Consider the following 144,179-nt stretch of genomic DNA (forward strand, 5'->3'; position numbering starts at 1 on the left):
ATATAAAAGACAAAAAAAGAGAGAAAAGAGGGAGGGACAGAGCTCCGTCCCGGGAAGGGAGTCTTAAAAAGAGAAGTTTCCAAATAACAGGGAACACTCTCACTGCCGAATCTGTGCCGAGCCTTGGAAGCACAGAGGGCAACATAACTGGAAGGAAAAAATAAATAAACAATTAAAACCCACAGATTATGAGCCCAGCGGTAAATCCCCCAGCGGTGAAGCAGTGCAGACGTCTGTACCCACCACTAGCAAGTGGGGGCTGGGCAGGGAGGCGCGGGCTGCATCGCTTAGGGTAAGGATCTGGCCTGAATGCCCGGAGCGCTATCTGAGCGAACTAACTTGGGCTGGCAAACCAGACTGTGGGATAGCTAGCACGCGAAAAGCCCTAACCTAAGACACTGCCAGGCCTGCACACAGGACAAAGGACTGAACAGAGCTAGCCGGCTGCAGACCATCTCCTTCCGGTGGGCAGCCAGAGCTGGAAGGGGGCAATCACAGCCCCAGAGAGACATTTTCTACCGAACTGCAAGCAGGCTTCTTTGCTAACTAAGACTTCTTGGGGTTCTGGACGGTCAACATCTACTGAGAAGGTGCACCTGTTGTACACACAGAAAACCGAGTGGCGGGGAGGCAATAAGTCGCAGCGACCGCTCTCACCAAACACCTCATCACCTGAGCTGCTTGGACCTGGGAAGGGCACAAAACGCAGACCCAACCGAGTCTGCACCTCTGAGGACTACCCGAGTGCCTGAATCTGAGTGGCTTAGACCTGGGAGGTGCATGCAGCCCAGGGCCAGCCTTGGATGGTTCCTGGCAGAGCAACCTAGAGCCTGAGCAGTGTGGGCAGGGAGGGTACACGTGCCGTGAGTGGGGGCAGGCCCAGCGTGGCTGAGGCACTGCGAGCACACACCAGTGTTATTTGTTTGCAGGGTCCCTCCCTCCCCACAGCGGGACTGAACAAGTGAGCCTAAAAAAAAAAAAAAGTGTCCACCACCACCCGCTTTGTATTAGGGTGGAAATCAGACACTGAAGAGACCAGCAAACAGAAGAAGCTAAAACAGAGGGAACCACCTTGGAAGCGACAGGCAATAGATTAAAACCCTGTCGTTGGTACCACTACATAGGAAGGGGCCTATAGATCTTGAGAAATATAAGCTGGACCAAGGAACTAGCCGAAAATGAACTGACCCCACAATACCCACAACACCACCAGAGAAAGTCCTAGATATATTTTTACTGTTTTTACGATCATTCTTTCTTTTTTTTAATTTTTTTAAAAATTTTAAGTCCTCTATTACTCCCTTAATTTTCACTTTTATAACCTGCTGTTACTTTGCAAAAAAAAAAAAAAAAAAGACCCTATTTTTTAAAAAGCAAACTTCATATATATATATATATTATAATTTTTGTGACTTTGTATTTTTTTCTCTTTTTCTTCTTTTCTTTAACATTGTATTTTTGAAATTCCAAACTTTACTCTAGATTTTTAATTTTTGCCTTTTGGTATTTGTTATCAATTTTGTACCTTTTTTTTTTTTATATAATCTTTGTGACTTTTTACTTCTCTTTCTTTTTCTTCTACTTTTCTTTAACATTGTATTTCTGGAATTCCAAACTCTACTCTAGATTTTTAATTTTTGCTTTTTGGTATTCTTTTATCAATTTTTTACCTATATTTTTTTAATATAATTTTTGTGACTTTGTTTATTTTTTTTTTCCTTCTCTTTCTTTTCTTCTTCTTTTCTTTAACATTGTATTTCTGAAATTCCAAACTCCACTCTAGATTTTTAATTTTTGCTTTTTGGTATTTGTTATCAATTTTGTACTTATATTTTCTTTATAATTTTTGTGACTTTATTTTTTTTCTTTTCTTTTTCTTCTTCTTTTCTTTAACATTGTATTTTTGAAATTCCAAACTCTACTCTAGATTTTTAATTTTTGCTTTTTGGTATTTGTTATCAATTTTGTACCTTTAATAACCCAATCTTCAGGACCCATTTCTACTTGGGAGCGAGATTACTGGCTTGACTGCTCTCTCCCTCTTTGGACTCTCCTTTTTCTCCACCAGGTCGCCTGTGTCTCCTCCCTAAACCCTCTCTGCTCTACCCAACTCTGTGAATTTCTGTGTTCCAGATGGTGGAGAACACTTAGGGAACTGATTACTGGCTGGATCTGTCTCTCTCCTTTTCATTCACCTCTTTTATCCTCCTGGCCACTTCTGTCTCCTTCCTCCCTCTTCTCTTCTCTGTATAACTCCATGAACATCTCTGAGCGGTCCAGTTGTGGAGTGCACATAAGGAAGTGATTACTGGCTAGCCTGCTCTCTCCTGTACTGATTCCACCTCATCTCATTCGGGTCACCTCTAACTCCCTCCTCCCTCTTCTCTACTCCATGTAACTCTGTGAACCTCTCTGGGTGTCCCTCACTGTGGAGAAACTTTTCATCTTTAACCTAGATGTTTTGTCAATGGTGCTGTATAGAAGGAGAAGTTTTGACACTACTGTAAAAATAAGACTGAAAACCAGAAGCAGGAGGCTTAAGTCCAAACCCTGACTCCAGGGAACATTAATTGACAGGAGCTTATCAAACGCCTCCATACCTACACTGAAACCAAGCACCACACAAGTGCCAACAAGTTCCAGGGCAAGACATACCATGCAAATTCTCCAGCAACACAGGAACACAGCCCTGAGCTCCAATATACAGGCTGCCCAAAGTTACTACAAAACCATAGACATCTCATAACTCCCTACTGGACACTTCATTGCACTCCAGAGAGAAGAAATCCAGCTCCACCCACCAGAACACCGACACAAGCTTCCCTAACCAAGAAAACTTGACAAGCCACCTGTACAAGCCCACACCAGTGAGGAAACGCCACAATAAAGAGAACTCCACAAACTGCCATAATACAGAAAGGACACCCCAAACTCAGCAATATAAACAAGATGAAGAGACAGAGGAATACCCAGCAGGTAAAGAAACAGGATAAATGCCCACCAAGCCAAACAAAAGAGGAAGAGATAGGGAATCTATCTGATAAAGAATTCGAAATAATGATAGTGAAAATGATCCAAAATCTTGAAATCAAAATGGAATCACAGATAAATAGCCTGGAGACAAGGATTGAGAAGATGCAAGAAAGGTTTAACAAGGATCTAGAAAAAATAAAAAAGAGTCAATATATAATGAATAATACAATAAATGAGATCAAAAACACTCTGGAGGCAACAAATAGTAGAATAACAGAGGCAGATGATAGGATTAGTGAATTAGAACATAGAATGGTAGAAATAAATGCATCAGAGACGAAAAAAGAAAAATGAATTAAAAGAAATGAGGACAATCTCAGAGACCTCCAGGACAATATTAAACACTCCAACATTCGAATCATAGGAGTCCCAGAAGAAGAAGACAAAAAGAAAGACCATGAGAAATACTTGAGATAATAGTTGAAAACTTCCCTAAAATGGGGAAGGAAATAATCACCCAAGTCCAAGAAACCCAGAAAGTTCCAAATAGGATAAACCGAAGGCAAAACACCCCAAGACACATATTAACCAAATTAACAAAGATCAAACACAAAGAACAAATATTAAAAGCAGCAAGGGAAAAACAACAAATATCACACAAGGGAATTCTCATAAGGATAACAGCTGATCTTTCAATAGAAACTCTTCAAGCCAGGAGGGAATGGCAAGACATACTTAAAGTGATAAAAGAAAATAACCTATAGCCCAGATTACTGTACCCAGAAAGGATCTCATTCAAATATGAAGGAGAAATCAAAAGCTTTACAGACAAGCAAAAGCTAAGAGAATTCAGCACCACCAAACCAGCTCTCCAACAAATACTAAAGGATAGTCTCTAGACAGGAAACACAAAAAGGGTGTATAAACTCGAACCCAAAACAATAAAGTAAATGGCAATGGGATCATTCTTATCAATAATTACCTTACACGTAAATGGGTTGAATGCCCCAACCAAAAGACAAAGACTGGCTGAATGGATACAAAAACAAGACCCCTACATATGTTGTCTACAAGAGACCCACCTCAAAACAGGTTACACATACAGACTGAAAGTGAAGGGCTGGAAAAAGATTTTCCATGCAAATAGGGACCAAAAGAAAGCAGGAGTAGCAATACTCATATCAGATAAAATAGACGTTAAAAGAAAGTCTGTGAAAAGAGACAAGGAAGGTCACTACATAATGATCAAAGGATCAATCCAAGAAGAAGATATAACAATTATAAATATATATGCACCCAACATAGGAGCACAACAATATGTAAGACAAATGCTAACAAGTATGAAAGGGGAAATTAACAATAACACAATAATAGTGGGAGACTTTAATACCCCACTCACACCTATGGATAGATCAACTAAACAGAAAATTAACAAGGAAACACAGACTTTAAATGATACAATAGACCAGTTAGACCTAATTGATATCTATAGGACATTTCACCCCAAAACAATGAATTTCCCCTTTTTTTCAAATGCACACGGAACCTTCTCCAGGATAGACCACATCCTGGGCCATAAATCTAGCCTTGGTAAATTCAAAAAATTGAAATCATTCCAAGCATCTTTTCTGACCACAATGAAGTAAGATTAGATCTCAATTACAGGAATAAAACTATTAAAAATTCCAACATATGGAGGCTGAACAACACACTGCTGAATAACCAACAAATCACAGAAGAAATCAAAAAAGAAATCAAAATTTGCATAGAAACAAATGAAAATGAAAACACAACAACCCCAAACCTGTGGGACACTGTAAAAGCAGTCCTAAGGGGAAAGTTCATAGCAATACAGGCATACCTCAAGAAACAAGAAAAAAGTCAAATAAATAACCTAACTCTACACCTAAAGCAACTACAAAAGGAAGAAATGAAGAACCCCAGAGTTAGTAGAAGGAAAGAAATCTTAAAAATTAGGGCAGAAATAAATGCAAAAGAGACCGTAGCAAAAATCAACAAAGCCAAAAGCTGGTTCTTTGAAAGGATAAATAAAATTGACAAACCATTAGCCATACTCATCAAGAAACAAAGGGAGAAAAATCAAATCAATAAAATTAGAAATGAAAATGGAGAGAAAACAACGAACAACACAGGAATACAAAGGATCATAAGAGACTACTATCAGCAATTATATGCCAATAAAATGGACAACGTGGAAGAAATGGACAAATTCTTAGAAAAGTACAACTTTCAAAACTGGACCAGGAAGAAATAGAAAATCTTAACAGAAACATCACAAGCAGGGAAATTGAAACTGTAATCAGAAATCTTCCAGCAAATAAAAGCCCAGGTCCAGATGGCTTCACAGCTGAATTCTACCAAAAATTTAGAGGAGAGCTAACACCTATCCTACTCAAACTCTTCCAGAAAATTGCAGAGGATGGTAAACTTCCAAACTCATTCTGTGAGGCCACCATCACCCTAATACCAAAACCTGACAAAGATGCCACACAAAAAAAGAAAACTACAGGCCAATCTCACCAATGAACATAGATACAAAAATCCTTAACAAAATTCTGGCAAGCAGAATCCAACAACACATTAAAAAGATCACACACCATGACCAAGTGGGCTTTATCCCAGGGATGCAAGGATTCTTCAATATCTGCAAATCAATCAATGTAATACACCACATTAACAAATTGAAAAATAAAAGCCATATGATTATCTCAATAGATGCAGAGAAAGCCTTTAACAAAATTCACCATCCATTTATGATAAAAACTCTCCAGAAAGCAGGAATAGAAGGAACATACCTCAACATAATAAAAGCTATATATGACAACCCCACAGCAAACATTATCCTCAATGGTAAAAAACTGAAAGCATTTCCCCTAAAGTCAGGAACAAAACAAGGGTGCCCACTTTCACCATTACTATTTAACATAGTTTTGGAAGTTTTGGCCACAGCAATCAGAGCAGAAAGAGAAATAAAAGGAATCCAGATTGGAAACGAAGAAGTAAAACTCTCACTGTTTGCAGATAACATGATCCTCTACATAGAAAACCCTAAAGACTCCACCAGAAAATTACTAGAACTAATCAATGAATAGAGTAAAGTTGCAGGATATAAACTCAACACACAGAAATCCCTTGCATTCCTATACACTATTAATGAGAAAATAGAAAGAGAAATTAAGGAAACAATTCCATTCACCATTGCAACGAAAAGAATAAAATACTTAGGAATACATCTACCTTAAGAAACTAAAGACCTATATATAGAAAACTATAAAACACTGGTGAAAAAAATCAAAGAGGACACAAATAGACGGAGAAATATACCGTGTTCATAGATTGGAAGAATCAATATAGTGAAAATGAGTATACTACCCAAAGCAATCTATAGATTCAATGCAATCCCTATCAAGCTACCAACGGTATTCCTCACAGAGCTAGAACAAATAATTTCACAATTTGTATGGAAATACAAAAAAACCCTCGAATAGCCAAACCAATCTTGGGAAAGAAGAATGGACCTGGAGGAATCAACCTGCCTGACTTCAGGCTCTACTACAAAGCCACAGTCATCAAGACAGTATGGTACTGGCACAAAGACAGAAATATAGATCAATGGAATAAAATAGAAAGCCCAGAGATAAATCTATGCACATATGGACACCTTATCTTTGACAAAGGAGGCAAGAATATACAATGGATTAAAGACAATCTCTTTAACAAGTGGTGCTGGTAAAACTGATCAACCACTTGTAAAAGAATGAAACTAGAACACTTTCTAACACCATACACAAAAATAAACTCAAAACAGACTAAAGATCTAAATGTAAGACCATAAACTATAAAACTCCTAGGGGAGAACATAGGCAAAACACTCTCCAACCTACATCACAGCAGGATCCTCTATGACCCACCTCCCAGAATACTGGAAATAAAAGCAAAAATAAACAAATGGGACCTAATAACAATTAAAAGCTTCTGCACACCAAAGGAAACTCTAAGCAAGGTGAAAAGACAGCCTTCAGAATGGGAGAAAATAATAGCAAATGAAGCAACTGACAAACAACTAATCTCAAAAATATACAAGCAACTCCTACAGCTCAATTCCAGAAAAATAAATGACCTAATTAAAAAATGGGCCAAAGAACTAAACAGACATTTCTCCAAAGAAGACGTACAGATGGCTAACAAACACATGAAAAGATGCTCAACATCACTCATTATCAGAGAAATGCAAATCAAAACCACTATGAGGTACCATTTCACGCCAGTCAGAATGACTGTGATCCAAAAGTCTACAAGCAATAAATGGTGGAGAGGGTGTGGAGAAAACAAAACCCTCTTACACTGTTGGTGGGAATGAAGACTAGTACAGCCACTATGGAGAACAGTGTGGAGATTCCTTAAAAAACTGGAAATAGAACTGCCTTATGACCCAACAATCCCACTGCTGGGCATACACACTGAGGAAACCAGAATTGAAAGAGACACGTGTACCCCAATGTTCATCGCAGCACTGTTTATAATAGCCAGGACATGGAAGCAACCTAGATGTCCATCAGCAGATGAATGGATAAGCAAGCTGTGGTACATATACACAATGGAGTATTACTCAGCCATTAAAAAGAATACATTTGAATCAGTTCTAATGAGGTGGATGAAACTGGAGCCGATTATACAGAGTGAAGTAAGCCAGAAAGAAAAACACCAATACAGTATACTAACACATATATATGGAATTTAGAAAGATGGTAACAATAACGCTGTATATGAGACAGCAAAAGAGACACTGATGTATAGAACAATCTTTTGGACTCTGTGGGAGAGGGAGAAGAAGAGGGTGGAATGATTTGGGAGAATGGCGCTGAAACATGTATAATATCATATATTAAATGAGTCACCAGTCCAGGTTCAATGCACAATCCTGGATGCTTGGGACTGGTGCACTGGGACGACCCAGAGTGATGGTACAGGAAGGGAGGAGGGAGGAGGGTTCAGGATGCGGAATACGTGTATACCTGTGGCAGATTCAAGTTGATATATGGCAAAACCAATACAATATTGTAAAGTTTAAAAAAATGTAATTTAATTAAAAAAATAAATAAATAAATAAAACAAAATATTTCATTCTATTTTTGAAGACAGAACAGTAACTGTAATCAGTAATAGAAAGCACTATCTGGTCAAAAAATTCTGGAATTGGGCAAATAGAAATTAAAACTGTGAATTTGCTAATAAAGTAAGATGACATGGGTTAAAATATTTAATTCTTTGCTTAGCTGTGTCCTACTCGATTTATACATGAGAATAAAATCACAGTGAAATATGATATTATTGAAGGTTAAATTTAATGCCTATACAATGCCTGGCTCACAGTAGATTCATAGAACATGTTAGGCTAAGCCCATTGGGGCTGCTTTAACAAAGATATCATAAACGTGAAAAACAACAGAAATTGACAGTTCTGGATGCTGGAAGTGTCAGATCAGGGTGCCACAATGGTTGACTGATGGCTCTGTTTTGGAGGCAGAATTCTTATATCCTCACTTGGTGGAAGAGACTTGGGATCTCTCCAGAGCCTCTTTTATAATGCACTAACCCCATTCATCAAAACTCCACCCTCATGAGTTAAGCAGTTTTCAAAGACCTCCCCTCCTAAAGCCATCACTTCAGGCATTAGGGTTCAATATATGAGTTTTGGGGTTACCTAGATATTTAGATTGTAGCACTTAGCTTCCTATATTGCCTTATTTCATCCATCTACCATACTTCTCATTTACTGAATTCCAACAAGAATTAACATTAACACATACCTGATACTATTGTTAATATTCCATTAACACATACCTGATGGCAAAACAAATTATGTTAAAAAGTTAAATGCATTTAATGAAATTGTTGTACAATATTTATGTCATGATGACCTACAATCTTGCTGAATGTGGTTTTAAGTCTGGCTCAAAGAATCTTTCTAGAAATTTTTATAACAGTGCTGATGCTATATAGACATATTTACACAAAATAATAATAGGGGATGTGATGAGAGTGAAAGAGGAGAGTGAAAAGTTTGGCTTAAAGCTCAACATTCAGAAAACAAAGATCATGGCATCTGGTCCCATCACTTCATGGCAAATAGATGGGGAAACAGTGGAAACAGTGTCAGACTTTATTTTGAGGGGCTCCAAAATCACTGCAGATGGTGACTGCAGCCATGAAATTAAAAGACGCTTACTCCTTGGAAGGAAAGTTATGACCAACCTAGGCAATGGCACCCCACTCCAGTACTTTTGCCTGGAAAATCCCATGGATGGAGGAGCCTGGTAGGTGGCAGTCCATGGGGTTGCACAGAGTCAGACACGACTGAGCGACTTCATTTTCACTTTTCACTTTCACGCACTGGAGAAGGAAATGGCAACACACTCCATTGTTCTTGTCTGGAGAATCCCAGGGACAGGGAAGCCTGGTGGGCTGCTGTCTATGGGGTCACACAGAATCGGACACGACTGAAGTGACTTAGCAGCAACATATAGCATATTGAAAAGCAGAGACATTACTTTGCCAACAAAGGTCTGTCTAGTCAAGGCTATGGTTTTTCCAGTGGTCATGTACGGATGTGAGAGTTGGACTGTGAAGAAAGCTGAGCGCCAAAGAATTGATGCTTTTGAACTACGGTGTTGGAGAAGACTCTTGAGAGTCCCTTGGACTGCAAGGAAATCCAACCAGACCATTCTGAAGGACATCAGCCTTGGGATTTCTTGGGCAGGACTGATGCTAAAGCTGAAACTCAGTACTTTGGCCACTTCATGTGAAGTGTTGACTCATTGGAAAAGACTCTGATGCTGGGAGGGATTGGGGGCAAGAGAAGAAGGGGACGACAGAGGATGAGATGGCTGGATGGCTGGATGGCATCACTGACTCAATGAGTCTGAGTGAACTCCAGGAGTTGGTGATGGACAGGGAGGCCTGGTGTGCTGCGATTCATAGGGTCGCAAAGAGTCGGACATGACTGAGCGACTGAACTGACTGATCTGAACTGATAGGAATATTTCCAAATCTCAAAATAAAACAGAAGAAAAACTAGGATCCAAAATAAAAATTCCTAAATACTTTCTACAATAAAACTGACTGAAAGTCCCACAATAAGTGGACATAAATCAGGGATATCTAAGATCCATGGGGCAACAATTTCTGTAGAGAAGGAAGCAAAAGGAAGAAATAGAGTCAATTTTAGAACCCCAAAACTTAGCAACAGAAATACATTGAAATGTTGACAGGTTACTTTAAGAACAACTATTTAACCCAAGTAGGGTGAGTGGAGGCTGAAATATGTAAGGAGTCCACAGTAACATGTGAAGTGGCTGGTACTACCCAGTTCCTATAAGTCTCCAACATAACCAACTAAAACTCTCTTCCAGGATCAAGCTCCATGCTGAGGAAAAAAGTACTGGGAATAAAATATATAGGTAGAAAGACTGAGGTGGTGGAAGCAGAGAAAGTCTCAGGAAAAGAAGTGGGAAAAGGAAGCAGGAAATGGTAAAAAGTGAAGAGTTTACATGACTGAACACCTTATGCAAACAACAGAGAACTCTAGACTGATGCAGTGAAGAAAGCTCTCTTGACCCTTGTTCACCTGATAAAAGTCCAGGGAAACTAACAGCGTATGTACTTAGTTGCTCGGTCGTGTCAGACTCTTTGCAACCCCATGGACTGTAGCCCACCAGGCTCTTCTGTCCACAGAATTCTCCAGGCAAGAACACTGGAGTGGGTTGCCATGCCCTCCTCCATGGGATCTTCCCAACCATATACCATCAAAGGAGCAAGTTTTTCACTTCATATTTAGGAAGTGTCCAGAGGAAAGAAAGTACCTTCCAAATATAATAGGACTTGGTACTTACTGTTCATGAAGTGGCTCTAGAGTCCCTAGTAGAATCCTCAGGCCAGACCTCCATGAGGACTGTGCCTTGTCCTCCCACCTCGGAGAACCTGGCTCCAAGAGTCCCTCTCTGCTCCTTGGCCCCAGATACCCACAGCCCCACAGCCCTGTCTCCCCAGATCCTTCTCCACCACGGGCGGGGCCACCTCCAGCTGTTCCTGAAGGGCAGTTCTGCAGCGTTTCATATTCCTCTCTTTCACACACTGTCTCTAGTCCCTGAGGTCACTCCGTCTAAGGAACCATCTATAAGTCATTTTGTCCTGGCTTGGCAACAGCAAACTATTCTAAGAAATCATTACAGGAAAAAAAAAAAAAAGTATTTATAATATATAAATAGAGTCTTTTCTAATGAGTCAACTCTTCACATAAGGTGGCCAAAGTACTAAGGTTCAGCTTTAGTATCATTCCTTCCAAAGAAATCCCAGGGCTGATCTCTTTCAGAATGGACTGGTTGGATCTCCTTGCAGTCCAAGGGACTCTCAAGAGTCTTCTCCAACACCATAGTTCAAAAGCATCAATTCTTAGGCCCTCAGCCTTCTTCACAGTCCAACTCTCACATCCATACATGACCACTGGACAAACCATAGCCTTGACTAGACGGACCTTTGTTGGCAAAGTAATGGTTCCAAATAGGAAAAGGAGTACGTCAAGGCTGTATATCGTCACCCTGCTTATTTAACTTATATGCAGAGTACATCATGAGAAACGCTGGACTGAAAGAAACACAAGCTGGAATCAAGATTGCCAGGAGAAATATCAATAACCTCAGATATGCAGATGACACCACCCTTATGGCAGAAATTGAAGAGGAACTAAAAAGCCTCTTGATGAAAGTGAAAGTGGAGAGTGAAAAAGTTGGCTTAAAGCTCAACATTCAGAAAACGAAGATTATGGCATCTGGTCCCATCACTTCATGGGAAATAGATGGGGAAACAGTGGAAACAGTGTCAGACTTTATTTTGGGGGGCTCCAAAATCACTGCAGATGGTGACTGCAGCCATGAAATTAAAAGACGCTTACTCCTTGGAAGGAAAGTTATTACCAAACTATATAGCATATTCAAAAGCAGAGACATTATTTTGCCAACAAAGGTCCGTCTAGTCAAGGCTATGGTTTTTCCTGTGGTCATATTATATATATACATATGTAAAACCTCCTCTGAGGGCCCAGGCTTTCTTATTCCTAACTGTGGGCCACATACCCAGCTCTACTAGGCTTTAATACTTTTCTGGTGAATATGTGATACAAAGGACCCAGATATGTCTGGGACCACAAGGTATTTCTAGTGATCTACCATGTCTACTCCTGACAGAGTCATCAAACTTAACAATTCCCTGTGGTAGATTATATTGTATCTAAAACCCAGATTAGACATTTTCAAACCGCATGCAAACACAAAGGAGGAGGATGGTAATGAGTAGCTTCAGTCTCCAGGGTAAGGGTTACCAGATCTCTCCTCCTATTGATCCAGAAAGGACAAATACAAACAAGGATTTATTTTCTGCCCCTGCATTAAGGTGGCTTAATTTTTCTGGGAACTGGCAATGAGAGTTTCAGGGAGACAGGACAGAGAAATTGGGAACACTGGGGAAGGAAAGGGAAGGGAAGGGAAGGACTAGGACTCCCACCTGGAGTCTATAAACACTGTCCTGGCCCATTAACTTCTGTGACTGACTGTTCTGCCTCTCCTGCCTCCTTCTCATTATTGCTTTCACTTCTTCATCTTGGTTCCTGTATCAGTCACCCTCTGTGTGTTGTGACCCTAAGTGTGCTTTACATGGCTCTCTCATATTACCTCACCATCCCTATGGATCCCATTGTAACTCACTAACCCATATCTTTAAACAGAAGATATTCCTCATGGTCCTAATTTATATTTTTAAATATCTATAGGGCACATCTTCTTCCTTGATGGTTCAGTGGTAAAGATTCCACCTGCCAATGCAGGAGATGGGAGTTTAATCCCTGGGTAGGGAAGATTACCTGGAGAAGGAAATGGCAACCCATTCCAGTGGATTCTTGCCTGGGAAACCCCATGGACAAAGGAGACTGGCAGGCTACAGTCCATAGGGTCACAAAGAATTGGACCCAGGTTAAAGCTGAAGCTCCAGTACTTTGGCCACCTCACGCGAAGAGTTGACTCATTGGAAAAGACTCTGATGCTGGGAGGGATTGGGGGCAGGAGGAGAAGGGGACGACAGAGGATGAGATGGCTGGATGGCATCACCGACTCGATGGACATGAGTCTGAGTGAACTCCAGGAGTTGGTGATGGACAGGGAGGCCTGGTGTGCTGCGATTCATGGGGTAGCAAAGAGTCAGATACAACTGAGCGACTGAACTGAACTGAACTGAACTAGTGACTAAACAACAACAGAAGTGGAAGTGTTAGTCACTCAGTTGTGCCTGACTCTTTGCAACCCCATGGACTGTAGCCTGCCAGGCTCCTCTGTCCATGGGATTTCACAGGCAAAGATACTGGAGTGGGTTGCCATCCCCTTCTTCAGGGGATCTTCCTGACCCAGGGATCGAGTCCAGGCCTCCTGCTTTGCAGGCTGATTCTTTACCAGCTGAGCCACCAGGGAAGCCCAAACAACAACAAAGAGCACATCTAGTTATATAAGGACTGCTCACTTCTATTTTATTTAATACGGTCAATATCTTCACTCTACCGTCACCTTCAATCATCTTCCAAAATTCTGTTTCTTTCTTGAAAATCATTTGTAATAAATTTAAATTCTAACTTTATTTTAAGTAATTTTGGCTAAGAAGAGCAAATTAAGTGCTAAAAAATGATAATGAGAACAATTTTTTATAGTATAGAATCAATGTGATATTTTACTAAAAGGTGATTTATTTGTGGTCTGTAAACCAAAGCTTCATAGCTCTCACAGTCACATGGTGCCAGTCACATGACAGCTCCAGTGTCACCCCTGGTACCTTCAGGTTAAGATGGCAGGTTCAAGGCTAAGGACATAGAACAAATGTCAGTTCCTGGACATTCTGGATCAGGAGTTCAAGGCAGTCTCCTGGAACCAGACAGTGGATCAGAATGACATGATATGTTAAAAAGGTGGACTCCGCCTTCCTGGTGTTAAGGAGAACATTCATTGTAATCCTCCAACACTCCCACTTTAATTCAAAGCTGACAAGATCTATTTCCCTCGGTGAAGCATTATAAAGTGTGCATTATAAAGTGTGCATTATAAAGCAGCAGTGTGAGCTTTGCTAACGTTGCCCAAAGATTCCCTTATACAGAGCAACCCTCTCACTGTTTTCTCCAACTCTCAGACCTTTCTTCTGCTATAGTCATATTTGACCCAGTACAAATTCAGGAATAAGGGTGACTGTCAGGAGATTGCTCAAATCTGAGAAACCCCTTCACCGGTGCACTCTTGAATGAATCAAATAGATGATATCTGATTGCCTTCAGGTTCTCTCTAATTCAGTGAAAATAGTTTAAGACTAAGTATAGTGTTAATATAAATGATATGTATTTGAAATGGATGTATTAATCATGAAAAATTACATGCTATAAATAGTACAGAATATACAGTGTTTCTCATATAAATTTCTCAACTACAAACAAGTAAAAAAAAAAAACATTGATGGTTTATTGCAGATTAATGTCTGATACCAAAAGAAAGGCATATTTTTTTCTTCCCAAACAAATTTATGTTTTCTGGAAACTTTTCTTTTTATTTTCTCCCAACTACATCCTACTTCACCATCATGTTCAAGTTTAATAATCCATTTTGAGGGTAATTTTGATCACTGGTACTGTATTTTCTTTGTAATTTCAAATAATATATGTAAATACTTATTCTATATGAGTGTTCTCTAAAAATCTGTAAGTTACAAGAGGAAAAGACAAGTTTTGAGCTGTAAATGGTTATAAATGTAGACAAAAACAAATCTTAAAGTTTATATCATGGCATAAAATAATTCCAATCCCTGCAGTTATTACTGTGTAAAAAAAATAATAATAATAATAAAGAAAAATAAAGAAAAACGACGCTCTCAGAAATGTCTAGGAGTAGCTCTTGGAAAAGTTTAGGAGTATATATTTTCAGAGAAAATTTTCCTTACTAGTTTTCCTAAATTTTCACAAGTCATTAAACAAAGAAATAAATTGGAATGTGTTACGGTTCATAATCCTTTGTATCGAGACACCATTGAAAATGCAAAGCAGTAATGGGAGTAGACATTTGACACATCTCCATCCAGTAAATGACTCTATAAAGGAGACTCTATAAAGAGACCCAAAAGTCAATTAAAAAAAAAAGTCAACTTGGTAGAAAAATGCAGGGAAGGATGATTTGAGCAAGCATTTCACTAAAAGGGGGCTCATGGCTCAGACGGTAAAGTATCTGCCCGCAATGCGGGGGACAAGAGTTCGATCCCTGGGTTGGGAAGATCCCTTGGAGAAGGAAATGGCAACCCACTCCAGTATTCTTGCCTGGAGAATCCCATGGACAGAGGAGCCTGGTAGGTTACAGTCCATGGGATCGCAAAGAGTCAGACACGACTGAGTGACTTACTTCACTTCACCAAAAGGGGGTATCCACGTGTCTGATAAACCTATGAAAAATTGTTCCACTGAATTTGTCATCAGGTCAGTTCAAGCTAAAACCACAATGAGGGCTTCCCTGGTGTCTCAATAGTCAAGAATCTGCCTGTCAATGCAGGAGACAACGTTTGCTCCCTGATCCAGGAAGATTCCACATGCCACGGAGCAACTAAGCCCTTTTGCCACAACTACTGAGCCCCGACTCTAGAGCCCATGAGCTGCAACTACTGAAGCCCACATGCCCTTGAGACCATACTCCACAACAAGAGAATCCACAGAAATGAGAAGCCTCCACACTGCAGTTTGAGAGTCGTTTCCCCACCACAACTGGAGAAAACCCCTGCAGCAAGGAAGACCCAACAGCAACAAAGACCCAAGAAAGCCAAAAAATAAAGTTTTTTTTTTTTTAATTTCTAAACATTAATAAAACCACAATGAAAACACAAAATGACCAAAAAATTAAGACAGATAATGACATATGTTATCAAAAAATTGGAGGAAACAAAGCAATTATCGATTGCTTAAAAGTATGAAAGTTGATGTAGTCTCTTTGGAAAAATGTTAAGTATATGCTTTATGAGTCAACTATTTCACTCCTAGTTACACACTGGGTATCGCTTCTCTTTCAATAAAAAGATATGTATAATGTCTTCACGATGGCAGTATCTATGCTCACTCAATTGGAAATGAACATGTTCTTCAGTAGTAGAGAGAGTAAAATGTGGTATATTCATAGAATGAACTATTATGAAACAAAATAATAAAAACGCTGCATGCAACCAAGTGGATGAATCTCACCAATATAATTTTAAAGAAAAGAAACTACACAAAGAAGAGGATATGGTATGAGATTTCACTTACAAAAGCATTTCAAAAATTGATAGTGTCAGGGTATATTAATCACCAAGGTGTGATTAGCTTTATGGGAGAGGAGCTTAGAGCTGGGTCAGGATTGGCAATAGAGGATTCCAAGTGGGAATATGATTACTTGGTGTTATGAAACAGAACATTCATTTGACGATTTCTTCACCATTATTCCATCATGTCTCAGTTCAGTTCAGTTCAGTCGCTCAGTCGTGTCCGATTCTTTGTGACCCCATGAATTGCAGCATGCCAGGCCTCCCTGTCCATCAACAACTCCTGGAGTTCACTCAAACTCACGTCCATCGACTCGGTGATGCCATCCAGCCACCTCATCCTCTGTCGTCCCCTTCTCCTCCTTCCCCCAATCCCTTCCAGTATCACAGTCTGTTCCAATGAGTCAACTGTTCGCATGAGGTGGCCAAAGTATCGGAGTTTCAGCTTTAGCATCATTCCTTCCAAAGAACACCCAGGGCTGATCTCCTTTAGAATGGACTGGTTGGATCCTCTTGCATTCCAAGGGACTCTCAAGAGTCTTCTCCAACACCACAGTTCAAAAGCATCAGTTCTTTGGCACTCAGCCTTCTTCACAGTCCAACTCTCACATCAATACATGACCACAGGAAAAGCCATAGCCTTGACTAGAACCTTTGTTGACAAAGTAATGTCTCTGCTTTTGAATATGCTATCTAGGTTGGTCATAACTTTCCTTCCAAAGAGTAAGCATCTTTTAATTTCATGGTTGCAATCACCATCTGCAGTGATTTTGGAGCCCAGAAAAATGAAGTCTGACACTGTTTCCACTGTTTCCCCATCTATTTCCCATGAAGTGATGGGACCAGATGCCATGATCTTCACTTTCTGAATGTTGAGCTTTAAGCCAATTTTTCTACTCTCCACTTTCACTTTCATTGAGAGGCTTTTTAGTTTCTCTTCACTTTCTGCCATAAGGGTGGTGTCATCTGCATATCTGAGGTTATTGATATTTCTCCCAACAATCGTGACTCCAGCTTGTGCTTCTTCCAGCCGAGCGTTTCTAATGATGTACTCTGCATATAAGTTAAATAAGTGGGGTGACAATATATAGCCTTGACATACTCCTTTTCCTATTTGGAACCAGACTGTTGTTCCATGTCCAGTTCTAACTATTGCTTCCTGACCTTCATAAAGGTTTCTCAAGAGGCAGGTCAGGTGGTCTGATATTCCCATCTCTTTCAGAATTTTCCACTGTTTATTGTGATCCACACAGTCAAAGGCTTTGGCATAGTCAATAAAGCAGAAATAGATGTTTTTCTGGAACTCTCTTGCTTTTTCCATCATGTTTAGAGACTACTATAAAAGGGAGGAATATTTTAGGATCAGCAGTGTGGAACAGCATACTTTTATTACATTTCCATATATATGATATTCAGATATGGTTTCCTGCTTTTTGGATTCCAGTGACTTTTTTTTCTAATTAAACAATTTTTTTAAATTGGAGGCTAATGACTTTACAATATTGTGGTGGTTTTTGCAATACATTGACATGAATCAGCTCTGAGTGTACATGTGTTCCCAATCCTGAACCCCCTCCCACCTCCCTCCCCATCCCATCCCTCAAGGTCATCTCAGTGCACTGGCCCTGAGCACCCTGCCTCATGCATCGAACCTGGACTGGCGCTCTATTTCACATATGGTAATATACATGTTTCAATGCCATTCTTTCTAATCATCCCACCCTTGCCTTCTCCCACAGAGTCCAAAATCTGTTCTTTATCTCTGTGTCTCTTTCACTGTCTTGCATATAAGGTTATTGTTACCATCTTTCTAAATTCCATATATATGCCTTAATATACTATATTGGTGTTTTTCTTTCTGACTAACTTCACTCTGTATAAAAGGCTCCAGTTTCATCCACCTCATTAGAACTGATTCAAATACATTCTTTTTAATAGCTGAGTAATATTCCATTGTGTATATATACCACAGCTTTCTTATCCATTTGTCTGCTGATGGACACCTAGGTTGCTTCCACATCCTAGCTATTGTAAACAGTGCTGCGATGAACATCAGGGTACACGTGCCTCTTTCAATTCTGGTTTCCTCAGTGTTTATGCCCAGCAGTGGGATTGCTGAGTCGTATGGCAGTTCTATTTGGATTCCAGTGACTTCTAAGGGCACTCTTTCCACCATATCATCACAAAAGAAGATAGGATTACACCACTGAACAGCATTTTCTAACCTGTGCTCAAATGGTCTCTTCTAATTACTTTGTTACTCAGTGTAGCCCATTTGTTTCTCTTACTAAATGTGAAATGTTGAGCTTAGTCTATTACTTTAGCTACATTTTAGAAAATCTTATCAATGATGGAATAATACTTGTTTATATGAAGTCTTTATTCAGGCATTTTTCATTGATCCACCTAATACTTGTATTCTATATACTGCATTGGATAGTGAAAAAAAAAGATAAATATATAACATAATAGACATAAAATGCTAGGGATGATGTCAACAAAAGAGAGGAAATTGATTTACAGATTCACAACAAATTCAATTATTTTGAGGTTTAAAATATCTACTGTATAATTCTCTTTTAGGACATCTCTTGTGGATCAGTAGATAAGAATCTGCCCTGCAATGCAGGCGAAGGCAGGTTCAATGCTTGGTCAGGGAACTAGGATCCCACTTGCCCTCGAGCAACTAAACCTGCATGCTGCAGCTACTGACCTCGCCTGCTCTGGAGCCACGTGCCACAGCTAAGACCTAGTGCAGGCAAACAAATAAGTAAAGTATTTTGGAGCTTCCCTAATAGCTCAGCTGGTAAAGAATCTGCCTGGCATGCAGGAGACCCAGGTTCGAATCCTGGATTGGGAAGATCCCCTGGAGAAGGAAATGTCAACCCACTCCAGTATTCCTGCCTGGAGAATCCCATGGACAGAGGAGCCTGGTGGGCTACAGTCCGTGGAGTCACAAAAGAGTCAGACATGACATAGAGACTAAACCACCACAAAAGATAAATACCGTCTCTTTCTTCTTGGAAATTTCCATCAAGTACTAAAATTATCTACTAATTTGAGGAAAGTTTGCTCAATGTTATGATGAGATGGTATATGCTTAGAGAGTTTATAAACATTAATGGGCATTGGAAATTTGGGGGGTGATTGATATGTTCTGGAATTAGATATTTCTGGTTTCACACATTTTTATATATTTCTAGAAGACATTGAATCATGTGGTTTAAATGCAGTGATCTTTATGGTATATAATTTTTAGTTTAATAGAATTGTTACTTAAAAAGGAAGAAAGGCAATGGATTATATTCTATTAAATATTCCATAAAAAACTTTTATTAAAAGAAAATTTAATTAGCAAATTAATGCATAGAGCATGGTTATGCCATTTTTTAAACATACAATCATTATGTTACATTAAGTAACAATGTGCTTGGACAGTCAGGTATCCTGTGGCCTCACACGAGGTTAAGGGCAGCAATATTCCCAGAGAAGTTGTTTCAATAAATGGTCCCAGAAGTGGGCAAATCATGGAGACCTAAGGCAAAGGAAAGGCTTCAGAGGGGAGGAGATGGAGGAAGGAAGGAAACTATATATGAGGGAACTCCTGAAAACATCATAGAAGCTCACAGCTCCATTGTCATAATCCAGAAACACGCCAATCCTACCCAGAGGCCTTTTTACATACTGAACTGAGGGTCGAGTGTTGGTGAAGAGACTATAATGATCGTTCACATTCACAGAAAAGAGAAGAAATGCTTCTTCAGAATCAATGCTGATACTGGTATCACTTGTCAAGATGTTTTTACAGACTCCCAGAATCCAGTTGAAGGACTGTGTCACATCTGCCTCCCAGTAATGCCTGCCGGAGGTGAAGGCCCGAGCTCCCCAGGCCACGAAACTCTCCCCACCCTGGAGCTTTCTGGACACGCCATGGTCGTCATCTCCAAATATCAGACTTGTATTATCCTCAGAAAGGCTCACATTATGAAAGCTCATTTTCTGATGCAGAACGTTATCCACTGCAGAGAGAACAAAAATCAGGTCAGCAACTGGGATTCCCATGTCATGAGAGATAGAATCTCTCAACTCAATAAATTCTTTCATTTTCCTTCCTCCAAGGAAACAAAAAACAAAGAGCAGATGAAGTTCAGACTGGTTTTCTGTGAAGAATAATTATTATTAGTATCTACAGCATATAGCGACTTCACTTTCACTTTTCACTTTCATGCCTTGGAGAAGGAAATGGCAACCCACTTCAGTGTTCTTGCCTAGAGAATCCCAGGGATGGGGGAGCCTGGTAGGCTGCCGTCTATGGGGTCGCAGAGTCGGACATGACTGAAGCGACTTAGCAGCAGTAGCAGCAGCAACAGCATATAGAAACACCTCAAATCAACTAGCAAAAGGAAAAAAACACAGATATGTGAAGAAATATGTGAAATCTGATTTAATGTCAGTCTCTTTATACTTTGCTGCAGAACTAACCTAAACATTCTTTTTTCTTTTGTTAGAAATTGTTTATTTCCTTTGTCTTTCAGTTCAGTTCAGTTGCTCAGTCATGTCTGACTATTTGCCACCCAATGAATCACAGTACACCAGGCCTCCTTTGTCTTTAATACCATGAAACATGTGGATGACATGTTACTATCATATGGACATTTATTGGGGTATATTCTGTACCAATTATTTTCAAAGGTCCAAAATTTTATGAAAAGGCATAAAGGAATAATTTGGGAGCTTCTAAAAGTATGTTCTGAACTCATTCTATGAGGCCACCATCACCCTAATACCAAAACCTGAAAAAGGCCACAAAAAAAGGAAACTACAGGACAATATCACTGATGAACATCGATGCAAAAATCCTTAACAAAATTCTAGCAATCAGAATCCAACAACACATTTAAAAGATCATACATCATGACCAAGTTTGCTTTATCCCAGGGATGCAAGGATTCTTCAATATCCACAAATCAATCAATGTAATACACCACATTAACAAATTGAAAAATAAAAGCCATATGATTATCTCAATAGATGCAGAGAAAGCCTTTGACAAAATTCAACATCCATTTATGATAAAAACCCTCCAGCAAGCAGGAATAGAAGGAACACACCTCAACATAATTAAAGCTATATATGACAACCCCACAGCAAACATTATCCTCAATGGTGAAAAACTGAAAGCATTTCCCCTAAAGTCAGGAACAAGACAAGGGTGCCCACTCTCACCACTACTATTCAACATAGTTTTGGAAGTTTTGGCCACAGCAATCAGAGCAGAAAGAGAAATAAAAGGAATCCAGATTGGAAACGAAGAAGTAAAACTCTCACTGTTTGCAGATAACATGATCCTCTACATAGAAAACCCTAAAGACTCCACCAGAAAATTACTAGAACTAATCAATGAATAGAGTAAAGTTGCAGGATATAAACTCAACACACAGAAATCCCTTGCATTGCTATACACTAATAATGAGAAAATAGAAAGAGAAATTAAGGAAACAATTCCATTCACCATTGCAACAAAAAGAATAAAATACTTAGGAATATATCTACCTAAAGAAACTAAAGACCTATATATAGAAAACTATAAAACACTGGTGAAAAAAATCAAAGAGGACACAAATAGATGGAGAAATATACTGTGTTCATGGATCGGAAGAATCAGTATAGTGAAAATGAGTATACTACCCAAAGCAATCTATAGATTCAATGCAATCCCTATCAAGCTACCAACAGTATTCTTCACAGAGCTAGAACAAATAATTTCACAATTTGTATGGAAATACAAAAAACCCTCGAATAGCCAAACCAATCTTGGGAAAGAAGAATGGAACTGGAGGAATCAACCTGCCTGACTTCAGGTTCTACTACAAAGCCACAGTCATCAAGATAGTATGGTACTGGCACAAAGACAGAAACATAGATCAATGGAACAAAATAGAAAGCCCAGAGATAAACCCATGCACCTATGGACACCTTATCTTTCACAAAGGAAGCAAGAACATACAATGGAGAAAAGACAATTTCTTTAACAAGTGGTGCTGGTAAAACTGGTCAACCACTTGTAAAAGAATGAAACTAGACCACTTTCTAACACCATACACAAAAATAAACTCAAAATGGATTAAAGATCTAAACGTAAGACCAGAAACTGTAAAACTCTTAGAGGAGAACATAGGCAAAACACTCTCTGATATAAATCACAGCAGGATCCTCTATGACCCACCTCCCAGAATATTGGAAATAAAAGCAAAAATAAACAAAGGGGCCTAATTAAAATTAAAAGCTTCTGCACAACAAAGAAAACTATAAGCAAAGTGAAAAGACAGCCTTCAGAATGGGAGAAAATAATAGCAAATGAAGCAGCTGACAAACAACTAATCTCAAAAATATACAAGCAACTCCTACAGCTCAATTCCAGAAAAATAAACGACCCAATCAAAAAAATGGGCCAAAGAACTAAATAGACATTTCTCCAAAGAAGACAAACAGATGGCTAACAAACACATGAAAAGATGCTCAACATCACTCATTATCAGAGAAATGCAAATCAAAACCACTATAAGGTACCATTTCACACCAGTCAGAATGGCTGCGATCCAAAAGTCTACAAGTAATAAATGCTGGAGAGGATGTGGAGAAAAGGGAACCCTCTTACACTGTTGGTGAGAATGCAAACTAGTACAGCCACTATGGAGAACAGTGTGGAGATTCCTTAAAAAACTGGAAATAGAAATGCCTTATGATCCAGCAATCCCACTGCTGGGCATACACACTGAGGAAACCAAAGGGAAAGAGACACGTGTACCCCAATGTTCATTGCAACACGGTTTATAATAGCCAGGGCACAGAAGCAACCTAGATGTCCATCAGCAGATGAATGGATAAGAAAGCTGTGGTACATATACACAATGGAGTATTACTCAGCCATTAAAAAGAATACATTTGAATCAGTTCTAATGAGGTGGATGAAACTGGAGCCGATTATACAGAGTGAAGTAAGCCAGAAAGAAAAACACCAATACAGTATACTAACGCATATATATGGAATTTAGAAAGATGGTAACGATAACCTTGTATGCGAGACAGCAAAAGAGACACAGATATACAGAACAGTCTTTTGGACTCTGTGGGAGAGGGTGAGGGTGGGATGATTTGGGAGAATGGCATTGAAACATGTATATTACCATATGTGAAATGAATTGCCAGTCCAGGTTTGATCCATGATATAGGATGCTCAGGGCTGGTCCACTGGGATGAGCCATAGGGATGGTATGGGGAGGGAGGTGGGAAGGGGATTCAGGATGGGGAACACTTGTACACCCGTGGCAGACTCATGTCGAAGAATGGCAAAACCAAAACAATATAGTAAAGTAAAAACAAATAAATAAAAATATTATTTTATAAATAGCAAATAAAATAAAATATTTTTAAAAAATTAAAAATAAATAAATAAAAGTATGTTCTGGCTAAACATGTTCACATATCCTTCAGTTGTTTTGAGATTGATCCAATAGCAATACAATTATTCTACTTAAGCCATTTTAGTCTTTCTTGTCGATTTTTTCTGATAACAAATATTCTTTTACAATGCAGTTTTTTATAAAGGCAGTTATAATATAGAGCATATTAGAACCCAGCAAGGACATATTTAACTTCCAAGAGTGAAATAACTGAGTAAACAAAATATTGATTGATATTTTGATTGATTGATCTTCACAAAACTAAATTCTATTTTTTTTGTAATCACTTGAGCAACCTGGTTGTTCTTTTCCTGCTCTGTCTATGACATAAATATATGTCTGGCTTTAAATCATCAGTAAACTGTAGGTTGCAAAGCTCAACTGCGATCGTATTAACATAGGCAGAAAATATGTAGCAACTTTGTAAAGTTATGTACTAACTTGATGTCAGAAAAAGTAAAATAACAGAAGAAAGTTCCTTCCTAGGAAGCTCTCATGAAACACAGTCCTGATCACCACAGGGATGACTCTTACCTCTGAAGTTGTTCAGCGTGTCTAGGATTCCAGTGACAGGCCAGCAAGTGAGCTCTGGGTTCACTGACTGAGGTTTCTGCATCTCTACCAAGTCAGTCCTGTAACAAATGACATCGATATATGTCAAGGCCAAAGGCTAATCATATGAATATTTTAAAAAAATACAATTTTATTCCAGTATATGTTGTCAGAATTCTCTTATTTTTTGGTTAATTGCATATGTATTATATTCTACACACTTGGGAATATAAAAATGTTACTGTATTCTTTTCTAAATGTAAGTTATATCAAATTGCAACTTCCCCATTCTTCCAAGACATGATTTCAGTTTTCAACTCATTGAACTTCATTCACTCCCTCTATTCCATCTCAGGTAATGCAAAGATCCTGGGCAGTTTACACAGACCAGAAAATTCAGGAAATTCCTTTGAGACTTGAGATAGCAAGTAGTCTTCAAGGATACATTCTATTAACACAAGGAAGAGTTCACTGAGTGAGACAGCTTTGCTCTTGTCAGCCCAGCAAGGGAATCCAATTCAAGCCTGGCTTCTCTGGTCCTGGAAGCCTAGTATCCCAGAGAACACGAGGAAGCCCTCCCTCTGAGGTCCTGCATACAAGAGGGCTTGCTGTGATGAAACAGGCTGAGAGTGACTCCTAGGAACTGCTACTCCTAGGAACAAAATCATAGCCCTTTTTTCCATTCTTAGGGAATCTCCCTCTTTACTCTCTTACTCGTCTTCCAACTCACTATGGTAGGTGTTTCCTTTTTGATAGCTTAGAAAACTCCCTTCACTAAAGTTTATTGTGAGCTTCCCAGATGGTGCTAATGGTAAAGAACCCGCCTGCCAATGCAGGAGACATGAAACACGGGTTTGGTCCCTGGGTCAAGAAGATCCTCTGGAGTAGGGCATGCCAACTTACTCCAGTATTCTTTCCTGGAAAATTCCATGGAGCCTGGAGGGTTTCAATCCATGGGGTCACAAAGAGCCAGACACGGCTTAGTGTATATATATGTCAATTCCATATTCTCAATCTATCACTCCAACCATTCCTCCACTCTGGTTCTGAATGGAAAATGCTTAGAAAAAACTTTAAGAAAGTTCCAAAAGGTAAAACTTGAAAATGCAAAATAACAATGAACTATTTACATATCATTTAAATTGCATTTATCTATTAGGTGTTGCCTGGAGAATCCCATGGACAGAGGAGCCTGGCAGGCTTCGGTCCATAGGGTCACAAAGAGTCGAACAGGACTGAAGCAACTTAGCACACACAAACACACACACATAAGTAGTCTACAAATGGCTTAAAGTGTATGGGAGCATGCTTATAAGATATCTGCAAATACCATGCATTTTCAATAAGAGACTTTGCATTCTGGAATTTAGATATTCAGGAGGAGCTGAAAGCAATTTCCAATGGTACCAAGAAAGAAATGTGTAACCCACTTAATCAAACAGAGAAAGTTGATCAGAATTAAAAATCATTAATTTATACTCACATCTCTAATACATTTCCCAAGGCCTGCAATGAAAAAAAAAAAAAAAAGATGATGTTAATCATGAGAGTTCTGTCCTTTCACATCTTCTGTACTATTCCTGATTGTTCAATAACGTATTGTTTTTCTAATTCTCTTCTAAGGAACAATCAGAAGCCATCTTAATAACAGAGCTTAAAGTAAAACATGATGGGCTTCCTCAGGGCACATTAAGGAAGGAAGGAGGCCAGGAAGAGTGTGTTTAATGATGCAGCCACATCTAGGATTCCAATGTCACTCATTGCCCATGCTACTCCCAAGGAGCGATCTCATCATCTATGATAACAATTAAAGCAAAAATGGGAACCATATAAGATGAACTCTAGAGTGCCTTGAAACTAATGACCAATTCTGACAATCTTGCTTAGAAAATGGGCAAAACCTTAATGTCTGCACTAAGTTTGGGATAACAGCAAGTGACAGAGGTTTAGGATAACATCTACTGAGATTTATTCCAAGAAGTTAACTTGACCCCTGGTCACAGAATATTGCTGATTTTGGATCATCTGTCTGAATAGTACTCTTGATCAAACTGATCATATCTGGCCCTATGTTAGCTAGAAAAAGGGCAAAAATCTTCCTAAGATTACCACGATATGATAAAATAGGGGATTGGACAAATACAATAATGGGGGTCAGGAAGCACCATTCCTTAGCTAAGAGTAACAGTATATGCAGGGAACATTTCAGTGTCACAGCAGCTCGTCTAGAAGAGTGTTTCTCTCTCTGATACCCTCCTTTCTCACCTGGAGCAACTCCATGTCCGGCTTGTGGCACAACTCAGTCAGCTCTCCGTATGTTTCTTTCAGACTTTCTCTGTACTGAGACATTCTGAACACACTCTCCTTGAGTTGGTGACAAATCTCATTTGCTTCTTGCTCCAGGGCCTCCAGGTGCAGTTGCTCCTCCCCCTGGAGCACGGGATGCATCCTCTGATATTCAAGTTTGATCATCTCTTTCCTTAAGGCCACAAACTTCTGAGGGGATAGTGGATTCAAAGCATTGATTATGTTCACATTTAAAAGAAAATCTCAAATATTATTTCCTAATTATCATCAAAAAAGCTCTTGAAAATTTTTTGCCTAACACATCAAAAAGTCTTGAATATTTGTTGGTCCTTCCCATCCATCCTTTCTCTCAGTGCTTAGTCTCTTTGTGTATAAATCAAGCTATCTGTGTGGTCCCAGGCTCTCTTCCTAGGATTCTTCAGGGTTCTTCAGATCAGTCCCTCAGTCGTGTCCAACTCTTTGCCACCCCATGGACTGCAGCACGCCAGGCCTCCCTGTCCACCACCAACTCCCAGAACTTGCTCAAACTCATGTCCATCGAGTCAGTGATGCCATCCAACCATCTCATCCTCTGTCGTCCCCCTCTCCTCCAGCCCTCAATCTTTCCCAGAATCAGGGTCTTTTCCAATGAGTCAGTTCTTCCTATCAGGTGGTCAAACCACTGGAGTTTCAGTTTCAGCATCAGTCCTTCCAAAAAATATTCAGGACTAATTTCTTTTAGGATGGACTGGTTGGATCTCCTTGCAGTCCAAGGGGCTCTCAAGAGTCTTCTCCAAAACCTCAGGGTTCTTACTCTATCAGTTATTTCCTTTCTAACCTGAATGTTGTTTTTGTCTTTTTTTTCTTTCCCTGATTTTTCCAAGTATTCTTCTATGAGGCAAATCCCACTTAGTAAAGTTTTTAAAATATGCTCTACTTTCCCTCTAGGTACTACTCTCCTCTCCTTCTCAGTCACACTGAGTGCAATGTTGTCTTATACTTCACGTCTGAGAACAGTCATTCTAACCTTCAAAATTGGCCTAGGCATGCTTTTCTTGCTTTGATTCTCCTACATACCAGTATTCTTCGAACTAGAATGCATTATTAGAACAATGCACAATTAGAACACAACCTGTTCTAATTGTGATTACTGATAGGTCATTTGAAAACAATACTTTTCCAAGAAAGAGACCAATATCCTTTAAGGGGAACTTATATTGATCTAAACGTCTAAGCTAGCATTCTATCGATATCTATACAAATAAATAGGAACATTTTTATTCTTACCTTAAATGACCAAGCTTTTTTAGCTTCCTGAGTCAGAATGAGTTGCACTTTTTCTCTCATTCCCCATAAATAATCCATTCTATTCAGAAGTTTCTCCTGAAAAATACCCATGAGATTTAGTGATATGGAAGATGACATCATAAGTTTTATCCCCTTATTCATGAGCAAAGGCAGTTGTTGGTAACACAGAAATCTTGAGTTAGAGTACTGTGGTCCTGTTTTCCACCATGAATCTAATTTTATTGGAACATTTCAGTGTCAAAGTGACAGAACTGCATACTAGAGAATTGGGGGAACTTTACAGATGATGAAATCCATTTCCTAAGAAATTGCCACTCAGACTCTAATACAGCACAAGTAAGAAAACCTCAAGCTCCCATCAGAAGCCTGTGTCCCTGGTGCCACCCGCCCCGGGATGCTGCATTTCCACATGTGTGGACAATTGGGCAACAACACTGAAAGGACACATTATATGTGAGGATCCACATTCAGAAATCCCACCTCCACTATCTCTATCCCATCACCATCATAGCATCCTCATCTTCCTCTCTGACTTAGGAGCCTCTAGATCCTAAACTGCTCTAGAGGCATCACCTACCCGGGATTCCTCAGCAGCCCTGTGTATTGGCCTGTGGCTGTGAGCTGTGTGCTTGGGGTGCTCAGAGCAGGGCCCACAGAGCAGGGTCTGGTCAGCCTCACAGAAGAGGCCTTTGGCTTCCTGGTGTGTCACACAGATCTGCTCCTCAGAGCTGTGGTCGTGGTCAGCTCTGGACTGTCTGGCAAGGGAAGCCAGCCTCTTGAGCACAATATTGGTTTGGAAATCAGGGCTCTCTGCTATTCCCCTGCACTCAGGGCAGCTCCTTGGAGTCTGGCCTTCTTCCCAGCAAAGGCTCAGACAGGGACGGCAGAAGCTGTGCCCACAGTCTATGGTGACGGGGTCCAGGAAGCAGTTCATGCAGATGGAGCAGGTGAGTTCACTCTGGAAGGCTTCCAGTGTGTCTGAATCCATGTTTCTAAAAATGAAAGAGAGAAATAGAGAGTACAAGAGAGAGAAAGTCTTTCTTCTGCCCTGATTAGGGAAAATAAATCCTTTGGACAAAGTCTTGTCTTGAACTTCTAATTAATTTCCATATTTACTTATCCCCCAATACAAATCTAGAAATGTTGAATACAGAGAGGTTGGGATCATGGTTTGATACAAATGTTGAAATTAGATAGAGAGCCCCTAACATCTTTTTTTGTATAAAATAAACCATGATCTCAGTCATACCTAAATTACATGGAAAAGCTAAAGATTAGATCAGAGGGTAAATGTTAGGATGACTCCAGAGTTACTTTTATTAGCTGATTGGTGTAGAAGTACATATGTATTCTCAGTCTGTCTCTTTCTCTCTGGTTCTTCATGACTCACTGACTAGACCTGAACCTGCACACACTTCATCTCTATGCTAATGTTCTCTTTTGCTTTGAAGTATAACATGTGCTTTTTTTAAAGACAAGTAAAATTGTTTACCAACAATTTAAACTTAATATAATCAATGCTGGCTTTAATTTTGAAGTTCTGAAACTATAAACATTTCAGTGTTTGCTTCCAACTTAAATAGTAAAACTCCTTCCTTTAAGACAAAAAGAAATAAAGAAATATGTTATTTCTAGTTCAGGAAAACTATTTTTCCTGGAATCAGTTTAGATCATCAGAGTTGGTCATATTTTGAACTAGTGAACATTCAAGCTACAACAATAATCACTAAAAATTAATCAGCTGGTTTTTAAAACAAAAGAAAAATGTTTGAATGTACACAAGGTTTCCTGTCTACATTAGCAATTCCAGAGTTGTAGTTAATGGAAGCAATTTCATATCCTCTTTGTTTCTAATATTTCTTTCTTTGACAAATGCCACTTCTTGGGAGTCCCTATTGGTTGATTGGATCCATTCTGAAAACTTCAATTCCAGACTGCAAACTAACGGTTTTAAAAAGGTAACAAGTATGATCTTTACAAGAAGGTATTCTGATTAATTTCGCCCATTTAACTCATGCTCTTCTTTGTAAAGTCTATGAAATGTATACATCATAGTTGAACATTTTAGGAGTTCTATGGGTTTTATAAATACTCATGTCTTTAGGAATGTCTTTTAAGACCTAAACACATCTAATGACCTAAAAGGTAGTGGAAAATAAAAATGATTAAATAACTTAATATTACAGATAAAATATCTGCAACAGATATTTTCGATATTGGTGTCATCTTCCAAACCTAAGAAAAACTACCTGCTTGCTTGAAAAAGAGCCAATCTAATCTTTAATTAAAGATTTAATTAAGACAAATATTTAAATGGAAAATATTTGGATAAAGGAAAGTGGGCATGAAGATATAATTTCAGTTATCACACATTGTGACTAAGTATTTGGTTTAACTACACGATTCTTGTTATCTTCCCTGTCTATGAGAAGTTGAATGTAACAGGCTACTTCTTTCCAAGGCTGAAAATTTAGCTCTGGTCAAAAGAGACAGAAAGTAAACCCTTGCTTAATTGAACAACTATACATCAGGTTTAAGATGCCTTTGGAAAAAATATGAGCAGTGATGCGTGCAGTTATATTTATAGGTAGAAATTATTGAGAGGGCCATTACAGACTTCTGATCAATGACCACAAAATGTTCAGTAGTATAGAACCTAACACCATGGACTAAAATGTCCACCAAATAAGGACAGAGTTTGATGAAGAGGAAATACAGTAAGCTCAGTTTAGAATGGGCTAGAAACTGGCAAAGAATTCATTATTAATATAATCACTTCTATACTGATAACATTAATGATCATGATAATATGAAAATAATAGGAGAACCTAATACATGTTGCTTACTATTTCTAGGCATTGGATTAGATCCTGTTATATAACTATTTTAATCTTCTGAACAATGCTAACCAGTTTTCTATTTTTACCCCCAATCTGTAAGAAAGTGACTTGACATAGAGTGAGTAAAATAAGTAATTTGTCTACAAATCTCACATGGAATAAATTCTTGATTCAGTGCTCACATATAGATATTACTGTTGAAATTTTAAAAAATCTTTTGTGTCCACAATTACCATTACAGTTTACTTAATTGAACATAGAAGAATCATTGTACCTTCATCAAACTCACCTTTGGGTTCTGTTAATGAAATTTTCCAATCTTGTGCAGTAAGTAATTCTGTTAAATTCAGGATGGAGTTTAGGTACTCACCTTCTTGTGGCAGAAACTCAAAAGTATCCACAGACCAGCCAACTCCAAACACAACAGCTCTGACGTCTGGAGAAAAAGAGCTTGGATCTTTGCTGGATGCTTTATATATGATCTGAGGACCACGCCCATTTCTTAACAAGCTATAGAGTTATTAGCCCTTGTAGGTGCACATGATTAGATTTGGAAAAGTTGATTGATTAGATTTTGGATGCCATTTATTGAAGTCAAACCTTTGAAACCTACTTAATCCAATCCCCATGATCCAAGCTTTGGTAAAATGTAATGACATTACTTTACACTTGTAATCCATGAAGTTGTTGTTTGGAAAATAAATGAACTCCCCAAATATGAATTTCATCTCTCCATTTAAAGAACTATATTATAGCCCTAATTGCATTGACTCATCACCCACTAGATTTATGTATCTGCCTGAGTTTGCCTGCCTTCCTTAGGTGACAACTCTTCAGAAAGTGGAATCCTTCACATTCCGTTTTTCAACCCCCAAGCTCCTCAATAACACCACTGCTCTGGTCCTTATAACCTTCTGCTCTTTGGTGACGATGACTATTCTCAACCTCATCTGAACTGAATTTCTCTCAAATTTTATTCTTTTCATTCAGTCCTCCATGAAATTCTTTCCTCTAAGATTTGGGTTTTTTTGTTTGTTTTGTATGTGCATATTTGGTTACACACTATTGCCTTTTTTCTGTCTATAACTGCACACACAATAGCTGTTAATGACTGCTTTCTAAAACTGTCCCTTTTCTTCCCTACCTGCATATGATTTCATTCCCACTCATTCAAGAATAGAAAGATTGATAGTTTGTTGCAAAATTAGTGATTACACCATAGTTTTATACTATGCTGCTAAGTCACTTCAGTCGTGTCTGACTCTGTGCAACCCCATAGACGGCAGCCCACCAGGCTCCCCCGTCCCGGGGATTCTCCAGGCAAGAACATTGGAGTGGGTTGCATTTCCTTCTCCAATGCATCAAAGTGAAAAGTGAAAGTGAAGTATGATTGACTAAAAAAGTCCTAGACAATTTGAGGAAGAAATATGATATTGACTGTAAAGTATGGGCAGCTATCTCTTAAGGCTTTCTTTTTTACTGTGTTTTCATTCTAGCCTTCAAAAACACTTTCTTACTTTAACCCAAGATGGGTCATAGTGCTTCACTCAAGGAAGGAGAGTAGACATGAAAATTTCTTTATTTACTTTAAAATTTTTATTGAAATATCATTGATTTCCAATGTTGTTTTAGTTTGAGGTATATAGCAAAGTGAGTCACTTACACATATACATATAGCCACTGTTTTTTAAAGAAAAATTTCCCATATATATCAATAGAGAGTAATGAGTAGAGTTCCCTGTGTGATACAGTGGGCCCTTCAGTTCAGTTCAGTCGATCAGTCGTGTCCGACTCGCTGCAATCCCATGAATTGCAGCACACCAGGCCTCCCTGTCCATCACCAACTCCTGGAGTTCACTCAGACTTGCGTCCATCAAGTCAGTGATGCCATCCAGCCATCTCATCCTCTGTCGTCCCCTTCTCCTCCTGCCCCCAATCCCTCCCAGCATCAGAGTCTTTTCCAATGAGTTACTCTTCGCATGAGGTGGCCAAAGTACTGGAGTTTCAGCTTTAGCATCATTCCTTCCAAAGAAATCCCAGGGCTTATCTCCTTCAGAATGGACTGGTTGGATCTCCTTGCAGTCCAAGGGACTCTCAAGAGTCTTCTCCAACACCACAGTTCAAAAGCATCAATTCTACGGCGCTCAGCATTCTTCACAGTCCAACTCTACATCCATACACGACCACAGGAAAAACCATAGCCTTGACTAGATGGACCTTTGTTGGCAAAGTAATGTCTCTGCTTTTCAATATGCTATCTAGGTTGGTCATAACTTTCCTTCCAAGAGTAAGCGTCTTTTAATTTCATGGCTGCAGTCACCATCTGCAGTGATTTTGGAGCCCCCAAAAATAAAGTCTGACACTGTTTCCACTGTTTCCCCATCTATTTCCCATGAAGTGATGGGACCAGATGCCATGATCTTCACTTTCTGAATGTTGAGTTTTAAGCCAAGTTTTTCACTCTCCTCTTTCACCTTCATCAAAAGGCTTTTTAGTTCCTCTTCACTTTCTGCCATAAGGGTGGTGTCATCTGTATATCTGAGATTATTGATATTTCTCCCAGCAATCTTGATTCCAGCTTGTGCTTCTTCCAGCCCAGTGTTTCTCATGATGTACTCTGTATAGAAGTTAAATAAGCAGGGTGACAATATACAGCCTTGACGTACTCATTTTCCTATTTGGAACCAGTCTGTTGTTCCATGTCCAATTCTAACTGTTGCTTCCTGACCTGCATACAAATTTATTATCTATTCTATATATTATAATGGATATAAGTCAATCTCTCAATTTTTCTGCCCCTTCTTCTAAGTTGCTAATCATAAATTTGTTTTCTACACGTGTATCTCTTTTTAAAATAACTTCATTTCTACCATTTTCTTAAGATTCCACATATAAGTAATGTCATATGGTATTTTTCCTTTTTTTTCTGACTTCTTTCCTTCCTTTTCCTGACAATATCCAGGTCCATCCATGTTGCTGAAAATGGCATTTTGTTCTTTTTTATGGCTGAGTAATATTACATTGTATATGACATCAACATCATCTGTATCCATTCATGAAAAGGCAAAAAGATATAACACTGAAAAATGAACCCTTCAGGTCAGTAGGTGTCCAATATGCTACTGGAGAGGAGTGGAGAAGGAACTCCAGAGCAAATGAAGAGGCTGAGTCAAAACGGAAATGAAGCCCAGTTGTGGATGTGTCTGGTGGTGAAAGTAAAGTCCTATGCTGTAAAGAAGAACACTGCAGAGAAACCTGGAATGTTAGGTCCATGAACCAAGGTACATTGGAAGTGGTCAAACAGGAGATGGCAAAAGCGAACATTGACATTGTAGGAATCAGTGAACTAAAAGGGACTTGAATGGGCAAATTTAATTCAGATGACCATTGTATCTACTACAGTAGGTAAGAATTTCTTAGAAGAAATGGAGTAGCCATCATAGTCAACAGAAGAGTCCAAAAGGCAGTACTTGGATGCAATCTCAAAACAACAGAATGATCTCTGTTTCCAAGGCAAACCATTCAATAGCACAGTAATCCAAGTCTATGCCCCAACCACTAATGCTGAAGAAGATGAGGTTGAATGGTTCTATGATGACCTACAAGACCTTCTAGAACTAACACACACAAAAAAGATGTCCTTTTCATCATAGGGGACTGGAATGCAAAAGTAGGAAGTCAAGAGACACCTGGAGTAACAGTTAAGTCTGACCTTGGAGTACAAAACGAAGCAGGGGAAAGGCTAACAGAGTTTTGCCAAGATAAAACACTGGTCTTCTACCATCTTCCAACAATACAACAGATGACTCTACATATGGACATCACCAGATGGTCAATACCAAAATCAGATTGATTATATTCTTTGCAGCTAAAGATGGAGAAGCTCTATACAGTCAGCAAAAACAAGACTGGAGCTGACTGTGGCTCAGATCATGAACTCCTATTGCCAAATTCAGACTTAAATTGAAGAAAGTAGGGAAAACCACTAGGCCATTCAGGTATGACATAAATCAAATCCTTCATGATTATACAGTGGAAGTGACAAATAGATTCAGGGATTAGATCTGATATGGATCTAATGTGAGAGTTGGAACATAAAGGCTGAGTGCTGAAGAACTGATGCTTTTGAACTGTGGTACTGGAGAAGACTCTCGAGAGTCCCTTGGCAGCAAGGAGACCAAACCAGTCCATCCTAAAGGAAATCAACCTTGAATATTCATTGAAGGGACTGATGCTAAAGCTGAAGGTCCAGTATTTTGGTCACCTTATGCAAAGAGCTGACTCATTAGAAAATACCCTGGTGCTGGAGGCAGGAGAAGGGGGCAACAGAAGAGGAGATGTTTGGATGGCATTACCAAGTCAATGGACGTGAGTTTGAGCAAACTCCAACAGATAGTAAAGGACAGGGAAGCCTGTTGTGCTGCAGTCCATGGGGTCACAAAGAGTCAGACACAACTGAGTAACTGAACAAAAATCCTTAATATTATTCAATTAAAATACTGCATCACTGTTTTTTTTTTTTTAATTTGTGCAATTGTATAACAAATACATGGTGGAGACTGCCGTGGTGGTGCAGTGGATAAGAATCAACCTTCCAATGCAGGGGACACAGGTTGATGGATCCTTGAAGATTCCACATGTCTCAGAGTGACTAAAGCCCATATACCACAACTACTGAGCCCAAGCTCTAGAACCCGGGAGCCACAACTACTAAGCCCGCATGCTGCAACTACTGACTATATGCCTAGAGCTTGTGTTCTGAAACAAGAGAAGTCACAGCAATGAGTAGCCTGTGCACCAAAATGCTGAGTAGCCCCCACTTGCCACAAACAGAGAAAAGCCCATGCAGCAATGAAGACTCAGTGCAACCAAAAATAGGTAAGTAAAATTAGGAAAAAAATTTTTTTAAGAAATGCATAGTAGGAGGAAAATAGATGTTGAGTGCCCCAAAGAATAAACTGTCAGTGCTGGGACTTGAATGTGTTCAGAATCTTTGCACATCTTCTCCATACTTTGTTCTTTATCTCAGGTAGCCAGACACTACAGCCTGTTTCCAGCAGGCTCTGGAAGGACATTAGAGGGTAAGAGAAAGAGAGAAGTCGCTGTTATTTCTTCTCTTCCTCTCCACCTCAGGCACCATCTCCTTCATGGTTCCAGCCTGGAACTGACTCTGATTCTGACTCTAAGGATAATTAATATCATTACCACCCTATCTCCACAGCCTAGTTTGGTGATGGCTTTCTTGCTGATGCTAAGCTCTGGGTGGTTCCACTATCTCTTGTTTCTATTATCCCCTCTTATTTCACAGTATAACCAATTCCTTGCATTATATTCCCTCTTTTTTAAATGCCCAGAATTTTTTTGAGTTTTACCGATCCGTTTGCATTTCATATTTTAAAGCCTCAAGACCACAAGTTAAAATATGAATCAGGGACTTCGCTGGTGGTCCACTGGTTAAGAATCCACCTTCCAACCAGAGGATCCCTAGTTGGGAAACTAAGATCCCACATTCCACAGAACAACTAAGACTCAATGCAGCCAATTAATAAATTTTTTACAAATGCTAATCAGTTCCAGGTAACAAATTATCCCTTATGAAATGAAGTAAATGTAATGTAAGAGAAGTAATCTCTTCTAAAATGGACTAAGTATGCCCTATTTGTGTTTCTCAGAGGAGAGCATAATCTTTTGTCTCTTTTTTGTTACAGAGGTTTTGATTTACATATAACTCAGTGCTGTCCCTCGTGGCTCAGACTGTAAAGAATCAGTCTGCAAGGCAGGAGACCCAGGTTCAATCCCTGGGTCAGGAAGATCCCCTGGAGAAGGAAATGGCAATCCACTCCAGTATTCTTGCCTGGAAAAATCCCATGGATGGAGGCACCTGGCAGGCTACAGCCCATGGACTAGCAGAGTTGGAGTGGACTGAGCAACTAACACTTTCACTTTTCAGAGCTGTCAATCAGCAAGTTTAAATATTTGTTTAAACTAGCTGCAGAAGGAAATGGCAACCCACTCCAGTACTATTGCCTGGAAAATCCCATGGACGGAGGAGCCTGGTAGGCTACAGTCCATGGGGTGGCAAAGAGTCGGACACGACTGAGCAACTTCACTTTCACTTTCACTTTAAACTAGCTAAAATTTATTTAAAGGTACATCTATAAATTAAACATGTTAAAGATATATGAAGTATTGCATTTCACTACCTGTGTTCCCTATTGATTCAACTCAGTCATCCAGTTTATCTTTGCCTACACCCACCGTACAGGTGAACCAAACAAGATAGTCAGCCTTGTCCCCCAGAAAACATACCACACAGTTGTGCGTGAGTCGCTTCAGTTGTGTCCTTCTCTGAGACCCCACGGACTGTAGCCCGCCAGGCTTCTCTGTCCATGGGGATTCTCCAGGCAAGAATACTAGAGTGGATTGCTGTGCTCTGCTCCAGGGTATCCTCCCGACCCAGGGACTGAACCCGCGTCTCCTATGTCCCCTGCATTAGCAGGCGAGTTCTACACCACTATTGCCTCCTGGGAAGCCCCATTATACAGATAGATGAAGGAAAACACAAAACAATTTTTGGAAACACGCTTAAATTAATCCAAGATTTAGTAAAATGCAACTGAAATGCTCAATGCAAAACAAGATTTAGAATTATATAATAATAATGTTCTGGAAATAAAATCAGTCACATATGTATTTTTAAAGTAATTCTTAGTGTCCACATTATGAAAAGTATTTAAAATATTTTAAATGAATTTCAACAATATATTCAAAAATTATCATTAAAACATAATATTGAAAACACCAATGAACTGTTTTACATTCTTTTTTTATACTGTTTTTGACGTGCAGCATGCATTTTATAGTAACAACTCAGTTTATTTCAGACTAGTCACATTTCAAGTGACTGAAACCTAAATGTGGCTACCCTGTTAGACATTATTATTGTTCAGTCACTAAGTCGTGTCTGACTCTTTGGGACCCTATGGACTACAGCACATCAGGCTTCCCTGTCCTCCACCATCTTCTGGAGTTTCCTCACATTCATATCGAGTTAGTGATATTATCCAACCATCTCATCCTCTACTCTCCCTTTCTCCTTTTGCTTTCAATCTTTCCCAGCATCAGGGTCCTTTCCAATAAATCAGCTCTTCACATCAGGTGGTCAAAGTATTGGAGCTTCAGCATCAGTCCTTCTAAAGAATATCCAAGGTTGATTTCCTTTAGGCTTGACTGGTGTTATCTCCTTGTAATCTAAGGGACTCTCTAGAGTCTTTTCCAGCAACTCAATTGGAAAGCATCAATTCTTTGGCATTCAGCCTTCTTTATGGTCCAGCCTTCTTTTTTTTTTTTTTTTTCATTTATTTATTTTTAATTAATTTTATTTTTAAACTGTACATAATTGTATTAGTTTTGCCAAATATCAAAATGAATCTGCCACAGGTATACATGTGTTCCCCATCCTGAACCCTCTTTATGGTCCTTCTTTATGGTCACATCTGTACATGACTACTGGAAAAACCATAGTTTTGACTATAGGGACCTTTGTCACCAAAGTGATGGAGTTAGACAAACCATTTGTTACATGGGAGATACCTTATTTTCAAACCCTCAGTTGACAGAACAATTTAAAGTTGTCTCAGGAAGACAGAATGGACTGGACCCCACTATCTCCAGCTCCATATCAATAAATGAGCATTATAAACATTTTCATGTGATAGTTTTAGACAAAAAGTAAAGTCAGCTAGGCTGTTTGCTTTATAAGAGAGAACTCACTGGCGACTGTACTTAGTATCCTAATGTCCACCAGTGAGGATCTTTATCTTCTGGATAATGTGAATTGTATTCTTTAGCCCTTTTGTAGAAGTTTCAGACTACACTATTCTTATGGTATTATACTATACTTTTAAAGAAGATTAGGTTATCGTAGGTATAAACACAAGCTGAAATCTTTCTGATTTATACAATGACCTAATTTATTTAAGGCAACAGCTATCTCTTCCTGCAGTCCTCAACCCAAGAACAGTGATTGTTTTGTGTATCTATAGTTCTTACATTCTTTCAGCCTCTATTTACCTTATACTAGACAATACTTCGCAGCTCCCAGTGCTATTATAATTAATCATTCTTTATGTTAACATTACTTGTTTACATTTCTGTGTGGTTTCTCTGCCTTGACTGAATGCATTTAATGGATATCCATGCAAGGGAGCACTCTATGTCAGTGAAGTCTGATGACCTACAGCCACAATAATACATGGACGAATGAAATGTCAAGGGTGAGTAAAACAAGTTACAGTGAAATATATGGGGTACAATTTTATTTTCAAAAATTCTAAAAATACACAAAGTCAAACACATGTATGGAATAAAGCAATGTATGGTAAAAGCATAAAATTCAAGAAAGTGAGTATCTCTGAAAGAAGGGGAAGGCATATGGTCAGCAGTATATGGGCGATCCAAAGATGTTGGTAATGTTCCTTTTCTTAACCTGGTTATTGGAGGAGGTTTACAAATGCTTACTTTGCACTGTATATATATGTTACATATATCCTTTGGTATAAACAACATATTTGCTAACTTTTTTAAAAAACAATTATCCCTTATTTTATAGAGGGACTATATATTTACCTTCGGATTTCCCTGGTGGCTCAGACAGTAAAGAATCTACCAACAATGCAGGAAGATTGGGAAGATCCCCTCGAGGAGGGCATGGCAACCCATTCCAATATTCTTCCCTGGAGAATCCCCATGGACAGAGGAGCCTGGCAGGCTCCTGTTGCAAAGAGTTGGACATGACTGAGTGACTAAGCACACATATTTACCTTCAGGGCTTCCCTAGTGTCTCAGCAGTGAAGAATCCACCTGCCAATGCAAGAGACACAGAAGACACGGGTTTGAGCCCTAGGTTGGGAAGATCTGCTGGAGAAGAAAATGGCAATCCAGTGAAGTATTCCTGCCTGGGAAATCTCATGGACAGAGGAACTTGGTGGGCTAAAATCCATGGGGTTGCTAAGAGTCAGACATAACTTAGCGACTAAATAACAATAATAAAACAAAACATTTACCTTCAGGGTGACTAGACCAGAGTTGCCCAACTACTGATCGAATACAGCAATCCTCTCAGCCCTGGGAGGCCAGGCAGACAGAGGGCCGGGCTTGAAGAAGCCCTGTGGATTTTCCCCTGTGTTCTGTAACAAACTGATGCTTTCTACATGTGCAGTGACAGGAATAGATCTGGAAGTGTTGAAGGAGACATGATTCTCTGATAAGGCCACCTAAGTGTATTAAAATTTTAGGCACTTATTTTCATCATTTAGTTCAACCTCAGAATAACTTTCTATAATTTTAGAAGAAAAATATCCATCTTTCTTATTGATCTATAAGAAGAAGAAAAGAAACACCAAGGTAGATATATGTATCTGTCTATACCTATGTATACATATGTACACAACTTTACTTTTCAGTTTATCAATACATCCAACATGATTCTTTCTGATTCATCATTCCAATTCAGTATGCATTTTACAAAGAAATTTCTTAGGCGACTTCTCTCAGAGTCCCTGCTGCAGCCTGCACGGTGAAGGCTGCAATAGAAATCTGTCTTTTCACTTCTTCCCAGGCCTTGGATGGGTCCTCTCTGTTTTCAATATCAAAGAGAGCATCGTAGATCCCTGGGAATGACTCCCCCGTGTACTTGTTGTGGCTGCTTGGAGCATAGATGATATGCCTGTTGATAGAAACAGTTTGCTATCAGTTGCTCAAATTACATATATAAGGGAAAAAAACAAGGGCACTGTACAATTCATGGATTGCATAATTCTAATTGCCACTTGTCAACTAGACTTCCAAGTTCAATCTCCAAAGACTATGAAGTATGTGGTAATTAACTATATTTTTACTTTAGACAATGACTTAAAGTGGCTCAGAGCAACAAAAATGATGACAATGATAGCAACAGCAGCTTGTAACCTACTATGTATCACACTTGGCATTAAATTATTAACCTATAATTTTTCTAAAGGGTTTCCCTGGTGGCTCGGTGCTAAAGAATCTGCCTGCAATGCAGGAGACTGCCTGCAACATAGCAGCCCCGGGTTTGATCCCTGGGTCCGGAAGATCCCCTGGAGAAGGAAATGGCAATCCACTCCAGTATTCTTGCCTGGGAAATGCCACTGACAGAGGAGCCTGGCAGGCTACAGTCCATGGGGTCGCAAGAGTCAGACATGACTTAGTGAGTAAACCACCATAAGTTTTCTAATTCTTGAAAATAAATTCTACAAAATTGATATTAGCATCTTTTTTTTTTAATTTTATTTTATTTTTAAACTTTACATAATTGTATTAGTTTTGCCAAATATCAAAATGAATCCATCACAGGTATGGCATCTTAAAGAGGAGGAAATTGAGGTCTGGGAGATGAAGTGATGAGTCTTAGTGTATACTGTAAAGAAGTGATGACTTCAAAATACCATTCTATCTTCTGAAATGCAGCACAATAGGGTCTCATTTGTGACCCAGACAATCAATTACTGTATGGGCCTCCCTGGTGGCTCAGAGGTCAAGCATCCGCCTGCCATTTCAGGATACGTGGGTTCAATCCCTGGGTTGGGAAGATCCCTCGGAGGAGGGCATGGCAACCCACTCCATATTCTTGCCTGGAAAATCTGTGGACAGAGGAGACTATGGGGCTGCAAAGAGTTGGACACGACTTAGTGACTAACAACAGTAACGGCAACCTGTCACTATGCTTTTCTCCTACTTAAAGAAGAAGTCATGCTGCAATACCCAGCATCAAGCCAGAATGATTAAAAACAGTTTTGTAACATTCAACATGCCCTCGGAAGAAGGTGCTGTTTTACTGAAGGAGCTAGTGAAAGTGAAAGCAAAGGTCATTCAGTTGTGTCCAACTCTTTGCAATCCCCCTCCATGGACTATGCAGCCCATGGAATTCTCCAGGCCAGAATACTGGAGTGGGTAGCCTTTCCCGTCTCCAGGGGATCTTCTTCCAGCTGAGCCACAAGAGAAGCCCAAGAATACTGGAGTGAGTAGCCTAGCCCTTCTCCAGCGGATCTTCCCAACCCAGGGATTGAACCGGGGTCTCCTGCATTGCAGGCGGATTCTTTACCAACTGAGCTATGAGGGAAGCGTGTATAATAACCCCGGAAGAGAAGGACAAGTTCCACGATTAAAAGGCAAAGAAGGAAAGGGGCACAGTGCTGCCGCCAGGGGGAGACCATTCACTCCGTTTGGATGACACCCTTGGTCTCAATTCCAATTCTTCACAAATAATCCCTGCACACAAAGATGGGATCGTTTCTGGCTGGTCAATGATCTAATTCTTTCTGAATTCTTAGTAAGATCAACCTGGGGACAGTTGATGGTTATCAGAAATAATTAATAATTATCAAAAATTAGGGGAAAAACTGAGTATCAACATTGTAAATAAGTATATATTTATTATGCCTTATGTATATGCTGCTGCTGCTGCTAAGTTGCTTCAGTCATGTCCGACTGTGCGACCCCATAGATGGAAGCCCACCAGGCTCCGCCATCCCTGGGATTCTCCAGGCAAGAACACTGGAGTGGGTTGCCATTTCCTTCTCCAATGCATGAAAGTGGAAAGGGAAAGTGAAGTCGCTCAGTCGTGTCCGACTCTTAGTGACTGGTGGACTGCAGCCCACCAGGCTCCTCCGTCCATGGGATTTTCCAGGCAAGAGTACTGGAGTGGGGTGCCATTGCCTTCTCCTATGTATATGCATAAATACACATTTAAAATAAAATAAGAAGGGGCTAAAGTTTATGTATACCAAAGCAGAGATTTTTATTTTCTACTTCTGACTTCCTCAGTCTTCTAAATTTCCTACAATGAGCATACACTCTTTTATATACAGAAACAAACAAAAAAGATAATAAAAACCTGTAGTAATCATTTTATATAAATAAATAATATTTACCATTTACTACATATGTTTTGGAATTTTTTGTTTGTAAGAAATCAAATACATTATTGCCACAATGCAAATAATAAGAAAAAAATTTTTTTAAATGAAGAGCCATATTTTTATCCTTACCTATAGAAAGGCCTGCCTGGTAATCCTAAAGGATCAGTAAATGCTCGTTCCAAAAACATCAGTTGATCATTCATAATTCTTAATAATATGGGGCTAGAAAAGGAAAGGCATAAGTTGCAGCTTCACAAAAATAGGTGCACTACCCAGCAAATTAAACATTCAAAACAAATCTAAACACAGCTAATTTTAAATTCCTATAACATGCAAATTAAGAACAGTAGCATGCATAGTTATATTTCTTTAAATCCCATAAAGTAATATTCTGCTGAGGCTTATAATTAGGTCAGAAATAAAGAAACAAATATCATATATTTAATGCATATCTGAGGAAACTACAGAAATGGTACAGATGAACATATCTGCAGGGCAGTAATAGAGAGTGTAGGGAATGAAGTGTGGACACGGGCATGGGCAGGAAGGCATGGATGAACTGGGAGATTAGGACTGACATATATACACTGCCATGGATAAAACAGACAGCTACTGGGAACAGCTACAAAGCACAGAAAGTTCAGTTCAGCTCTCTCTGCTGATCCAGATGGGTGGGACAGGAGCCAGGTTGAGAGGGAAGTCCAAGAGGGAGGGGATATATGTATACATATAGCTGATCCATTTCTTTGTACAACAGAAACTAACACAACACAAAACTGTAAAGCAACTATACCCCCAATTTAAAACACAAACCCAAAAAACCACTGAAAATGTTCAATGTGCCAATGGAAAAAACTACAGTAATTTTTATTTACAATGAAATAACTAACTATAAACCTAGGTATTCAAATAATAGGCAAGAGTTTTTCATTTTAAGTATCCTAATAATCTGTTCATAGAAGTCATTTAAATATTGAAATGGATTAGTATATTAATATTTAGTAGGGTGCCTAGAAAATTATATTTACCAAATGATGGCTAATAATATTTTATTGTTTTTAAAGACAAACCTACATGAACACAGGGATGTTGCTTATTTCATCCTTTCAATGATATTTGAATGCCTGTTAGGTATCAGACTCTTCCTGCTTACAGAGTTCACATTCCAAAGTGTGCAGGAGAGTGTTACTGTAATAAAAATGCCTCAATATACCTGAAAATTTACTAGCAATCCTGGAGTAGGGCAGCAACATGTTGTTAAATTCAACATATTTTCATAATTTAATTAACTAATGAAAAATAATCATTACCATAAGGAATCAAATTACTTTATATAAAAATGAATTATCTCTAGCTTTGTAATGTCTTAGCTTTAATAAGAAAACTATGTGACCATTATTATTCTGAATGTTTATAAACTATATTCCTTTTAATCATTTGAGCAATCTTCAAGTTATGCACGAATAGCAGCCCCATTCCACAGATGAGATATTCAGATTCATTAGAGAAATAACTTGCCCAAGTTCACATCTAGAAAGTTTTAGAGTGCAATAGGAGCTCACTGGGATGGTGGTAAAGGTAGTACCAGGTGGTACTAGTGGTAAAGACCCCACCTACTAATGCTGGAGATGTAAGAGACATGGGTTCTATCCCTGGGTCAGGAAGAGTCCCTGGAGGAGGGCGTGGCAACCCACTCCAATATTCTTGCCTGGAGAATCCCTATGGACAGGGGAGCCTGGTGGGCTACAATCCATGGAGTCACACAGAGTTGGACCTGACTTAAGCGACCCAGCAGCAGCAGTAGGAGGTCAGTACTATTCCTTCAACTGCAGTATGTCAACAAAAGGCAAATCGAATAATTAAAGGCCACATAATTTGGATATGAGCTATTTTCAACATTCATTTATTTAGCATCAAGAACTCAGGTTAAGTGATAGTATAAAGGTAAACCGTGGGCACAGACTTTACCTGTGAACAGTCCACATTAACTAATAAAGAGGAAAATTGAATGAACCATAACTTCAATAAGGTATCACAAGTTTCTGAACCAAATTCATTAAGCATTGCTAAGAACACAGAAACTCATGTGGATACACACACACACCCCATTCGGATGTTCCTTGTTCAGCGCAGTAAGTCACTTGAGTTGTGTCTTATTCTGTGCGACCCCATGGGCTGTAGCCTGCCAAGCTCTTCCGTCTATGGGATTTTCCAGGCAAGAATACTGGAGTGGGTTGCCACTTCCTACTCTAGGGGATCTTCCTGACTCAGGGTTCGAACCTGAGTCTCCTGTGTTTCCTGTCTCCTGCCTTGGCAGGCAGATTCTTTACCACTAGCGCCACCTTGCAGGGTTCAAATTAAAACATCCCTGGGAGGTAAATGCTCAGAGCACCAGACTTAAGTAAACAGGATCTATTTCCACCAGAAGTATGCTGGCCTCCCTACAGAGACTGGAGGAGGCTAGGTCTTGAGGCTGAAAACTATGTGACCATAAAGGTACCAAGAAGTCAACACTCTGTTTTCTTCAATGGGTTAAGACATTGATTGAAGAAAAGCAGGATTCAAGAAGTGTCTCTTCCACAGATTTCAAAGTTTGGTTGAGAAATTCTGCATCCACCTGAATTTATTTTAGCCAGCATTTACTTTCGTTATGTACAAACCACGGCTCCAGGTGTTTCAGGGTATGCATACATAATATAGAGATACAAATTGTATCTTAACTATCATTTAGAGACGGTAAGACAAATCCAGAAATACTCAAGGAAGTGAAAGCCCAGTGTGCCAGATTACCATGCTATGCCATCAGGCAGTTCCCCCACAAGGAAGAAACATCATTTATTTAATGATGACAGAAAATCAGGCAGTTCCCCCACAAGGAAGAAACATCATTTATTTAATGATAGAAAATCAGCTTTATAGACTGGAGTGGGTTGCCACTTCTTACTCCAGGGGATCTTCCCGACTATACAGTGTTTGACATTACTCTAAAATTTATTTATCATTGGTTATTTTTACTTAGATAAAAATTTGAAAAGAATTATAAAGTATAAGGGAAAAGAAATCTTCACATTCCCCCAAGGATAACATGATTATTATACTAATTGCTTTCTTGTAATATTTTCTGTGTATTCAAAAAAATAGTGTATATGAACAATTTTATGACCTTTTTGTTTGCTTAACATATTATTATATCTTAATAAACTTCTTTCATAATTATCAATTTTAATGTTTACAAAATGTTTAAATTGGTGGACATACGATTGTTTAGTAACTTCTGTCCTTATAGGTATTAAGGCTGCTTTGAATTATTTGATATTATAATTTGAATTTTTCTATGAGAAGCCATTTCATTCCCTCAAACTTGAGACCCTTTCCTGAAGGAAAAAATTTCAAGAAATAGAAATACTATGGCAGAGTGTAAGAACACTGTCATTGCTCTAGAAATTGTAACAATATGTATTCATGTTTTTTAATAGCTTAAAGCAATAGCAATTTCAATGCTATCAGAAAAAATAAAGCCCAAGAGTATCAGCTTCAGTGTACTGCCTGCAGCAATTTGCACAAACAAATTTTAAATTGCTACTCACTTGATATGAAAATAATACATTTTCATTTGTGGTTTTGGAATTGCTAGTAAATTTGAATTTTTTTTTTCTATTTCTGTATAGATGATATGTTATTTTTTAATTCGCTTGTCAGTATCAATATTTCCCACTTTGTCTTTTCGATTCTCTTATCAGTTTTCAAAAACAAATTTTTATAATATTTGTATTACCCCCATTCATATTTTCTGGGTCTTTATTACCCACCATCCAAACTTTCCAGTCTTTTGTCTTTGATTTGGATTATTAGTTTTCATATTATTAAACATTTTAATATTCTCAAATCTGACTACACTGTCATTTCTAAACTTTGAATCTCATTTCTAAGATATTTCAATTTTTATTAAAAAATTGTTCTATACCTGTTGTTTATCTTTGTGTAGAATGTGAAGTGAGATTTTGGATTCACTTTTTTTTACCAATTCCTGAAAGAGCTTATACAATATTATTACTTAATACTTTTCTCCTTTGATTTTAATGTATCCTTTATTACAAATATTTCCTTATATATCACTGGTCTAACCTTTCATCTGTCTGTACTCTCTCTTTCCATGTATTCTTGCATCAGTCCCCAAGGATTTGATATTTGTATCATCATTATGTATTTAACTGATATTCACTCTCAAAATTCTACTTTTTGGAAAAAAATAATGGCTTTATCTTATTTGCTATTCTGGATATAGAGAATTTTTCCAGGTGGCAGTGGAGATTATGAAGTGTTTGTGGGAGTAATGACATTAAGAAGAGGGAAGAAGAAGGTGTGTTTTGGGAAAAGAAGAGTTTGGTTGAAATATGATGTACAGATATTTAAACAACAAGAAAAAAAAACAAGAAAATTATGGGGACATATGGTGAAGGACTCTTCAACGTTAAGGTGGGAATTTTGTTACTACTACTCAGTTCATAGTAATGGAGGTACCAGCATTCTCAACAGTACATATGTAATCTGAATGTCAAAAATATATCTTTAAGAGATATGGCAGCCCAGTGTAGGGTGTGTTAGAGTAGAAAGAAAGCAGAAAAACACTTTCCAAAGATAGTTCAACAGTAAGACATCAACTAGTATTTCTTTTTCATTATATACAGTGAATGCATAGCATATATATCTGTCTCTCTGTATATATGCAGAACATACTTGTTTTTATCCAAGTCTTGCAGTCTCTCACTGAAATTAGAAGCAATCTCTGTAAAATTCTTCACTGCAGAAAAGAGTGAATCTAAAAGAGAAATTAGAAGCTAATGAAACGGCATTGCTCTATAATTTAAACAAGGGGAACCATACAGGAAGCTGTTCCTTTTTGTATTTAACAAGGTAATTATATTTTGTATATTGCAAGATAGGCATCAGTGAGACAGAGAAAACATTTATATGCATAAAATATTTGATCATGTGGAATAGCAATAAATAATAAATGGACCTAAGGTAAGTCATTACATTTTAGAGAATACAGATTGAGAGTTTTGAAAGAGCAAAGGTAGCATACCAAATGACACACTGTATGTTTTCATTTCTTGTGGATGCTTCATTGAAATATTGTAGATGTTATCAGCATACTTTCTTAAAACAACAGCATAATCTCGACAGTCGAAGGGCAGCACTATGGAATTGGCTATTTCGAAGATGATTCCACCTCGAACCTGGGCCACAGTGAGGTGATACTTAAACGCTGGATCGTAAAATTTTTCCACTAATTCATACGTTTCATAGATACTATGATACAGTGGATAGCTGCTGAATGTGCTTGTTTCCTACAAAAAAAAAAAAATCAAAAAAAATCCAAAATGTATCCCTTGTAAGATAACTTATATAAAATGCATAGTATCACAGTTACTGTTAGTAAGACTGTTTTTGTCAGTAATGAAGAAAGGAAGTATCTAAGTACTTCAATAAGCCACTTACTAAATGTTTATTATTATATTATTAAAACCTGCCCCAGGTTTTCACTAGTAAAAAAGTATGTGTATATAACATAAACAATACTGTAAAAATGATCTTGGAAGAAACCTAACATTCTTGCCTTTTAGAAAACAGGAGATGTAAAAATCTTCCTCAAATAAAGACAAGATAATGCTGCATTTGTGTGAAAATAATTTAAGAAGACAGAGAATTGTTAGAGGCAAGAAAATAAGCATGATATATTATATAGGGCAATGGTGCAAATTGTTTACTGACTGAAATTCCTTGAAAGAGTAATTTTCTGACAAGCAGTGTGCTGATGAGTGAGTCTAAACAGTGAGGGTTCAGTAGTAGATCTGAAATCTCACTAAAGAGAGAAGTAATGCTCAGACGGTTATAAGAATACAAGAACATACACAATAGGCAAGAGGGAACAACTTTTCAAATTCTGAGTTGCTGATTTATGCCTTTTGCCCACTTTTTAAAGATGCTTGCCTTTTTTTTAACTGATATAAATAGAACACTTTATATAGAGGTGTATTGAGAGTGGGACTCTGGAATTAGCCTGCCAGAGTCTGAATCCAGGCTTCAGAACTTATTACCCCAAATAACTCTGGCAGTTTATTAACCCCAGAATTACTAACCTTTCTTGCTGCAGTTTTCTCATAAGAAAATGTAGCTGATATTTACGTCTACCCTCTATACCAACCCCAGTGGTGAGAGATTTTCTGTCTGGGCAGAATAACCAACCCAAGACAAAAGACTACAGATCCTCAGTGTTAGCTGTCTCCCACCGAAGCAACTAGAAAAGGCACTCCCAGTCCCTCTCTTGTGAAGCTTCCCCTTCAACAGGTACCACCCCACATATGAGCTTTCTCTAGTCTCACTCCCATACAAGAGAGATAGCCAAAGATGGCCAGGCATTTGAAGACAGCTTTTAACTTGAAAGTTATAGATGCAGCCTGCAAGCTAGAATAAAATCATCTCAGAGTAAGGAGGTACTACGGGGAATGGAGGGAAACTTAATTAAAAAATAAATAAATGAATGGCACAGTTGAAGAAAACATTGCAGAATGTAAAAAAAAGACACAGATACGAATGCAGGAGAACAGATAAAGGCATTGGAAAAGAATCCCCCAGAGCTAAACAAATTCATAAGAGTTGAGAAAGAGAAAAGAGGGAATAATCAAAGAAAAAACATTTCCTCTAACTACAATCCATAGGTTTCCACAACAAAGGGTATAACTTGTGCCCAGTTCACCATATTAAAATATGACATAATACGCATTTGTTCACCAAGGGCAACACAGTCATAAAGAGTAGATACTAAAATTTTCCTTTCAAAATAAAAAGCAAGAAACAACAGATCAGGGAACAAATAACATCTCTCAATAGGCTGGGAGACAATAAAGCAATAAGATCAAAATTCTAAGGGTATGGAATTTGCAACAAAATTTTTCTTCCTAAATTATTGAAGAATTCTGTGTAGTGTAACAAGCATGCAAGGTTTAGCTTTTGTTCACTCTTTTCAAGAAATGCCTGAAAGATGTGATCAAAAAAAAAAAAAAAAAAAAAGAGGTAAGTAAGAAAAAGGAAGACATAAAATCTGAGAAACAGAAAATCCAAAGTATAAGTGAAATGAAGATGTTCTCAGCTTTCTTTTAAAATTTAGGCAAGAACTGTGCCACAGGCAGAAAGAATAACCAGAGAACCCAGAGGAGCAGAAGAGCCCCAACAGGGAAAATGAACTCGGCCAGATCACCTGATGAGTTTAAATATACTAGAAGTTTGTAGGTACATGGAGGGAAAAAAAATGCCTTCTAATCAAAAAGCATAGCACAAATATGATATTTAAAACAATGCCATGAAGGTAAGTATTTGGGCATTGGGAGAGGATGTGATATAAGAGAACTGAATGCCTAGCTTCCCTAGAAAGAAGTAAATGGATAATACCTAAAACTGAAAAAGAAAGAAACAGCAGAAGTATATGATTGAGTGAAGTGAGTGAGTGAAGTCGCTCAGTCCTGTCCGACTCTTTGCGACCCCATGGACTGTAGCCCACCAGGCTCCTCCATCCATGGAATTTTCTAGGCAAGAGTACTGGAGTGGGTTGCCATTTCCTTCTCCAGGGGATCTTCCTGACCCGGGGATCGAACCCAGGTCTCCCGCATTGCAGGCAGATGCTTTACTGGTCTGAGCAGACAGACATCAGAAGAAACCAATTAAAAATGGGAAGAATTCTAAGTTGCTGAACAAAATCAGGTATGTAGCGAGCATGGTGGTTAAGTCACTCTTTTTTGATCCAGAATTATTTGTTTAGCTAAAATATATTCATAATTAATCCTGAAGAACTTATTAATAGACTTACCCAATCTTTAGTATACCTTGCTCTGCCTGAAGCAATTCCAAGTCTTTGGAAGAACACTTCAAAATCATTTCCAGATCCTAATTTGCTAATCCTTTTAGAGATAAAATACAGGATTATTTGAGTAACTTCTTCATTGACTACAGATCAAAATGAATTAAACTAAATCTCCACTCAATACTATAAATACAATTTTTAGATATATTGCCTTTAGAGAAGCAGCAAAAAAAAAAAACAGGGAATGTCATTTTTTATCACAAAATATCTACTTCCCAGAAGACTATTTTGGGGAGGGGTTATCATTGTTCTTTTGAGTTTCTGGACCCAATTCCAACCTGTTTATGTGGGGAGGGGAGGGTTTCCCACACTGACAGCACACAATTCTCCAGGACACCACCTGGGTGTTCTACAATTCAACTCAGTTCTGACACTGCCCACCTGGAGTCAGGTCCCAGACATGAAGGGCTTGCCACCAGAGACTGCCCCACCCCCCAACTCAGAATCCTGTGCTCCTGACCAACCACTACAGAGAGGAAGGTCCCACAAACCCCTCCTTGGATTGGCTAGAGCAGCTCATAGAACCAAGAGAAGCATTTACTTACTAGATCACCAATTTATTGTGGAAGATTGTAACTCAGAACAGCCAGATGCAAGAGATGCATAGGATGAGGTACGGGAAATGGGTCAGAACTCCCAACCCTGTCCAGGCTCACCACTCTTCCAGCATCTCCACATGTTTACCAGCCAGGAAGCTCCCCCAAACTCTACAGTTTTGAGGTTTTATGAAAACCTCAGTACATGGTCATGATCAGTTAAGTTATTGGACACCAATGACTGAGTCAACCTCAGGCTGCCTCCCTTCCAGGGATGTTGAGGGCCAGATTGAGAGTTACAACCCTCAAATCACTCGACTGGTTCTCCTGGCAACCAGTCCCTACTTTTAGTGTGGGTCTATGTGACCTCATTAACAAAACAAAAGATACGTTTGTCCCTCTCACCTCTTAGAAAATTCCAGGGATTTTAGGAGCTCTTTAAGAGAATCAAGAAGAATTGTATTGCACTATTAAAAATTCTTGAAGTTGGAAAGTATTTTCCTTCACTGATTTATTTTATTATCTTTATTTGTTGTACATGATACAGTTAAAAGAATCAGGAAATTTTCAGATAACTCAGATTTAAATCCTATCCTTAAAAATTATTTATTTTTTATTTTTTTATTTTTTAACTTTACAGTATTGTATTGGTTTTACCATATATCAACATGAATCTGCCACAGGTATACACGCGTTCCCCATTCTGAACCCTCCTCCCTCCTTGTACCATCCCTCTGGGTCGTCCCAGTGCACCAGCCCCAAGCATCCAGTACCATGTATCAAACCTGGACTGGCAACTCATTTAATATATGATATTATACATGTTTCAATGTCATTCTCCCAAATCATCCTACCCTCTCCCTCTCCCAGAGTCCAAAAGACTGTTCTATACATCAGTGTCTCTTTTGCTGTCTCGTATACAGGATTATTGTTACCATCTTTCTAAATTCCATACATATGCGTTAGTACTCTGTATTGGTGTTTTTCTTTCTGGCTTCACTCTGTATAATAGGCTCCAGTTTCATCCACCCCATTAGAACTGATTCAAATGTATTCTTTTTATAAATCCTATCCTTAAAAATTTAAATTATTCATACTGTTATCTTAATCTCAAACTACTGAGATATTTATTCCTCATCCCTTGCTTGTGAAGATATGGCTAAACCTGATATGATGCTTATATTCTTCTCAGAGTAACCAAAATATTGCATGATGTTCAGAAAAAAGGAAATTTATTAAGCAGCAAGAGGACAGACTTAGGCACCATGTGCATAATCTATTCAAAAGAAAACCACATTTTGATGGCCTACAGATTTAATTTCAAAACATATATCAATACCTTGTAAGCAGACAGGGTAGGGGGTCCCTAGAACAAGAGAACTAGGTTTGGCTTTCTTGATATAAGACAACTCGCTTTTGATCTAAGCTATTTTGTGATAAAGCCCTGGCCACAATGCTTATCCCTGAACAGGTCTCAGTAATAAATGATTTTAAGGCAACAAGAAAATTTAGGAACAAATGACCTGGGCAAGAGAAGTAACAACAGCAAAGATAATAAGCCTGTTGTAAAGACTTTCAGTTCAGTTACAATGGTAAATATTAGCCTAAAGAACATTTTTGAGCTGTTCTGCAGAACATAAACCCCTATGTGTGCTCAACCACCAGATCAGCCGGGAATGATGATGTTAATCTTTTCTGAACTCAGTCAACTAAAGTTTGGACTTTTTCAAATTTTGTCCCAATTTTATTATGAATTATACTCTGCTGAAGCCCCTTTATGAATATGCATGTACTCTTAGCTTAAAACACCTATGATTTTACTGTTCAGGGAGATACTGCTTTGGGAAAGAACCCCAGTATTTTTGAGGCTACCATGATGGCTCAGCGAGTAAAGAATCTGCCTGCAATGCAGGAGACACAGGAGATGCAGATTTGATCCCTGGGTTGGGAATATCCCCTGGAGAAGGAAACAGCAACCCACTCTAATATTCTTGCCTGGGAAATCCCATGAATAAAGAAGCCTGGCGGGCTACACCCCCGCAGTGGGTCACAAAGAGTCATATAGGACTGACTAAGCGCACCCAATGTTTTCCAAACTTGCTGCAAGTAATTCATCCTTCCATCTCCAGTTCTTTGACTTGGTTGTGTCTTTTGGCTCTACACCCCTTGAGAGGCAAACCCAGTTTTCAGGTAACAATTTTATTTGTGAACCTAAGCATTGCTTAATCTTTATCAGATGTTAGAGAATTTTAAACTTTTATTATTTATTAAAAGAAGCTATCCTTTATTTTTGACACAATTCCCTACTAAATTCCATACAGAGTTCTATTTGTTTACCTTGGCAAGTCACTGAATTCAGGGGAAGGACTTTTTTCATTCCAGCTCTCAAAAAGAGACTTGCCTTCAAAACCTTCATCAGGACTTCGGAGCTACATGAGTTAAATGGGGGGAAAAAGAGAGTATACTTATAAATCAGATGTTTCAAAATCTAAATACCTATTAACCAGGGAATGAGTAGTTAAATCATATTAAGGAAAATATGAGAAGTAATTCATACATTAGCAGTCATTAAGAATTACAGCACTGAGTTTCTGATGATATGGGAAAATGTTACTATATATAATACACCTATTATAAAAAAAATACATGAGTGTATGGAAAGAAAGGGTACACCAAATTATTACCAAGCCATTAAATTCAGATGAATGGTCATAATATAAGATTTTTCTCAATCTATTCTGAATTAAAGGAGGCTACTTTCAATAATCCATTCCTTCTCCTCTTAAAAAAAATGAAAAGGAACAAGCTGGTTAAGGGAAGATTTTTGTTTTGTTTTAATATTGTTTTGTGCCAACAAGGTTGTCAAAGTCATTAAATAATACATAAGAAAATAAATGCACTAATATTTTACTTAGTTGAGTGTATATTGTATTTATGTTAAACACAGGGCTTTTAACGAATTTTTAGATTTTACAGATAAGAAAACTAAGGGAGTAAAATATGCCCTACTACTGAATGTGAGTTTCAGAGCACTAAATGTTATGGCAAAACATTTAGCACACTAAATTGCAATAATATTGCATTATTATTGGTAATTGATGAGTATATGGTATAAAAAATTTTCATTTTATATTTAATAAAAGTCCTATGATATTTTTTTTAACAGATTAAACTCAAAAAAATATATAGACTACTTACGCTGTGGAAGACTTTTTGTAGATACTAGCAATACAAAGTATAATAACACACATTACATATCATCTACTAGTAGGAACTGTAAATAAAAGTGTGGATTTCATGTGCTAGGTGCTATAACACAGGGATGTGCAATGGTCAATGGGAACACAATTAAATTTACATAAGCATGAGGTAAAATGTCAGTATGTAAAGCAACAAAATAACTTCATTCAAGCTTATAAATTTACCCCAAACTTTTTGCTACAAATGGCAGAAACATTCCATTTATTTTAGGATATATGAATTTTTGAATAATGTAGAAATATATTACTAGATTGCTTAGTTTATCACTAAAATTTTAAATGCTGCAAATCATCTTCTCAAAATAAATAAAACATAATTTTTAAAAATCCAAAATTACCAAGTATCACATAATTTCAAACCTAACCTAGAAGTAGTGTTTCACCTGGTAAGTAAATATAACTGCCAAGCTTCCTTAGCATTGACTTTAAATTCCATAAATGGTGTGAATTCTCTGAGATGCAATGTTTCAAATATTTAATTTTATAAACACATCACAGGAATTGATTAAAAACTGCAGATCCTGAAGGAATTCTTAAGTAACATACGAATAGATTAGTGCCAAGTTAAACTTTTCCACTCCTGCTGGAGATGCCAATAAATTAAATTCCATGCTTGTTAAGCCAAAGCTTAACCATATGTTTAGGGTCTATTTAAAATCCCTACTTGAGGGAAACAAATATTTTTCTTTTTTTGTGTGTGTGTAATAAAGTTTTATTAAAGTATAAAGGAGATAGAGAAAGCTTCTGACATAGGCACCAGAAGGGGGCAGAAAGAGTACCCGCTTGCTAGTGTTAACAATGAAGTTATATAATCCAAAGAATATCTGGAGGTTGTAAAGACCTCATCAGTCCTACTCCCATAATTTACATTTTAAGATAACACTGTCCTCAGGCAAGATACATCCTTGTCAAGACCAGGTCTACTCCCATAATTAACATTTTAAGATAACAGAAGGTTGAATCCAAAGACTGTCCTTAGGCAGGATACATTATTGGTATATAATCCTAAGGAATGTGGAGAAAGAAAAAAAGTTTGTCCTTTCTTCCTCCTTGAGAATTCCAGACCCCTGTTAGCCCTCTGTTAAATAGGCAAGTTTTTTTTTATCCTTTTTCTATTCAAAGGAGGTAAATAGCAGTAAAAACAAAAATCTGCCATGCAAAAGCTCATTCATTATGACTAACTCTAGGACCAGAGGCTTTATGGGGCAGGAGAACTAAAATGAAGAGCTGCCTGTCAGTCCTGCAGAAATTCAGACACCACCAGGTTCAGTATCTTGTGCTGCCGTCAGAAGGAATAAGGCAACTTTAGCTCAGTGGACTGAAAGCCACAGCAGGAAATCATGAACTGAGTACATTCAACCCATGTACTCCAGTCTCTGTCCCAGGACTCTGCATGCGGTGATTTACTTATTCTTTCTCAACAAGTTAGAAATATCAACTTTTCCTGAGTCCTGAATTAATTGGTATCATATTAAAGAGTAAAAATCAGTTTTTTTTTTTTTTAATTGGCTCTAGATTTTATTTAGTTGATAATGGGAAGGATTTCTTTCTCAGACAGGTTCATTGAACTTTACATAAGTAAAATTCACTCTTTTTAGTGTATAGTTCTGGGAGGTTTTTTTCTTTTGTTTTTTTTTTTTGTTTTGTTTTGTTTTAATTTTATTTTATTTTTAAACTTTACAATATTGTATTAGTTTTGCCAAATATCGAAATGAATCCGCCACAGGTATACATGTGTTCCCCATCCTGGACCCTCCTCCCCCCTCCCTCCCCATACCCTCCCTCTGGGTCGTCCCAGTGCACCAGCCCCAAGCATCCAGTATCGTGCATCGAACCTGGACTGGCGACTCATTTCATACATGATATTATACATGTTTCAATGCCATTCTCCCAAATCTCCCCACCCTCTCCCTCTCCCACAGAGTCCATAAGACTGATCTATACATCGGTGTCTCTTGCTGTCTCGTATACAGGGTTATTGTTACCATCTTTCTAAATTCCATATATATGCGTTAGTATACTGTATTGGTGTTTTTCTTTCTGGCTTACTTCACTCTGTATAATAGGTTCCAGTTTCATCCATCTCATTAGAACTGATTCAAATGTATTCTTTTTAATGGCATTAAAAAAAAATCAGTTTTAAAACTAAGAAGTTAAACCACAGGACTCAGTAATGGTGCAAGTACTGAAAAAGTTATGTGACTTCAATGGCTAATGCTTTTTGAGCTCCATTTTTTCATTTCAAATGGATATGGCATACTCAAAGCTCCCCATAGACTGCCTCAGACTGATGTGGGGCAAAACAGGATAGTGTGCATCCACCATTTATAAGACATTTCTAGGAGTGGATCTTTGCTATGTGGGAGAAAAAAGTTAAAAAACAACAGTTGTTCAACATAATAAACATAATAATGCCACCTCAGGAAAACATTTGTAGAGCTTAAAATTCCACGTAATTATTTTTACCTCCTTTGTTAGGTTATATACCAAGCTGTACATAAGTGGGGTACAATCAACTCTCAGAGTGTAGTTTCCTGAAAGACAAGGAGAAGATTGTTTTCTATTTCATTACTTTATTTTATTCTTCCATTCAAAGACCATTCCTAACTCCTTAGCCAGAATGACCCTTTTAAAATCCGGGGACTTCCATGGCAGTCCAATGGTTAGGACCCTGCATTTCCACTGCAGGAGGTGCGGGTTTGATCTCTGACCAGAAACTAAGATCCCACAAGCCTTGAGGTGCAGCCAAAAATAAATAAATAGGATTCAAATCTGATCAAAACTTTCCAGTTCATCCCTGGATAAGATTCATCCTTATCTTGACCCTTGGTGCAACACATGAAACAATCTCTAATCACCTCTCACCTTTCCAAATCTTCACCTTCTACTCTGCCAAAGCAAATGTTCTATACAACAGAGATAATAAAAGTACTTCCCTCACAGGATTACTGTGTCAAATAAATGTTTATATTTAAAGCTTTACTTTAAAACATTTAAAGTAAATGTTTATGTTTAACAGCATTTGCCGTTGTTGGCACTTGAACTAAATTTTGTATGTGAATCTCAACACCCTAAACTAAGGATAGTAGTGTCTTTGGAGAGTTATTTCAGAATGGTTTCAGTAGAAATTTTTTCTTCGTAAATTCTGCATCTTAACATTAGGAAGCCAATACGTGATTTACTGTATTATTTGAGAAAGGAACAGTTAATAAAATTTTAAATACAAAACAAAGTGAGATAAGCTGTGTTCCAATCACAGATTAATGGGGGTATTATTTGCTTTTGATCCTAAAAAGGATGGGGAAACAACAAAACAGCATTAAGTCAGAGAATGATATGATTAGCAAAATCCACAGATTAAAAAAATGCATTAAAATCTTAAAAAAACATCAATAAAATGTTATTCTACTTTTGAAGAAGATATGTTTGGAAAACTCATTCTGTGTGACAAGGTATTTCATCTTCATATGTGTTTAAACGAGGATGATAATAATCCAAGTTAACATTTCTGAACATTAACCCTGTGCAAGGGACAACTCTGGGAATTTTGTAATTATTAACTTCTACCCTTACAACAACCTTTGAGATATGTGATCTTAATAAACCTATTGAGAGCTGATAAAACTGAGACACAGAGAGCAACGACCTGAGGTCACATAATTAAGAAGTAGAAGGGCCAGATAAAAGCCCAACCCCTGAGCCACTAACTAAGGAAAGTCAGAGGAAGGAGAGGAAGATAACCAAAATGCACTAACTAACTTAGGAGACAATGCAGCTCAGATACATGGACAAAGAAGAAAATGTAAATGCCAATGTGCCTCCATCATATGCAATGTCCCAGCTGTTTTTGACATGGCAGACTTACTAATAAACTAAAGAAAATATTCTATAGTCCACCCTTCATTCATTTGTTGCACCCATGCAAATAACATTTATTTAATGAGACATTAAGAATCCAGGGATGAAGAAGTATGATCCCACCTGTTCCTGGTGGAAGAATATAGTCTAGAAAGGGAGGCAGTTTGTAAAACAAATAATTACTTAATAATGGCAGTGATGAGTATTACAAAGATACCGTTTCCTGGAAAAAAATGGCATTCCAAGGAGACTCTAAGAATTAAACAGATGGTGTGTTGAACAGTAATCTGAGTATAGAGGACAGCAGTCACAGTGGCTGACAAGTCACATGTAGTCAAGGAACAGAAAGATGGGTAGGGCTAGTGTTGGAGAAGACTCTTGAGAGTCCCTTGGACTGCAAGGAGATCCAACCAGTCCATTCTGAAGGAGATCAGCCCTGGGATTTCTTTGGAAGGAATGATGCTAAAGCTGAAACTCCAGTACTTTGGCCACCTCATGCAAAGAGTGGACTCATTGGAAAAGACTCTGATGCTGGGAGGGATTGGGGGCAGCAGGAGAAGGGGACGACAGAGGATGAGATGACTGGATGGCATCACTGACTCGATGGACATGAGTTTCAGTGAACTCCGGGAGTTGGTGATGGACAGGGAGGCCTGGCGTGCTGCGATTCATGGGGTCGCAAAGAGTCGGACACGACTGAGCGACTGATCTGATCTGATTTGATGGTGTAGTGTGATTCATACCAGCTTCCCTGGTAGCTCAGTCGCTAAAGAATCTGACTGCAGTGCAGGAGTCCTGGGTTTGATCCCTGGGTTGGGAAGATCCCCTGATGAAGGAAATAGCAAACTACTCCAGTATTCTTGCCTGGAAAAACCCATGGACAGAGGAGCCTGGCAGGCTACAGTCCATGGGGTCACAAGAGTTGGACACAATTTAGCAACTAAACCATCACCATGGTGCAGTCAGTGACAATGGACTATTTGGGTTTCTTGGAAGTTGACCTGAGGTTGTCTCTTCATTTGAATCTCTGTTTATCAAAACAAACCCATTCAAAAGTCCTGTCTTCAATGCTTATCTCATTTCTCAAGCCTTTCCTGAAGTTGCTATCATTCTGTCCTCTGAATTCCAAGATCAGTACAATAATATCTTTCTGAGAGTACCTGCATATATCAGAATCCTAGACTGATTTATTTTATCATCTATACTAAATCTTGGGCTTCCCTGGTGACTCAGATGGTAAAGAATCCACCTGCAATGCAGGAGACTTAGGTTCGATCCCTGGGTTGGGAAGATCCCCTGCATGAAGGCATGACAAACCACTCTAGTATTCTTACCTGGAGAATTTCCATGGACAAAGGAGCCTGGCAGGCTGCAGTCCATGGAGTCACAAAGAGTCTGACATGACTCAACGACTAAGCACAGCACAGCACATACTAAATCTTAAACTCTCGAGTATTAGATTGTTCTTTATCAACCCCTAATTCTTTTGAAATCTTGGAAAGTTCATTGCATAGAGAGGTGCTTAGTAAGTATTTGAATTGAAGAAAAAAAATTTAGAAGAAAAAAATCTTGGTGAAAGATGAAATCTTAGAAGCCAGTATCTGTCCTCAAAATTTGTATGCATGATATGATAATGACAAGAGTTAAACATAAATCATAGCTTTTTGATACCCCACTCTAAAATTACAGGAATCTCTAGTTCCATAACTGATTTATTCATTTAACAATCACTGAATTCCTACCATAGATATGGTATCTGCCAGATGAAACAAGCAAATCAAAGGGTACTGTTTTAATAGAGTCCAAATTAGCGTCCTAGAGCTCACAGCTGCCGTGAGCACAACAAACCAGCAGGAGATTCCCTCACCACCTGTCCCCGGATTTCTATTCCTTGTCAGTGCATGATTTATGAACTAAACTGCTGCTACTACCAGGATCATATGTATTTTCCTATGAAACTGATGATATTCACCTTCTATAGAAGAATCAGCATTGATATAGGCCACACCACGCTCCTGAAGGAGTCTGGAATTTTCCTATAATAAATAAATAAAGTTAAATAAATTAATAAATAAACATATAGTCATAACTCCCTTCTTAAAAAAAATGCACATATACATTCACTGTATGGTGTGTGAATGAAGTTGGCCCAAGTTCACACCAAATTTGACATATAAGACCTTCCAGATTTTCAGTGTTTGAAAGAATTTGGCAAGAAATAACAAGCAAAACATTTTTAAGACTAAAATTTGAGATGAAACTGTCCACATTCTTAATATGGTGAGCGGAAAAGTTGATTTCTTAATCACACATAATCCTAGAAGCTAAGTTCTTCTGTGTTACGGTACCACCTACTGGTCAAAACTTTAAAATTTTGTTTTCAATTTTAAAACACTGCCAAAGAGTAGCAAGATTTTTATTGATAGAAGTGGATTCTGAACCTTGAAAACAAGCAATTTTCTGTGTCCTGACTATAAAAAATAAAGTGAAAAAACATGAAACTAAGTGAAAAAAATAATATGAAAGAGGAAAATCAAGATATTTTGGCTCTTCTTGACACCATCATAAAACTTCATTTACAGGAACACCATTATTTTCTTGGTAAACTTCAAAGAAAATAAAAGTACACATGGCTTCTCATAATTTCAAGATAATAGGAGATAAGTAAATATTTATATCATGACTAGAAGTTAATGTAATTAATGTTATTTTTGCATATATTTACTTTACCAGCAATGCTGCTATTACCCACAGCCAATAATGCATGCAGGTAAAATTACTTTGCAAGAAGCCTCATAAATATTCTGTGGTGAGATTTTTCCATCTCACTCTTAGCATGATTTAAAGTAGGCCATTATGATATGAGGAAGACAGTACAAGCTGAAGGAGTATTTAAATATGAATAGCTTTAGCAGCTAACCTGAAAAAACTGAAATCTGATATCTTATTATGATGTACAGTTTCTAGTGGATTTATTTAGCTACTAGCACATTCTCAGAAAGCAAAAATTATTTCCACAATTGACATTAAGTGGCTTTAAAAGTTCAAGTACAATTTAGTTCTCATGTGACAAGATTTTTGAACATGAATACGTTGTTTCAGACTTTTGAAAAAAAGTTTGAATATTTTCTTGCTGGATTGACATTATTCTTACATTCTTATGAATTAAATATTATCTGTTTTATTATTATGAAAATGTATCTTACATTGAATTATCAACTAACCTCTGCCCACTCAGTGGAACCAAAAAGACCAAATTCTTCTGCATCCCAGCTCGCAAACAGAATTGTTCTTCGAGGCCTCCATCCTGAAATATATGTGCATAACTAAGATGGTGACTGCAGCGATGAAATTAAAAGATGCTTGCTCCTTGGAAGAAAAGTTATGACCATTCTAGACAGCATATTAAAAAGCACAGTCAATACTTTGCCAACAAAGTTCTGTCTGGTCAAAGCTATGGTTTCTCCAGTAGTCATGTATGGATGTGAGAGTTGGACCATAAAGAAAGCTGAGTGATGAAGAATTGATGCTTTTGAACTATGGTGTTGGAGAAGACTCTTGAGAGTCTCTTGGACTACAAGGAGATCCAACCAGTTCATCCTAAAAGAAATCAGTCCTGAATATTCATTGGAAGGACTGATGCTGAAGCTGAAGCTGCAATACTTTGGCCACCTGATGCGAAGAACTGACTCACTGGAACAGACCCTGATGCTGGGAAAGATTGAAGACGGGAGAAGGGTACAACAGAGGATGAGATGGTTGGATGGCATCACCGACTCAATGGGCATGAGTTTGAGTAAACTCCAGGAGTTGGTGATGGACAGGGAAGCCTGGCGTGCTACAGTCCATGGGGTTGCAAAGAGTTGGACACAATTGAGCAACTGAACTGAACTGATAAAAGCTGGGAAAATGAACAATATAGTCAAGACATCAGCATGCCCAACAGCATGACAACAGCAAAAATTCATTGGTTGCTTAGGAAGGGTGAATTATGGTGATAATCTTAATTTCCTTCTCAATGACTTTAAACCTGATCTGTCAATACAAATTAGAGTATTTGTATTGAAAAAGGGGGGGAATGGTAAAAATTCTGTGAGATCCAGGGAACTCAAACAGGGGCTGTGTGACAACCTAGAGGGATGGGATAGGATGGGAGGTGGGTGGGAGGCTTAAGAGGGAAGGGACATATGTATACAAATGGCTGATTCATGTTGATGTATGGCAGAAACCAAAGCAATATTGTGATTATCCTTCAATTAAAAATAAATAAATTCAAATAAATAATTTTTTAAATATTCTATGAGTTCATAAAACATTCTAATAGGTTTACGATGACTAGCTAAGAATAGGAAGCCATCTGTGGTCTGCAGCTGCCTGGAGTGAAAGAAAGTGTTAGATGTAGACTGTGGTCTTATAGCCAATAGAACTGAGAGAAAATCCTTTACGACTCTTCCGAGCCGCACTGGCATCACACAAACAATTGTTCAGTGTCAGTTGGCTGTGTGACTTCACTCCATTCTCTGCCAGAATTAGTCAACAGAAGCTCCGTTTGCAACAACAGTGTCTGCTGCTGCTGAAAAGTACACCATTCAGTAGGAAGGTCATACGGCTTGGAGTTAAAAACACTGACCTTGGAGTTTAAAAGATCTTAATTCAAGCCCTGGTTCTTTCACTTACTAGCAGTATGACCAAGGGAATGTTACTCAAACTTGCTAAATCCCTGATTCATCATCTGTATACCAGGAAGAGCAGAGCAAAGATAAAGATACTCTTTGACTGTTGGGAGGATTAAATGGCATAATAGTTATAAAGACAGCATTAAACAAGTGCTCTAAACACTGCAAGTTGTCATTGTTTCAGTACATGTTTCATTTGTGCTTCTTAAGACTGAATATCCCTCTGGCTATTGAGTCAAGTGCTTCATGTTTGTTAAGAGTATTAATAGTTATTATTCACATCCCCTAATAATTATTATTCCTCATCACTGCAGTCTGTAGGCATACTCTGAAACTGTCATAGTCATGTTTTATATTTACCACAGGGATCCTTCTTGCAAAATAATGAAACATTTCGTAATAATATTAAAAACAACCTAATTCACAAACTATGTAAATTCTAGTTTCCATAATTCTGTTTTCTTAAAGAATAAGAAAACTGTGTGGTAAAAAGAATAGAGCACCCTTATATTTGATTTCAAAGAGAGATGTCATGGTTTTTTGGACTGGGAGCCAGAAATCTGAATTTCAATCCCAGACTCTGTCACACACCCGCTACACAACCTTGGGTGAATTACTAAATCCTAAACACTTCAGCAGAAAGTGAAGAGGAACTAAAAAGCCCCTTGTTGAAAGTGAAAGAGGGGAGTGAAAAAGTTGGCTTAAAGTTCAACATTCAGAAAACTAAGATCATGGCACCTGGTCCTATCACTTCATGGCATGGGGAAAGAGGGGAAACAGTGTCAGAGTTTATTTTGGGGGGGTTCCAAAATCACTGCAGATGGTGACTGAAGCCATAAAATTAAAAGATGCTTACTCCTTAGAAGGAAAGTTATGTCCAACCTAGATAGCATATTCAGAGACATTACTTTGCCAACAAAGGTCCGTCTAATCAAGGCTATGGTTTTTCCAGTGGTCATGTATGGATGTAAGAGTTGGATTGTGAAGACAGCTGAGTGCCAGAGAATTGATGCTTTTGAACTGTGGTGTTGGAGAAGACTCTTGAGAGTCCCCTGGACTGCAAGGAGATCCAACCAGTCCATCCTAAAGGAGACCAGTCCTGGGTGTTCTTTGGAAGGACTGATGCTGAAGCTGAAACTCCAATACTTTGGCCACCTCATGGGAAGAGCTGACTCACTGGAAAAGACCCTGATGCTGGGAGGAATTGGGGGCAGGAGGAGAAGGGGATGACAGAGGATGAGATGGCTGGATGGCATCTCACCAACTCGATGGACATGAGTCTGGGTAAACTCTGTGAGTTGGTGATGGACAGGGAGGCCTGGCGTGCTGCAATTCATGGGGTCGCAAAGAGTTGGACACGACTGAGTGACTGAACCAAACTGAACTGAACCGAACTGAACTGAACTGAAACACTTCAGTTAATTTATTTTTGCTTTGTGGGATATTTCCAACCAAGGATTGAATCTGTGCCCCCTGCAGGAGAAGCATGGAGTCTTAATCGCTAGACCACCAGGGAAGTCTATCAGTTAATATATTTGTAAATCAAAATGAGAAATAACTAGGTAAACATCTCCCTGGTGCTATGTGTTCAAAACAGATAGCACACATAATAACATTGTTTCTCTGAGAAAGTAGGTACCAGGCAAACATCACATATTTTTACTAAACATAACATATTTTTACTATTTTCACTGTTGCTAAGAGAAAAGAAGAGTTATGGATCACATTTCCAGCCCACAGACACCTTGTCTGCAGGAGCAGTAAACAAAGTAGATCTTCTGTTCTCAGTGTGCAATGTTCATTTTAAAAAAACAACCATTTGAACTGAATTTTATTTTGGTTTCATAAAAAGTTTCTAAAATGACTGAAGTAATGGTCAGTCTAATAGTATAGTATAATCTGAAAGTCCGCAAAAGAAACCAAAGCTGGAGTGTGAAAATGCAGATATGAAACTTTTGACAGCATCCTATTAAGCAAGAAGACCAGCATTTTTCTGAATAAGCTTTCATCTCTGCAGTCACTTAGTGCCCTTGACCTGAGGCCTTAGGCTGGAAGAGACCAAGGAACTCCTGTTCACACTTCTCAGACCAGGACACAGTGGCTTATAATCTAATTCTGGTGGCTATTCTCCAGCGAAGAAACCCATTTCCATCTTCTTTGTTGCCAAAAGAAACCATGAACAGTATAATTCCTTTCAGATTATAATTTAATATCTAAACATAAGTAATATGAATATTATATATAAAGGAATTATTACAAATAAATATATAAAAGAATAATATTATTAACCAATATAAGGTGGCACAGTTGGTAAAGAATCTACCTCTAATGCAGGAGATGCAGGTTCGATCCCTGAGTTGGAAAGATCCCCTGGAGGAGGATATGGCAACCCACTCCAGTATTCTTGCTTGGAGAATCCCATGGACAGAGGAGCCTGGTGGGCTACAGTCCATGGGGTTGCAAAGAGTCAGACACAACTGAGTGACTGAACACAAGTAATATAGCTGCTAACTACTGAAAGCTACTCTGCTCCTAACCGCTATTAGATATTGTATGCTACTACTATGATTTAATTTGCATGCAGCCTCTCCTATTTCACACAAACCACTGAGGTGGTAATTTTACACTCACTTTACCGAAGACCAAACTGAGATTCAGAAAAAATGGTCTTTTTACTTTTTGCTTACATTACCTTCTTTTTTCAGCTTTCCAAAACTCCTGACAATTTCATGAACGACAGCTGCTCCACTCTGAGGGTCAATGCCACCAAATACCCAGGAGTCACGGTGGCCTCCAAGAATGACATATCTGTCTAGAAAGCATCATTGCAAAATTACTTGCCATTCCAGGTCAAGAACAGAGCAAACAGCAAATGACTCAATAGCATCTAAACACAAGGCCTAAGGACTCAAGATAGCAACATTCCTAAAGACTTACATAAATATATCACTATTCTGAATGTGATGTATGAAGAAAATATACATGTGATAAGCAAATGTAAATACTTCAATGAATTATAGTAATTATAACTATATAAGTAATGATAAGTGAATATAAAAGTATCCTTTTCCACCTCTTTAATTCTCTGTTGCTCCTCTTTTACCAATTTACACTGCTTCCAGTATTTTCAGAGTAAAAGAATAGAGTGGCCATGTAATGAGTTCTCTACATTCTACTCTTTCTACTTAGTTTTTAAGGTACAGCTCACAGATTCTACCTCTCTATAATCTGCTCCCATTTCTACAGGGAGAGGGAATCACACCACGACCCTGCTTTCAAGGCAGTCTTTTCATGTTGATAAAGCATTTACCACACTTCAATGTAGGGGGCTCCTTGTCCCTGGTCTGGGTCTTTTATAAATATCCCTCCATCCCCAAAGCCTAGCACAGAGCTGGCACAAAACATGTACTCAGTGAGGTTCAATAAATAGTTGTTTATCACTTAGTGCTCACTGGAAGGCATATCAATATTCTTTATCCCTGAAAGAAAATACTGGCTGCTTGTATGAAAGGTATGCAGTTTAATTCTATTTTCGTTATAAATTTATAGGTCCTAAGGAATCAAAACATAATAAAGTAAGATTATTTTCAAATGTATCACTGAGCAGCTTATCTGAAATCATATGAAAATCACATGTCTATGTATTTTACCAATTTCAGTGTAAAAAAATAAATAAATCCATGTACAGGATTCATTAACTTGAAGTTATCTTAACTTCGTAAGAGTGTTATTTATCATTATTATGAAGATATTTCTCCATGCAAAATATGCAGTAAAGAAAACTGGAGTTCTTTAAAAAGAAAAAATGTTCAGATTAAACACCTAGAAACGATCTCTCCCTGCTCCTCCTCCCTTGTTCCTTTAATTGAAGCATGCGTAGTTTTTCACCAAGCTTGCTCATCTGACCAGTCCAGTCCCAACCTTTATTCACAACATGCATCACAATGCAAAATTACCTCCTATGGATCTGTTTTGTGTTTACACGAGTTCCATTAGGACTAAGAGTTGCCTTGCTTTGTTCACTCTACATTCCCAGAGCTCAGAGCAGTATCTGGCACCAAAGAATGGCCCAATCCATATTTGCTGAACAAATGACTAACTTACCTGGCTCCACTGCCCCTCTGAGAGTTCCAATCACGTTGTAAATTCTTTCCACTTTATTGTTGGAATGGATATGCATCTTGACTTTTCTAACGCAAAAATAGAGGACACAGGCTAACAATATTGGTTAACAGCTTGCCACCCACATTTTTTAAATCTTTCATTTTTTGAATATTTCTAAATTCACATAAGTGATAATTGTCCAATTGTGATACCCTTTCCAACCTGTTGTTATATCTCCTGCTGATAGTAGATTGTACTTTTGAGTCATCCTCTAAAATTTTCCAAAAAAACCTTTTTTTGAAAAAAGGTTTCCTCCCCCTAAAGAGGGTTACAATAAAAACAATCTCTTAACTGTGCAGAAAAGTTTCCAATAAATCCAGGTCCAACATTGTAGGGCACTTGAAGACCTCCTTTCCAGCTGTCATCTGGGGGTGCTAATCCACCCATTCTTCTGTTGAACATAAAAAAATATTATTAGCTGATAGTTAATTCTGAGGTTATAAGTTAAAATGTCAAAGAACTTGCTTTCTGTTTTTGTTTGTTTGGCCACACTGTGCATCATGTGGAATCTTTATCTCTGACCAGGAATCAAACCTGCGCCCCTGGCACTGGAAGGCAAAGTTTTAACCACTGGACTGCCAGGGAAGTCCCTGAACTTGCTTTCTTGAATGCCTGCTTATAATAGCTTCTAGTACAATTTGCATAGGATATACCATTTAACACTTACACCATGGTGACTACAGATGTGAAATTAAAAGATGCCTGCTCCTTGGGAAAAAGGCTATGACAAAACTAGACAGCATCTTAAAAAGCAGAGACATTACTTTGCCAACAAAGGTCCGTATAGTCAAAGCTACAGTTTTTCCAGTAGTCATGTATGGATGTGAGAGTTGGACCATAAAGAAGGCTAAGTGGCAAAGAATTAATGCTTTTAAACTGTGGTACTGGAGAAGACTCTTGAAAGTCCCTTGGACAGCAAGGAGATCAAGCCAGTTAATCCTAAAGGAAATCAACTCTGAATATTCATTGGAAGGTGAAGCTGAAGCTCCAGTACTTTGGCTACCTGATGGGAAGAGCCAACTTATTGGAAAAGTCCCTGATGCTGGGAAAAACTGAGGGCCAGAGAGAAGAGGGCAACAGAGGATGAGATGGTTGGATGGCATCATCAACTCAATGGACATGCATTTGAGCTAACTCTAGGAGATAGGTAAGGACAGGGAAGCCTGGTGTACTGCAGTCCACGGGGTTGCAAAGAGTCAGACATGACTGAGCAATTGAACAACAACACCAAAGTTGACTTTTATATCAGACATGAATTTGGATCCCAGATCTATCACATATTCTTGAACTTTGATTTATTTGTAAAATAAGTTATTACAATATTAACTCATGTGGTTGTTTTATAAGTAAATTGATAAAAAATATGTAAAGCATTTAGCACAGTGTAAGTGCTAGAACCTAATTAGTACTTTATGTATGTTAATGCTACTGTCATTGTCTTTATTACGATTGTTGCTGCTGTCATAATCCTGGTAGTTACTCAGGGAGGCAAAGAGAAGCCATATAATCACATTCACTTTAGTATAAAAGAGTAAAAAAGAATATGAACATCCCACCCAGGTAAATTAAAATTTTACTATAACTCAAATTTCATCAACTTTTTATAAAGTTCTCAGCATTCCTGGGCCATTATATAACTCTATGTCTCTTTTCTTCTTAAACATTTATTAAGAAACTTTCATTTTATGATATATCTAATTTATATAATACTGTCTTTTCTAATTAATTCATAGTATTACATTGCTAACCATTTGTGGGAATATGAGAATTGACCATCAGGGACAAATACCACATTCCTTAATCATGCAGAGGGAGTAAATTTTCACAGTGAAATTCATGAATTGTATGTTCTTACATTTTTAATAAGATTAAATTCTAATCATGTATAGTGTTTCATTATACCTTACAAAGTATAAAATAAAGTGTTAGTCGCTCAGTTGTGTCTGACTCAGATTTTTTACTGTCCACCAGGAAAGCCCTTACAAAGTATAGATATGGATGGAGAAATGGAAACTATCTTATTGCCTTTGTATATGCAGATCATTGCCTCCTTCCAAAAATTATGTTGTACTTTCCAAAATTCATTTTTAATCACTGTCTTGAATGCAAAGTATACTTCCACAGCAGTTATGATATTAATGACTGCATTTACAAAATGACTTACTAAAGCTGACTTAAACACATTTGGTAATTTTTTCATTAAGTAATTACTGTAGTAACACAGTTAGAGCACAGCCAAATTTGACTAGTTTACCCTAGTCAAACGGTAGACACTAGATTAAACAAACCTCACGTCTAATTCCATAAAATCCCTACTTTTTTCCTTCCATGCATTCTTCTTCTAACTACAATAATACAGGTTTACTTTTGTACAGCATTTAGAATTATGGACTTCCCTCATAGCTCAGTCAGTAAAGAATCCGCCTGCAATGCAGGAGACCCAGGTTTGATTCCTGGGTCAGGAAGAGCCCCTGGAGTAGGGAATGGCTACCCACTCAGTCTTCTTGACTGGAGAATCCCACAGACAAAGGAGCTTGACAGGCTACAGTCCATGGAGTCACAAAAGAGTTGGACACGACATCGCCAATAAACCACCACCATACATATTTTTGAAACTGTTTTTCCCATTCAATACTATATTATAAGCATATATCCACATCATTAAATACTCTTGTACAATATATATTTTAATAGCTTCATGTACTATCATAGCAATGTATTTAACTACTTATCAATGATTGAAGTTCTGTATTGTTTATAGTTTTCCACTATTACAAGTAATGCTATAATCACATTCATCTTTTAAATGTAATGAATATTTAGACTCTATATTTAGACAAATACATAGTCCATGGTGCCCTCAAAAATTGTGCTCTATCCTGAGCCTTAACCCACACGGCAAAGTTAAGAGTTCAAAAGAAAAACAGACCAGGGTGCTGTTCCTTAATCTGCCCTTCAATGGACCATGCATGAGTGCATGCCAAGTAGCTTTAGTTATACGCAACTCCTCATGACCCTATGGACTGCAGCCCACCAGGCTCCTCTGTCCATGGGATTCTCCAGGCAAGAATACTGAAGTGGGTTGCCATGCCCTCCTCCAAGGAGATCTTCACACCTAGGGATTGAACCCAAGTCTCTTATGCCTCCTGCCTTGGCAGGTGGGTTCTTTACCCCTAGCACCACCTGGGAAACCTCGTTAAATTGGACAAATTCCTCCAGCTGTCTGATAACAGCCTCCTCACCTACAATGAGGGCACTGCACTAGGTCATGAAAAGTTTTCTGATACATTTTAAAATAGTTACTAAGACTGCCTTGAATTCAAAGAAAAGAAATTAGCCAAATGCTTTGGTCTCTAGTGATAAATCACTAGAGAAATCAGCGATGACTTCTTGAACCCTGCTCGAGAGTAATGGAGAAGAAACAACAGGAAGACAGTAGAAAGCAGGACAGGAAAGAGGAAAGAGTTCCAACATCAGGTTAAACAATAACAAGTTTGAAGAAGCTTCAGTGATGAAAGCAGAGGAGGAAGAGGAATGAATTAAGATGATAATCAATGGAAGATGCTTTCAAAGGGTGTTATTCTAGGTCCATGAAAAAGTAGTCAATAAGAGAATTCAATAAGTAAGAGATTTATCAGGGGAAAGGCCAATGAAAGAAATAACAAGGGTGCTAGGAAAGGCCAAGAAAGCCAGGTAGAGAGTAAAAGAGAGAAGAGTGTTGGTGGCAGAATCCCAAGAGCCTTGCTCTCAGCATTTCTATCCCTCCCATCAGAGGAGTCCATGTCTCCCAGTAATGGGCCTCATTTAACATCCTTGCGGCATCTAGTTCCTGACGGGGAGCATCTAGTAGAAGCATGGCCCTGACACAAGTAGGGTGATAGATTTAGCACAATGCTTCAGCACAGTGGAGCAGACTTCCCTGGCAGTCCAGTGGTTAAGAATCCTCCTACCAATGCAGGGGATGTGGGTTTGATTTTTTAATCTGGAAAGATTCCATGTGCAGCAGAGCAACTAAGCCCACGAGCCACAACTACTGATCCTTGCTCTAGAGCCTCTGCTATTCAACAAGAGAAGTCCCACAATGAGAAGCCCATGAACCGCAAGAAGAATAGCTCCCACTTGCAGCAACTAGAGAAAGCCCATGTGCAGCAACGAAGACCCAGCGCAGCCAAAAATTAATTTAAAAAAATGCAGTGGAGAGGCGGTCCCAAGATGGTGGAATGGGGCAGGGAGACCACTTTCTCCCCCACAAATTCATCAAAAGATCATTTAAATGCTGAGCAACGTCCACAAAACAATTTCTGAACACTGGTGGAGGACACCAGGCACCCAGAAAGGCAACACATTCTCTTTGAAAGGAGGTAGGACAAAATATAAAAGACAGAAAGGCAAAAGAGTTAGGGATGGAGACCTGTCCTGGGAGGGAGTTCTGAAGGAGAAGTTTTGACAGAGTAGAAAACCCTCTCACAGGTGGGTCTGTGGGGAGTTTTGGAATCTCAGAAGGCAACGTAACTGGGAGGAAAAAAAAAAAAAACCCACAGAATACACGGCTAAGCACAACTGTCAGTAGAGAAGTAGCACAGATGCTCATGTCTGCCACAAGTGAGTGGGGGCTGGACAGGGAAGCACAGTCTGCATGCTTAGGGTAAGGACCAGGCCTGAATGCCCTGAGGACAATCTGAGGGAGCTAACATCAGATAGCAACTCAAACTGTGGAATCACCAGAAAGAAAAAAAAAAAAAATTTGAATTTTCCTGCATAAGGCTCTAATGTGCAGCCTGGCCTGCTCACAGAACAAAGGACTGAATGAATACCAAAGGAGAGCTGGCCGGCTGCACACAGGCCCCTCCCCATGCTGGAGGCAGAGAGGCAGGTGGGCGACAGCAGAGCTGGAAGGCAAGGGGCAATCTCAGCCCCAGAGATGGCATTCTCCACCAAACTGTGAGCAGGCTCCCAGTTGCTAACCACATCTTCCTGGGATCCTGGATGGTTGACATCTGCCAGGAGGGTCGCAGCCTGAGATCAGCTCTCCACAGGAGACACACGGCACACCTGAGATGGTGCTCTCACAGCACACCCAGGAAACAGAGCGGCCAAGAACAGGAAGGTGAATAAGATGCACAGCCCACCTGGGACAGTGCACTCTCGAAGCACCTGGTCACCTACGCTGCTTGAACCTGGGAAGAGCACAAAACGCAGGCCCAACTGAGTCTGTGCCCTTCAGAGTACCCAAGAACCTGAGCGGCTTAGACCTAGGAAGTGCACGATACGCAGGGCCCGCTTTGGACAGTTCCTTTGCAGAGCACCCTGAAGCCTGAACAGTGTAGACCTGGGAAGCACACACTTCCATGAGCTGGTGCAAACCCAGTGTGGTCCACACACTGCAAGCACTCCTCACACATGCCAGCAATATTTGTTTACAGTGTTCCTCCCTCCCCACAACACAACTGAACAAGTGAGCCTTGTGTCAGGGTGCAAATTAGACACTGAAGAGACTTGAAAACAGAGGAAGCAAAATAAACAAAGAGGAGGTAATTGCTCTGGAAGTGACAGGTGCAACACATTAAAACCCTGTAGCTAACATTGACTAAGCATTAGAGGGGCCTATAGACCTTGAGAAGAAGTACAAGCTGGAAAAAGGAACTATCTGCAACTGAACTCACCCCACACTGCCCACAACAGCTCCAGAGAAATTCCTAGATATATTTTTACTACCATCACTTTTTAATTTTTTAACTTTAAGTTATTTATAATTCCTTTAATTTTCATTTTTATAACCTACTATTACCTTGCAAACAGAAGAACCTACTTTTAAAGCAAATTTCGTATATATATGCTTTTTTAATTTTGTGATTGATTTTGCTTTGTGTTTTTTATATTGTATGTTTGAGAGTCTAACCTCTACTCTAGATTTTTAATCTTTGCTTTTTGGTATTTGTTATCAATTTTGTACCTTTAAGAATCTAATCTCCAGTATCGATTTTTAATTAGGGATGTTATTACTGCCTTGATTGCCCTCTCCCCTTTTGACTCTCCCCCAGGTCACCTCTATCTCCTCCCTCCCCCTTCTCTTCTCTACTTAACTCTGTGAATCTCTCTGGGTATTCCAGACTGTGGACAGCACTTACGGAACTGATTACTGGCTAGACTGCTCTCTCACCTTTTGACTTCCCCTCTTCTCCTCCTGGTCACCTCTATTTCCCTCTTCCCTCTTCTTTTCTCCATGTAACTCTGTGAACCTCTCTGGGGTGTCCTTCACTGTGGAGAATTGTTTCACCACTAACCTAGATGTTTTATCATCTGTGCTGTATGGATGGAGAAGTCTTGAGGCTACTGTAAGAGAAAGAATGAAAGTCAGAGGCAAGAGGCTTAACTCCAAAACTTGAGAACATCAGAGAACTCCTGATTCCAGGGAACATTAATAGACAAGAGCTCACCCAAAAGTCTCTATACCTACACAGAAACCAAGCTCCACCCAAATGCCAAAGTTCCGGTGCAAAACATACCACACTAATTCTCCAGCGAAGCATTAAAAGCCCTGAGCATTAAAAGACAGGCTGCCCAAAGCCATGTCAAACGCATAGACATCCTAAATCTCATTACTGTACACTTCATTGCACGTCAGACAGAAGAGATTCAGCTCCACCCACCAGAACACAGGTGCAAACTCCCCAAACCAGGAAACCCTGACAAGCCACTAGTCCAACCCACCCACAGGGAGCAGGCTCCACAATAAACAGGAACCATGAATTCCAGCCTACAGTAAGGGCACCCCAAACACAGCAATCCAAACAAAATGAAAAGGCAGAGAAATATTCAGCAGGTAAAGGAACATGATAAATGCCCACCAAACAAAAGAGGAGATAGGAAGTCTACCTGAAAAAGAATTCAGAACAGTGATAGTAAAGATGATCCAAAATCTTGAAAACAAAATGGAGTTACAGATAAATAGACTAGAGACAAGGATTGAGAAGATGCAAGAAATGTTTAACAAGGACCTAGAAGAAATAAAGAAGAGTTAATCAATAACAAATAAGGTAATAGCTGAAATCAAAAGGACTCTGGACAGAACCAGAATAACTGAGGCAGAAGATAGGATAAGTGAGGTGGAAGATAGAACAGTGGAAATAAATGAAGCAGAGAGGGAAAAAGAAAAAAAGAATTAAAATAAATGAGGACAACCTCAGAGACCTCTGGGACAATGTTAAATGTTCCAACATTCGAGTCATAGGTGTCCCAGATGGGACAAAAAGAAAGGGTATGAGAAAATACTTGAGATAATAGTTGAAAACTTCCCTAAAGTGTGGAAGGAAATAGCCGCCCAAATCCAAAAAAACCCAGAGAGTCCCAAACAGGATAAACCCAAGGTGAAACCCCCCAAGACACATAACAGTCAAACTAATGAAGATCAAACACAAAGAGCAAATATTAAAAGCAGCAAAGGAAAAGCAGTAAATAACACACAAGGGGATCCCCATAAGGATAACAGCTGATCTTTCAATAGAAACTCTTCAGCCCAGAAGGGAATGGCAGGACATATTTAAAGTGATGAAAGAGAAAAAACTACAATCTAGATTACTATACCCAGCAAGGATCTCATTCAGATATGATGGAGAAATTAAAAGCTTTACAGACAAGCAAAAGCTAAGAGAATTCGGCACCACCAAACCAGCTCTTCAACAAAGGCTAAAGGATCTTCTCTAGACAGGAAACAAAGAAAAGTTTTATAAAATTGAACCCAAAACAACAAAGTGGATGGCAATGGGATCATACTTATCAATAATTACCTTAAATGTAAATAGGTTGAATGCCTCAACCAAAAGACAAAGACTGGCTGAATGGATACAAAGCAAGACCCCTATATATGCTAACTACAAGAGACCCACCTCAAACCAAGGGACACATGCAGACTGAAAGTGAAGGGCGGAAGAAATATTTCACACAAATGGAGACCAAAAGAAAGCAGGAGCAGCAATATTCATATCAGATAATAGACTTTGAAATAAAGACCATGAAAAGCAACAAAGAAGGACACTACATAATGATCAAAGGATCAATCCAAGAAGAAGATATAACAATTATAAATATATATGCACCCAACATAGAAGCACCTCAATACTGAAAGCAAATGCTAACAAGTATGAAAAGAGAAATTAATAGTAACACAATAATAGTGGGAGACTTTAATACCCCACTTAGACCTATGGATAGATCAACCAAACAGAAAATTAGAAAGGAAACACAAGCTTTAAATGATACAATGGACTAGTTAGACCTAATTGGTATCTATAGGACATTTCACCCCAAAACAATGAATTTCACCATTTTGTCAAGTGCACATGGAACATTATCCAGGATAGATCACATTCTGGGCCATAAATCTAGCCTTGGTAAATTCCAAAAAATTGAAAGCATTTCAAGCATGTTTTCTGATCATAATGCAGTAAGATTAGATGTCAACTACAGGAAAAAAACTATTAACAATACAAACATATGCAGGCTAAACAACACACTTCTGAATAACCAACAAATCACAGAAGAAATCAAAAAGGAAATCAAAATATTCATGGAAACAAGTGAAAATGAAAACACAACAACCCAAAACCTATGGGATTCAGTAAAAGCAGTGCTAAGGGGAAGGTTCATAGCAATACAAGCTTACCTAAAGAAAAAAGAGAAAAATAAATGCCCTGACTCTACACCTAAAACAAGCAGAAAAAGAAGAAATGAAGAACCCCAAAGTTAGTAGAAGGAAAGAAATCATAAAAATCACAGCAAAAATAAGTGAGAAAGAAACAAAGGGGACTATAGCAAAAATCAACAAAACTAAAAGCTGGTTCTTTGAGAAGATAAATAAAATAGACAAACCATTAGCCAGACTCATCAAGAAACAAAGGGAGAAGAATCAAATCAACAAAATTAGAAATAAAAATGGAGAGATCACAACAGACAACACAGAAATACAAAGGCTCATAAGAGACTACTATCAACAACTATATGCCAATAAAATGGACAACTTGGAAGAAATGGACAAATTCTTAGAAAAGTATAACTATCCAAAACTGAATCAGGAAGAAACATAAAATCTTAACAGACCCATCACAAGCACAGAAATCAAAAATCTTCTAACAAACAAAAGCCCAGGACCAGATGGCTTCGCAGGCGAATTCTAACGAAATTTAAAGAAGAGCTAAAACCTATCCTACTCAAACTCTTCCAGAAAACTGCAGAGGAAGGTAAACTCCCAAATTCATTCTATGAGGCCATCATCACTCTAATACCAAAACCAGACAAAGATGCCACAAAAAAGAAAACTACAGAGCAATATCACTGATAAACATAGATGCAAAAACGCTTAACAAAATTCTAGCAAACAGAATTCAACAACATATTAAAAAGATCATACATCATGACCAAGTGAGCTTTATCCCAGGGAAGCAAGAATTCTTCACTATTCACAAACCAATCAATGTGATACACCACATAGCAAATTGAAAGATAAAAACCATATGATTATCTCAATCTACATGGAGAAAGCCTTTGACAAAATTCAACATCCATTTATGATAGAAACTCCCCAAAAAGCAGGCATAGAAGGAACTTACCTCAACATAATAGAAGCCATATATGATAAACACACAGCAAATATTATCCTCAGTGGTGAAAACTTGAAAGCATTTCCCCTAAAATCAGGAACACGACAAGGGTGCCCACTCTCACCGTTACTATTTAACACAGTTTTGGAAGTTTTACCCATAGCAATTAGAGAAGAAAAAGAAAAAAAAGGAATCCAGATTGGAAAAGAAGAAATAAAACTCTCACTATTTGCAGATGACAAGTCCCCTACATAGAAAACCCTAAAGATACTAGCAGAAAATTACTAGAGCTAATCAGTGAATATAGTAAAGTTGCAGGAAATAAAATTAATACACACAAATCCCTTGCATTCCTATACACTAACAATGAGAAGACATAAAGAGAAATTAAGGAAACAATCCCATTCACTATTGTGACGAAAAGAATAAAATACTTAAGAATAAATTTACCTAAAGAAACAAAAGACCTATATATAGAAAACCATAAAACATTGATGAAAGAAATCAAAGATGACATATATGGATGGAGAAATGTACCATGTTCATGTATCTGAAGAATCAATATAGTGAAAATGAGTATACTACCCAAAGCAATCTATAGATTCAATGCAATCCCTATCAAGGTATCAATGGTATTTTTTCACAGAACTAGAACAAATAATTTCACAAATTAAGAATCTTGAGATAGAAGAATGGAACTGGAGGAATCAACCTGCCTGACTTCGGGCTCTACTACAAAGCCACAGTCATCAAGACGGTATGGTACTGGCACAAAGACAGAAATATAGATTAATGGAACAAAATAGAAAGCCCAGAGGTAAATCCATGCCCTATGGACACCTTATCTTTGACAAAGGAGGCAAACATATACAATGGAGAAAAGACAATCTGTTTAACAAGTGGTGCTGGAAAAACTGGTCAACCACTTGTAAAAGAATGAAACCAGAACACTTTCTAACACCATACACAAAAATAAACTCAAAATGGATTAAAGATCTAAATATATGACCAGAAAAAATAAAACTCCTAGAGGAAAACATAAGCAAAACACTCTCTGACATAAATCACAGCAAGAATCTCTATGACCCATCTCCCAGAGTAATGGAAATAAAAGCAAAAATTAAAAAATGGGACCTAATTAAACTTAAAAGCTTTTGCACAACGAAGGAAACTATAAGCAAGGTGAAAAGACAGCCTTCAGAATGGGAGAATATAATAGCAAATGAAACAACTGACAAAGAATGTAAAAAATATACATGCAGCTCATGCAGCTCAATACCAGGAAAATAAAGGACCCAATAAAAAATGGGCCATAGAAATAAACATACATTTCTCCAAAGAAGACATACAGATGGCTAACAAACACATGAAAAGATGCTCAACATCACTCAATATCAGAGAAATGCAAATCAAAACCACAATGAGGTACCATTTCATGCCAGTCAGAATGGCTGCTATCAAAAAGTCTACAAACAATAAATGCTGGAGTGGGTGCGGAGCAAAGGGAACCCTCTTACACTATTGGTGGGAATGCAAACTAGTACAGCCACTATGGAGAACAGTGTGGAGATTCCTTAAAAACCTGGAAACAGAACTTCCGGAAGACCCAGCAATCCCACTGCTGGGCATACACACCAAGGAAACCAGAATTGAAAGAGACACATGTAACCCAATGATCATTGCAGCGCTATTTACAATAGCCAGGACATGGAAGCAACCTAGATGTCCATCAGCAGGTGAATGGATAAGAAAGCTGTGGTACATATACACAATGGACTATTACTCAGCCATTAAAAAGAATGCATTTGAGTCAATACTAATGAGTGGATGAAGGTGGAGCCTATTATACAGAGTGAAGTAAGTCATAAAGAAACCCACCAATACAGTATATTAATGCATATATCTGGAATTTAGAAATATGGTAACGATGACCCTATATGCCAGACAGCACAGGAGACACAGATATAAAGAACAGACTTTTGGACTCTGTGGGAGAAGGTGAGGGTGGGATGATTTGAGAGAATAGCATTGAAACATGTATATTATCATGTTTCAAAACTGGATTACCAGTCCAGGTTCGATGCCAAAGTGAGGGTGCTCAGGGCTGGTGCACTGGGACAACCCAGAGGGATGGGATGGGGAGGGAGCGGGGAGGGGGGTTCAGGATGGGGAACACATGTGCACTCGTGGCTGATCCATGTCAATGTATGGCAAAAACCTCTACAATATTGTTATTAACCTCCAATTAAAATAAATTAGTTTTTTAAAAAACTAAAAAAGAAAAAAAGCGCAGTGGATCAAATGATTGTTACAATCCCTGAAGTTGATGATCTGGAAAGACTCACTTTCATGGTGGTATTTCACTTTATTATCAGTATTTAAAGCAAATCCCGGATTAGAATCACTGTTGTATAAAACAGTGCTAAAATTGTATATTCCACCCACCACAGAGAACTTTGGTATGGAATAATGAAGACAAAAGCATGACACCTGAAGAATGTCGGTAAAGAGAATTACTCAAATAGCCATCTGCTTGTTTCTTACAAACTTACTCCAGGAGCTTCTGTGCATCATAGTATCCAATTGGATGAACAGGAATGTTTGGAAGACCGACAGCCTCTGCGATTTCACGTCTATAAGCATATTCTGAAAAAGTTGAACATATTTCTAATAAAAATGGAGTCCCTTTCAAAATGTTCTCTGTAAATCACACTAAGGTGAAAGTCAAAAAAATAACAATAATAATAAGGTGAAAGTCACTGTCATGCCTGACTCTTTGCAACCCCAGGGGCTATACAGTCCATGGAATTCTCCAGGCCAGGATACTGGAGTGGGTAGCCTTTTCCTTCTCCAGGGCATCTTCCCAACCCAAGAATCAAACCCAGGTCTCTTGCATTGCAGAATTCTTTACCAGCTGAGCCAAATCACACTAAACACACTTTTAAATTTCATATACTAGAACTGTTAAAAAGACAGCTTCAAATGTTAACAAAAATGTGCTGCAACTGAAACTCTCATACATTTCTTCTAAGAGTGTATATACTCTTTACAGTCACTTTATTTTTTATTTATTTTTTATTTTTTTAAAATGTTTAGCCGCGCGCGGGCGGCCGGGCCGAGCCGGGCCGGGCCCGCCCCTCCCCGTTGGCGTCCGCCGCCACCCCCTTTTACAGTCACTTTAAACAACTTCTTTGAAAATTAATATTATGCAGAAAATTATACGCTATGGCACAACAACTACGCTCCTAGTATTTACCCAGGAAAGACAGAAACATGTTCACAGAAAGACCTGCACAAGACTGCTCATAGCAGCTGAATCTGGGTAGCCAATACTGGGAACCATCCTGCTGTTCACAAACAGGAGAATGAATAAGCAATTTATAAAGGAGTCCCATAATAGAATTCTACTCAGCAATTAAAGGGAAGGAACTATCAATACACACAATAACATGACTAATCTCTACTTGTTATACTGAGTGAATGCAGCAAAACAAATGATGAGGAAAAAAATCACAGATTTTTCTATGACAAGACAATTAAACTGAGAAGGAAAAAGGATAACATGCTCTGTTTGTGGCAGTCTTTGCAAGTGTGAAATGTGCATCTGCATAGTACATTAACCAGACCTCCTCAAAGTAGAATAATACCAACCTCTGAGAAAAATGAATCCTTTCTTATGATGTCAGTATTGACATTTTAAGGTTAATATTTCTTTTTCACACCATACATGGAATAGTATTGACCAAAGGCTTATTCTATTCATGCATTACTAGATCAAAATATCTTTGGTCAACTTAATGTACAAATCTAATCTGTCAGTATGATGCATAAATTCTTTTCTCAAAAACATATAAAATTGCATCTCTAACTCCCAACCAGTGGAACAGTTCTCAGAGCTTCTGAGAATCTGTTCCCTGGGTTATACTCCTCAGTTTGGCATAAATAACATTATCTTTCCTTTCTTCTTAGCTTGACTGTTACTTGATTTTCTGTCAACACACAAAAGAACAGATATAATCTGATTCAATTTATATGAAGCTCAAAACCAAGCTAATGAATGACAAAAGATATCAGAAAATGGCTGCTTCTAGGGGTGGGGCTATGGTAAAAACTGACCAAAAATGGGCACCAGAGAACTTTCTGAAGTCACAGAAATGTCCTATATCTTATTTTGAGTGACACAGATACATACAACTTTTTTAATTTAGTGAATTAACGCTTAAGATCTTTGCATGTTATTACATGTAAACTCTACCTCAAAATAAAAACACATATCCTGTCATTTCTCCAGATTTAAGAAAAATAAAAGCTATTTTTCCATTTTTTTCTCCAAAATTTCAAATCACAAGAAATTTATTGTTAATGTTCAGCTGCTCAATTGTGTCCAACTCTTTGCGACCCCGTGGACTGCAGCATGCCAGGTTTCCCTTTCCTTCACCATCTCCCAGAGCTTGCTCAAACTCATGTCCATTGAGTCAGTGATGCCATCCAACCATCTTGTCCTCTGTCATCCCCTTCTCCTCCTGCCTTTAATCTTTCCCAGAATCAGAGTCTTTTCCAATGAGTTGGCTCTTCACATGAAATGGCCAACATATTGGAACTTCAGCTCTAGCATCAGTCCTTCCAATGAATATTCCAAGTTGATTTCCTTTAGGATTGACTGGTTTGACTTCCTTGCAGTCCAAGAGACTCTCAAGAGTCTTCTCCAACACTAAAGTTCAAAAGCATCAATTCTTCCGCACTCAGCCTTCTTTACTGTCCAACTCTCACATCCATTCATGACTAGTGGAAAAACCAGAGCTTTAACTAGACAGACCTTAGTTGGCAAAGTAATATCTCTGCTTTTGAATATGCTGTCTAGGTTGGTCATAGCTTTTCTTCCAAGGAGCAAGCATCTCTTAATTTCATGGCTGCAGTCACCATCTGCAGTGATTTTGGAGCCCAAGAAAGTAAAATCTGCCTCTGTTTCCATCTATTTGCCATAAAGGGATGGGACCAGATGCCATGATCTTAGTGTTCGGAATGTTGAGTTTTTAAGTCAGCTGTGTCACTCTCCTCTTTCGCCTTCATCAAAAAACTTTTTAGTTCCTCTTTGCTTTCTGCTACTAGGGTGGTGTCATCTGTATACCTGAGGTTATTGATATTTCTCCTGGAAATTTTGATTCCAACTTGTGCTTCATCTAGTCTGGCATTTCACATGATGTACTCTGCATATAAGTTAAATAAGCAAGGTGACAACATATAATCTTGATGTACTCCTTTCCCGATTTGGAACCAGTCTGTTATTCCATGTCTGGTTCCAAATGTTGCTTCTTGACCTGTATACAGGTCTCTCAGGAGAAAGGTAACGTGGTCTGGTATTCCTATCTCCTTCAGAATTTTCCACAGTTTGTTGTGATACACATAGTCAAAGGTTTTAGTGTAGTCAATGAAGCAGAGGTAAATGTTTTTCTGGAATTCTTTTGATGTAGGTGATTGTAAAAGCTAGTCTTTTTATGGCAAAATGACATAATAATACATTACATGGGATTTTTAAAATTTAGAGCAATAATCAAAAAAGGGCAATGAATAGACAAAATAACATTGACAAAATGGTATTCATTATCTCTAATTTTTTGTGTCAGAACTATCCCATAATAAAGAGTGAAATTAAAAGAAAAATAAGAAAGGACACAAAAGGGAATTTCTACAATGTCATCTTTTAAATCTGAGCATAGTAAACAGAAATATTCTAGTTGATTTTATTTTATGTTCATAATTTTAGCTTTTTATAACAAACAGAGCTTAGGAGAAGTTGCATTTTTCAAAACTTGGGAATAAAAGGGCTAAGTTAGTAAAGTTCAGGTAGATACATGATTTTATCACAGGATAATACGTATTGCTTAAAAAAACCTATGACAATGTACTATGTTTAAAAACTTACAAAGCCAAATACATAAGCTTTAAAGGAGTCTACAATTAGATAGAAGGATCCAAGATGAAAAATAAATATGGAAATACCACCAATACTTTGGTAACCTACTTTATCCAAGTTATAAACCTTTATTAATTTTAAACCACACAAACTAAATGATGACAGATTTTTGTAAATGTTATCAAATAGCTGAGTACATTAAAAATATGCTCCAAGTTCTCTTGTTAATAATTATACAGCAGGGCATTTCAGCATGAGACAAATACATGGACTCTGGAGCCAGATAATCTGAATTTGAATCCCCACTCCTCACTTAATGGTGCAATGAACAAGGCAGACTGTTTACTTCTTTCTGGTTTCACATTCCCCATCTGTCAAGTAGAGATAATAACACAACAAAGCTTATAGGGTCGTTAATGCATTTAAAAGCTAGAATTTTGGAAACACTCCTTGAAAGTGATCACTATTGTCTTTACACAGTAATGACACAATAAGCATTTTCCAGACTCTGTATTCAAAATATGCCATTTCAGGGATTTATAGAGTTTGTTTTACTGTCCCTTATCTACAATTAGAAATTTTTAAAAACTGCAAAATCCATTAATTGGGAGAGGGCATTTATTAATACTTGGCAACAAAACATGATCTGATATAAACTAATTTGGCAGCAAGATCTGACTTGAGCAGACCTGAGGCTATTTATATTATTTATGTACCCTCTGCTTAAAATGATTATTCATACATTTTACTGTAAAATATTTACATGCTTGCTTCCCACATTTTGTCCCAGCCTATGTGAATGTTATGCAGTAAGGTATATGCACCATCTTACTTTTAAATATTTGAAAATGTCTGCATTTCAAAACCTACCAGATGCAATGGTTCCAAACAAGGGATAAGGGACCCAAACCAATAATTTTCCGACTTCAAAACCCTTTAATTTATTCTTAGATGCAAAGACAGTAAGAAAATGACATACTTATCCTTTTGTCAAAGGGAATCTTTTGATAAAATCACTTCAAAATGTTAAAAGTCTCTGTGATGATTGAAGCCTGATCACTCACCATTTGCCGGGTAGCCAGGTGTGAGAGGGTCCCCTGCACCATTAAGATTTAAGATATTTCCACGCTGAACACCACCTCCAGGAAGATTCCAACCATCCGGATATGCCTCCACCCCAGGAGCAAAGTAATCAGCAGGATCTGAGTACAAAATGATCCCTCTGGCCCCAGCTAGCTGGGCATTTTTAACCTGGAAAACAGTCTTTCTTATTTTAGGTTGGTTATTTGAAATTACATTTAAATAAGTAACTAAAACTTATCTTCAGTCCTTATTTTTAATCCTTATGCTTACAACAAAGGACATCTCACAGAATTGGTTTTGTCTTTTTCTTATGCAAGCTCTGAAACCTAGTTTCCAGGGCTGGATTAGCCCTTGCAGCAGATTTTTTAAAATGTATATACCAGTGGTAACAGGTACCTACTATTTCCTTCCTCTAGTCTAGAAGCACAATAAACAAGTAGATTTCACAGACTAGATTCCCATTTCTTCTATGGTTGAAAGAGAATATTTTTTAAATTAATTTCCCACAAAAGGGAAAAAAAAAAAAAAAATCAAGTACTCTATGTGCTCAGTCCCTCAGTTGTATCTGATTCCTTGTGACCCTATGGTCTGTACCCACCAGGCACCTCTGTCCATGGGACTTCTCAGGTAAGAATACTGGAGTGGGCTGCATTTCCTACTCCAAGGGATCTTCCCGACCCAGGGATCGAACCCCTATCTCTGGCATCTCCTGCACTGGCAGGCACAATCTTTATCACTATACTACCTGGGAAGCCCCAAATCAAGTGTTGGTAACTTTCAAAACTGCTGTGCATAGATTGGCTTGTCTCATTACCTCTAACAAAGAATTAACACCAAAATTTAATTTAGTAAATATTTTCAAAGATAATATTTAAAGATACTAAAGACTAACAACAAATCCAATGCACGCTACTTCATAGACTACAGGGACAATGTGTAGATATGGAAAAACCTGCAATGTTCTCCTTGAACTTCTACAGAGGCCAAATTCCAATGACCCAGGTTAAAACCTGCCTATAAACTAGCACATGTACCCTCCCTATTAGGCAGGAATGATAAAGAGTATGGGAAAATCATGGTCATCAAAAAATTTTAAGGATGTGGTTCTACCCATGTAAGATACAATATGAAAAACAGAAAGCGTTAGTCCCTCAGTCATGTCTGACTCTCTGCGACCCTATGGACTGCAGACCACCAGGCTCCTCTGTCCATGGGATTCCCCAGGCAAGAACACTGGAGTGAGTAGCCATTCCCTTCTCCAGGGGGTCTTCCGGAGCCTGGGATTGAACCCAGGTCTCCTGCATTGCAGGCAGATTCTTTACTGTCTCAGCCATCAGGAAAGCCCAAGATACAATATTACTTTTTATTTTTACTGAAAAGAAAAACAAAGAGTTGTTTTTTTTTTACCTTATTTCCTCTGAAAATTTTCCCATATCTGGCAATCAGAATCTTCCCAGAGCAATTGATTTTCATGTCCCGCTCCAGTTTAAAGAAGTCTTCAGTTCGTGCATAGTTAACATACACCAGGTCACCCTGTTGAGAACATAGATGACTTAGTACAAGAAAGATTTCATAAAAGAGGTTTCTCGGCATGAAGACTGTTTCGCATTTTTGAAAGAGGAAAGAAGCAAGAGTATGTAAGAGGGTCAAAAAAGCCTCTGATAAGAGATTCAGGGGAGAAATGAACTTGAATTGAGAAGGCAATTAGCTGGGTAGAGACTTATTAATTAAATATTAAGTTTTGTTTACATCAATGTCTCCTCTGTAGTGACTATACAACTATAGAAAAGCATTCCCCAGGAAAATGTACATAAACAAATACACTGTCCTATGCAATTTGGAGGGACAAGGTTCCCTAGGTTAAAAAGCCCTTCATGAGAGCTTTATTCTCTTTGAAGTATATTCACAATGCATCTTCACACAACCAGGTAAGAAATAATGGTCAGGTAATGCCACTACTTTACAAATTTGGCTTCATATCATTATAATGATCACAAGGAAATCTCTGAGTCTCAACATTATCATTTGTAAAATGGCCTGCTAGATTAGATCAGTGTTCTTCACACACTTTTTTTTTTTTTTTTTTTGCTTACCTACTCCTTAAATTAATTTTGAAAAGCAATGTATCTCTCCTTTATTTTTAGGTTCACATCTGAAATTGTTTGTCATATCTTTAAGTTGCCATAAAGAATACAATTTCCAGCACATTACAAATATTAACATTTTCAGAAGCAATTTTACCTCTTTTATTTATATCCAAAAGAATTTAAATACTATAATGATTTATTATTCAACATCATTCAACAACATTGTAAAGCCACACTCTTCAGTCAGAATTTTATCATCAAGTTTTCTCCTTGAACGTGTATTTTCCCCCTTGCCTAAAGCATCTTACTATATACTAAGGTGACACCAGGGTGTCCTGCCTAGATTCCTCCTCATTGAAGATGCCCTTGCTCCAGAGAAGGAAGGCTCTCTGCAGGCCATCAGAGGGCTCTCTGTCAGCCCTTGCTCAAGACCAGCTACACACAGCCACTCTGCTCGAGGTCATGTCCTTCCAGGATACACATGGTCAATGACTGATCCATGTGGGAACAGAAAGATCTGGTCATCTTTGTCCAGCCCAGGGCATTCTGAAGGGCTATTCTGACTCCAGAGCAGCCCATTGGGTCAGTTGAGGCTGTCCTTGAACTGGCATTGAACTGCAATTTCTCCCTCTGTTTGTTCCAGCTTCCTTCCCCTCCCTGCCACAGATATTGATCCCAAGAGAACACTCCTTAATTAACATCTAGCATGGCAAATTCCATTTCAGTTTCTGCTGCCTAGAAATCTGGATAATGCTTGTAAATCTTAATCACTGCCAAACCTGCCTTGATTAAGAATCATGTGTATAGTGTTTAAAAATATTTATTTCCTATGACAAGCTGTACATGTTAGGAAAATTCTTCAAGTGACTTACTATTATAATTATTAGCAGTATCAAAGTGAGTCTAAGCATCATTACAAACTTTCATAAACAATGCCTAAGCATAAAATTTTGCTTGAAATACAACTTTCAGTGCTATGGGATGTTAAAACATTTGGTCATAGATCTATGGATGAAAAAATTATTTCCAGAATAAGTCAGGACTATCAGTTCCATTCACATTTCTCATTGTTAGACATGTTTTGAGAAATTTTAGGATATGAATGAAAAAAAAGTTGTTATGGAATTTTCCCTGAATTATTTTAACTCTTTCCAAGTTACAACCCCTAAATCTCACACTGATCTGTTATCCAAGTTAATTCTAATGGTTTTAGCTGGAAACTCAATTAGACTCATCTTTAATTTTGTTCAACTATAAACCATTTGACTTGACAAATTTCTGTCACCTAGCTATTAGAATCTTTCACTAGCATCTCTTTGTTTGGAGGCCTAGAGATTTTTTTTTTTTTTTTTTTTACAACTCAGAGATATGTTTCAGGATGGATGAGTGATGTCTCTCATTCATAAAATAAGAAATAAATAATTGTAAATGAGGGAGGTGGGAACAGGGGACCAGCAGAGCCTTACCACAGGCTAGTTCTCAATTCCATGAAGAATCCACTGAGAAACAAATAATGTGATTGTTTTATTTTAAATGATCCTATATCTGCCTTTGGAAAGTCTTTACATACCCTAGTGTTTGAAGTCCCCATCCTACACTATTTCTAATATCCTATCCTTGTCTCACACTATTTCTAGTATCCCATCATTTTATTTTGGTTATTGTTTTCCTCTTTGACTATGTCTCATAACACATGCACAACAAATTTATAATGTATTGCAATAAGGTTGTTTCCAAGCTGACTCTCGGATTCCTTCCACAAATATGTTGAAGACATATCATTCTAGGGACTGCAGATACAGAGAATCCCTGTCTTTGAAGAAACTTTTGTTCATGTGGAAGGCAGAGACAATAAATCATAAAAGTAATAAGCAAATTGTGAAAGTGAAGTTGCTCAGTCGTGTCTGACTCTTTGCAACCCCATGGACTGGGGCCTACCAGGCTCCTCTATCCATGGGATTTTCCAGGCAATAGTACTGGAGTGGATTGCCATTTCCTTCTTCAAGGGATCTTCCCAACCCAGGGATTGAACCCGGGTCTCCTACATTGTAGACAGACGCTTTACCATCTGAGCCACCAGGGAAGTCCTGGTAAAAGCAAATTGTATACAATATTAAAAAGTGATGAGTTCTATAGAGAAAAAAAATTTAAGTTTAAATATAGTAAGCAAACAGACCTTGTATTCAGTTGTGTGCAATTTCCAAAAAAAAAAAATGAAGAAAGCTTATTGAGAAAGTGACACTTGAATCTTTACTTCAGGAAAAGGATTACTTTTAGCTATTATTTTTCTTCCCAAGATTGATGCAAGATCAACAAACTATTGATGATAGCACTGTATGTCTGGTTTATAATCATTAGCCTTCTCTAGAGCACACTTTTATTCCAACTGTGAATACATAGCCATTAACCAATTTGGTTCCAGTGAATTCTGTTTAGCATAAATGTTCTACTTGAAATTTATTCATATATAATATCACCAACTTTGGGAAAACTGACTACTTCTTTAAATGCCTGTAAATTGTAGCTACCTTTTAATCTGCACATCTTACAGAACAAATTGGGATGGAGAAGGGACAGGAGAAGAAATTAGTTTGAAAATGACAGAAAACTTTGAAAATGAAAACAAGTGTAGGCAGACAGGTCCTCTTGGCACTTCACAAATGCAAGCTGTCATTGCTAGTTAGAAAAAATCTTTGTTTTCAGACAATGACCTTCTTGTAAAATTTACACTGCACAATTGTTCTATAACTGGAAATAATTAACAATGTTGCACTGTTAGAATTTTCCATTTCTTTCAAGCTTCCATCTTCCTGTTCTTGTTAATAGAGACAGAACTGGGACATAAGATCAATGGTTTTCAAAGCATGGTTCCTGAACCCAGAGTCAATACCATCTAGGACCTTACCAGAAACAAACTCTCAGGCTTCACCCAAGATCTAGTGAAATTTAGGGGGTGTGAATCAGAATCTATGTTTTATAAGCCCTCTAGATTATTGTGATACAAGCTAAGTTCAAGAACCACTGAATTAAACTATAATTACAGACATTGTTGAATTGCTAATATAAATAACCTAAAGCAAAACTTCCCTGATAGCTCAGTTGGTAAAGAACACGCCTGCAATGCAGGAGTCCCCAGTTCAATTCCTGGTTTGGGAAGATCCTCTGGAGAAGGGATAGGCTACCCATTCCCATATTCTTGAGCTTCCCTTGTGGGTCAGCTGGTAAAGAATCCCCTTGCAATGTGGGAGACCTGGGTTTGATCCCTGGGTTGGGAAGACCCCATGGAGAAGAGAAAGGCTACCCTGTCCAGTATTCTGGCCTGGAGAATTCCATGGACTGTATAGACCATGGGGTCGCAAAGAGTCAGACACGACCAAGCCACTTTCATTTTCAGAGGATTCAGATGTAGATCCACAGATGGTGTGTGCTTAGTCACTTAGTTAAGACCAGGATCCTCTGTCCATAGAGATTCTCCAGGCAAGAATACTGGAGTGGGTAGCCTGTCCCTTCTCCAAGGCAACTTCTCACCCAGGAATCGAACCAGGGTCTACTGCATTGCAGGCAGATTCTTTACCAGCTGAGCTACCCAAGATCCATAGACGCTTATGGTGAAACATCCTAAGAACACATACAGACATACATAATTAAAAAACAAATACATGAGAATCCCATGTATTTTCCAGCCTTGCATTAATATAGAAAGTTTAAATCTACTTGAAAGAAATGAGTTAATCATCTCTATAATATAATTTTCTTATGAGTAAAATAATTCTGTCATAACTGGACAGTTGCATTTCAAAGAATCAAACTGGACCACTTTCTCATACCATTAAAAAAAATAAATCCAAAACAGATTAAAGAGTTAAATGTAAGACCTGAAATCATAAAATATCTAGAAGAAAACATAGGTAGCCCACTCTTTGACATCTGTCTTAGCAATGTATTTTTTTGGATAGGTCTCCTCAGGCAAGGGAAACAACAGCAAAAGTAAACAAATGGGACAATCTCAAACTAAAAAAGTTTTGCACAACAAAGGGAACTAACTCTCAATATAACTAAAAGGCTGTCTACTGAATGGGAAATGTATTTGCCAATGATACATCTGATAAGAGGCTAATATCCAAAATATACAAAGAATATAAACAAACAAACAATCCGATTGAAAAAATGGGCAGAAAATGGAACAGTCATTTTTCCAAAGAAGACATACAGATAGCCAACAGGCACATGAAAAAATGTTTAACATCATTAACCATCAGGGAAATGAAAACTAAAACCACAACGAGGGACCTAAGTTCGCAAGCAGTCCAGTGGTTAACACTCTATGGTCCCATTGAAGGGGCACAGGTGTGGTGCCTGGTCAGGGGGGAGCTAAGATCCCACATGTTGTGAGACACAGCCAAAAAAAGAAAAAAAACACAGTGAGATATCACCTTACATCTATCAGAATGGCTATCACCAAAATGACAACAAATAACGTGATGGTGAGGATGCAGAGAAAAGGGAACACTCTGGCACAGTTGCTGGGCTTCCCAGGTGGCTCCATGGTAAAGAATCTGCCTGCCACTGCAGGAAATGCAAGAAAAGATCCCTGGGTCAGGAAGATCCCTTGGAGGAGGAAATGGCAACCCTCTCCAGTATTCGTGCCTGGAAAATCCCATGGACAAAGAAGCTTGGCGGGTTATAGTCCATAGGGCTGCCAAGAGTCGGCCACAACTGAGCACACACACACACTGGCATGGGCAGTCGCTATGGAAAACAGCATGGTGGTTCCCTCCAAAATTAAAAATAGAACTGCCATACAGTGCAGGAATTCCACTCTTGGGGCATATCCAATCCTGATATTTATCAGAAAACAAAAACACCAATTCAAAAAGACACATGCAACCCTATGTTCACTGCATCATCATTTATAATAGTCAAGAAATGGAAGCAACTTAAACTCCCATCAAAGAAGATAGATAAAGAAGATGTGGAAAATATAATATAATCTACAATGCAGTATTACTCAGCCATAAGAAGAATGAAATCGTTTCATTTGCATCAACACAGATGGACCTAGAGGGTATTCACCTGAGTGAAATAAGTCAGAATAAGAAAGACAAATACCTGATGACTTGACGTACATGTGGAATCTAAAAAACACATGAATAAACAAAGCAAAACAGTGACAGTCATAGATACAGAGGGCAAGCTGGTAGTTGCCGAAGGGGAGGGAGTGAAAGGATGAGAGAAATACGTGAGGGAGATTGAGAAGTATAAACTTCCAGGTACAAGATAAAGAAACAGGTATGAAATGTACTATCTGGAGACTATAATCAGTAACTATTAATACATCATATCTTTGTGTAGTGACAGATGGTAACTAGACTCATTGTGGTGATCATTTTGAAATATACAAAAATAATGAATCATGTTGCATAACTGAAACTAATAGAGTGTTATGGGTCAACTGTACTTCAAAAACAAATGCATAGAGGTCAGATCTGTGGTTACCAGAGATGGAGGGTGAGGGGTAGTGGGTACTGGAGAAAGGCAGTCCACGTGTATAAACTTCCAGTTAAAAGATAAGTAAGTACTAGACTTGAAATGTACAACACGGTAAATAAAATTAATTCTGCTGTATCTTATAGGAAAGTTATCAAGAGAATAAATCCTAAGAGTTTTAATCACAAGAAAAAAATTTTTTTTTATATTTCTTTGTATCTTTATCACTAAATTTGTTGTCATAATTTTGTCATGATGTATGTAAAGTCAAATCATTATGTTGTATATCTTAAGCTCGTACAGTTATTCTTGTTTAGTTGCTGAGTCGTGTCTGACTCTTGTCACCCTGTGGAGTGTAGCCCGCCAGGCTCCTCTGTCCATAGGATTCTCCAGGCAAGAATACTGGAGTGGGTTGCCACTTTCTTCTGCAGGGGATCTTCCTGATACAGGGATCGAGCCCATGTCTTCTGCATTGCAGGCAAATTTTTCACTACTGAGCCACAAGGGAAGCCCCAAACTTATAGTCTTATTGAGATACCAATTATATCTCAGTAAAACTAGAACATTCAGAAAACTAAGATTATGGCATCTGGTCCCATCACTTCACAGGAAATAGATGGGGAAACAGTGGAAACAGTGTCAGACTTTATTTTTGGGATCCAAAATCACTGCAGATGGTGACTGCAGCCATGAAATTAAAAGATGCCTACTCCTTGGAAGGAAAGTTACGACCAACCTAGATAGCATATTCAAAAGCAGAGACATTATTTTGCCAACAAAGGTCCGTCTAGTCAAGGCTATGGTTTTTCCAGTGGTCATGTATGAATGTGAGAGTTGGACTGTGAAGAAAGCTGAGCGCCGAAGAATTAATGCTTTTGAACTGTGGTGTTCGAGAAGACTCTTGAGAGTCCCTTGGACTTCAAGGAGATCCAGCCAGTCCATTCTAAAGGAGATAGTCCTGGGTGTTCTTTGGAAGGAATGATGCTAAAGCTGAAACTCCAGTACTTTGGCCACCTCATGTGAAGACTTTACTCATTGGAAAAGACCCTGATGCTGGGAGGGATTGGGGGCAGGAGGAGAAGGGAACGACAGAGGATGAGATAGCTGGATGGCATCACCTACTCGATGGACATGAGTTTGGGTGAACTCCAGGAATTGGTGATGGACAGGGAGGCCTGGCGTGCTGCAATTCATGGGGTCGCAAAGAGTTGGACATGACTGAGCGACTGAACTCAACTGAAAACTAGAAGAAAACAAATGAAAAAACAAAAAGAAACAAAAAACAATGTACAAAACTAATTGGGGAATTTTCACTGGTTATAGAGTAAACCTACAAACTGAGCGCTTATCTTATAAAACTCTGTCTTCCCAGCCAGAAACATGATCTTCTTCATACATAATATTGTCACTGCTCAAAAAATTTCACTGTTCTTCAACCAGTCACACTCATTTAATAATTTTTACAATTCATTTTATATTTGAGGGCTATTTTAAACTACATATTTGTTATATTTTCTGCTATTACATATCATTTGTCCTTATATTTAATTGGTAATATCATGGCTATTTTTAAATAAAGAGCTATTAGTATTTTGGGGATATTCTGACTGTATCACTGTAAATAAAGAATGAGGAAATTAAGAAAGACCCAAAGTGTGAAAATATAAAGAGAACACTGGATAATGTCACAATAAAAGAATTCTCTTCAGTAAAAAGCATTATAGACAACATGAACAAATATGAATAAAATTAGAAGATGTTTGCAATATTTAAACCAATATGGGATGAATAACTAAAATATTTAAGAAACCACTGAAGTTAGTAAGAAAATGGCCAGAAATTCAACAGGAAAAGATGGCTGGTAATCATTTCACAGCATGAAAAAAAAAAAAAAAAAAAAGAATAGCTAACAAATAAGTATGCTTAGATATCTATGATCTCATTTTTAATCAAAAATGTGAGTCAAAATAAATTAAAACAACAGTAACACAATCCAGTTCAGTTAAGTTGCTCAGTCGTGCCTAACATTTTGTGACCCAAAGGACTGCAGCACACCAGGCTTCCCCTTCTATCACCAACTCCTGCAGCTTTCTCAAACTCATGTCCACCGAGTCAGTGATGTCATCCAACCATCTCATCCTCTGTTGTCCCCTTCTCCTCCTGCCCTCAATCTTTCCCAGCATCAGGGTCTTTTCCAATGAGTCAGTTCTTCACATTAGGTGGCCAAAGTATTGGAGTTTCAGCTTCAGCATCAGTCCTTCCAATTAAAATTCAGGATTGACTTCCTTTAGGATTAACCATTTTGATCTCCTTAGTGTTCAAGGGACTCTCAAGGGTCATCTTCTCCAGCATCACAGTTTGAAATCATCAATTCTTTGGTGCTCAGCTTTCTTTATGGTCCAACTCTCACATCCATACATGACTACTGGAAAAACCATAGCTTTGACTATATGGACCTGTGTCGGAAAAGTGACATCTCTGCTTTTTAACATGCTGTCTAGGTTTGTCATAGCTTTTCTTCCAAGGAGCAAACGTTTTTTAATTTCATAGCTACAGTCACCATTTGCAGTGATTTTGGAGCCCAAGAAAATAAAGTCTGTCACTGTTTCCATTGTTTCCCCATCTGTTTGCCATGAAGTAACTGGACCAAATACAAAAACAGAATAGTTTTTCATTTTTCGAAAGTTGAGTTTGAAGCCAGCTTTTTCACTCTCCTCTTTGACCTTCATGAAGAGCTCTGTAGTTTCTCTTCACTTTCTGCCATAAGGGTGGTATCATCTGCATATTGGAAGTTATTGATGTTTCTCCCAGCAATCTTGATTCCAGCTTGTGCTTAATCCAGCCCAGCATTTCGCATGATGTACTCTGCAAAGAAGCTAAATAAGCAGGGTGGCAATATAGAGCTTTGACATAACTCCTTTCCTGATTTGGAACCAGTCCACTGTTCCATGTCCGGTTCTAAGTGTTGCTTCTTGACCTACATACAGATTTCTCAGGAGGCAGGTAAGGTGGTCTGGTATTTCCATGTCTTTCAGAATTTTCCACAGTGTTTTGTGATCCACAGAGTCAAAGGTTTTGGTGTAGTCAATGAAGCAGAAATAGATGTTTTTCTGGAACTCTCTTGCTTTTTCTATGACCCAACAGATTTTGGCAACTTGATCTCTGGTTCCTCTGCCTTTTCTAAACCCATTTTGAACATCTGGAAGTTCTCAGTTCACGTACTATTGATGCCTGGCTTGGAGAATTTTGAGCATTACTTTACTAGCGTCTGAGATGAGTGCAATTGTGCAGTAGTTTGAACATTCTTTGGCATTGCCTTTCTTTGTGACTGGAATGAAAACTGACCTTTTCCAGTCCTGTGGCCACTGCTGAGTTTTCCAAATCTGCTGGCAATTGAGTCCAGCACTTTAACAGCATCATCTTTTAGGATTTGAAATAGCTCAACTGGAATTCCATCACCTCCACTAGCTTTGTTCACAGAATCACAGAAAACTAACCAAACTAATCACATGGATAATAATAGCCTTGTCTAACTCAATGAAACTATGAGCCATGCCATATAGGGCCACCCAAGATGAATGGGTCATGGTGGAGAGTTCTGACAAAACGTGGGCCACTGGAGAAGGAAATGGCAAACCACTTCAGTATTCTTGCCTTGAGAACCCCAAACTAACAAAACAACACAATTAGAGAGGCAAAATTTAGAAAGTTATATAACCTCAATTATTGATGAAAATCTGAGGGAAAAGGAACGCTCATATATAGTGTTGAAAAGAGCGATAAACGGCTGCAGTCTGAACACTGTGAAATGTAGCATTCCTTACAAACCGGCAATCCCACTACTGGTTTACTGTACACAGAGAAACCCTTGCAAGCCCACACAGGGACATGTATGAGCACAAGCTCTCCAACACTGTTTGTGGTAATTCAGATTTAGAGGCAAACCACATGTTTGCCACTAAGAGAATGGATAAGCTACATGTGGTGTGCACATAACATGGGGTACTCTGCAAGAGTAAAAAGTAATGAACCACTCTGACATAAAATAGATTTTTAAAAAATAGCTAATTGAAAATAGTCATAGACCAAGACCTAAGATATATTATTTGCATATATTCAAAATATACCAATCACTAATAAGCCCATGTTTTTATAAGAATATATACATTCCTAAAAGTATAAATACATTACAGATGATGGCAGGGTATAGGGGATGTGGAGATAAGGAATGAGATTGAAAATAAGGATAAAAGATGAAAAGAAAGAAATTAAATTAGGAATCTTACATGGACCCATGATGGTAATGTGCCTTACCCAGAAGATAAAGTCTATTTAACTCTAGACACCTGAGATCTAAAATATCTCTTCATTCCCAGTTTTTATATCCTTTATTTCTATGTCATGTCAATTACGAAGTAACTACAATGACTGAAAGGAACCTATTTATGTACAAATTTGGGGGAGAATTTTTCTAATATTGTGCCATTAACTATGATGTTAACTATTCATTTAAAACAAATTTCATACAACTGTAGAAAATACTCTAAACCTGTGAGAGTTTTTATATATAAGTTAATCAAATGCATTAGAAAATAATAAAAAAGAGTATGTTTTTAAACTTTACATATTAAAAAATATAGCATTGCCTAATATTAAATCATAGGTTTAATAATTAATTAAAAACATAGGTTTATTGCCTATGTTTTTACAATAAACATTGACTGACTGGTGAAGTGTTTTAGTCGCTCAGTTGTGTCTGACTCTGCAACCCCTTTGACTGTAGCCTGGCAGGCTCTTCCATCCATGAGATTTTCCACGTAAGAACACTGGAGTGGGCTGCTATTTCCTTGGAGCTTTAAATATCAATTCAGTTCTAAATGTAAATTTTTTACTAGGGATGTTTCTGATAATAGTCAAGTGTTTATCTCTCTATTGAGTGATACTTACTTCAATATTCCAACTTCTTGGAATATCCTAGGTACCTCACACCCTATATGTCCAAAACTGAACCTGCGGCTGCTAACACTTCAGTCGTGTCCGACTCTGTGCGACCCCATAGACGGCAGCCCACCAGGCTCCCCGATCCCTGGGATTCTCCAGGCAAGAACACTGGAGTGGGTTGCCCTTTCCTTCTCCAATGCATGAAAGTGAAAAGTGAAAGTGAAGTCGCTCAGTCCTGTTCGACTCTTAGCGACCCCATGGACTGCAGCCTACCAGGCTCCTCTGTCCATGGGATTTTCCAGGTAAGAGTACTGGAGTAGGTTGCCATTGCCTTCTCCGAAAGCTGAATCTACCTGATGTCAAATACTATAGCAGGAGAGGTAACATTTTAAAAGACATTAATAAATTATATTCAACTCTTTCAAGTTTAGCTTTCTTATAAAAAACAAAGTACTATCCAAGAATCTAGGGATCTACTGTGAAAACAGATAATAAACATGCACACTGCCTTATTAAGTAAACCATACAAATTTTCTAAAAAGGATGTCTGTATTCTTCATTTGAAAATGGCAACAATTTCAAATTCTCATTCAGGTTCTTTATAAAATCAATCCAAGTCTTACAAAGGTAGCAAAATATGTAGTATTTCCATATAGTAGAAATTAATTGGCAATAAAAAAAGAACAATCCATGGATAAGTGCAAAACACGTGAATTTTCACAGGTCCTACACTCACAAATGCTATCGATTCCATTTATATGAATTTCTAGCATAGGCAAAACGAATCAAAGGTGGCCAAAAAAAAAAACCACGGAGAATGAGAATGACTGCCTTGGGAGCGTGTGGGGCTGACTGAGAAGGGGCTTAGAAGTACATTCTGAAGTGACAGTAATATTTTATGTGTAGATGGTGCTTTAATTACATAGGTGAATGCATTTGTCAAATAAATGTTCACTTTGGATATCCCCATCTCAGTGTGGTAAATTTTATCCTAAAAAACACTATGAACTCAAAATGTATATTCCTTCTTATTACTAAGACATTCTATTTCTTAAATGTAGAAAAAGATAAATTTGGATTACATCAAAAACCGCCACAATATCCCTTTAATTACTGCCTGCATATACAAGGAAGTTCTGTTTGTTATTTTTATCATATGCATTTTTACCTCTGGCATTCCTTGTGGAGAAAAGGCACTAAAGGGTGGCACAACGTCTGAGACATTTTCATATCCTGGAGGAGGCGGTTCAAATAACGATGTGTTGAAAATCTAGAGAAGCAAAGCATAATAATTAGAATCAAATCAGGTAAAGCTTAATTACTACTATCAAACAAATAAATGTGTATCATCTCTTTCGCCAGGAGAGGGTTAATCAAGATTTCTGTATTTTAAAGATGCAAATCAAAGAGCCAGACCTCTGCTAGACGCTGTGAGGAGTTCAAGAGGTGAATAAACTACAGACCCTCAGAGGGTCTACAAGCAGCAGCTTTTGATTTAGAAGGAAAAGTTCACTTTCCAAATAAAAAAATAACATCATGTAGTATTATCAGTTGGAGAAGGCAATGGCAACCCATCCAGTACTCTTGCCTGGAAAATCCTATGGACAGGGGAGCCTGGTAGGCTGCAGTCCATGGGGTTATGAAGAGTCAGACACGACTGAGCGACTTCACTTTCCCTTTCCACTTTCATGCATTGGAGAAAGAAATGGCAACCCACTCCAGTGTTCTTGCCTGGAGAATCCCAGGGACGGGGGAGCCTGATGGGCTGCCGTCTATGGGGTCGCACAGAGTCGGACACGACTGAAGCGACTTAGCAGCAGCAGCAGCAGCAGCAGTGTTATTACTCACTTATAAAAATGTTAAGCTAATTACTTATAAACAAATTAAAGGTTAAATTCAATTCTAACCAAACATAATTTTTCAAGTGTATCACTGACACTGTTAAGTGGGAATTAATATTATTTTACTTTCCAAACTACTAAAAAAAATAAAATTAATAAAATTAACCATTACCCCACCCCCAAAAAAGAAGAAAATAAAAAAAAAAGAGAGAGAAAAGGAACATTAGGGGGAAAAAGTAAAAGTAAAATTCATATAAGTAGTATTACTGTAAGTCAGTATAACAAATTATTTTTTAATTTTTAAAAAAAGCTTAGTATGTCAGACTAGATAAATTCAACTGTGTACCATTTTACAAGAAGTTACTTAAACATATGATCACAGTAAGTCTGAAAGTAACAATGCAGAAAAAGAAACACTAAACAAATACTGTTTATACCTAATGGAAGAGCTCCAAACTACAGGAATCAACAGAATTCAAAACGGAAATAAAAATAATCCATCATTATGGTTAGAAAATCTAATATTCCTTTCCCAGTAATTAATAAAAATAGACAAAATGAGAGCACATCAAGGATAAAGGATATTTTAGCCAAACAATGAACAAATTTTAACTAATAAGCAAATATAAAATTATTAAACTCAACAACTGAAAATATTTTTTTCAAATAACAAGAGAACATTTATAAAAAATTGATGACATAATAGACTAAAGAAACGACTGCAAAGGATTAGTGTCATACAAATTGCAATTATTTGATCACAATGTAGTTAATTTAGAAAATCAGATCTTGTGAGAAGGAAATGTATGGTTTTAAATACTCATATTAAAAAAGAATAAAGGTCCAACATCAATAAATTAAGTATTCAATTGAAAATTTACAAAGAACAGCAAAATAGAGATCAGGAAGGTAAGAGGGGAACTTAAGAAAAAAAAGTAATACAAATAAATAATATTAGGAGTAGAAAAACAGGCTTATCTATAGATCTTGCAAAAAAGATAGTAAGAAAATTCTAGGAAGAACTATGCCAATAATTGAAAACTTAGATGAAATGGAACAATGGATTTAAAAAAAATTAAAACTGACATAACAGTGCATTTTAAACGAATCTAAATAGTCCCATAACAAAAAAGAAATTGAATCAGTAGCTTAAAATCTTCCATAAAACAAAGTATCAAAACCAAGTGGTTTTCCTTTGATCTGAAATACTAAAAGATTTTTTAAATACAATACAACCTATTTCAGAGATTAAAAACTCATTTTATAAGGCAAGTATAATCTAGAAATTATAATCGAATAAGCATATTGCAGAAATACAGGCCAAACATGTTATCAATATAATAAATGTATACAGATATGAGTTGAAAACTCTACTACATACTAATATTATACATTTCAAAAATGTAAACTAATCTAATATTACATCATTCATTATAATTATCATTATGAAAAAGAAAACATATGCTCATCTCAAAAGTTATCTAGAAAAAGAAAAAATTTCTGATAAAATTCAATATAAATTCATGACAAAAAAGTCTTAGTGAACTTGAAAAGTGAATTAGTGCATGCTGTGCTAAGTCGATCGAGTTGTCTCCAATCTCTGTGATCCCAGGGACAGAAGAGCATACTGGAGTGGGTTCCCATGCCCTCCTCCAGGGGATCTTCCCGACCCAGGGATCGAACCCACGTCTCTTATGTCTCCTGCGTTGGAAAGTGGGTTGTTTACCACTAGTGCCACCTGGAAAGCCCTGAATTAAGGTAACCTGACATAAATATCAAAATTAAGGTGAAACATTAAAGACATTCAAGTCAAGGACACCTGCTGCCTTCACTTCCTTTCAATATTAAACTGTAGGTCCTGGCCAGTGCAGTAATTTAAAGGTGCTGGGAGATGGAGAGAGAATCTGAGCTGACACTATACTAAAGCACCAGCTACCTACTTCAGGTGCTGACAGAACCTAAAATGAAACCAAATCAACTACTACTCTTCAAAAATTCCCACATCTTCCATTTTTCCTGTAATTTTTCTCTGTAATAGAGAACAAACTGAACTGAATCACTGGGGAAAATTCTAAGCAAAACTATACTAAAGTGAAATAAAAATCCACCTTGAGAAAAAGTCATCTCATCAGCAAGTCTTTCAGTCAAGGGAGTATTCAAGCTGGTCTCACTTGATTTGCCTTTATGGCAACCTTCAATTTTACAGCATCACTGAGCAGGTGGACTTCACATCCAGTTTATGAGTTATTCCAACAACTGGGAAAAGTTTCTTATGGTCAAGGAAATGACTCTTTTGGGTGACTTCATCAAAGACAGACAATACACCAGTGAGCAATGTTCACTATCCAACATTCACTAACACAGCCTCAAACTATGTATTCTGAGTATAACTAAAATAATTTTGGTTTACAAATTTTTATTTAACTTTTGCAACATAAAAAGGCAATATATATATATATATAGTTCAATCTATATGGCACATTGTCCCTACATAAATAAAGAGAAAATAATGCATAATATGTATTGAAAACATTTCTGGTAGAATCTATAAAATATTAATCATATTTGTTGTCTGTGGGAAGGAGAACATGTCTGTGCCATGCGGGACAGTAACGTTCGCAGTTTACCTAGCTTAGCTATGAACGGTCAGTCACATTAATTGATCTGGGAGATGGGGACCCAGTAAGAGAGTATCTGTAGTTGGGGCAGAGGGGTGAGAATAGAGCTGAACTGTCACAAGGTCAAAAGAAAATGCCTGAATCTGAAACGCAAGCACTACAAGCACAACATTTAAAGAAACAGAGGTATATATCAAAAGAAATCAACTCAGGGCTGAACAGTGATTCCCTCAGGGAAGAGGGAAATAGGGAAGAAGCAAGGCCCTTTGAAGAACTGTGTGAATATTTATGTGCAGGTATAACTGGATAAAAACAAAACTGAATTAATGATATAACTTTCAAAAAAGTTAATAAGCTTTTGGCAGCTAACCCCATTCAGGAAAACCTCCAAAATGAAACTTCTAATTATATGTTTATGTTATGGGACAGGCTTTAGAAATTTCATAAATGCTTATAATAGGAAAAACAAATAATGAAATGGAATAAAAGCAAAGGTAGGGATGAAACTGGGAAGTGAAGAGGAAGAAAAGAGAAGAAAAATGAAAGTTTGTTATTTTCCTCATTGTATACAATCACCAAACTTGAGAAATCAAATTTGGTTTAATGCATTTTTTTAACCTTGTATTTTTTTAACCTTAATATACTTTTTTTAATTTTACAGTGTAGTTTTGGTTTCTGCCATACAACAATGCAAATCAGTCTTAATTATACATACACGTCATCACAGAGCACCAGACTGCGCTCCCTGTGCTACACAGGGACTTCTCACCAGCTGTCCATCTTAAACCGATAGTGTATATATGTTGATGCTACTTTCTCCATCCGTCTCACTCTCTCCCTCCCCCACTGTTTCCACGTATTTTTTAATATTACTGGCATTTTACTATGTGATCAAATACTCTTCCTAAATATACTTTTAAAGACTCTTTAATAATTATATAGATAATGTCACCACTTATAAAGGCTACGGAATTTTATGGAGTATATTGGTATTCCCCATACCAACCTTAAAAATATTTTTATAATTGTGAAATGGTTTGACAGTATTTTTAAAAGTTAAACTGTATTAACTACTATAATTTAAAAAGAGTGAATATGTAAAGTTTCAACTCATATTAGGAAATTTACCATGGGATTGTATCACTGACTACAAAATAGCATATTAATCATTAAGAAGAGGCTGATTCATTAGTCAATAAGAGGAGGTGATTAAAAATTTGTATGTACAAAAATCACACGATATTTTGTGCTGACCAATCAAACTGGATACATTTGAATCTATATGCAATTTAGAAGCCCCAGCGAAGGGGACTCAAGAAAGCTATCTAGAGGAAAAGGGCTATTTTAGATATGGATATGGTAGCTCTAAGGCAAATACTGATGAATATATGAGTTATATTTTATGAGTTTTCATATTGAATATACATCATGATATGAAATATCTCAACTACTTGTATCATCTTCTTTTCCAATTATGTGCCCTTACTAGCAAAGAAGATTGTAAATTTTTAGCATAGATGTAATTCTCGAGTGTTTCTCTCCAAACTCTCTTCTTTCCAAATGCCCACACCCAAGTTCTGGGTACACAGCTGAATACATGATCAAAGGAAATATAATCATGAATTACCAATAAAAACCTACTGGCTCAAAAAACACATCTCTCAATTTCCTAGCATCCTCAAATTGATGCATGATCTTTTATCATCTGAACCAATCAAAAGTGTATCTAACTTAGCCATAGTTTACTAACATATCATATTTTGTTAGTGAACAATAGTTAAAAAGAAGAAAATAGCAACTGTCATCAAGCATCAATTTCTCAGAATCTTTTCAACACCACGTTATATTCAAACATCATTAAGAAAGAGTTGGCACCAATAGTAAGATCATTAAAGGCATCATTCACAAGTGTCAATACTAATTTCTATCAGCGTTTGGAGATGGCACAGGGCATTCTTTTACAGAAGGCATTTCAAAAGAGAAGATGGGGGAGCTTATTTTTTCTTTCTTTTTACCTCATTTCCATCTTCATCAATTATTGAGATGTAGTTGGGAACAGTCTCATTTGGATAGGACAACAGGACATCATAATGGGCTAACTCAACAGAATCCAGGCCAAATTCTTTCCACTGAGCTTGAATTTCCTTTGCAAGCTGGAAGTTTTGTTCTGTTCCAGCTAAATGCGGTATCCGTGTAAAATTACTGTTGAACAAAAATTGAAAGTAGTTAGAAATTGTTTAGTCAGCCTTTGTCTTAAGTCAACAACCAAATAAAGCAGATTTACATTTTAAAAAAATACTTTTAAATGCTACACCTTAAAAAAGCAAAGTGGTACCATTATGACATCAAATAGATTTTAAAGTGTTTTAAAATCTTCATGTTATAATTTGTACTCATTCAAGAGAAAAATCAGAAAAACTGATCCTCATAGAGAATTGATATGTGTACACCTGTAGAGGATCTCTCCATATTAGATGAGGAAAGTGTTCTATTCTTTCCTTAAGACTCAGGCATATTTGAACTTTCATGGAATTATCTATTTATTTCACCTTGTAAAATATAATTGGAAAGTAAAAAATATTTTCAGCCAAAGATCAAGCTGTGACATTCCAAGAACGACTGATAATCACATTTATTTTAAAATAATGAACATTATAGCAAAGCGAGAAACCTTTTGGTTAGCAGCCATTTTAAATTGTCTTCTTTAAGAAGTAATTTGGACATATTTACACAAGCTCAAACTGAATCGCTTGTATTCCAATCACCATGCATTCTAAGTATAATACTAAAAATCAACAATGAGAATTAGTCTGACCAAGAATATCTTTAACAAACAACAAACCATGTGGCTAAAATTTTAGGTACCACAAATATTTTCAAGAATAGACTAATTTCTCATTTAGTATGTGTAGATACTGGGGCTTTTGTTTTAAAGTTCTCTTTCTTGGAAATTTGTTGTTTCCTTGAAGATTCAGTTCACTGTTATTTTCAATTTAAATCGTTTCAAGAAAAAAAATCCCATATGACAAAGCATCATGTGCATGAAACGACATTTATTCATTTCTAGCTTATAAATGTCTTGAGCTTCATGAATTTCTCATTCTAATTATGTAGGTTTTTCTAAACTCAATCTACTTCCATTCTTACAGTGATTTAAAAAAAAAAAAAAACAGTGAATAACGAACATAGATATAGTCATCCTAATTTCAAGTGCTGAATCCCTTAAAAAAAACTAAGGGAGGAAGGGGAGTCCTGGGATTAATTTTATAATTAGAGTAAAATCATTTAAATTGTTATTTACAAAAACAGTATTACAATTCTCATTCAATAAATATTTAGAAGTTTAAAACCCTACACAGGATTTCTAATGTGTATTTGCAAAATAAAGTAATGAAAAGAACACAATTTTAAGAGGCAGCTGAGGCATCTATGCATTTCCTCATCGACCTGGAAAGAAAACATTACACAGCCAACATGTTGCTATTTTATTCCTTATTACACAAATCCAAACTGTAACATAACTAAAATAGATGCAAAGTTTGCAAATTTCCTGAAGTCATAGCTATAACTCTATTCTTACATGAAAGAATTGTTATGAGAGGCTTGATCCTGCCCACACAGACACACACACAGGAGATCATTATCAGACTTTATTATCGAAATGACTCCCCTAAAACTAAATTCCCCTGCCAAATTCATGATGAACCTCTCTATCCAAAAAACTTTATTCCTTTTTCACATTTGGTCTCTATTCCTGTCAGCATTAAGGAGTGTCAAAGAAAAAGGCGGATTGAAATCAAGCAGTACCTCCAAGGGCCCTCCCAGATACAAAAGCCCCACGGTGCCCCCCGTTTATATTTTGTAGTAAAAGGCTTTAATCTCCTAGGCCTTCCCTGAGTTCCAAAGAGCAGACACAAGCAATTACCATTATGGAAGTGAGTGAATACAGAAATAAAGGAACAGTGGTAAAGCAAGAAAAGTAATGATAATTTAAACAATATAACAATCTGATACATATCTTTGAGCTCTTCTGCAGAAACTGAGAACCCCACATAGCTGGAGTATGGTGACTACGTGCTGACCACAAGGACATAGACCTGAGACTACTTAGAACCACAAAGTTGATGATTTAGATTTCCGAAACATCATCTGGTTACCTCATCACCAACCAATCAGAAGAAAGTCCATGAGCTGCAACCAGCTTCTCAAATGTTGTCTTTAAAAACCCTCCCCTTGAAAGCCATCTATGATTTCCGGTCATTTGAGTTTGAGGTGTCTGTTCTCTCTATTTGGCACCCTATAATAAACACCGTACTCCTTCACCTCAACCCAGCGTCAGTAGATTGCAGCAGGCTAGCAGACCCAAGTTTCATCAGGTAACTTGAGTGAAATTCCTGGTAAAAGTTTTGTTGTTATCAATCGACATACAACAAGCATGCTATGATCAGCCTTAGAATCGATTCATTTGAAGAAAAGTTGATCCTAAAAATGACGAGTAGGAAAAAAGATGTGTTTCCAAGGATAAATAAAATCAATTGCCACAAAATCGGTGTCCTACAGGTTTTGCCACTGTCTTGTTGTATGATCCTGGCCATGTCTTAAATTTCTCATTCATTGTGAGTGCTTAGTGGCTTAGTCATGTCTGACTCTTTAAGATCCCCATGGACTGTAGCCCACCAGGCTCCTCTGTCCATGGGATTCTCTAGGCAAGAATACTGGAATCGGTTGCCATTTCTTCCTCCAGGGGATCTTCGCAACCCAGGGATGGAACCCGAGGCTCCAGTGTCTCCTGCATTGCAGATGACAGGATTATTGGCCCTCTGAGCCATCAGAGAAGGCCTCTCATTCATACAGAAGGAGAAAATTGCTACCTCACTAATACACAAAGATCTGAGGCTCAATGAGACAACTGGTAATAAACAGAAGTTTCTATTTTTTTGTTTTAATCAATTGAGAAGTGTGTCACAATTTCTTGACCTACTAGAATATCAAGTTATTTTTTAATTTATTTGAATAATTTATTAACTATCCAAAATAGCTAACATCGTGCATTTAAAAAATAGGCACATACATCTCTGTCTGGCTAAAAAACTTTAAATATGTCCTAAGTATCATTATGTCATCTCAATTAATAAAGGGAGCTATTGATGTACATTTTAATACACTACATTTGGTTTACGAATGAACAATGCTTAGAGACATTAGGTGACTTAAAGACAACCAGTGAAAGGTAGAACTGGTTTTCAAATGCAGATCAGTGAAATTCTAAAACATTCCTCTAAAATAACCTTGTCTTTCAGAAAGCGTGGAAGAAGAATGCAAAATAATGAACAAATCTGAGACTTTTACCAGGTGTTACAAAACAAAAGGAAAACACAGGACAACCTTGCACGCCAAGGGAGACCGAAAAGGCAGTCCCTCCTTAATCCTTCCAGTCAGAGTCCGGTAACTTCGAAACAGTAGAGAAACTTTAGCAGTAAAGCGAAGGGTTAGAAAAGGGGGAAAGACAGATCTGAGCCTTTAATGACCCCTGACCTAAGGGTATAAATAGACTGAACAGCTCCAATGGACAAATGGCAAACTGGAATTAGGGGGAGTTCAGGAGGCTTCTGGAGATTCTGTGGCCCTTGGAGGGGTGAGTGGGGGTTCTGTTCATCTCTTTTTGTGTTAATGGTGAAAATTCTTGAGTTCTAAATGATGCCAAGCAGGGCCCTGTGGGGTTTCAGGCATGGAGGCCTTTTTGTCCCCCACTTCTCTAGGCAAGACTCTACCTTCATGACCTTCCCTGAGTTCTAAAGGGCAGACTCAAACAGCTGCTAATTAAGAGAAATCACCTGAAATCACCTGAAATATGGTGAGATTAAAGGAACCAGAAAAACTCATCAAGTTTAGGAGACCCAACCACCTGAGACCCTGCATACATCCTAACCTTGTCAGTTGGCAGAAGAATGCTAATACCTCGATCCTTGTCACATAACCCTATCTGACTGTTTTAACCTCTTCCATTCTCCAGGGCTTCCCTGGTGGCTCAGATGGTAAAGAGTCCGCCTACAAGGCAGGAGACCTGGGTTCGATTCCTGGGTTGTGAAGATCCCCTGGAGGAGGAAATGGTTACCCACTCCAATATTCGTGCCTGGAGAATTCCCATGGACAGAGGATCCTGGCAGGTCATAGTCCATGGGGTCACAGAGTCGGACAGGACTGAGCGACTGACACTACACACTATACTATTCCCCAGGGAGAGGAGCACCGTTCTTGAGGTACTCCCCCTCTGCCTGCCAAAGAAATAAAGTCACTCTTTCCTCCCCCATAACTGTCTCCATATTTCTGTTCATCACTGCTACACAGAGAGCCAAGATTTTGGCAGTATAAACAGAAGATCTTGGTCAAGGCCATGGAGAATAAGCAAAAAGCTGAGGGCCCAGAAAGTGAGAAGATATTCATTTTTCTTCTTTGCTGGTCACTCCACATCACAGAGGATGAGATGGTTGGATGGCATCATTGACTCAATGGACATAAGTTTGAGCAAACTCTGGGAGATAGTGAAGGACAAGGAAGCCTGGCGTGCTGCTGTCTGTGGGGTCCGAAAGAGTCAGACACGACTTGGCGACTGAATAACAACAACCATGTCACAGGTCAGAAAAGGAAAAAGGAAGCAGAGGTAGCACCTGTCTAGGAGTGAAGATTATGTCTAGCCATACTCCCACTTTCATTACATCTATTATATATAACTACAGAAAAAGACATGCAAGAGGCAGAAAAATTTCCACAAAAAAAATTTTTTAATTCCGTATCTCTCATCAGAAATGGCCCTTATAAAGACTTGACAGATGCCCTAGCAAATTTTATTCATAGTTTTAATTTTAAAGACTATGTGTATATTCTCTCTGGTGTTAGTTGCCTCGTTATGTCCATCTCTTTGAGATCCCATGGACTGCAGCCCACCAGGCTCTTCTATCCATAAATTCTCTAGACAAGATACTGGAAAATGTAGTCATTCCCTTCTCCAGGGGATCTTCCCAACAAAGGGATCAAACCCAGGTCTGCTGCATTGCCTATCTATCTATCTGTTCACTTGCCTGTTTTTATATAAAATTATAACTTGCATTGGAGGAGGCAATGGCACCCCACTCCAGTACTCTTGCCTGGAAAATCCCATGGACGGAGGAGCCTGGTAGGCTGCAGTCCATGGGGTCGCTAAGAGTCGGACACAACTGAGTGACTTCACTTTCACTTTTCTCTTTCATGCACTGGAGAAGGAAATGGCAATCCACTCCAGTATACTTGCCTGGAGAATCCCAGGGATGACGGAGCCTGGTGGGCTGCCGTCTATGGGGTCGCACAGAATCGGACACAACTGAAGCGACTTAGCATAGCATAGCATAGCATAACTTGCATTCATAAAGGAATCCTTTAATCATTATCAGGACTTCAAGTATTTTGTTTTGAAAGAGTCTAAGTATTCCAATCAATTACTCAATAAAAGTGTTTTATTTTTAGTTGTCTTGAAAATACCTTTTAAATTTATTCATTTACTCTTTTTCTCCATACCAGGGATAGCTATTTCAGGAAATAGGCAGCAGGTTTTTACACTAGGTCACACATATGCTCTCTAATTTCATGCTCATCATAACAGTATCACTATTCCCATTTTACAGATGTGAAAATGAGAGCTCAGGAAGGTTACATATTCACTCAGTTATGTTAATATCAACAGGCAAAGATGGAATTTAAACTTGTCAATGTCTGACTTCAAAGTCCAAATTTATTCTTTTGACTTAAATACATTATCTTCCTCTAAAACAGGAGTCAGCAAACTATGTTTTAAGCTGGCTCTTTACAGGAAAAGTATGCTGATACCTGCTTTAAAACATCTATCATGATAAAGTTCAGCTGAGGGTAAGACTTTTTTTTTAAGTCAGTTTCTGTTTATGAAATAATGGGTCAAGCTTCTAAACAGAATAACAAAATTTTTCAACTTGATATAAACTTTGAAGTATCTGCTTACTACAAGAAGGTCTTGATGTTCTCTGCTTTCAACTCATCCAAAAACGCTTTCTTTACATTATGCTGTGGAATGTTAGTAGCTTCACTGGAGGACTTTATAAACCATCCTGCAAAAGACAAACAAATATAGGAATGGGGTATAAGATTACAGACAGAGCATATTTTTCCTTATTATTTTATTTATCATACGTAAAACACAAATTGTCCATGACCTCTGGCATTAACTGAGATTTCCTGAAGTTTTCTCTTGCCTACCTCCATCGGAAAAAAAATCATGCAGACAGACTTAATTACAAATCAGTCACAATATATTTTTAATCCAATTTCATTATGTATTGCTGTTATTCTAAGAAATGCTTTATGATATTAGCACTAAAATTAAATATACTAAAATTAAATATACTAATGGGGAAAAGGAAAGCCTAAAGGAGATCCACCTTCTTTCTCCTTCAAGCTTCTATCCCCAGTGACTACTCCTCTGCTGACCCAGAAGAAACATTTAGTAGATGTTTAATGAATTATGAATATATTTCACGTACATAAATCATTTCAAAGAGTTGAAGGCAATTCAGTCTTATAATCTGTTCTGGTTCTGACACTAAAACAAAGTGTGATAAAATATTCTGTGCTTCCAGTTGAAGGCAGGCTTGAGAAGTCCAACTTCAGAGAGCTACAATGAAACTGCAAGACACCCAACATCTCTGCAAGACAGAGGCTAGAGGCAACGGGCAGGCAGTTCGCCCAAGACCATGATCCGTTGTAGTTGGCTTCATGAAAGATGATATGATTTGTGCATAAATGGTTACCAAAACCACCCAGCTAGCTTTTATGGAGCTTTCCAATTATTAATCACATACATGCTACACACATGCATATATACATGTGTACTGAAATAAATGGTTGGCAGCAAATGGAAATACAGTTCCACCAGTATGTTTAAAAAAAAAAAAAAAAGGGACTTGGAAATGACTTTAAGATCAGGGCACACGGGGGATGAAATGCTTGAATAGAGATCTGAAAAATGAGTTGGATAAAGAGGATGGAGGCCTGTGGGAGGGAAGGAGCAGAGAATCCTAGGGAAAAATTAACATTAATAAAGAACGCACTCTGTGTAAGCCACTGTATGGGGCCAGGGCAACACTGGGTACACACTCAGTCGCTTCAGTCGTGTCTGACTCTTTACAGCCCCGTGGACTGTAGCCTGCCAGTCTCCTCTGTCCACGGGGTTCTCCAGGCAAGAATACTGGAGTGGGTTGCCATGCCCTCCTCCAGGGGATCTTCCCAATCCAGGGATTTAACACGAGTCTCCTGCATTGCAGGTTGGTTCTGTACCCACTGAGCCACCTGGGAAGCCCAAGGGCAACACTAAGAAGCACAAAATGCTTCTAAAAGACAGAAAAGACTTCCCTGGTGGTACGGTGGACGGGAATCCACTTGCCAACACAGGGGACACAAGCTGGATCCCTGGTTCAGGGAGACGGTACATGCCAGGGGCAACTAAGCCTCAGTGCCACAGCTGTTGAGCCTAGAGGCCAAGAGGTCCAACTATTGAGCCGTGTGACCCCCACTCCTGGCAACTAGAAAGCTCGAGCACAGCAAGACCCATCGTGGCCAAAAAAAAAAAAAAAAGACACATAAGATCCTAATCTTCGTGCTAATCTTGCCGAGTGAATTTCCCACGTTTTCAGTTGAGACAATTGAAACTCAAGGTGGCCGGTGTCCTTAATGAGCACACTTATCTCACCTAAGCCTCACAGCAACCCTGATATCCACATTAGTTATGAGCACAATGTGGTTCAAAGGGCACAAAGCAAGCAAAAAGAGACTGAGTTCGAGCCAATCTAGCAGGTTTATTGGAGAAGGAAATGGCAGCCCACTCCAGTATTCTATGCTGGAGAATCCCATGGCAGGCTCCTCTGTCCATGGGGTTGCAAGACTCGAACATGACTTAGCGACTAAACTACTATTCCTAGCAAGTTTATGCCCTGGTCTTCTAAATCCCAGAAAGGGAGCCCAGAATTCATAGTATGGGTAAACTACCTGGGGTTACCTTACACTAGTCTTGTGCATTAAAGTACAATTAGAAGCATCTCCTCCCCAGGAAAGAATAAAGTGCCAATTTACTACTCCCAGTAAGTTACAGCTATTGTTCTTATAAAGACTGACAAATAAGGCTAAGAGATTTCCTCACTTGCTCAAGGTCAGGAAGAAGTTGCACAGTCTTTAAGAAAAATCTCAGCCTTGCTCCCTGATTACCTTGGAGAGTTGGGTTAGGTCTGCAAGTTAGTACACAGGGGAAAACTTGAAAGCACTGCTGTTAAAGTTCTGCTCAGGGCACTGACAATAAGGTCAGCCAGTTACTAACTGTTCCTCTATTACTTACTTCCAAAAAGAGAGAAAGGGGCTCCCAAATGCCCAGCGCTCTCCTCACTGTACACATGAAGCAGTCTCAGGCACAAGACTAGATAAAGACCCCAAAGAGGTAGGAGTCGTTTCTTACAAAGCTTCTTGGACGATCTAGCAAATGCCCCCCAGATCCTGCGGAAAGGTGCCAATTTCTCGCAGGCCTGCAGCCGGTGGAACTTTCTCAAGTTCAGTTTCAGGGTTTCTGCACTCTCCTGACCCTGGGTGCCTGTCCTACAGCAGCCCGTCCAGAACGCAAACGTGCACCGTCCCCGGCAACTAAGTCCCACCTAACTCGCGGGAGCTGGTCCGCACGCCCCCCAGCCCGATCCCCGCCCCGGAGCCCAGCAGCAGTATCCCCCGCGGCAGGGGGCCCCGGAGCCCCGCGGGCCGCGGGGCAGCCGGCCGGGCGGGGGTCGAGCATGGCGCGGACCCCCGTGCTGCCCCTCGTACCGAAGAGGAAGCCGAGGACGAAGAGGCCGGCGCCCAGCACCACGGCCCCCGCGCAGAGCCGGCGCGGACGGCGCCAGGCCACCGAGGCCGAGTCGGTTTCGTGAAGCGGGTTCCACATCACGGCGCGCGGCGGCGGGGCCTCCGGGACCGTGCGGCGGCACCGCTGCAGCCTCGTGGGCGGCTAGGCAAGGGCACCTTCCCCCGCCCCGCGCGGATAAGCCCGGCCGCCGGGAGTGCGCTCCCCGCCCGGGCTCCGTGGATTCCGCCCCGAGACTCGGTCCGCTCGACTCTCAACCAATCCGGGAGAGCGAGAGGCGGAGCCGTCCCGGAGCAAACCCCTACTCCGCGGAGAGGTGCTTAAAAAAAGAGAAAAAGTTTGGCTTGAGGATTTCTAGCCCTTATTTTAAAATGAAAGGAAAAGGAGGAACAAAGGGAAGGAGGAAGCGGAGGACAAACGCTTCTCCTTTCTGCACTCCCAGGCCACAGTCCTATGGACAGAAAGAAAACTGCTTCGCGCGGAATTTAATGGAAGGGTCCTCTATTTTTTTTCTGTCTATGAAAATACATTTTCCAGGCTAGTTGGTAGACTAAATTATTTCTCAAGAACTTTTTCTCAGACCTGAGATCCCACTCGACTCTTTGCGACCCCGTAAACTGTATGGTCCACGGTATTCTCCAGGCCAGAATACTGGAGTGGGTACCCTGTCCCTTCTGCAGGGTATCTTCCCAACCCAGATATGGAACCGGAGTCTCCTGCATTGCAGGCGGATTCTTTACCAACTGAGCCATCACGGGAGCCCCATTAAATACTATTACAGCCCTGTAATTAGTTGGTGATGGACAGGGAGGCCTGGCGAGCTGCAATTCATGGGGTCGCAAAGAGTCGGACACGACTGAGCGACTGAACTGAACTGAAATGAATGAGGAAAATCGAGTAGAAAACGGTAGTGTCCTATTTTGGCACTGATTTGGATTCAGGGAGTAAATTTTGATGTCAATGTGAGTTACCGCTCTGCAGTTTTTCCTAGTGAAGATCACTGATATTAATAAACTATTAGGAAATTATTCCTGCCTTTACATTACAGAGCCATTTTTTTAAAGAAATGATACTGGTATTTGCTGAAGGCGGAGACTTTATCTCGTTTCATATCCCAGCTGCACTTGGCACTCTATTACGTTGTGGGCGTGAAAATCAGTCTTTGTTGAATTAACCTGGCAAGTCTGCCGCTATGTCGCGTCAGTCGTGTCTGACTGTGCTACATCGCACATAATTTTACCCTTGTTCAGATAAGATCAGTCGCTCAGTCGTATCCGACTCTTTGCGACCCCATGAATCGCAGCACCCCAGGCCTCCCTGTGTCCATCACCAACTCCCGGAGTTCACTGAGACTCACGTCCATCGGGTCAGTGATGCCATCCAGCCATCTCATCCTCTGTCGTCCCTTTCTCCTCCTGCCCCCAATCCCTCCCAGCATCAGAGTCTTTTCCAATGAGTCAACTCTTCGCATAAGGGGGCCAAAGTACTGGAGTTTCAGCTTTAACATCATTCCTTCCAAAGAAATCCCAGGGCTGATCTCCTTCAGAATGGACTGTTTGGATCTCCTTGCAGTCCAAGGGACTCTCAAGAGTCTTCTCCAACACCACAGTTCAAAAGCATCAGTTCTTCGGTGCTCAGCCTTCTTCACAGTCCAACTCTCACATCCATACATGACCACAGGAAAAACCATAGCCTTGACTAGACGAACCTTTGTTGGCAAAGTAATGTTTCTGCTTTTGAATATGCTATCTAGGTTGGTCATAATTTTCCTTCCAAGGAGTAAGCGTCTTTTAATTTCATGGCTGCAGTCACCATCTGTAGTGATTTTGGAGCCCAGAAAAATAAAGTCTGACACTGTTTCCACTGTTTCCCAGCTATTTCCCCTGAAGAGATGGGACCGGATGCCATGATCTTCGTTTTCTGAATGTTGAGCTTTAAGCCAACTTTTCCACTCTCCACTTTCACTTTCATCAAGAGGCTTTTTAGTTCCTCTTTACTTTCTGCTATAAGGGTGGTGTCATCTGCATATCTGAGGTTATTGATATTTCTCCCGGCAATCTTGATTCCAGCTTGTGTTTCTTCCAGTCCAGCGTTTCTCATGATGTACTCTGCATATAAGCTAAATAAACAGTTGGTATTTAAAGGATGACAATAACCACAGGCTTTATAAAAATCAATGATGTTCTTAAAATCTGCAAGGGAAACTGCATGCATGGCCTTTAGCTGGGACTGCTTAATGGGAACATTGTATTTAACAAATCCAGGAAATAGCAGAGCTTGAACCTGCTGGAGATAACAAAAAACTTGGGGCCCTGGAAGCTGCGGGAGGGGTAGTCAAGGAAAAGCAGACAGTTTACTTTGGGAAAGGCAGAGAGTGAGGACAGACAGGGCTAGATGGTAGAGAATCTCAGGTACTTAATATAAAGAATTTCTGAGCTAAGTAAAGAGATCTGGGAGAATTAAAATGTCAACAGTGAACCAAGTCAACTACTAGATGACCTAGGACAGGTTAGGGTTAGGGAACCCTAATCCTAACCCTTAATATCTTTCTAACAATACCTTTTATTTCTTGAATATTGCCTAATGTTCTTGTTGTCAAATCTAACCAAGAATGGTAGAAGAAATACTCACTGAGCACTTTCTAAACGAGACACTTTATATACACCTTAACTTGTTTAATCATTGGTACGTTTCATAGTTGATACTATCACTTTTTTCATTTTACACATAGAAAAACTGAAATTTAATTAGATGGAATAAATTACTCAAAGTGACAAAGCTAAAACATAATCCAATGCTTATCTTACTCTAAATCGCTGTCCTGTCTGCACTGAACATGGGATATATTTGCTAAGAGCTCTGCTTATATTGGGAGGAGCACTGGGCTTGAAGTCAGAAGACTTGGACATAAGCTTCAGTTCTGGTCCTGTCTAAACCCTAAATCCTCAAGAGTGACATAATGTATCGTCTCATTTGTAAAAAAAAGAAATAGGATCATCTAATAACATTATTAAGAACTGTTGATAAAGATGTTCTGAAGGTTATATGTGACTGTAAATGAGGCAAATTATATTTATTAAATACAAGAAGTGTTTTTGAACAATATAAGAACTACATGACAATTTAGTTAATACCCTTTACAATGAGGTAAGCTACATTTGAGAAATCAGAGAACAAATGATAATTTGTCATCTTATAGAAAGGACTCCTTCTCCCCTCATGAAGCATACAGTTTAGCGGGAAAGACGAAGCTTTTATGAGTAATTAATGACTAATTAATATCATGAGCACATTCTACATGGTAAGCACTTACTATATGCTTTGAAAGGTAATTTTATTTGATTACCAAGATTTTGCCCAAAAGAATTTGAAATCTCTAAGAAGTGATTTTACAAGCCACACTAGATTTTTCTATTGTCATTTTTATTATTTCCATTTTATAGCTGAAGAAACTAAGCTTTAGTGAAGTTAAATTACTCCCTCCCCTACAAAAACACACGTGTTTTCTTTGATAAGTGTTGGATCACATTATACTTCTTTCTTTGACTATTGAGGAAAGATTATAGATGACCTTTATATAAAGACTTGTAGAAAAGTCCAAAATCCAGTGGAACATGCACTTATTTCTCTTGATTATAACATTTATCATTCTGTGTTGTAACTGTGTTTATATGTCTATCTTCCTGAATATTGTGATCTTTTTCGAGGTCAGGTACTTTATTTGACACATGTTTATATGCATAATATTTGGCACAAAATAACAATTTGATAAATATGCATTCATTAAACAAATAAATGAATGATTGAAGAACAATTTTAATGCTAAAAAGGAAAGCCTTTTGCTTGCTAATTCACTATGTAATACGTCACCTAGTGACAAATGATGAGTCTGTCATCCCTATACCTTGCCTGGGTGCCTATTTGAGTTTTCAAAAGCACTGATTTCATACGATACTCTCCCCAACCCTGAACCACTTACTTCCTCCACACATTTATTATGATTCACAAATTCCCAAGGAAAAACAAATACAAAATTTGTTTAATAATGCTTTATTTGAAAGTGTTCAAAATTGCAAATGCACTCCTCTATTTGCAATTTGCAAGTTTCAATTTACATTTTGCAAGTTGCAAAATACAACTCTTATTTCCACTTTTATATTCATAATATTTTCTCTTAAGAGCCTGCTTAAAAACACTTATGTTGCGTTCTTGATATTCATAGACATTTGCTACTAACACATTGATCTCTGCTGCTGCTGCTGCTGCTAAGTCGCTTCAGTCATGTCCGACTCTGTGCGACCCCATAGACGGCAGCCCACCAGGCTCCCCCGTCCCTGGGATTCTCAAGGCAAGAACACTGGAGTGGGTTGCCATTTCCTTCTCCAATGCATGAGAGTGAAAAGTGAAAGTGAAGTTGCTCAGTCGTGTCCGACTCTAGCGACCCCATGGACTGCAGCCCACCATGCTCCTCCATCCATGGGATTCTCCAGGCAAGAGTCCTGGAGTAGGGTGCCATTGCCTTCTCCGAATACACTGATCTCTAGTTTTCCTTAATTTTATGTGTTAGGCTTTTGTTGCACATTTTATTCTCTTATTCCCTTTCAGGTTTTAAGCTTCTTGGTGCCAGGAACAATATCATGTTCCCATCTATTTTCCAGAGTTATCACAATGCTTCATATATAGAAACATCCTTTTGAATGATTGGATGACATTATACTAAGAGTTGAAGCAATTATGAGATATGAGAGATGATTTCTATTACTGAACAACTTTATTCAAAGGGGGAAGATAAGGCCTAAATAGAAAGATAAATTACAATACCAGAAAGCAAAGATTATGAGCCAAGAAGAATAGCAACAGCTGATGTTCAGGAAGCATTATGGGCTGCACATTTATACCTAATGATTCATATTAACCTCATTAGTGTTTGTTTGAAGAATACCTTGAAATATTTCATAGTGTCATATGCCCATCCATACACACAAAAATTGTGTGGCATAACTTTGTAGGTAGGTGAATAAGATAAACTAAAATGTGACCTGACCATCCTCTTTATCTCCCAGTGCATGAAATAATATATTTAGAATAGAAATATTAAATGAAGGAAACATAGCACACGCAAGTATAGTGTTTGTACATGAAAACGTAGTATTTGCATCTGTATTAGTTACCAAGTCTTACAGCATCTCTCGACTGAAAACTCCGCCTGTTGGGCCTGGCAGAGCGCTTCTCACATTATGCGTGCATGCTGTCACGTCAGTCGTGTCCAGCTCTGCAACCCTATCGACTGTAACCCACCAGGTTCCTCTGTCCATCGGATTCTCTGGGATAAGAATACCAGAGTGGGTTGCCATGCCCTCCTCCAGGGGACCTTCCTGACCCAAGGATTGAAACTGGGTCTTTCTATGTCTCCTTCATTGGCAGCCAAGTTCTTTACTACTAGCGCCACCTGGGAAGTCTTTGTCACATAATACTTATACAATGAAAGCTTTTAAATGAATGAAGTGTACAGTAACTACTAGATGATGACTAGTTATTACCTAGTTACAAAACTCTTTTAAACAATCAAGAGTATGGTACAAAATACAATCTATCTATTATTTAATTCAGTAATGAGAAAAAGTATTTTTGTCCTTTACTATTATATGCTCATAAAGGTATTTTATTCAATCTGAAAAGCATTTCTTAAAATTAACACCAAGGGCCAAGAACTGGTCTGGGTCACAAACACCAAACTAATAAGATTTTTCTTTGCTTCAGTTCGGATTTCTTACTCCTGGAACTTTGGCAAAAACAGGTTGCAAAGCCTTGTGAGAAGAAAAATTAAGTACAATCTAAACCCAAGTATGTAATCTCTGTTGGTTATTAGATCTACAAGACTGTTATATGAGTTGCTGTAGTAACTACACATAGAGCATTATAGGCACAGTGTCTTGGTCAGCATTTCAGGTAAATATGCCAAACACGTAAGAGTATCCTTGAAGAATCTTTGAAATGACACCAATGTTTCATTTTTGAGAAAGTAGATTTTAAACTCTAGAATATTTAGATTTAAACATAGAAATGTTTAGGTAATCAGATTATGTATTATTCCATTAATTACTTAGTATTTCAAAACTGTGGTTTGTGATATTTAAGAGAATTTGGTCTATTCAATTAGACTTGATTCTAATACAAGCTATATAATTGAATAATTCAATTACCTACTATCTTTATATGCAGTTTTTTTCTGAAATATGTAAAAGAAGTTAATATTCTCCATAATTACAAATTAAAATTTTAGACTGATGAGAATTAATTTTAAGTTCCTGATAAGATTTGTTAGATGATTGAATTGCCTAAAAATTAACAGAATACATTACATGCATAAATGCTGTTTAAAATGTTTAATAGTATTTAATTAACTAAGTGTGTAAACATAATACTAAAACTATAAAAGATCCCAGAGTTATTGTTAAAATTTATTAGATTTATAAATTGAATAAGATACATATGCAGAAATTAAGGAAGTTAAAGAACAAGTTTTTTCTTTAATTTCTAATTTCAATCAACCAAATAATAATTATAAAAGTTAAAGTAAAATTCTGAATAGATTTTTTAATATATATAAAACCTTCCCTTGCTGCTAAGTCGCTTCAGTTGTGTCCGACTCTGTGCGACCCCATAGACGGCAGCCCAGCAGGCTCCCCCGTCCCTGGGATTCTCCAGGCAAGAACACTGGAGTGGGTTGCCATTTCCTTCTCCAATGCATGAAAGTGAAAAGTGAAAGTGAAGTCGCTCAGTCAGATTTTTAAAATATTGCAACACAGATACTCAGAGAGTTTAGTAAGGTGAAATGCTAGTTCCCCAATGAATACTTTCTCTTCTGGACTAGATGATATCACTTCTCTTAAACTGTCTGGCATTCCTTCTCAGTTTCCTTTGCCAGCTCCTCCTTTACCAGCCCTTTAACTGTTAGGCTACCTGAAGCCTCTGCCTTTGGCTCTGGGTTCTCTTCTTTCTGTAGCATCCCTTGAGGTGATTTTAAACTCCAAGCACCATCATGCCCTGGCAGAAACTGTTCACCAAACGTATTTCCTATTTCCTAGGCATACAACTTAGACCACAAGTCTCATTCTCCCTTGAAGTTAAGTAGGCCTATACTACTGTGTAAGAGTTAATAAAATATACAAGGAAGTATTATATACCACTGCCAAGCCTAGCCCTTAATACTTCCTACATAATCCTCTCTCTATTCACCTCAATTATGTGGCTGAATACACAAGACCTAGCAGAGATATCAGAGGCTCTAGGGAATGGTATAGCCTCAAGATACAAAAAGCATCAATTTCTGAATCACTGTTTGGAGGAATGACCAGCAATCAAGAATGTCTATTGGACTTTATAAAAAAAATAACTTCTAATTTTTTAATCCAATAGATACATTACAGAAGTCAGTGTCACTAAGTTTCACTTATCTCGATAGAATCCTCTAGTTTTTCACATTTGTTGTCTGCCAAGACTTCACACCCAAGATCCAGAATTAAACGTTCCATTGTTGAATTGAGATCTCCACCCGAGTGTCTACCCGGCCACTCAAACTTCACATGAACAAAGAGTAGCTGAGTGACTGACAATCAGTGTTAGTAAGGGTTCTACAGAGAAACAAAGCTAAAAGGCTATGTATAAATATATGGAAGAGGAGATTTATCATGGGAATTGGTCATATGATTACGGAGGTCAAGAAGTCCCACAGTCTGCTGTCTGAATGCTGGAGAGCTAGGAGAGCTGATGTTAAATTTTAGTCCTGGTCTGAAAGCCTGAGAAGGAGTGTGGGGGGATACATCTCTAGTCTTCAAGTCTGAGGCCCAAGAACCACTTCCTCTGATATCTGAGAGCAGGAAAAGATGAGCAAGAAGAAATTCACCGTTCCTTCACCTGTTTGTTCGATTAAGACCCCAATCACACTGGTAAAGATGAATCTTTACTCAGTTTACTGGATCAGACGCTAGTCTCTTCCAGAGACACCCTCACAGATACAACCAGTACTAATGTTCTGCAGCTCTGAGGGCATCCGTTAGTCCAGTTAAGTTGATGTATCAGTCTCTTCACCACCACCCCCAACACCTTCACTTTCCACTCTCCAACATTACCCCATCTCCAGCCAGACTTCTCTGTCGGCTCTATCTGAATAAATGACACCATTCTCCATTGTTGTTCAGGATAAACACCAAAGTCATTCTTTATCCACTTACTTATGAAATATTTATTGAGAGTCTCCTCTGCATCAGGAAGTATGCCAGGTACAGCATATACAACAGTAAACAAAATAACCTGGTAGTTCTTCTCTCTTTCAGTCAAACCTGACCACCAACAGGGTCCTCCTAAAAGATATATACAATCACATTTGATTTTTTTAAATATTTGTTTCATTTATTTATTTTATTTGGATTTGCTGGGTCCTGGTTGCAGCACATGGGATTTCTACTTGCAGCATGTGGGATCTAGTTCCCTGTCTGAGGATTGAACTTGGGCCCCCTGTCTTGAGAACTCAGAGTCTTAGCCACTGGACCGCCAGGGGAGTCCTTCACATTTGATTTCTTGCTTGAAAATCTTCACCTTTACTCTTTTTCCCTACAAAATAAACTGTAATTTTTTTCATCAAGATATATATATAATTTTTTCCCAAGACCTTATACAAATCTATTCTTATAGTGGACACCTTGAAAACCTCATGCTTCTGGGTGCAGTTATTAATAGTTAAATGAAGAATAGATACCTAATTCAGCTTAGAGGAAGATCTTTCTTTGCTGTGGTGTTGAATTGGAGATTGAGGTGGCTGGAAGTGTTATGTGTGTACCCAGTCAGCTTCTGGCTACCACATGTTCACAGAGAACTAAGGTTAACCAGAAACTAGAATAAAGCACATGACCAGGGAGGAGCAGAAATAGTATTAGAAATGGAGTATGCCCTTAACTCCTGACCTTCAAGATCTTGATTCCAGGTTTTATTGAGACCAAGTGTTGTTCCTACCTTTGAGTTCTGAGAGATACTCTTATTTATCCTTGTAATAAACACCTGCCCCTTTGCACAGTCTCCCTTTTCGTGAAACTAACTTTAGTTTATTTTACTTGCAACATTTAATCCTCAATAATTAAGCTCTCCAGCCACATCTCTTATTCAGCAGTACTTCCCCATTCTCCTCTGCTATCACCTATTGTAAAAAACTTGTCACACAGAATTGTAAGTGTTTTCTGAAACATTCTTGGCTGTTTTGTGGCACTGAACTTTGTAAAATTTGTCTCATTGGCCTCAAATGTCCATTACCACTTAACTTTCTGGGAGTGTTCTGGTTACATATTAAGGTTCTTCTCAAATATCATCTCTGCTTTTCACTTTTTCTGGACTTTGGTAAGAAGATGTTTTCATTTTCTGTGTTGCTATAGTACTCCACCTACATATCTGTTACAGTGTGAAGGAAATGAAATCACTCTAGAAAGCTTTTCTTTCATATTAGACTAACTCACGTGCAGGAATGGTCTTTAATTCTGAAAACTATTTGAGTTAGTCTCTATTTTTGAGAGTATTTCTAATGTATAGAAATGTTTGTCTTTAAGCCAATCAAATAGAGTTCTTTAAAAATTAACTTTGGCAATATCATTGGAAGTAGAAAAATATCACATACCTAAACATACATAGACATACATAAATGTACAGGCAGACACAAACAGAGACCTTATGGCTCTGAACTTTTAGCCAAGAAGCAGATAGGGTAGGGGTCCCTGAAGAGAGAAAACCAGATAAGGATTTCTTGATGTAAGAAAAGCAATTTTGGTGATCGAAGCTTGGCCACAACGCTTGTTCTTGGACAGGTCTCAGTAATTAATAATCTTAGAAGAACAAACTAATTCTTGTTATCAGGCAAGAGAAATAACAATAACAATGATAATAAATCAGTTGTAAAGACTGTCACAATGGTAAAGATTAACCAGAAACACATTTTTGCAGAATTGAAATCCTCTTGAGGACTCAATCACTTAATCAGCTGGAACCTAAGAAATGATGATGTTGACCCTTTCTGAACTCCATCAACTACAACTTGGATTCTGTCAAACTTTACCCCAATTCTATACTGAATTCTCCTCTGCTCAAATCCCTTCATGAGTATGTATGTACCCTTAGCTTAAAAGTTGCCCTATTTTGCTGTTCAGAAAGAAACTTCCTTGGGAGAAAGATCCCCAGAATTCTCTGTACTTGCTGCTAGTAATAAATACTTCCTTCTCCCCACCCTTCATTCCCCACAACAAATGGTTGTGCCATTTGGCTGACACCCACCAGGAGGCGAATCCTATTTTTTGGTAACAATATAATAATACAAAACTCACAAGTTTAGAAAAGAGTAGTAGTTGGATCTAAATTGTGTTCGAACTCACTGGGTTTTTTTTTTTTGCAGATCCTGGGGCTCTGCTCTATTTGCATTTTAAAACTTTCCAGTCTTTATTTAAGGGACCTGATTTTTTTTTTTTTTTTTTTTGAAGGCTTTGTCCCTTCTGTTAAAGGCTTTGCCTGTTTTGTGAGTACTCATTTGGCACTTTGACCTGACTCTTTTGAAACTGGGCTGCTTCTATTGGAAATGTGTGCTAAGCCTTTGGTCGGATTCCTTTGGAACCAGGCTGTTCCTACTGAAACTATGCTGTTTAGGATTTTTCTTTTTTTTTTCTCTAGAGTAAAACCTCTAAGAAATGGAATCCAAGTTATCTAAAAGTTTTGATCTTGCCCTCTCATTTCAGAGACTCCAGCTGGTTTTATGAATAAAAACAATAGTCCCTCCTCATGCAAATTTCTATCTAAATGGACCTACTTAACCAAAAGTAATGTAGAACATTGATCTCTATTATGGGGAACTTTTTGAACTCCCCAAACGTACTTTTCTTAAACCTAAATTAGACAGCCATGGCTCTAAAATTGTCAGAACTGAATGGGATGCTTATTTCAATTGGTATTTCAAGGCTTCCAGGTGTTATCAGACATCTAAAATTGTCTCTCTGCAAAATACAATTTTCAAATTAACTGAGGCAAACAACTAGTTGAAGACAAGATGGCTTCTGAGGCCTCTCTCTCCGTCCCCCTGCCCCAGATCTTTTTATCCAGATGCATGGCCTCCATATTTGTGCTCAGGCCCCCCCTCCACCGCCATCTTTCTCTTTCTGTTCTGCACTGTCTCCACCTTCTCTATAACTTCTGCTTCTTCATTCCATTTCTCTCATCAAATTTCCCTTTTTTTCCCCTAAACCTTTCCCCACTTCCTCCTCCTATGGACTTATTAGAACCTGTCCTTTAAAGTTAACTCTTCTGAGCAGCCAAACAAACCCCAAGTTTTTTATGTTCCCTGGACTAAGGCCAAATTGTGAGCCATAATTAAAGAGTTTCCAAAAGTAACGAAGGACCAAACCCTCTCCACAGGTTTGCTGAAGAACTTAACATGGTTATCAAACTTTTCAACCTGTTTTTTGTTTGTTTGTTTTTTCTGATCTATGTCTGTTACTTTACATGCTTTTTGGTGAGAGTCAAGCTAAACATTGGATGAAATTTGTCCAGAGAGAACTTCCTGAAAGAGATTTAGAAAAACAAATTCCTAACTTTTGGCAAGAAGCCAGAACATTCTCTTGAGAAATTGACCCAGCTCTTAGAGTGGCTTTTCTTAAGCCTATTGATTGGAACAAAGTTCAGGTTAGCACACAAAAATCCAATGAAACATCTCATAGCTATTATAATCAACCTGATTTTTTTCAGAGAAAAGTCTCATCTTCCTTCAGATGTTGAATCTACTTGGGTAGTCTTTAACTCTATGTTTGTTAACATGCTGAACTGGCATCTTTCTTTTTAAGCTAAAAGGACCAGGGTGTAACAAGAAACTATGTCCACTCCAGATTTAGTTAACTTGGCAAATCAGCTCACTTGTACTCGAGATGAGTCATATAAGAAAAAGATTGCTGAAATTTTTAATTTTCAACTCCATCAAATGAAGATTCCCAAACCTGAAGTTTCCCAGACAAAACCAAAGTCCTCCTAACTTCTGCTATTATTGCAGCAAGCTAGGACTTTGGAAAAAAGACTGTCACAAACTTAAGTGTTGCAGATACCTTCAGCCATCTAAGATTTTTCAGTGTCCTCCTAATTCCCGATGACCCAAAGGGATGTGAAAGATACTATCTTCTTGATATCCAGAGCCACTTCAAACGATGGTAGGACCTTAGCCACAAATGAAGTGCAACCCACATTTCTGTTCCTCTATGCTCTGCTATGCTTAGTCGCCCAGACCTGTACGACTCTTTGCGACCCCATAGACTGCAGCCCACCAGGCTCCTCCGTCCATGGGATTCTCCAGGCGAGAATACTGGAGTGGATTGCCATTCCTTCCTCCAGGCTGTTCCGCTATATCCAGCCACAAATAAGGTGTAACTCACATTTCTCTCTGGCCATATGTGGGGGGCCCAACCTGACAGTTGTCAAGCCAAGTTCTCAGGACACAAGACAAGACAGAAAAAAGACAATAGCTCTTCCTGGGAAAGAAAGGACTGACAACCAATGAGTATCTGAAAGCAAATTCATGAATCAAAATTCAAAGATCTAATTCTTACCATTTTTTCCTTCAAATCTGAATTTGGAAAGGAGGTAACAATGTAAAATTTACTTTTCTTTCTACCAAGCACCACAGGCAGAGATATGAGAGAGCTGACTTAGGTAAGAATTCTCACCCTTTGCTGGCTTCTGCCAGTTTTCCTAAGATCCCACCTGCAGGCTCTGGAAATAATAGGATGTCCTAGCAGGTCCCATCTTGGTCACCAAAAATGGTAACAGGAATAAAAATTTTCCCTCTACCCTTTATGATGAGTTCTTAGCTGAGACCTCTTTTTCTCTAAGACACCTCATAAATAGATAAGTTTATCTAAATTAAAGTTACTCCACTATGGTCACTGTCCTTCAGAAGTTTCATTGGTAAGGTTAACTGCTTGTTCAGCCTTAGGACAAAATTTACTTACCAAGACTTAACTCAGACCCACCCCAACTCCAGATCCAGTCCAGTAAGTCAAACCCAATCTGACTCTGGCCGATTTCTGGACCTGATCTGGAAAAAGAAATGCACAGATAAAGTCTGGAAGCTAATTATATAAAAGCCGCAGAGCTAGGATTAAAGACGAGGTAACTATCATCTCAGCTTCCCAGGTGGCGCAGAATCTGCCTGCCAGTGTAGGAGATGAGAGTTCGATCCCTGGGTCTAGAAGATCCCCTGGAGAAGGAAATAGCAAACCATTTCATTATTCTTGCCTGGGAACTCCCATGGACAGAGGAGGCTGGCATGCCTACAGTCCATGGGGTCACAAAGAGTTGGACATGACTTCGTGACTATGTAACAACAACAACTCACCATCTCTAGAGACACTGAGAAAGCAGAGAGTTCAGGGGTCTCAGCAGTTACCTTTGATTGGTTGGTTGCTTCTTGCTCCTGGGAGCTTTAGTTGAAGGGAATCTCCTTTGGTTCCCTCTTCTGATACCAGAACCATTAAAATATAAACTCAGGTATATTAAAAAATTTTAGAGTTAATTTGAGCAAAAGTCAAATGGAATCTGGCAGCACCAAACCAGAAGTGGTTAGGAATGCTCCACAGACAGGAGTACAGGGAGAAGCTTTTCTAGAGAAAAGGTGGAAGTGAAGTAAGACGATTACTCCTTGGGTATAGGTTGAGGTTTGCTCCCTGTTTATGACTGGTTGTGCTTAGCATTTTGACTGAAGCATTTATAGGGCTAGGTTTGGCTTTGCTTACACGGGCCACCATGAAATAGGGCCACAAACTCTAATGGCCACTGCTCATCTATCTGTTCAGGACTTTGGATTTTATTGCAAGTCAAGTCAGTATCAGGCAAGGGTCCCTTGCCAATGACATCTCTAATGCAAGTTATTTAGGCTTATAAGGACTTTGTTGTTGTTGTTGGAGTAGTAGTTTATCAAGCAATCGTTTGAGGGCTTAGAAGAGGTTGTTTGTTACCTGTTTCACAGTTTTCTGATACATTGGGGTACTCAATGCCCTCCTGCACTAGAATACTTGTTATTTTCTTCAGAAACATCTGTACTATGATTGAGTCCATTTCCAAAATGTACTATATCTTGGTTAAGAAATTTTATGAGTTTCCATGCTTTTTTTCCTCCAGCAACTGAACCAAACAAGAAGTGTTTTGAGCTATTGATCAACAGTATGCTAAAAAAAAAAGTTCTTTGTGCATTATAAGTTTACTAGCTAGAATGGCTTTAGAAGAGAAAGACCTCTTTATCCTTCAAAGTGGCAGGAAAATCAAGGTGTTCCCCAGCGTTGGCTCATCTACCTGTGGCTCTGACATGATCGTATGAAGTGATATTAATGAAATTTTTATAATCCAGATCATTGTTTTTGCTCTTTCTGTTGAGGAACTTAATCTGTTCTTCTGTTCTAGCTTTTCCTTTTCATAGAAAGTGAGTCATAGGAGAGAGGGGAGAAGTGGGGAGTGTGACAAAGACTTGAGAGTGACATTCTCTAGAATGGTTGAAGAATTAGGCCAACTAACTGGACTTTGCTATTTAATGAAAAGAACACCACACCAGGAATCAAGAGCTGTGGATTAAAAGAAGCGATAATAGAATAACGTCAATTCCCCTCATTTTTAACTATTTAGCTCTTAAAATTACTTAAACTTCTTAGTACTTTCATTCTTAATTATTTCCTTAACAAGCTGTAACAGCTGCTGTAAAAATTCTGATATAATCTTTGAAAATAAAACAGCACATAGTAATGACAATTTTTTTTTGAATAACAGAAATAAAGATGTTATAACAGTTATTGCTTATTTTCTATGTGTCTGGGATTGCAAAAAATCACTGACATGGGTAATTGAAAATAACTGAAATATTAAGTGAGCAACATTCTAGATATACATGACAATATTTAGTTTGGTTACAGATTAAAATATAAAATAAAAACTTTTATGAATTTTATATTTTTATTATATAAAATGAAAATTATAAATTTTATATTTAAAACTTTTAATATATTTATCATATGAAATAAAAAATTTTATATGTCACCCTACTTATTTAACTTCTATGGAGAGTGCATCATGCGAAATGCCAGGCAGGATGAAGCACAAGCTGGAACAAGTTGGAACAAGCTGGAATCGAGATTGATGGGAGAAATATCAATAATTTCAGATATGCAGATGACACCACCCTTATGTCAGAAAGTGAAGAGGAACTGAAGATCCTCTTGATGAAAGTGAAAGAGGAGAGTGAAAAAGCTGGCTTAAAACTCAACATTCAAAGTACGAAAATCATGGCATCTGGTCCCATCACTTCATGGCAAATAGATGGGGAAACAATGGAAACAGTGACAGAATTTATTTTCTTGGGCTCCAAAATCACTGCAATTAGTGACTCTAGCCATGAAATTAAAAGACACTTGCTCCTTGTAAGAAAATCTATGACCAACCTAGATAACTTATTAAAAAGCAGAGACATTACTTTGCCAACAAAGGCCCACATAGTCAAAGCTCTGGTTTTTCCAATAGTCATGTATGGATGTGAGAGGTGAATCATAAAGAAAGCTAAGCACGGAAGTATTGATCCTTTTGAGCTGTGGTCTTGAGAGTCCCTTGGACTGCAAGAAGATCAAACCAGTCAATCCTAAAGGAAATCAGTCCTGAATATTAATTGGAAGGACTGATGTTGAAGCTGAAGCTCCAACACTTCGGCCACCTGATGCGAAGAACTGACTCATTGGAAAAGACCCTGATGCTGGGAAAGATTGAAGGCAGGAGGAGAAGGGGATGACAGAGGATGAGATGGACATGAATTTGACCAAGTTCTGGGAGTTGGTGATGAACAGGGAAGCCTGGCATGCTGTAGTTCATGGGGTCACAAAGAATTGGACTTGACTGAGCCACTGACCTGAAGTGCCAGAAACTGAAATAAAGGTTTATATTATGTTATTTACTCTCACAGGCTTTTTACATGTCCTTTCGTTGTCTCAATTTACAGATGAGGATGTTGAAGATTGCTCAACCATTGCTTTGATTTCATGTTATTGTAGCAGAAACTAGTTGAGGCACCCCATTGTGTTAGCCCTTGTTGTTGAATATTATTAGTCACTCGGTCATATCTGACTCTTTGCTCAGTCGAGTATATTTGTGTGTGTGTGTGTGTGTGTATGTGTATGGAGAAGGCAATGGCAACCCACTCCAGTACTCTTGCCTGGAAAGTCACGTGGATGCAGGAGCCTGGTAGGTTGCAGTCCATGGGATCACTAAGAGTTGGACATGATCGAGCAACTTCACTTTCAGTTTTCACTTTCATGAATTGGAGAAGGAAATGGCAACCCACTCCACTGTTCTTGCCAGGGACAGGGGAGCCTGGTGGGCTGCCGTCTATGGGGTTGCACAGAGTTGGACACTACTTAACCGACTTAGCAGCAACAGCAGCATATACATATATATATATATATATATATATATATATATATATATATATATATATCTTTGTATGTCTCTCTCTCTCTCTCTCTCTCTCTCTCTCTATATATATATATATATATATATATCTTTGTGGGTGTGTGTATATATATATATATATATATATATATATATATTTGATGAGTCTTTGCAATCTCATGAACTATATAACCCATCAGGCTCCTCTGTTTATGGAACTCTCCAGGCAAGAATACTAGAGTGGGTAGCCATTCCATTCCCCAGGGAATCTTCCTGACTCAGGGATTGAACCCAGGACTCCTGCATTGCAAGTGGATTCTTTACCATCTTCCCCACCTGGGAAGCCCATGTTAGCCTTTCAGTTCAGTTCAGTCGCTCAGTCGTGTCCGACTCTTTGAGACTCCATGAATTGCAGCACGCCAGGCCTCCCTGTCCATCACCAACTCCCGGAGTTCACTCAGACTCACATCCATCGAGTCAGTGATGCCATCCAGCCATCTCATCCTCTGTTGTCCCCTTCTCCTCCTGCCCCCAATCCCTCCCAGCATCAGGGTCTTTTCCAAAGACTCAACTCTTCGCATGAGGTGGCCAAAGCATTGAAGTGTCCACTTCAGCATCATTCCTTCCAAAGAACACCCAGGACTGATCTCCTTCAGAATGGACTGGGTGGATCTTCTTGCAGTCCAAGGAACTCTCAAGAGTCTTCTCCAACACCACAGTTCAAAAGCATCAATTCTTTGGCACACAGCTTTCTTCACAGTCCAACTCTCACATCCGTACATGACCACTGGAAAAACCATAGCCTTGACTAGATGGACCTTTGTTGGCAAAGTAATGTCTCTGCTTTTGAATATGCTATCTAGGTCGGTCATAACTTTCCTTGCAAGGAGTGTCTTTTAATTTCATGGCTGCAGTCACAATCTGCAGTGATTTTGGAGCCCCCCAAAATAAAGTCTGACACTGTTTCCACTGTTTCCACTGTTTCCCCATCTATTTCCCATGAAGTGATGGGACCAGATGCCATGATCTTAGTTTTCTGAATGTTGAGCTTTAAGCCAACTTTTTCACTCTCCTCTTTCCCTTTCATCAAGAGGTTTTTTTGTTCCTCTTCACTTTCTGCCATAAGGGTGGTGTCATCTGCATATCTGAGGTTATTGATATTTCTCCTGGCAATCTTGATTCCAGCTTGTGCTTCTTCCAGTCCAGCGTTTCTCATGATGTACTCTGCATAGAAGTTAAATAAGCAGGGTGACAGTATACAGCCTTGACGTACTCTTTTTCCTATTTGGAACCAGCCTGTTGTTCCATGTCCAGTTCTAACTGTTGCTTACTGACCTGCATATAGGTTTCTCAAGAGGCAGGTCAGGTGGTCTGATATTCCCATCTCTTTCAGAATTTTCCACAGTTTCTTGTGATCCACAGAGTCAAACGCTTTGGCATAGTCAAGAAAGCAGAAATAGATGTTTTTCTGGAACTCTCTTGTTTTTTTGATGATCCAGCAGATGTTGGCAATTTGATCTCTGGTTCCTCTGCCTTTTCTAAAACCAGCTTGAACATTTGGAAGTTCATGGTTCACATATTGCTGAAGCCTGGCTTGGAGAATTTTGAGCATTACTGTACTAGCATGTGAGATGAGTGCAATTGTGCGGTAGTTTGAGCATTCTTTGGCATTGCTTTTCTTTGGGATTGGAATGAAAACTGACCTTTTCCAGTCCTGTGGCCACTGCTGAGTTTTCCAAATTTGCTGGCATATTGAGTGCAGCACTTTCACAGCATCACCTTTCAGGATTTGAAATAGCTCAACTGGAATTCCATCACCTGGATCCACTAGCTTTGTTTGTAGTGATTCTTTCTAAGGCCTACTTGACTTCACATTCCAGGATGTCTGGCTCTAGGTGAGTGATCGCACCATCGTGATTATCTGGGTCGTGAAGATCTTTTTTTTTTTTTTTTGTCTTTCTTTTTTTTTTAATTTTATTTTATTTTTAAACTTTACATAATTGTATTAGTTTTGTCAAATATCAAAATGAATCCACCACAGGTATACATGTGTTCCCCATCCTGAACCCTTTGTACAGTTCTTCTTGCCACCTCTTCTTAATATCTTCTGCTTCTGTTAGGTCCATACCATTTTTCTCCTTTATCGAGCACATCTTTGCATGAAATGTCCCCTTGGTATCCCTAATTTTCTTGAAGAGATCTCTAGTCTTTCCCATTCTGTTGTTTTCCTCTATTTCTTTGCATTGATCACCGAGGAAGGCTTTCTTATTTCTCCTTGCTATTCTTTGGAACTCTGCATTCAGATGCTTATATCTTTCTTTTTCTCCTTTGCTTTTTGCTTCTCTTCTTTTCACAGCTATTTATAAGGCCTCCCCAGACAGCCATTTTGCTTTTTTGCGTATCTTTTCCATGGGGATGGTCTTGATCCCTGTCTCCTGTACAATGTCACGAACCTCAGTCCATAGTTCATCAGGCACTCTATCATATCTAGTCCCTTAAATCTATGTCTCACTTCCACTGTATAATCATAAGGGATTTGATTTAGGTCATACCTGAATGGTCTAGTGGTTTTCCCTACTTTCTTCAATTTAAGTCTAAATTTGGCAATAAGGAGTTCATGATCTGAGCCACAGTCAGCTCCCAGTCTTGTTTTTGCTGACTGTATAGAGCTTCTCCATCTTTGGCTGCAAAGAATATAATCAATCTGATTTCAGTGTTGACCATCTGGTGATGTCCATGTGTAGAGTCTTCTCTTGTGTTGTTGGAAGAGGGTGTTCGCTATGACCAGTGCATTTTCTTGGCAAAACTCTATTAGCATTTGCCCTGCTTCATTCTGTATTTGCCTGTTACCCCAGGTGTTTCTTGACTTCCTACTTTTGCATTCCAGTCCCCTATAATGAAAAGGACATCTCTTTTGGGTGTTAGTTCTAAAAGGTCTTGTAGGTCTTCATAGAACCATTCAACTTCAGCTTCTTCAGCATTACTGGTTGGGGCATAGACTTGAATTACTGTGATATTGAATGGTTTACCTTGGAAATGAACAGAGATCATTCTGTCATTTTTGAGATTGCATCCAAGTACTGCATTTCGGACTCTTGTTGATCATGATGGCTACTCCATTTCTTCTAAGGGATTCCTGCCCACAGTAGTAGATATAATGTTAGCCTTTATTCAGCCATTATTCTCTCCACCTATTCAAACTATAGATGTTTGTTTTCCCTCTCTTTCTTGCTAATTGCATGGTGAAAATGTTTGCCCTCCAGTTAAAGTTGTACTGTGAACGTGGTGTTTACCCCTTCCAAGACAACATTCCCTAACACTCCTTTCCTCTGGGAGTATTCTTTTTTTTTTTTTTTTAATTTTTAATTGGAGGATAATTGCTTTACAATATTGTGTTGATTTCTGCCGTACAACAACATCAATCAGACATAAGAATATGTATATCCCATCCCTCTTGAACATCCCTCCCACATCCCCTCTCCATCCCACCCCTCTAGATTGTCACAGAGCACTGTGACAACTTCCCACTAGCTATCTATTTTGCATATCTTAATGTATATGTTTCGATGTTACCCTCTCAATTCCTTCCATCCTCTCCTCCCCCCACTGTGTCCACCACTCTGTTCTCTGTGTCTGCATCTCTATTCCTGCTCTGCAGATAGGTTTGTCAGTACTATTCTTCTAGATTCCTTATATATGCATTAATGTATGATAGTAATGTGTTATATTTGTTTGTCTCTGGTTTATTTCATTCTGTATAACAGGTTCTAGGTTCATCCACTGCATTAGAACTGACTCAAATTTGTTCCTTTTTATGGCTGAATAATATTTCACCGTACATATATACACGACTCATTGGAAAAGACTCTGATGCTGGGAGGGATTGGGGGCAGGAGGAAAAGGGGACGACAGAGGATGAGATGGCTGGATGGCATCATCGACTCGATGGACATGAGTTTGAGTGAATTCTGGGAGTTGGTGATGAACAGGTAGGCCTGGCATGCTGCAATTCATAGTGTCGCAAAGAGTTGGACACGACTGAGTGACTGAACTGAACTGTATATATATATAACACAACTTCTTTATCCATTCATCAGTCAATGGATATCTAGATTGCTTACATGTCCTGACTATTGTAAATTATGATGCTATGAACACTGGGGTACTTGTGTCTTTTTTAATTATGGTTTTCTCAAGGTATATGCCAAGAAAGGGAATTGCTGTGTCACATGGTAGTTTTATTTCTAGTTTTTAAAGGAAATTGTTTAGGAGCACTCTTCATTCTAGAAGGAATGTCAGGGGATGGTAACCCAAGGACCACCAGAATCTGTTCTGGAATCACCAGACACCAGCCCTAATGGTCTCAATGCCCCTAGAAGGAGAAGAAGTGTGCAAGACTACATCAGCCTTGATCCTTGTCTACAGCCCTATTTTCCATCCTAACACCATAAGGCTTCTTCCAGCTTCCCAGGGAAGAGGGCACAGTCTTAGCATTAGCTTGCTATGGCCACTTTGCTTGCAAAGTAATGAAGCTACTCCTTTCTACTCCTCCAAAGTTCTGTCTCCATATTTCTATTTGGCACTGGTGAATAGAGGTCGGGTTTCTCAGCAACATTTTTATACCACACTACTTGTCATCAAAACTGATTCAAAGGAATAACTTTGATTTTAAGGAGATCTCTAATTCCAATGCACTGTTTATTCCTGAAAGAGGGCCGTTCCCCCTACTCCCTACCATACAGTCAGAGGATAGGTTGCAAGCAAATATTTAGAATACTTTTTATTCCTAGATAAAGCCTGTAAAGTTTACTTTAGAGTAAACAAAGGGAGAAATAGAACTTTGGCAAAATGATAACATGACCTTTAATGTGTTTTAGTATTTTTGTTGTTCAGTCACTAAGTCGCCTCTGACTCTGTTCAACCCCATGGACTTCAGCAGACCAGCCTTCCCTGTCCTTCACTCTCTCCCAAAATTTGCTCAAATTCATGTCCATTAAGTCTGCGATGCCATCTAACTATCTCATCCCCACCCTCCCCTCTTCTCCTTCTGCCTTTAACCTTTCCCAGCTTCAGGGTCTTTTCCAATGAGTCAATTTTTCGCATCAGGTGGCCAAATGATGTACATGCTAAAACACTGAGGCAGTAATGAATTGAGGAGAATAGAATCCCTTAGGCTTTAATAAAAGGAAGATCCAGATGAGAAATACAGGTGTATTAGAATGGCTTAATGTGCACAGGAAGCATCTGAGAAGTCTGTTAATAATTCCTATTTCCCGTCACTACCCAGGGAATTGTTGCTGTGAGGAAGCTTGAGACAATATTCTGTTCTCACTTAGCCAAGAGATTAGTGAAGCAGTGTGAACTACATTTCCTTCTTCACAGCAAGCTTTTGCCTGCAGGGACCAGAATTCATTCATCTTTTCATTCATTTTTCCCCTAGGACCTGAGATCTTGCTCATAATAACCATGTGGATGTACTGAATTGGACCGTCAAAGTGAAAGACTCTTGTCAAAGAAGAATCATTAGAATTGTTTGAATTGGAAAAGAGAACACATTCAAGAAAACACTATTTGTCCATCTGGGAGAGAGAAGACGTGGTGTACAGGGATGGCTATATGTGTCCAACAAAACAAGGTTAAATGAAATCTCAAGCCAATTATATTTGAGTGATCTGCTGCTCAGAGTGCATGATTAAGTTCCTAGCAGGTTTTATGTCTGCTGGGTACTTTTCCTCTACAGACTCTGAAAGCACTTTGAAAAGACTGTGTCACCATTAGGAGACAACATAAAGCTCCATTTGATTAGGGCCTCCCTCTCTGGAAACATGCAGGCAGCATTCTTTCTGCTGAGCGCCAAAGAGGAAGCAGAGAAGAGGGTTTTTTTCCATTGAAATAGCAGAAAGACATGTAGAGAAGCACAATATGGTTTCCTGAGTTGGAAATTCACTAGAACGCAGGGATGTGAGTGTCCATCTTCTCTAAAACACACATATGAATAGAGTCCAATGCATATGAATAGAGTGAAACATTAAATGCAGGAGCAAACAATGCTGAAGCCCTTGCCCTCATTTATTGATGTCGATGTATTTGGCATTCCAATAATTATCAGTGTCACAGGGAAGAACAAAATCTGACTCTGTGTAGGATCTGTTTCTTTAACTTTTGGTTCCCATTGCCTTTGTTTGTAAAAAGAATACCGTCTATACATAATGGTCTGCCTCCAGGGACTCTGCCTCTCTGCCTGAACATATCCCCTCCTTGGGGCTGACCATTCAAAGAGAGATTTGCAAGATTAATGGCCTTTTTACTTTACTTTCTCACCTCCCCCTCTCTGTTCTGTAAAAGATACTGGCATCCAGACCCCCAGATGGTCTTTTGGAGATTTTTGTCTACCATCTTCTCAGTTTGCTGGCTTTCCAAATAAAGTCATCATTCCTTGTTTCAACATCTCATCTCTGATTTACTGGCCTGTTGTGCGGTGACCAAAAAAACCTTGAACAGTAACATTTGCTGGTACAAAGATATCAATAACCAATTTAGGGCATACGTGCTCTCAAGGGGTCGCTGTTCCCCATGCCTCTTTTGTCACAGGACCTAGACGTGGAGAAGTTATCTGTCCTTCTTTCTCCTACTGGACCCTTCCAGACCATTTGCCCTCTGACTGTCTTAAAAATCTCCCAGCATGATGCTCGCTCATGTCATCAGATTTTATTACTTTTACTTTTCTTTATTGCCTCAGGATTGTATCATGTGTGTCTTTACAACAGTCCTGTGTGTCATATCAGCCTTTGCAACACTCCTGTCATAAATCTGGATAAATGTCCATGGATTAAATTTCCAAAATCCTGACCTCTTCAGAGAACTTCTGTCAACTTAAAACATACTCACAACCTAACAGTTGAGAGTTCTGTTTTATTCAGCGGGAATTTTTAGGACTTCAAGCCCAGGAGGCAGCATCTCAAGCAACCTTGAGAGAACTGCCCTGAGGAGGCGGAGATGAGGGGGGTGGCGTGGGGGCTCAGGTTATATAGAAGTTTTGCAACAGAGGACCGGTAGTATGAATGTCGAAAGTTTATTGTTATTAAAGGAAAACCAGATATCTCAAGTTAAAGTATTTAATGGTTTTCTAGGTGTGTATTGCAGTGTTCAGTCACTCAGTCATATCTGACTCTTTGAGACCTTATAGACTGCAGCACACCAGGCTTCCCTGTCCTTCAGCATCTCCTGGAGCTTGCCCAAACTCATGTCCATTGAGTCGGTGATGCCATCCAACCATCTCATCCTCTGTCGTCCACTTCTCCTGCCCTCAATCTTTCCCAGCATCAGGGTCTTTTCTAATGAGTCAGCTCTTTGCATCAGGTGCCCCAAGTATTGGAGCTTCAGCTTCAATATCAATCGTTTCTCAGTGTGGGAAGATGCAAGAGTCTGGGCTCACTGAAGTCATTCCTTTGATATGCAGATAAGTTTTCTGGGACAAGTATCCTGTGTTCTCACATCCTGAATTTCCTCAGGGCACACTGTAGGGAGTGGCAGTCTTCACTGGTTGGCTCAGATCGTAAAGAATCTGCCTGCAATGTGGGAGACCCAGATTCGATCCCTGGGTCAGGAAGATCTCCTGGAAAAGGAAATGGCAACCCACTCCAGTATTCTTGCCTGGAGAATTCCACGGACAGAGGAGCCTGGTGGGCTACAGTCCATGGGTCGCAAAGAGTCGGCACAAATGAGTAATTAATATACACAGGAAGCGGCTGTAGTCTAATGGCTGCTAAATGGCAGGTATTCTTTGCCTCCTAAATTCCCTTAGGGCCCATCAGCTCACCATTGGTGTTGGCTGCTACTGGTGGTGGACGCAATCGTTGATAACAGCGACATGTTTTGTTTATTGATATGGCAGGAAATATTCCATTTCTCACTTCCATTCTACTTCAGCTACGCAGGTCCTTGGTTCTAACCTAGAACAATGGACAGATACCTCTATCTCCTCTGTTCTGCTACCACCATGTCAACTAACCTGCCCTATGTGTATATTCTCTCTTCCTTGTTTTACTGTGCATGAACTAACCATCATCCTGTCTGCTAACATTTGTACACTGGTTCTCAATCCCTTCCACTTAGACAGTTACACTCTCTTCTTTACACAATATTCTCTGTCTGAACCAGCCCAATGCAACGAAAGCGCACACAGTAGAAACCGACTGCAGCAGAAGTCCAACATGGCCGAAAGCGGCGGAAATCCAACGCAGAGAAAGCCAAGCGCAGCGGAAGTGACAGGAAGCAGAACGTGGCAGGAACTGGCAGAGCAAAAAGGTACTCAGCGGAAGGCTTCTGCAGCTCAGTCTCAGATTCCAGAAGACCTCTGGTTAAGAGAGGAGGCCCTCACCTCTATGGCTGGAAGGACCATATGGCTAACAAAATCTTAATTCCTTTACGGTTGCTCGTTTCTTGTCTCCTTGAACACTCAGCGAGCAGGCGAGCTGGTGTGGATGTAACTGAGGTATTCTGGCAGGGACTACTTCCCAGCATGTCCTGAAAGCCCCATTGTCCGTTGCACCCCAGTAGCTGTTGCCCAAACGGGTGAGGGTTCTTCTGTCCTTAATCTCCCCTGTGCCAAGGTTCAGGCCAGTGAAAACTGTGTGGGCACAAGTCAGGCATTTAGCCACTTTCCCGGCAGGTTGTGTAGAGGATTCCTCAGCACGGTCTTCCGGCTGCTTTCTCCTCCTGTCCTTCAGCTCCTCCCTACATCAATGCCACTCTCTGCAAAACATTGGGAGGGTTATCAGGTTTCTATTTCCAGAAGGTGTGCTCTTTTCGTGAGCCCTGTCTGGGCCCACAGTGTTGCCTCTGCAACTTTTTGGCAAGACAACCAGAAAACGGTTGGCCCTTGGAAGGGAAATATTGTATAGTACCCAATCTCTCTAGAGAGTCAGGCCTTCACTTCCAGGTTCCCTACAACATGTATGAAAACAGCATCTCTCAGTGGACCCGCTGTGCAGGTGGCAGGCACCCAAAGCCTGCTAGAAGTCCACCTGCTGGTGACATCCCTTCGAGGGCAACTGAGCTTCCAGAAACAATGTTTGCTGCTAGTGGGAGTTACCTCTGCAGGCTATTTGGGCCCAAACTACTCTTTTCCTAAAGCTGTGAACGTACCCCCTGGATGAAATCTCCACCCTAAGCTGATCTTATAGAGGACTATGCGAGGAAGTCAGAGACATACATTCCTTCAAGGTGATAAGAGAATTAGTCTTGTGGCTGTTTTGCCAGGTTGCCAGTCTCAGGCCACAGCTTAGATTGCTTTACATCATGCTATTTATTCCCATCCAGGTGGACAAACCAACAAAGAGTCAGGCCCATCTAACACCCCTCTGCTGGAATCCCTGGGGACACCCAGTTGCTGACCTGGGGATGCCTGGCTCTGATTATAACCCCTTCATCCTTCCCAGCACGAGTCATGCTGGAGATCTTGGGGAAGCCCAACTCCAGCCTGGGGATCCCAGGAGGTCGACCTGCCACAACATGCCCAGGGATCCAGTCCCTGGGAGGTTGCCATGCCTCAACCTGCTCAGGGATCCACCATTCCGGGGGTCCCAGGAAGTCAACATCCCTCGACCTGCCCAGAGACTCAATTCCTGGGAGGCTGACCTGCCTTGACCGGCCTGAGGATTTGATCTCCAGGAGGTTGATAGACCACAATCTGCTTGGGGATCTTCACCCTGAACTGGGGATGTCTTGCTCCCAGGAGGTAACAGTACTGGCTTGGATCAGCTTCATTAAGATGCACCCTAAGGAAATCCACCCTGTTAGGAAACCTGTTACTTATGGTGCTGTGCCTAGGTCTCAGCAATAACTCATGACCCCAACCAGAACACCATTGCCTTTCTGGAAAGGCTAAAAGAGGCCCTCCAAAAGTTTACCAATCTGGACTTAGACTCTTACAAGGGACAGGTGATTTTAAAGGACAGATTCCTGTCCCAGTGTGCATCAGCCATAAGGATAAAGTTACAACAGCTACAGCAACAGGACCTAGCTGTCTCTTTAGACCAGATGGTCCAGAAAGCCACCAATACTTTTATAATAGAGAGCAGGAGAGGTAGGACCAGGGCCAGGAAAGGGAGAAATGGAAAGAGACAAGGTATACCCAAATGCTAGCTGCCCTCTAGAGAAGCCCTGTGGCAAACCCCGAGTCCCTGAAGGACAAGGCAGGAGAGAAAAGCCTAATCTGTAGACAGGTGGGGCATTGGGCCAAAGCGTGGCCAAACCATGACAAGTCTTCTAAAATGGCTTGCTACAATTGTCATCAACTGGGACATTGGGCAGCACTCTGCCCTGGGGACCCAAGAGCCTCAAGGTCAAGTGCCAAGCCTTCACTTATGATGGTTCAAGAGGATGGAAGCAGCCCACGCCAGCCAGCCCACCTGTCATGGATGACCATCTAGGGGTTAGAGACAAGGGTGGAACTGAATGTGGCAAGTAGCTCTGAAAATTTCTTGGTTGACACCCAGGGCTGCATACTCTGTCCTGACCTCCTACTCCAGAGCCTTCTCCCTACAAATCTGTACCATTTTGGGTACTACAGAAAAACAATTACAAAAATATTCACCCAAGCACTTCTTTGTTGCTGGGATGGACAGATATTATCCCATCAGTTTCTGATGGTCCCTGAGTGCCCTACTCCCTTTTTGAGAAGAGCTATACTCACCAAGCTAGGGACCACCCTTGTGATGGGAAACTTTTCAGCCCCTAGAGCCCTTCAACTCCTGGTTACTACTGAGAAACCCATTATGCCCTCTCCAATAGAGAGGGACTAAAAACTATGGGAGGACAAAATTAACCCCCAAGTGTGGAACCAGGGGACACCTGGACAAGCCCATCAAGCTGAATTGGTTGTCATTATCCTCTGAGTTTCCATTCAGTTTCCAAGTAGGAAACAATACACCTTCAGAAGAGAAACTCAGGAAGGACTACAGCCTCTAATAAACAAATTCCTTGCTTGTGGGCTATTGGTCCCCAGCTATTCACCATGTAACCCTAATCCTCCCTGTAAAGAAAAAAGACAGGACCTGGGGAATGGTTCGAGATCTCCAGATCATAAATGAAGCTGTAGTCCCTTTGCATCCCATGGTACCAAATCCCTATGTAATTCTGGGAGATAGCCCACCCAATGCCAAGTGGTTTACTGTCCTGGATCTTAAGGACATAATCTTTTGCATTCCACTGGTTAAAGAATCCCAATATCTTTTGCCTGAAGTGGGAGGCTCCAGGAGAAAAACAACAAATGACTTGGACAGTATTACCTCAGGGATTTAGAGATATCTCCCACCTCTTTGGACAGGTTCTTAGCTGAGATCTTCTAGATCTGGACCTGGGACCTAATGGGAAAATATTGCAATATGTAGATGACCTACTAATCTGCTCTCCAGATGAGGAAAATGCCCAACAAATGCAATTCAGGTTCTAAACTTTGTGGCAGAGAGGGGACATAAAGTCTCCTGTGCTAAGGCACAGGTGGTCCAGACAAAGGTCACTTATCTGGGTTTTCAGATTATACACAGGTCCAGGAGGCTGTTCTCTGGCCAGTACAAAGAATCCTCCAGTTGCCTTCCCCTGTGACTCGGAGACATTTGTGTTTTCCTGGGGCTAACCAGTTATTGTAGACTCTGGATACCCAACTATGGCCTAATCACTCAGCCCTTATATAAAAACTTAAAGTGACAGGACGATTCAATCCCACTGACATTAGGACCTCCTCAAAGAAGGCAGAGGCTACACTAAACAGGCCTTACCCCAAGCACTGCCTTATGTTGCCAGATCCAGAAAAAGCCCAACTGTATGTCCACAGCCCAACTGTATGTCCACAAAAAGGAAGGAATAGCCTTGGGAGTGTTAACTCAAAGGTTGGGACCTGAGCCCCAGCCAATAGTTTACTTATGCAAGAGGCTTGATCCAATCACCCAAGGCTGTTCTCCCTGCCTTTGAAATCTTTCAGCTATTGCAATCCTAACAGAAGATGCTGTAAAACTCTTGGGGAAAGCTAACTATTTTTACTAGCTACCAAATGAAACAACTTCTGAATGACAAAGGCCACCTATTTATGTCTGATCAAAGGATCCTCAAATACCAGACAATGCTGATGGAAAATCCTGTACTGAGTATATCCCCTTGTGAGGTTTTCTTAACCTATCCTATCCTGCCTATCCCTCTGAGGGCTCTTTCTCCTTTTACTCTTGCCTAGAAACTTTGGACCATTGGACAAAAACCCCCAGAGGGATTATCAGAAGATCCTCTGACCAATCCTGAGGAAATCAGCACACTGATGGAAACACCTTTGTCTTAGATGGAAAAAGGAGAGCAGTATATGCAGTAGTCTCCAATTTCAAGACCATAGAGTTCTGGAAAGATGGGTCCAGAAAGGTTCAACTCCAGCCCACATGGAAGGGCCCCTACCCTTTAATGCTTTCTACCCCCACAGCAGTCAAGGTACCAGGGCACACACTCCTGGATTCACTATTCAGGCATTAAGCTGTGGAAGAACACAGAAGAGGACACTGAATACACCTGCGAGCCCCTGGGAGATCTCTGCTACCTATTCAGGACTACAAATAAGTGCCATTGTAATGAACAGGCAAAAAATTAAGTTTCTGGGGATAAACTTTATCAGGAGAGCTCTTGCTTCAGCCTGGGCTACATTGCTGTCTCTCTGTCATAGCCAAGGAAACTCCCTTGTACTTAGACACCACTATAAGGACTCTCAGGCTTGAGACTAGTGAGAGGGAGAGGCCCAAAGCCCCTCGCCATCCTAGCTCAGCAGGAAGTAGCCAGAGAGACCTCAGTGCCCCTATTCCTAAAGAATTGGCCCTCCTATCTCTTGAGGGAGGGAGTTAAGTAGTTAGAAAAGGAACAAGGAGTCCAGAGTGATGATAACTAAAAGAAAAAAAGGGGAAAGCCCAAATAAAGGGAATAAAGGAGAAATCCATGGACTGGAGTGGGAACCTCAGGTGAAACACATCCTATTCCTGATCAATGATGATTGCTAGCCCTAATTTGCATAGAGCAGGCATGGTGGGGGGAGCTGGAGCAGGGAAGAAGACAAAAAGTATAAAAAGAGGGAACCAAGATGGGCTGAGGCCTTCCCTTCAGGTTGGTCTCCCCTCACACCTTGGGGGTGTACTATCCTTTATTTTTTTTCTTTTTCTTTTTTTAATTTATTTTTTTACTTTACAATATTGTATTGGTTTTGCCATACATCAACATGCATCCGCCATGGGTGTACATGTGTTCCCCATCCTGAACCCCTCTCCCACCTCCCTCCCCATACCATCCCTCTGGGTCATCCCAGTGCACCAGCCCCAAGCTTCCTGTATCTTGCATCAAACCTGGACTGGCGATTTGTTTCTAATATGATATTATACATGTTTTAATGCCATTCTCCCAAATCATCCCCCCATCCTCCCTCTACCACAGAGTCCAAAAGACTGTTCTATACGTCTGTGTCTCTTTTGCTATCTCGCATACAGGGTTGTTGTTACCATCTTTCTAAATCCCATATATATGTGTTAGTATACTGTATTGGTGTTTTTCTTTCTGGCTTACTTCACTCTGTATAGTAGGCTCCAGTTTCAGTCACCTCATTAGAACTGATTCAAATGTATTCTTTTTAATGGCTGCGTAATACTCCATTGTGTATATGTACCACCACTTTCTTATCCATTCATCTGATGGACATCTAGGTTGCTTCCATGTCCTGGCTATTATAAACAGTGCTGCCATGAACATTGAGGTAAAGGTGTCTCTTTCAATTCTGGTTTCCTCGGTGTATATGCCCAGCAGTAGGATTGCTGGGTCGTATGGCAGTTCTATTTCCAGGTTTCTAAGGAATCTCCACACTGTTCTCCATAGTGGCTGTACTAGTTTGCATTCCCACCAACAGTGTAAGAGGGTTCCCTTTCTCCACACCCTCTCCAGCATTTATTGCTTGTAGACTTATGGATTGCAGCCATTCTGACTGGTGTAAAATGGTACCTCATTGTGGTTTTGATTTGCATTTCTCTGATAATGAGTGATGTTGAGCATCTTTTCATGTGTTTGTTAGCCATCTGTATGTCTTCTTTGGAGAAATGTCTATTTAGTTCTTTGGCCCATTTTTTGATTGGGTCATTTATTTTTCTGGAATTGATCTGCAAGAGTTGCTTGTACCAAATAAATCTCTGACCTGTAACTGAGCTGAACACTGGTCCACCAGTTCCAAATCTTTGTTGCAGAGACTGAACTGAGGAAATTACTCAGTTGGCACTCTGCCAACACAAACATACATAGTATCTTCTTGTTTTAAAAAATAACCCCTGGCTTTAAACAATCTCCAACTATTACCTGATTTCTCTGCTTCCTTATACATCCAAAAATCCCTTGAAAGAGATTTCTTATTCTCATTTTGTCCCCTCCCTCTTCTCCAGCTCTATCTTGAATCTACTCCAAAAGGGCTCCACACACACAAAAAAGGACCCCTTCCCAAGTTTATGCATGACTCCCACTGTGCTAAATTCAATGGTAAATCCTCAGTCTCTCTCTTAATTAACTTCTCCATAGCTTAGTTTATGGTATACAGCAAAGTGATTCAATTATATATATATATATATATATATATATATATATATATATACCTTTCATATTCTTTTCTATATAGCTTATTATGAGATACTGAATATAGCTCCTGTGCTATACAGTAGGACCTTGTATCTATCTTATCTATGCATGCATGCATGCTCAGTAAAGTCCATTCTTTTGCAACCCCATAAACTGTAGCCTACTCATATCCTCAGTACATGGAATTTTCTGTGCAAGAATACTGGAGCAGGTTGCCATTTCCTCCTCCAGGGGATCTTCCCTACCAAAGATTGAACCCATGTCTCCTGCGTCTCCTGCATTGGCAGTCAATTTATTTACCATTGTGCCACCTGGGAAGCCCTCATCTTATCTATAGCAGTGTGTATATGTTATTCCCATCCTCCTAATCTACCCCGACCCACATTTCACTTTTGGTAAAAATAAGTTTGTTTTCTAAGTCTGTGAGTCTGTTTTCTAAATAGGTTTACTTGTATCATATTTTAGATTCCACATATAAGTGATATTATATGATGTTCATCTGTCTCTGTCTGACTTACTTCACTTAGTATGACAATCTCTATATTCATCCATGTTGCTGCAAAGGGTATTCATCTGTCAAAAGACATTTAGGTTGCTTCCATGTCTTGGTTATTGTAAATAGTGCTGCCCTGAAAATTGGGGTGCGTATATCTTTTAGAATCAGAGTTTTCTCTGGATATATACCCAGAATGCTGGATATATATATATATATATATATATATACCATATGCTGGATCATATGGTAACTCTATTTTCAGTTTTTTAAGGAACTTCCATAGTGGCTGCACCATTTTTCATTCTCACTAATAGAGTAGTAGGGTTCCGTTTTCTCCACACCCTCTCCACGGTTTATTATTTGTGAATTTTTAATTTATGGTCATTTTGACTGGTGTGAGGTGATATCTCACTGTAGACTTGAATTGCACTTCCCTGATAAGCATGTTGAGCATCTTCTCACGTGCCTATTGGCCATCTGTATGTCTTCTTTGGAAAAATGTCTATTTAGGTCTTCTGCCCAACTTTTGATTGAGTTCTAGATGACTCTTTTCTTGAAATGCTTTCTTCACTTGGTTTCTGGACGCTCCTCTTTCAGTTATCCTATCCCCATTAGTTGCATCTTATAGCGCCCACTGTTAATTCTTCTCATCTCTCCATTGAGGTTCACTGAGGTTGAAAAGCAGAGACGTTACTTTGCCAACAAAGGTCCGTCTAGTCAAGGCTATGGTTTTTCCAGTGATCTTGTGTGGATGTGAGAGTTGGACTGTGAAGAAAGCTGAGCGCCAAAGAATTGATGCTTTTGAACTGTGGTGTTGGAGAAGACTCTTGAGAGTCCCTTGGACTGCAAGGAGATCCAACCAGTCCATTCTGAAGGAGATCAGCCCTGGGATATCTTTGGAAGGAATGATGCTAAAGCTGAAACTCCAG

At 38.9% G+C, this 144,179-nt stretch overlaps 2 protein-coding genes across 3 annotated transcripts; both read right to left on the bottom strand.

The window, feature by feature from the left end:
• Window positions 1-19,764: 19,764 nt before the first annotated feature.
• Window positions 19,765-28,947, bottom strand: LOC109554287 (tripartite motif-containing protein 64-like). Its single transcript, XM_019954634.2, has 6 exons — window positions 28,537-28,947; window positions 27,939-28,034; window positions 26,618-26,861; window positions 26,319-26,326; window positions 24,348-24,447; window positions 19,765-20,369 (listed from the first exon to the last, which is right to left on the bottom strand). The coding sequence occupies exons 1-6, from the start codon at window positions 28,945-28,947 to the stop codon at window positions 19,876-19,878; spliced, it is 1,353 nt and encodes a 450-aa protein (XP_019810193.2). The 3' UTR covers window positions 19,765-19,875.
• Window positions 28,948-39,100: 10,153 nt separating this feature from the next.
• On the bottom strand, window positions 39,101-111,843 carry FOLH1 (folate hydrolase 1). Of its 2 annotated transcripts, XM_019955217.2 has the most exons (19): window positions 111,587-111,842; window positions 108,732-108,837; window positions 102,739-102,925; window positions 97,433-97,534; window positions 85,157-85,282; window positions 83,731-83,917; window positions 79,305-79,398; window positions 67,449-67,547; window positions 67,097-67,182; window positions 65,685-65,804; window positions 61,541-61,623; window positions 60,289-60,352; window positions 56,925-56,992; window positions 53,536-53,627; window positions 50,609-50,699; window positions 47,828-48,092; window positions 47,479-47,560; window positions 42,871-42,963; window positions 39,101-40,526 (listed from the first exon to the last, which is right to left on the bottom strand). In XM_019955217.2, the coding sequence occupies exons 1-19, from the start codon at window positions 111,702-111,704 to the stop codon at window positions 40,337-40,339; spliced, it is 2,253 nt and encodes a 750-aa protein (XP_019810776.2). In that variant the 5' UTR covers window positions 111,705-111,842; the 3' UTR covers window positions 39,101-40,336. The 2 variants fall into 2 exon arrangements, with proteins under 2 accessions (XP_019810776.2, XP_070639233.1); XM_070783132.1 differs by lacking the exon at window positions 65,685-65,804 and having other exon boundaries at window positions 111,587-111,843.
• Between the last annotated feature and the right edge of the window lie 32,336 nt (window positions 111,844-144,179).

The sequence above is a fragment of the Bos indicus genome, chromosome 29 (assembly GCF_029378745.1).
Source record: "Bos indicus isolate NIAB-ARS_2022 breed Sahiwal x Tharparkar chromosome 29, NIAB-ARS_B.indTharparkar_mat_pri_1.0, whole genome shotgun sequence".
In the NCBI taxonomy this organism is placed as follows: Eukaryota; Metazoa; Chordata; class Mammalia; order Artiodactyla; family Bovidae; genus Bos; species Bos indicus.

Coding starts and splice junctions, on each gene's coding strand:
- LOC109554287 (XM_019954634.2), bottom strand. CDS start 28,947: ATGGATTCAGACACACTGGAAGCCTTCCAGAGTGAACTCACCTGCTCC. Junction 28,035..28,536: donor GGGCTGCTGAGGAATCCCGG/GTAGGTGATGCC, acceptor GGTATTTTTCAG/GAGAAACTTCTGAATAGAAT. Junction 26,862..27,938: donor AAAAAGCTTGGTCATTTAAG/GTAAGAATAAAA, acceptor CTATCCCCTCAG/AAGTTTGTGGCCTTAAGGAA.
- FOLH1 (XM_019955217.2), bottom strand. CDS start 111,704: ATGTGGAACCCGCTTCACGAAACCGACTCGGCCTCGGTGGCCTGGCGC. Junction 79,399..83,730: donor ACCTGGCTACCCGGCAAATG/GTGAGTGATCAG, acceptor CAACTTTTTCAG/AATATGCTTATAGACGTGAA. Junction 40,527..42,870: donor CCAGGCAGGCCTTTCTATAG/GTAAGGATAAAA, acceptor TTCTATCAACAG/GCATATCATCTATGCTCCAA.